Source organism: Marmota monax, unplaced genomic scaffold (assembly GCF_021218885.2).
Source record: "Marmota monax isolate L192 unplaced genomic scaffold, Marmota_monax_Labrador192_F-V1.1 WCK01_AAM20220418_F8-fsc00092, whole genome shotgun sequence".
In the NCBI taxonomy this organism is placed as follows: domain Eukaryota; kingdom Metazoa; phylum Chordata; class Mammalia; order Rodentia; family Sciuridae; genus Marmota; species Marmota monax.
In genome coordinates this window covers 3,189,493-3,298,241 of record NW_026692583.1, presented here as the reverse complement: position 1 = coordinate 3,298,241, position 108,749 = coordinate 3,189,493, and the positions used below count along the sequence as shown (strand labels likewise).

General features: G+C 42.5%; 2 protein-coding genes across 6 annotated transcripts in view; one reads left to right on the top strand and one right to left on the bottom strand.

The window, feature by feature from the left end:
- Positions 1 to 649, top strand: part of Anapc7 (anaphase promoting complex subunit 7) — a 25,136-nt gene extending 24,487 nt beyond the window's left edge. For all 4 annotated transcript variants that reach the window (XM_046446157.1, XM_046446158.2, XM_046446159.2 and 1 more), the window contains one exon: positions 1 to 649. This exon is cut by the window's left edge and continues 134 nt beyond it. In XM_046446157.1, coding sequence (XP_046302113.1) covers positions 1 to 56 — 56 coding nt within the window. In that variant the 3' untranslated portion in view covers positions 57 to 649.
- Positions 650 to 9,268: 8,619 nt separating this feature from the next.
- Atp2a2 (ATPase sarcoplasmic/endoplasmic reticulum Ca2+ transporting 2) lies at positions 9,269 to 65,575 on the bottom strand. Of its 2 annotated transcripts, none has more exons than XR_009226915.1 (21): positions 64,906 to 65,575; positions 64,242 to 64,259; positions 64,067 to 64,149; positions 54,913 to 55,017; positions 51,815 to 51,953; positions 35,716 to 35,796; positions 34,215 to 34,300; positions 32,243 to 32,707; positions 27,894 to 27,982; positions 27,066 to 27,168; positions 26,421 to 26,552; positions 19,965 to 20,087; positions 19,648 to 19,866; positions 18,803 to 19,138; positions 17,342 to 17,562; positions 16,932 to 17,134; positions 15,165 to 15,250; positions 14,673 to 14,806; positions 13,950 to 14,067; positions 12,291 to 13,868; positions 9,269 to 10,064 (listed from the first exon to the last, which is right to left on the bottom strand). XR_009226915.1 is itself a non-coding variant. In XM_046446156.2 (21 exons), exons 1-21 carry the CDS (start codon positions 65,021 to 65,023, stop codon positions 10,051 to 10,053), a joined length of 2,994 nt encoding a protein of 997 aa, XP_046302112.1. In that variant the 5' UTR covers positions 65,024 to 65,574; the 3' UTR covers positions 9,269 to 10,050. The 2 variants fall into 2 exon arrangements, 1 of the variants encoding a protein (XP_046302112.1); XM_046446156.2 differs by having other exon boundaries at positions 13,748 to 13,868; positions 64,906 to 65,574.
- Positions 65,576 to 108,749: the final 43,174 nt, after the last annotated feature.

The window sequence follows — 108,749 nt, the reverse complement described above, 5'->3', positions numbered from 1 at the left end:
GCGACAGTGAGGCGGCCCAGTGGGCCGACCAGGAGCAGTGGTTCGGCATGCAGTGAGGGGCACCGGCTGCCCGCCTGGACCGAAGGAGCTGGAGGAGCTGCTTCCAAGAAAACAGTGACTGTGTGTGCCTGCAGCTGGGCCTCCTGCCCCTCGCTCCCGAGTTCTAGTCGGGACTTTATTTAACAGTGGGGCTGGCCAGTCTTCCATGTGTCTCCATCCTCCCCTGCTCTACCAGGGAGGACGAAGGCGTGCTCATGCTGGGGCTTTGGTCAGAGCACTTTTGATGTTTCATTGCTGAATCCAGAAGCTGGAAGAATGGAGCATTTTGTCTGTGACATGGATGGGTTTAAAGGAGTAACCCACCCTCCGAGAGGAAGAGTGTCATCTCCCAAGGACAGTAGCATGGTCTGGCCCTATCAGAGAGGGTTTCCTGGTCCCAGAAGTCATTGTCCTGTGCTGCCCATGCTCCCCTGGTGACTTGCTTCCTTCTGCAGTGGTGGTGATGCCTTTAGCTGGCAGTTGCTGTTTTGCAGAACAGCTTTCCTATTTGCTGAGCTGGTACCTTGCCTTGGTCTGAAAAGCAGGTGTGACAAGAGCATGACCAGGGTGCACCCGGGCAGTGGAGTAATAAAACTGGTTCATACAGTCATGGTGTGGGGTGGTTGGAATGGAAGCCTTTTACAGACTCTTAACTCTTTTGGCCTCTTGATCAGAATTTACTAATCCGGAATCATTTACCATAAATAGATTCCCTTTCTCCCCTAGTATTGGGAACCAGGAGGGCTGAAACCTCAGTGAGCTCATCTGGTTCATCTGTTTGCATTTTTGGTTACTAAGTTTCCCTGGGCCTGAGAGTCTTCAGCCAAACTTCACATGGTCAGTCTGGCTCCTTCACTTGGGTCCCCGGGAGGTGTCAGACCCCTAGTCCCAAATTCTCGTTAAAACAAAATTAGGCCGGGTGCAGTGGCGCATATCTGTAATCCCAATGGCTCAGGAGACTAAGACAGGAGGATCGCAAGTTCAAATCCAGCCTTAGCAACAGTGAGGCACTGTCTCTAAATAAAATACAAAATAGGACTGGGCATGTGACTCAGTGACTAAGAGCCCCCAAGTTCAATCCCTGGTACCAAAAAAAAAAAAAAGAAAAAAATTAGACTGGGCATGGTGGTACGTGCCTCTAATTCTAGACACTTGGTGAGCTGAGGCAGGAGGATCTCAAGTTCAAGGCAAGCCTGGGCAACTTAGAATTTGTCTCAAAATAAACATTTTTTAAAAAGTACCTCAGTGGCAGAGAGTACCTAGGTTCTGTCTCCAGTACTGAAAGAAAGTAACCTATCTAAAGTGTTTTTAAATGCGAATTTGGATTTTTTTTTTTTTTTAACTGGGGATTAAACCCATGGGTACTCTGCCAAGCTATATCCCCCTTTTTTTGGACTGGGTTTTGCTAAGTTGCTGAATGTTCTAAATTGCTGAGGTTGACCTCAAATTTGCAAATCCTGCCTCAGCCTCTCTAATTGCTGGTATTACAAGCATTTGCCACCACACCTGGCTAAAATGTGAATTTGATGTAAGTGAAAGTTTTAAAATGGGCACAGTAACTGTGAAAGTGGCCTTTGTTGGGAGGCTCAAGGTCTGTGCTGGGCCTCTCGACCTGAGCCATTTCTGATGAGCCCTGTGGGCAGCTGGAGGAAATGCACAGCCAGGAGAAGAGAAGGTGCTGCCCGAAGCCTGGGTGCTCTGTCAGCCCTGTGACCAGTCAGGGCTTTGAGAGAAACGGTGAAACCTCTGCCATTGCAGACGGAGGAAGCCAGGCTCCGCCTGCAGTCCTGTTTCTGCAGGTCAAGCAAGGTTCCTGTGGGCACGGGATGTGCCTTGGGGCCTGGGCCCCTCTCCTCGGCAGGTCCCTCAGCTCTGCCAGGAGCCTCTGGGTCGCTGTGGCCTGATGTCTGCAGGCCTCCATCCTGGCAGCACCACAGCTGGCTTCCTAACGGCTCCGCAGCTCCAGCCCTGACTCTTGACTTGGGGGAGGGGGTGGCAGCTGTGGCCGTGGGGCTAAGAACACACTCCAGGTCCAAATCAAAGATTGGGATGGGGTGGGCACTGCATTGCATGACTGTGATCTTGAGAAACAGGCAGGATAATCCCAAGGTCAAGGTTAGCCTGGGCCACTTAGTAAGACCCTGTCTCAAAAAGATTTAGGGGGTATAGCTCAGTGATAGAGCACCCCTGGATTCACTCCCCAGTACAGAGTGGGGGTATGGGGGTGGGGATTGAGCTTGGCCCTGTCACTTTCCTGGTACTTTCTCACAAAAACTTCAAGGGCTGGAAGCCCAGCCCTGTGGCTGTCACATTGAGCCACTTCCTGGGAGACCAAGCAGCCTAAGGAGGGACTGCCCCAAAATGTCATGGTCACCACGGGAATCTTGAGGTAGTTTCATGCACCAGCATGAGGTGTCTTTGTGTCCCGTCATCTCCCTTCCTTTCAGATTGCTCCAAGGCTGTGCTGGGTTCCAGGAGCTCCGCCCACTGGGCCACCAGGCATTTAGCTGTGCAGCCTGAGCTTCCTTGTTTGCTCCCTGGCTGAGGCTTCAGTGAACTCGGGAGATGTTGAGCATGGCGCCCTCAGCTCCATCAGGTGGGATCCCCTGACCCCAGGTTCCCTGGTAATGGCTTGGTGGTGTCTGAAGCGCACCTGCTCTTACTTCTGAAGGTCTCCACTAAGCACAAAGGCAGGCCAAGAACACTCCCTGCCCTTCACAGTCCTCTCCACTTCTGAGCCCTGCTGGGCGCCAACGACCTGGCAGGCTTGGTCCCTACACAGGGCCGATGGGGAGCCAGCCACATTCCTGCTTCTAAATTCTCAAAGAATGAGGACAGTTTCTGCCCAAACCTATAACCCTCAAAGCGCACGTGTCAGTGATGCAGATTGTCATCCTGGGGTCCCAAGCCTGCATCATCCATTACTTCCCAGCCTGGCCTCCTCTGCAGGGCTTCCCTGGACCAAATACTGAGACACCTGGGGAAGGGGAGCTCCTGGGTCCCAGGAGCCACACCTGGGGCTCTGCCCTGCAGCCTGTGGTGGGAGGAGTTGGCCTCCATGGGCCTCAACTGCCCCAGGCCTGGTGGAGCCACCCCCAGAGCTTGCTGCAAACTGCCGTGGTCAGCTTTCTGGAGCCTCTGCTCAGGCTTGTGCGCAGGAGCTGCGTTGTCCACTGACCACAGGCAGAGGCTGGACTGGACATGCATCTTGCTGCGGCCTCTGTGAAGGTGGTAGCCACAGGTCACCAGGAGCGCCTGGCACTGTGAAGGCTGTTGAGGTAAGTGCCTGACTCAGGTTTTCCACTTCCCAAGGAGCCTCCCTGCCCCAGGGCAGCAGGTGGGGCCTGAACTGCCATCTCCCCTCTTGGGGCACCTAGAGGTCTCCAGGCCTGGGCAAGCTCCATAGACCTGCCCTGGGCTCACCTGGGCTTCACCAGCCAGCATGTGGGGTTTTTCCAGATTGTGAAGGAGGTTGCTAATCTTTGGCAGAGCAGAACATGTCACTCTCACCAACCACACAGCACCAACTAAGCCAGGAATAAGCTGAAGCCTGCAAGTCTGGTCCCCCAGCAGCCATGGAAAGAAAACACAAGGAAAGAAAGTTCAGCGGTTGAGCATGTACTCAGCATTCGTGAGGCCCTCAGCACAGAGAGAGAAAATTTAAAAATAGAATACATTATAACTGAGCATTGCTGGTGGGAACTTGAGATGGTGTGACCCCTGTGGAAATGAGCCTGATGGTTCATAAATATAAACAATATGACCATCTGATCCAACTGTCCCACTTCTGAGTAAACACCCAAAAGAATGGAAGCAAGGACTTGAGCAGATGCTTGTCCAGCTGTGCTCATAGCAGCAGTGTTTACAGTAGCCCAAAGGTACAAGCCACCAAGTATCTACCTATTGAGTGCATATGGGTAAGCAGAGTGTGGCTGGGCCAGACAGTGGAATAGTATTCAGCTTTAAAAGGGAGGAAATTGGCTGGGCGGGGTGGTGCTCACCTGTAATCCCAGTGACTTGTGAGGCTGAAGCAGGAGGATTGCAAGTTTGAGGACAGCCTCAAAATTTAGCAAGACCCTGTCTCAAAATAAATATAAAGTTAAGAGCTGCTGGTCCAATACCCAGTACTGGGGGGAAAAAAAGGGAAATTGGAAATTCTGACACAGCTACAACATAGATGTACTTTGAGGAATTTTTCTTTTTTTAAAAATATTTTATTTGTTATTGATGGATCTTTATTTGTCTATTTTTTTATATGTGGTGCTGAGAATCGAACCCAGTGACTCACACATGCTAGGCAAGTGTTCTGCCACTGAGCCACAACCCCAGCCCTTTTTCTTTTTTCTTTTTTTCTTTTTTTTTTTTTTTTGAGAGAGGAGGGGGAAGAGAGAATTTTTTAATATTTATTTTAGTTTTCGGTGGACACAATATCTTTATTTTATGTGGTTCTGAGGATTGAACCCAGCGCCCCAAACATGCCAGGTGAGTGCGCTACTGCTTGAGCCACATCCCCAGCCCCATTGAGGAATTTTTCTAAATGAAAGAAGCCAGACACAGGATAAGTGACATGATTCCATTTACATGAGTCCAATTCTTAGGATGACCATCTGATCCAACTGTCCCACTTCTGAGGTTACTGGGGCTGGGGGAGGAGGGGAACCTGTGAAGTTCAGCTTGGGTAGTGCCAGGCTGGGGGTGGCTAGTCTTTGACCATGTGAAGGTAATTACTTCTGCGCCCTGAGTAGCTCTCTGAAGAAATGGGAACGATGGTGAATTTTTTGTCACATTTTATCACTAAAAAAAGTGAAGAAATGGCTACAATCTCACCACCCAGATCACCTGCTAACGCATCCTAATTTTTGTGAAATGCAGCATGTCTGTGTCATATGTTCTATAAAAACCCACCTGGTCACAAAGACGCAGAGACTGGTGAGAGTCACAGGAACACGTGCTTCCCATGTCCTCCCTGGAGTGGGCTGGGCTCTGGCTTCTCTGGGAAAACAGCCTGTGCTCTTGCCCCGCTGGTCACATGGCAGCTCTCTGCGTGAGAGATGTTTGTTGTGACCGAGCTTTGGGGTCCCATCTGTGGGTGGGATCATTGCTGTAGCCCCTCTGCTACTGCCAGACACTCGTTTCCAGTCTGGCTTGTGATTGTCACGGGCTGTGCTGTTAGGGACGTTTTGACATGGTTTTCCCAGGCTATGCAGAGGTCACGTTCCTTGCTGGGACATTCCTGTCTTGTGTGTGGGAGGTGCTTGTGGGTGCTGTCGCACCACTCTACAGTGACAGGTGTGAGCGACGCCCCCAGGTGTGCTCCAGCTCTGAGCTGGTCTCCTGAGCTGCACTGGGGCCATGCCCCACCCTTTTGCCTAATTGTCACCCTCTGCCTCAGCTGGAGCGCAGTGGCCCTTCACACCATGAACAAGCTGAGGGACCATGGGCTGTTTTCGTTTGTCCGGGGTCTCTGGCCCTGAGCTGTTAGGGTTTGGATATGAGATGTCCCCCCAGAAACTCACGAATTCACTGGGCTACGCAGCCACGTCCAGAGGGGAGAAGGTTAGATCTGAGAAGGTGGATTAACGTGGGGCTGTGGCTGTGGGCAGTGGGGTGGCCCTGGAGCTCTTGTCCCCGACTGCTCTGCTCTCCCTCCATCTCCCGGCTCCGGCTGCCCCTTTCTGCCACAATGTTCTGCCTCCCTTGGGCCCAAGCCATGGAGGTGGCTGAGGATGAAGGGGACCTCTGCTTTCCAACAGCCACCTCTAAATGGCTCTTCTCAGGATTGTGGTCATGGTGACAGTGTCAGGCTGGCCGTGCTCTCTGTCTCTGCACTGGGCCCTTCCTCGGCTCGCGGGCTCCAGGGCCGCCGGGTGTCTGGCTCCGGTGGTCTGACTCAGGCCTCTGGCCGCCTGGCACTGGGGCCTGTTTAGAGCCGGCCTCCGGCGGCCTCCCTATGCTCCCGCCCTTCTCCTTCTTTGGGCAAATTCCCATCAGGATTCAGCGGGCAGGAGGGCCTTTCCTGGGCCTTCCAGGGGCGGTTGTCCCCGCAAGCCCTGACTCGGCCAGGCCACCCCCCCTTCAGCAGCCTCCCCTCGGCCATCCGACAGGGGACCGACCGGACCTGCCCGTGGGCTTGGGCGAAGCCTTACCCCGGGGAGTGAAGCCCTCCAAGGCCTGGGCGCTTTGGGTTCAGGAGTTATTCTCAGGACAGGGCCAGAGGCTGTGCTGGGGGCCAGAGTGGTCGCCCTGCTGCTGTCTGCCAGGAGGGAGAGACAGCCTCGGGACCTCACTGGACAGCTCCTGGGCCTCCCTGTCCCTTGTCCCACCGGCCATTGCACTTTTGCTTTGCTGGGTGCCTGGGCCACATCAGTGGCTGTCCTCTCCTCGCACCCCTCTGTTTGGCACTGATTGCTCAGGGGGTTCTTGGGGGATTGTCAGCTGTTTTCCTGGTGGCCATGCAGGGTCGTGTTGGGGAGGCGGCCACAGCGGGGCTGTGCTCTTCAGACCCCAGGCGTCTGCTCGGACGACAGCTGGGTGCTGCCCGCCTGTCTCCACTGTGAAGCCGCTTCTCCCCGTCCACACTGCATGTGCTTTTTGGGAGGAAGACACTGCACAGCCATAAGGGCGGGTTAGTGCCTCCTTGAGGGCGGTGGGAGTGACCGACCTCGGTGGCTCCCTCTGTTTCCCCAGGGCGCTTGCAGTCAGGGCTGAGCTCCAAAGGGCTTTCTTTTGCGGCCAGGTGGTTCCACCTTTGGCTCTCAGGAGCTTTCTTGGTTGGCTCCCAGGTCCCTCTGGAGTGGCCCCAGGGCAGCACTACAGTGTTCCCAGGGCACGGTTGTGTTGCTCCTGGAATCCGAGCTTCTCACTGGAGAACGGTGGTGTCCTCGGACTCAGGGGGAACCAGGAGAGCCCGAGGGTCCATCCTGCAGACATGCACCTGGGGACGTTTTTGTGTTCCCCCCTCCCAGTTATGGGGATTGAACTTGGGTGCTTCAGTACTTATCCATTTTATTTTTAGAAAGGATCTAAGTTGCTGAGGCTGGCATCAAACTTGCCATCCTTCTGCCTCAGCCTCCCCAGTAACTGGGATTGCAGGTGTGGCCCCTGCACAGAGAGCTGACCCACTGTCATGGAGAGCTGCTCACTTACCTCTCCTGCTGTTGCTGATCTCCCTCTGCAAATGCTGTGCTGTGTGGCCCAGATGAGTCCGTGCCTAATACCCGGCTATTCTCTACAGTGGCTGTCACTGTTCAGTCCCAGCAGCCACCTCAGGATGCTGTATGCACCATGGCCTTGGTACTAGCAGACCTGAATTTTTCAGTCGATGGGCAACTATCTTGTGACTTTTGACTGTGGAGTAGAACATCATTCCACACCTATAAGCTAGCCAAGTGTTCCCTTAGGCCATCTAACTACTTCTCTTTTGAGGGTTTAGTCTTTTCTTATATGCACCATTACCTTTCCCACTCACACTGAGGCATCAGCTCCTCTGAGTTTCTAGGATATTTCCATTTATCCAACAGAACCCTTGGTTGCTTTTATTCATTTTTGAGACATTTATCTCTAGAATGGTGGTTGGACACTTCCAAATGTTTCAGTGTTTTTCATTTTAAAATGTGGTGCTAGGGATTGAACCCAGTGCCTCATACATGCCAGGCAAGCACTTTACCACTGAGTCACAACCCCAACCCCAGGTTGTTCTAATAAATGATAATTATGAATGTCAAATTTTATCAAATGTTTTCCTTTATCAGTACACCTGCAAGAATTATATGTATATGGGGCTGGGGATGTGGCTCAAGCGGTAGCGCGCTCGCCTGGCATGCGTGCGGCGTGGGTTCAATCCTCAGCACCACATACAAAGATGTTGTGTCCGTTTATAACTAAAAAATAAATATTAAAATTCTCTCTCTCTTATATGTATACATTTTTAATTTATGTCCTTATGTCCTTTTGTGGGGCAGGGGCGGGAGTACTAGGGATTTAACCCAGGGCTTCACATATGCTGGGCAAGTTCTCTACCACTGAGCTATGCCCCCAACCCCTCCTTTTTTTTTTAAAAAAAAATTTTTTAGTTTTCGGCGGACACATCTTTATTTGTATATGGTGCTGAGGATCGAACCCGGGCCGCACGCATGCCAGGCGAGTGCACTACCGCTTGAGCCACATCCCCAGCCCACCCCCAACCCTTTTTGAGACAGGGTTTCCTTATACACAGGCTGGCCTCAAAACTTGAGATTCTTCAGCCTCAGCCTCCTGAATAGCTGGGGTTATAGATGTGCACCACCATGCCTGGTCCTACTATTTTCCAAATGATAAAAGGGAATTAGAAAGAGCCCTACCCCAAACCCCCCTGGCATATAAGCACTAATTATTTTATTTTTTTCTGGTGCTGGAGATTGAACCCAGGGCCTTCTGCATGCAAGGCAAGCACTCTACCAACTGAGCTAATACCCCTGGCTCCAACTAATTATTAAATTGATGAATTCCAATAGCATTTCTGGTCACACTTTGTCTCTAGATTTCTAGTCAGTCAACAGGAGGTAATGTGACATCTCACATTTTGCATTTGGTGGCTCCAGTCTGCAGACTTTTCCAGGTGGCTGAAATGTTGGGTCTTAGCTCTTTCTTCTTGGTACTAGGGATTGAACCCATGGGCACTTTACACTGAGCTACACACTGAGTGAGCCACATCCCCATCCCTTTTTGAGACAGGGTCTAACTAAGTTGTTTAGGTTCTCACTAAATTGCTGAGGCTCACCTTGAACTTGTCTTCCCAGTTGCTGGGATTACAGCTGCACACCATCGTGCCTGGCTCAGCTTTCACACTAGGGATTTAACCCAGGGCTTTAACATGCGTTGGAATAAACTGACGCTGAACATTTTATTAAGATAAATGCATCACAATATTTGTATTGCACCAACATCTGTCTGTCTATTGCTTCTGATTTCATTAAATAAGTTACATTTAATACAGTGTGAAACAGCTTTCTGCACACTCAAAAATAACTGAAGTGAGGCCTGTTTCTGTGAGGCACACTTGGTTTTCAGGCCCTTGTAGAGCAAGAGCCAGAGCCTGCCTCTCTCTTACAGAAATACTTCATACACATGGACCTTCTGCTCTGCTAGCCTGCCTACAAAGCCAAGTCCAAGTAGTTCCGGCCCCTGTGTCCACACAAGGCCTGGATGCCCGTCTCCGCCCTCCTACAGAACACCAATACCACACTGAGAATTTAATGTAGAATAGATTTATTTACCTGAAACCATGTCTGTGCAACGCTTGTTGTTATAGCACAGAGTGAAGCAAACTGATCTCTATTTACAGTCTAGTCAAACATGCGTTGGGATAAACTGACGCTTAGCATTTTATTAAGGTAAATGCATCACAATATTTGTATTGCACCAACATCTGTCTACTGCTTCTGATTTCATTAAATAAGTTACATTTAATACAGTGTGAAACAACTTTCTGCACACTCAAAAATAACTGAAGTTATGAACTGGAGGCCTACATTTTAACCATTCAATACCTGTAGTGTTTTTAATGAATTTATAAATAAGCAAACTGTACAGGGCCAATTAAAAAGTAGCATTTTCAAGGTCACTGTAGAGAAATCTGGCTACTTACAACTGAAGGCATGCATCATAATTTAATATTGTACATTTATATAAGCTATGACATTTTGCACAGAGAAATGTGGAGACTTGGCTGATTGCTTCTAAGTTGTTAGATAAGGTTTTCAGAACCTCACTGTTCTTGCAGCAAAGAAACCAAACTTCTCTGAAGAGGCTTTCTGATTAGGCTAAATTGTACATTTACATTATTTTGATTTAAAAGCTAAAAACCCCACTGGTAATACACATTTCCTCCACATCACACACGAGTTGGGAACTTTTTCTACTTTTCTTTTTCCCCAACATCAATCATGCAGAGGGCTGGTAGATGTGTTGCTAAAGACGCACATGCACGCAACCGAACACCCTTACATTTCTGCAAAATGGTTTAGGAAGCGGTTACTCCAGTATTGCTGAAAAGGAAAGAGAGAGGAAATCAGCTTCATGAAACATGAGGAAATGTTAGAACAACTACCTGAGAGACCTATAGTGACAACCTTATCTCCATTATTTCAAGAACAGCTTTTCTGATAAACTGTCCCCAAGGCACTGCCCACACTGGGTCACATCTAAAAGCACTGGCTCAATGACAGTGCCCTTGTGTCATCTGCCTATACAGCAAAGGACACCTGACTCAGAATGAATCCTATGAGGCAGAAACTTAAACCATGTCAGGTGTGAAAGCAGTGAGACAGGCCAGAGAAAGGTCTTGGTCAGCCATGCAGAGGTGAGGCAGATGGAGGGGGTGAGCCATGCGACAGCAACATGAGGCCTTCCCGCCCGGCCCTGCCCTCCCTCCCTCCCAAGGGTGGCCAGAGCTGGGGCCCAGCTCTGCCAGTGCTGAAATACGCTGTTGTGCCTTGGCTGCTTATCACCAGTCCCTCGGTAAAATCCCCAGACTTCCCTCCTTGTGGGCTTCAGGGTGTTGGTACTGACAAGATCTGGGTGACCATGACTTCTGGACACCATGTGCCTGGGCTATGGGCAGACACTCCTGAGGTCTGGCCACCTCCTTCAGCCACTGAAGAGGCTACTCAGGTTCCCCTGGCTCTCGACAGTTTCCTCTGGAATGGCCTGTCTGCATCTTTGAGAATGAGCAGCTGGACTGGCACCTGTTGAGGGCACCTGTGAGATGCTCATCTTTTGGGAACAGGGCCAGCAACCCACTGGTGCTCCAAAAAGAATGTAGAGTCAGGTTTTGGGCAAGAGCTGACCCCAGGAGCACGGGAGCTTACAAGGACACTGCCGTCCACTTACTACTTTCCCTTGTGAGGGTGCTGGGTGAAGACAGGGCAGGGCACCAGCAGAGACCTGAGGAGGGCATGTGCCCGTGGTCATGGTGATGCCCTGGTCTTTTTAGTTCAGCTGAGAGCCAGGAGGTGCTTGAAGCTGAAACCACAAGGCAATGGCTAGCCCAGCACAGCCTGGGGTATCTGTGGCTCCTATGGTAGCCCACACCACTCAACTTGTTTGGGTCAAGTCTGCTAAATCAAGGAAAAGTTGACTATTTGGTTGTTTGGTTTCCACTGCACAGCGTACCACCCAGCAAACTCTGTGATGTCCTGTTTGGATCTGCAGGTCAGACGCCACCCTTTCACTTGATTTACTTGAATCCTTTGTCATTCATAATGTCCAAAATGGCAAAACTTTTCCCCAACATTCTCTGGTGGGCAAACCTGCCTTGGCTCCTGAGAGTCACAGCTCCCTGTAAGCAGCTCTGAAAGCCTCTGGTGTGCCTGACGGGGACGGTGCTTTTAGAATGTCCACACAGGTGGGCCTCTGAACCCGGCACCTTCTGCTCGACACCTACACATTCTCTCAACTCCATCTGCATCACCTCTGGCCACGTCAGTGACCAGAACCCGAGGACCTTCTTGAGAGGAGTCAGGGTCTCACAGGAAGGGGAAGCTGCCACAGGCCTCCTCACTCTGGCTAATGGTCAGGCCTGCCGGACTGAGCAGAGCCGGGCCTGCAACTGCATGAACACACCCTTGGAGCTAAGACAAGCTTAGCCACAAAGGATGTGACCCAGATAGGCAAGAGAAGGTGGCCTACTTAAGACAGACCTACTGACGCCCTGTTCACTCTGTCAGTCGCCATGCTGCCAGCGTCTGCTTTCAACGAACAAGGAGCACGTTCGGGGGTAACTTCCTGCAGCTGATAAAGACCCAAAGCCCCCTCACATCTTTTTAGTTAAAATTTTAATTTCTAGATATAGGGGATTAGACCCAGTCACTCTACCACTGGGCCACATCCCCCCAGTCCTGTTTTATTTTGAGACAGGTTTTCACCAAGTTGCTGAGGCTGGCCTGGAACTTGTGATCCTCCTGCCTCCACCTCCTGAGCAGCCGGGATTACAAGTGTGTGCCACTGTGCCTGGCTCATCACACCCCATTCTGGCTGGTGCAGGCCCTCCCTGCACCTTATGGGAGCCCTGATCTAAGCAGCATGTGGCATTCATGTCACCTCTATAGTCAGCTGGTACTGCACCTAAGTCTCCTGTGCCCCTGGCAGCTCCTGTACCCGCCAGGTGGGAGCTGCCATGCAGCACACTATCGAGGACTACCTCAATAGTAGTTTGGTGGCAGTCAGTCACCTTTAGGCTAAAGCATCCAAGTTCCAGAGAAGAAAATACTCACGTTAGTTGATGGATGTTGGAAGGCATTGGAGGAAAACATCACAGTTAGGACTGTTAATGACTCATACACTGTTGGTCAGACTGATCTCGAACATGCTCAAACATTGGTCAGAGTAATGGTGGTGATTAGTGCCACATTCAAATAAAAATAGTTCTATACAATATGTTCATTTGGTCATGTGCTATTTACAGATTTTACAAAACACACACACACACACGCGCGCGCACACACACACACGCTTGCCCTATGTTCCTTAAATGAGGCCAGCAGAGACTTGCATAAAATGTATATTAGATGACAACTTGTGCCTATACATCAAAAAATAAATTCCCCAACTACCTATGCAGCAGAACAGGACCCCACTTTCCCTCAAGCATGCCAAACCGAGGTTCTGTGCTAAGAACTTCAGAGGAAGGTAGACTATCAGATAGTTCGAGGGGAACAACTTAAAGAGTTAAGAACAAGACAGTTATTTTCTGTCCATTTAAAATGTTTTATTTTTCTCTTTTGAACTAGATTGTGAAGTGCCATTGAGATCTAGGCAATGTTGGCAAAACAATGTCCGTTACAATAAAATACATTAGACATTTAAATAAATAACTTTAAAAACTATGTGAAGGGACATAAACCCAGTTGATTGAATCTGGAACAATGTTTTCTGCACAAGCGAGACAGGCATACCTCTCATGAAGACTGATGTAAACAGAACCATCAAGACCCTACAGAAGAAGCCGAGCGGGGCGGGGGATGGGGCAGGGTGGGGGTGAATGGAGAAGGTGCGGGAAGTGGCAAACCAAAAAATACTGACTGAGGTAGCAGGACTCTGCTCAGTGCAGAAAAATTGGCTTATGAATAAAAATTAGACTGATATCAAATTAAATCCAGGTAATCATGCAAAAAACACAACACATGCTATTTAGTTGGTTTTTTTTTTTTTTTTTTTAAAAACACACATTCGTTTCCTAAAGTCTGCTGCCAATTAATTTGCTGACAATGTCTGCTGGCTCAACTATTTTTATACAAGGATGAGTATTAAACAGAACACTGTACATGCTTTTTCATCTACAAAAAAATATTTGCATAAAATAGTGTTAGTTCTCTGTACATGTCAATGGACACTTTAATTATGTGTATAAAAAAAGGAAAATCTTGCCCCACTGGAGTCAGAAAAAGCAAAACAAAAATCTAGAGTATGAAACCTCCTTCACCAGCCAATATGTTCATGTGAAAATTCAGCAGAAACAGACAGTTGCTTTAAACAATAAAAAATTGATTAAGTTAAACATCTTCTGTATGTAGAGCTGTCAGTCAAGACCAGAACATATCACTAAAGTTAGTGTCTGTGCTATAGACCCAGACCACCAGGGGCATTATGAGCAGCACGAACGGCCAGGAAATCCCATCGGTGCATGCCGAGAACGAGCAGGATTTGGTGGTAGGTTGCACACACTCTTTACCAGGTTCCAGGTAGTTACGGGCCACAAACTTGAGTGTCTCATCCATGAGAATCACAGGCAAGGAGATTTTCAGCACCATCAGCCACTGGGTGAGATTCAGCGGTGTGATCTGGAAGATAAGCTGAAACGAAGCAGCCTCGTCAAACTTCAAACTTGCCAGACAGGGTGCCAGCCACCAGCCTGGGGTCCCACAATCACTTACTGGCAGGGGTTCCACATAGAGGATCAGGAAGTGGAGTGACATAGACAGGCAGATGGAGCCCACAAGCCAGATGTTCTCCCAAGGGGGCATCCTCAGCAAGGACTGGTTTTCAGACAAACTGAAGAATGAGAACAGGGAGGTGAACTCACCAAAGAGGCAAAGGTGTGTGTCAGTGGCATCCAGACACCACACCCAACTACACTTCAGTAAGGTGGATGCTACCTTGGTGTCAGCCTTTGACCTGATTCTAGGGACAAGTTTCCATTGTGGTAAAGTCAAAGAAGACAACATTCAGATGTAGGACAAACTGCCAATTTTATACCTAGGCTTAGGGACAGCAGATCCTATCTCTGCAGGCTCACAGCCGTCTTCACTGCCCTGGACTCTTGGGCTATTTAGAAATTTCCATTTTTGGCACTGGCTAATTGGATGATTTGCCTTAATGCTGAAGGGCGAGCGCTCCCCCCACCCCATGGGTGCTGGCATTCATGTCCTGATGCTATTTCTGGCCTCCTGTTTCTTTTAAAGAAGAGCTCTGAAACACGTGGCTGAGCACTCCCACTACTTCCTGGAGGTGACAACAGCTTAGGCTTTTAAAACCAGTGCTGCTTGTTCTCTTCTCTGTGGGAGGGGAGAACTTTCCTGTGATCCTCCATCGACCATGACAGAAGCCCTAGTGCCCTAGTGGTCAGAGCTCTCACTTCTGCTACTACAAATACTAACCTGTTGAGAGCATTACACATCTCTATGGTTACTAGAACAGACAGCGCCATTGTCATTGGGTACGGGGACTCAAAGATTGCACAATCCACTCCTTCAAAGTCTGGGTTGTCCTCCTTACACTGGAGGAAATGACTCTGCAAAAGTCCAATTAAATTCCAATCAGCTGGGCAGGGGATGTAGCTCAGTTGGTAGGTGCTTGCCTCGCATGCCAAGGCCCTGGGTTTGATCTCCAGCACACATCACCCACCCCCACCCCCCACAAAATCCAGCAGCCAAATCTCTCTCTAAAGTCCAGGCACCAATCCCACGCCAAGGCCAGAACAGCCAAGGGGTTCACCCTCTCCCAGAGAAGCTCTGGTCCCTCAGAATCATCTCAAATATAAACGTTTGCTTTTGAGCCTTAGGATGATTCAACACACACGCAAATCAGAGAAAGACCAAGGGCCCACACCGCCTCACATGGCAGGTACACAAAGAAAGGGGACCAAATACCAGCTGGTAGAAGGACACTCTTGGACCACCATCAGCAGCGATGAACCACCAGGCAGCAGCACCCACGGTAGCAGCGCCGACGTAACCTGGGAACACACAGGATGCTGGTACCCAGGCCGCAGCCTGCACTACTCGCTGCAGGTGATGCTGCGTGGGCCAATCCCCATGAGAACGGCAGTGAAAGACATGGATACACGTGGATACTGAGCTCTTGCCGCTCCTCTAAACTGCTTGCAGCCAGCAGCCAGAGGAGCTGGACCACAGGGTTCAGGAAGGACATGGTGTTTACTGTACAGAAGAGCTACGCAATGTTCCCTCCAGAATTTGTGGGGAAAGGTCCTCACTGAGCTCTCCAACCTCCACACTCAGTGCACCTTCTCAAGAGTGTGTGCTTTAAGTCTGTAGGCACGTCGTCTACATAAAGCCACAGCTCTGGGGAACCAGGTCAAACTGTAACTTCTGGGCAATCTGATGCTGTCTAGTAGATGACTTATTTGTCCCATTAAGGCCTAGCAGAAGCAGAACCTTTCCACGGGAACTCTCTCAGAAGAGCAGACCCCAGCACACTCTGGGGCATTCTCTTGGTACCTCTGAATTCAGGGAGTTCATTTCAAGGAAGCAACAGAACAGACTTCAGGTGAACCTCATGGTAAGATCCACCAAAAATCACAAGTGCACATATGCATAACCCAAGAATCACATGGAGCACTAAGGCAGCTGGATACAAGAAAGATGCAGCTAGGCACAGTGGTGCACACCTGTAATCCCAGAGGCTCAGGAGGCTGAAGCAGGAGGATCATGAGTTCAAAGCCAGTATCAACAAAAAAGTGAGGCACTAACCATCTCAGTAATACCCTGTCTTTAAATTAAATAAAATAAAACTAGGGTTGAGGATGTGCTCTGTGGTTGGGTGTCCCTGCCCCCGAGTTCAATCCCTGAACCCCCGCCCCCCCCAATAAAAAAAGATGCAGCTGCACGTGTACTCCAGATGGGAAGAGGGCAAAGCAAAGTCCCCCATGCAGGCAAGTACAGCATGCTGTCATTTTTATGAAGCAAAGGGGACTGCTCGTCTGCTGGAGTCTATGGAAAAGAAAACAGTCCGTGACAAACTGTTAAGGCTGGAGAGAACTGAATGGCTGAGAATCCCTCCTCCCTAGGCCCATGTGCGTTTTGAATTTTGAATGTGTCATTAAAACTAAATACCTTGCTGTGAGGTTTTGTTTTTTGCTTTTTGGTACCAGGGATTGAACTCAGGGGCACTCGACCACTGAGCCACATTCCCAGCCCTTATCTTATTTAAAGACAGGGTCTTACTGAGTTGCTTAGCGCCTTACTTTTGCTGAGGCTGGCTTTGAACTCAGGATCCTCCTGCCTCAGGCTCCTGAGTTGTGAGGATTACTGCACCCAGCTCCCATGGGATCTTAAGGAAGTGGCCTCATCTTTCTGGGCCTTACTTCCCTAACCTATGACCTGGGGAAGAGGACCAAGCCCTGGTCAGGAACATGAGTTCTACAGAGAGATGTTATATACAATAGCCTTGCCTGCACCAGGAGTTGGTGATGTGCAGTCATCCCTTTTCTCTTTCTTATGGAAGTGGGGATTCAGTTTCATCCCTTGGTGCTAATTATCTACGAACTGAAAGAGGACACCCTTCATTTTTTGCTACCCTAATATGGAAATAGGAAACAGATTCTCTAAAGGGATAAATTTACAAAACATTGACCCATAAGTATTTTGTTTAAAAATCAATATAAAAACTATACTCACAGCCAATAGCCAGGTAACGGAAAAACAGCCACCCACTGATAAGTGGCTCCTTTGGGTTCCGGGGTGGTTTATTCATGATGTCCAGGTCAGGAGGGTTGAACCCTAGTGCAGTGGCAGGCAAGCCATCGGTCACCAGGTTGACCCAGAGCAGTTGGACAGGAATTAAAGCCTCAGGAAACCCAAGGGCTGCTGTCAGGAAAATACTGTCCCCAAGGAAGAGAAGACAAAGACCTCAGTGACTTTGGGGAACTTTAAATAGCACCATCACCCCTCACCTCCTCCATGCAACCCACAACAGACAGCAGCAAGGATCACCTGCGATAAACTTAGGCAACCACAGAACATCAATGACACCCCAATTTTGTATTAAAGGTAACTTTTAGAGAAAAAAGAACTTTATCTGGACCCACCAGACAACTTCCCCTACATTCGAGGAGATGAGGTAGCGAATGAACTGCTTCATGTTGTTGTAGATGGCCCGTCCCTCTTCCACAGCAGCGACGATGGTAGAGAAGTTGTCATCCGCCAGGACCATTTCAGAGGCAGTTTTAGCCACTGCAGTGCCGGAGCCCATGGCAATGCCAATCTCAGCTTTCTTTAGAGCAGGAGCATCATTCACACCATCACCAGTCTGAAAGGGAAACCCATGGTTGGTTGGGACACCTGCTGTGTGACATTCATACCTCAGGGCAAAGGCTCACTGATCAGGTAAAAGGGACATCAGTAGGTCTCTAGGTGAAAAATTGTAGAATTCCTCTAAGTTGGTGTCGAAAACTTTACCAGAGACCTCAGAGAGAAATGAAACTATGGGAACTTGAAATTTACACCAAAACCAAAAATACAACTTATGTGGTAGTCAAGATGAATCCACATGGGTAAAATTCAAGAAAAAGGCAGATTTCTTATAAAATTCAAAACATGCAAAAACACTGAATACTCTATAGATTAATATATATATATATAGATATAGATGTATACATATATATTTTCTCATTCCCATGTCTGCTTTTCATAGTTTTACTAATCTCCAATTTCAAAATAGTAGTTACCTATTGGGGAGGGAAGAGATAATTTCAAAACCAAAATTACTGTCTTTAGAAAGTGAAGTCATAAGTCTGGCATAGTGGCACAGGCCTATAATCTCAACTACTTGGGAGGCTTAAGGTAGGAGGATGGTAAGTTCCAGGCCAGCAAGGGATGGGGTGGTATGTCAGCGGCAGCACATTTGCCTAGCATGTGTACAACCCTGGGTTCAATCCCCAGCATGTCAAAAACAAAACAAAATGGAAAGCATAGTCATTAGCAAAGCTAATTTACAGTGGGGTTATCCAATACTGGGTGACAGACCACTGGTCCATTATATCCCCCAAAAAACCATGTTTGAGTTGATAAGATGCATCTTTTTTTTTTTTTTTTTTTTGGTACTAGGGATTGAACCCAGAGACACCACTGAGCTATATCCCCAGCCCTTTCTATTTTGAGACAGGGTCTTATTAAGTTGCTTCGGGCCTCATTAAGTTGCTGAGATTGGCCTTGAACTTGGATCCTCCTACTTTAGCCTTCTCAGTCACTGGGATCACATGCACTATGCCATTACACCCATCAAGATGCAAACACTGTGGACCCTTAACTAAGACAAGGATATCACCAAACAGTCCCTCTGGTTTAAAAGGCCTTCCTGGGTTTTAAATACTCTAGGATTTTACAACTTGCCAACTACTGATGAACTGCTAGCATTTCAGAGAAATTGCCTGGAGATCAGAACAAAAGAAATTCCACATTAGGGAGCTGTGACTAAAATTTTAATAATCAAAATCAGGATCTGCAGGACTTGTTCCATGGGAAGCCTTTGTCCGTGCACACTCACTCACCATGGCTGTAATTTCATCGAAGGACTGAAGAAACTCCACAATCTTGGACTTGTGGGAAGGCTCCACTCTAGCAAAGCAGCGGGCGTTCAAGCAGGCGTCTCTTTGGGCTGGGGGGCTGAGTTCATCAAACTCCCGGCCTGTAAAAGCCTTTGCCGTCACATCCTCATCCTGGCCAAAGATGCCGATGCGGCGACAAATGGCCACAGCAGTGCCCTTGTTGTCCCCTGTGATCATGATAACACGGATTCCTGCTTGCCGGCACAGCTTCACAGAGGAGGCCACTTCAATTCTGGGGGGATCTAGCATGCCCACGCAGCCCACGAAGGTCAGATTGGTCTGAAGCAAGAGAGCCACAATGAGTTAAAACAGGAATTGTGTTGTCCACAGGCTGAACTAACTACCACTGAGCTATATCCCTAGCCTGTTATTTTCTTATGAGAGAAACAGGGGGGAAAAAAGTCACTAAACACCCTTGTTACCAAATCATTCTTTAAACTCTTTCTGAGGAGAAAAGTGGAAAAAATTCCCTCAACTTTCAATATGCAATGAATTATTTTAAAACAATCCCATTAATGTTTTTTAAAGTTTATGTGAATTTAAAAAGTAAATTTATAAGCTTATTTAAGCTCATCTTGATTATTCCACCTTGAAAGCAACAGACTTTTATTTAATTGCTAACTACCTATTTTCAGAGCAACAACTTAAATCATTAAGGGGGTGACGTGTGTGGCCTGTGGAAAAACCAACTGCCACACCCTGTCCCTGGTGAGATCACCCAACCTCCTACTGGAAACAGCAGAGTCTGGACACATGCCCTGCAGGTGTGGGAGGAGACCATCAGCTACCTCATACTTAATGAAGTTGGCAGAGTCCTCCAAGTGCATCTCTTCTCTTCGCAGAGGGTTGTCATGAGTGGCCAGGGCCAGGCACCGCAGAGTGTCGCTGCCACTTCCCCACTCCCGAATGACAGACATGATCTTCTGTTTGACTCCAGGGGTCATGGGAACCTTCGTACTCCCAACTCGAATGTGGGTGCACCTGTCAATGACACCTTCAGGAGCACCCTGGAGATGTTAACAGATTTACATCAACAGTTTCACTTGCTGGCTCTCCAGGATCTTTACTCTGAAAAGAATACGTCAACTATAACCTTTATACTTGCCTTCACAAACATCTTGCTCATGGATGTCCGGCTTGGTTTGTTTGGTGTACAATAGACCGACATTGATTTTCTATCGCGTGAAAACTCGAGAGTGAATTCCTTTTTCATCAGCTGTTTAATGACCTATAAGGAGAACAGAGACTGCTGATGATGACCATCTCTGCCCAGCTTCAACCTGCAACAACAAAATGCCAGGGGATGGCACTGAATAGATTTAACCCTGCCCCCTAATCTGGGAGGTAGTAAATTTTAATTTTACATTCTAGTGCTACGCTGGAAAAAAAATTAAGACAAGAGAAGGGGATAGAAAATTGTTTCTAGAAGTTCTAGAAGGTGGCAATGGGAGCAAACCCCAAAAACAGTCCCAGTGTAAGCCAGGTGGTGGCAATGGCGAAGCTCCATTACACAACATGCAGCCTGGTGTGTTCTGAAGGCCAGTGCGGCTGCAACATAAGGAAGGACTGATGGAGACAGCTCAGATCGGAGTCCCTGCAGATCCTTTAGTGCAATGACATGACTAGGCAATGCACTGGAGGCAGAGGCAGGTCTGCCCACCATGCTCTGCAGCGATGGCAATGCTGCGGCACCTCAACAAACTATTATTAGCCTTATGCATTCTAAATAGCGTTAGGCAGCTGACAGCCACAATGAGACTTTAGCACATCGATAGTATTTAAACTTATAAGACCAGAGGTGGGGCCTCCTACTCCTGGTGGGACATGGAAGACAGCCAGAGCCGGTGGGAGGGAGGAGCCTGGAGTCCTGAGGGCCAAGTAGAGTATTGTTTTAAGGAGGGAGGAAGCCACAATGCCAACTGGTCAGCTTTAGACAGGACTGAGGACCTTGAGCTCTACACTCTTAGCTGCAAATACATATTTCTGCTTTTCTGATTTTTTTCTCGTCTGTTGCGTAGTCTACGACAGCCTGAATAGAGATCCTCAGTGGCTCTGTTGCCACTGAGCACACCAGCACAGGCTCTGCCTGAACACCCGACTCCTGAAGACATGCCCAACTGAACTGATGAGAGACGAAATTTTATCAAGTGTTTTTTTTTTTTAAATCAAGTGCTTTTTTTTTTTTTTTTCATCCAAGGAGATTTTGGCCTTCCACCATTTTTTGGTTATATGATGAATTATATGGCCTCCCCGCCTATCAGATACACACTTATTAATTATGGAAATCCCCAAGAACCTCAGCATCTCATCTAGGAAGCTGCCCCACAACCAGAGTGTTGAGCTGGCCTGGGCTAGGAGTGTCAAGATCACCCTACCAGCCATTGAGCTGCCGTAAGTGGCAAAGGGAAAGGTGTAAGCACTGAATCCTACACCTGGATCCTGTGTACGTTGTGTGCTTTAAGCATTTATATCAACAATGGCTCTAGAAACATGCCGTGACTCTGAGCAAGTGGTGGATCCACACACGGAAAAGGTCCTGGTAGAGGAATAAAGACCAAAGTGAATTCTTGCAGTGTGGAGCTGGTCAAGGGTGGTAGCCCTAGCCAAGCGGGCAAACAGCTGGCCTTGGTCTCTTAATTGACAGGCTCTTCTCTGAGTTGGGAAGGGGAACATGAGGACTTTGCAGCAAGTGAGCAGCACCATGATCACTTCTGGTCCCTTTGCCAAGCTGTTCCACCTGGCAGATGATTAAAGGGGCAGTCCTGCTTGTACTTGTGCCGGTCACCCTGGTGGCTAAGGTACCACTTTTCAGTTCCATGGTGCCACTTGCTTCTCCTTACTGAGCAGGTGTAGTGACTAGAGTCAAATAGCTGTAAACCTGCATGTGAAGCCAAGTTTTTGGGTGGCCTCTGATAGTTGTAGCAATACCACTCTCATGTCTGGCTTTGAAAGGACTTGCCTGCTTGCTTACCAGCTGCCAAGCAGTGGTTTTAACTGAGGTCTGAGATTGGACAGTCCCAGTTTCACACCAGCCACACAAGCAGGGAAAGGATGCTGCGGAGCTGCCCCAGGCCTTCACAGCTATGAGGATATTTGTCACTCAAGTACTTGCCAACTGAGACAGACACTACACTTCAGCAGAGACAGCTTAATTCTGGGGAGGCAGCAAAATGATGCAAAGGAAAAACGGGTGCTGGGGTGGGAGGCCACCAGGCAGGCAGGCTGTGTCACCTGCCTGCAGGGGGTCAGACTGTTCTTCAATGCCTCAGACTCTATGTGGTCACTGAAATGCTTTTGTGAAATCCTTGGAGAACAGGTGGATCCCTCAGGGTGCTGTTGCCCTAGTATTCCCTAACACACTGCATTTTGATTGATCTGGTTTGCTAGGAATAAAAGGGTGACTTGCAAAAGCTTAATAAATGTACCCATAACTGACCATTTAGTAGAAGCGAGTCTTTCCTTTATACAGCTTGCTTTCTAAAGAAAGAAAAGAAAAGCAAGCAAGCAAGCAGGCAGGCTTTTTACCTCTCTCTACCAGGGAACCAAATTCTACCAGGGAACCCTACAGACCAAAGTTCTACAAAGGTCTCAAGTACCAATCAGCAGCCAGCCACCTGGTGATGACAAGCCTGACATCTAGGAGAGGTGTACCTGACCAGGCAAGGTGGTATACACCTATAATCCCAACTATTCAAAAGGCCACTTGAGCTCAAGAGTTAAAGATTAGCCTAGGCAACATAGTGAGATCTTGTTTGTCCCCAAAAGAGAAACTTCTAGCAGAGCCCGATTACACAGGAATCCAACTGCAGGCAGAAGACAGCGGTTACACAGGACTAGTTCTTTGCTGGCCATTGGGCTGGAGGACCCAAAGGAGGATCTATCTCATGCCTGTGCAGGGTCTGGAAAGCAGGTAGCTGGTTTCCACACTGGTACAGGGAGCAAGGCGCTGGGGTTAACCACAGCTCTGCTACTTAAGCAACTGGTCTCTCAGAGAAACAGCTGCAGTACAGCCTGGGACTGGGTGTTGGCTTACTGGGATGGGAATCAAATGCAACTGGGCCTGACTTCTATCCTGAAGTTTCTGCTGTTCCTGCTGGAGGCTCTCCCTTCTCCAATACACACCCCCCTGGCTTCTGCCGTTGCCATTCCTCAGTCTCCTCAGCTTGCTCTTGGCCTCATGCTGCTGCTCTACCACCACACAACATGGTGTTCTCAACCCATCAGCACAGCTTCCATTACTACTGCAGCTTGTCTATACGCTGACTCTCATCCAAGCAGTTATCCATCACATCAGTCAGGATGGGACAGAAGGGGATGTCCTTTACATCTAGTCCCTTCTGGATCTTGGTCTGAGCAGTGACATGCAGAATGACCAGTCTGGGGCTGAGGAGATCCTAGTGCTGGTAGCCACTGCAGACTATTTTTACTTAAGTCTAGCCTCACTAAATTTGTGAGACCACAGAAACTTAAGAACAGTACTACAACAGAAGAGATTAGCATGGCACCCTGGGGCAGCAGCTCCTGACTAGGACCCTTATGAGGCTCAGTTCCAGTCACTGTAGGTCTCCATCCTTGCTACTGGCCTTGGCCATGATAATGCTGGCTGAATGAGGCCTGCTTAAAGACAGAAGGACAGGACCTGGGAGGCCACTCCTTTGTTCACCACTCAAGAATGCCCATGTTCTCTACCACTCCAACAGATCTCTAACAGAATTATGCTGACATCATCAAGTGAGTCAATAAATATTTTCTTCCCTTCCCCTTATTGAAGTCTATGTAAAACTTGTATTATTTCTTCCTTAAATGTTTTTTTAAATGTATTTTTATTTTTTAAAAAATATTTATTTAGTTGTAGATAAACACAGTATCTTTATTTATTTTTATGTGGTGCTGAGGATCAAACCTAGTGCCCCACATATGCAAGGCAAGCGCTTTACCACTGAACTACAGCCCCAGCCCCTTAAATGTATTTTTAGTTGTTGATGGACCTTTATATTTTTTAATTTATTTTTATGTGGTGCTGAGAATTGAACCTAGTGCAAGCACTCTACCAATGAGCCATGACCCAGCCCTTCCTTAAATGTTTAACAGAATTGGGCATACTGTGTTTATTGTGGAGGCAGATTTTAAATTACAGCTTCTTTTAAACCATCACTGAAATTTTCTTGTGTCCACTTAAGAAGTTGTGTCCCTGAAGGGCTGGGTGAATTTCTTCTGTTGAATACCCCCCATCAGTGTTGAGGACTGAACCTGGGAGCACCCTTCCACTGAGCCGCATCCCAACCTCTAATAAACTTATTGATGAAGTTAATAATTCACTTTTTTTGGGTGCTGAGGATTGAACCAGGGCCTTGTATAATCTAAAGTACACTGTCTACCAAACTAAGCTATATCCTAGCCCTGTTAACTGGTTGCTTTCTTTTTTGGACTAGAGACTGAGCTCCATCGCCACCCTATTTTTATTTTGAGACAGGGTCTCTCTAAGCTCTGAGGCTAGCCTCAAATTTGGGATCCTCTTGGCTCAACATCCTGAGTTGCTGAGATTACAGGCATGCATCACCATGCTCAGCTCCCACAAATGATTTTTGACTTTATTATTTTACTTTTTTTCCACCCAGTTGCAGATAAATAAAGATATTGAGTCCATCTATTTTTAATATGTATTTTCTAGTTGTTGATGGACCTTTATTTTATTCACTTGTTTATATGTGGTGCTGAGAATAGAACCCAGTGCCTCACACGTGCAAGACAAGTGCTCTACCACTGAGCTGCAGCCCCAGTGGTAGCTCAGTGCTAGATACTTTTACTTTCTTAAGATAGAAGATTTTTAGGGGCTGGGGTTGTAGCTCAGTCATGAATGCTCGCCTGGTATGTGAGAGGCACTGGGTTCGATCCTCAGCACCACATAAAAATAAATAAATAAGGTTGAGGTATTAAAAAATGTTTTAAAAAGTTTTATCACTGATTTTTAACATTTCTTTTCTAAACTAAGGATTTAATAAATTTCCCTTGAACAATGCTTTAGAATCATATGGTGTTATGGATATTTAGTTCAAAACATTCTACCTAGATTTTAGGTAGGTTGGTGGCACACAATTGCAATCCAGCTGCTCAGGAGACTAACAAAAGAGGATTTCAACCTCAAGGCCAGCCAGCGAAACTCAGAGAGAAACTGTCTCAAAATTAAAAACAAAATGGGCCAAGAATGTAGCTCAGTAGTACAATGTCTCTGGGTTCAATCCGCTGTACTGATAACAATAAAATCCCCTCTAATTTCCACTATGGCTTTTCTTTTTTGACCCATTCCTTGGGAATTTGCTGAGTCTTGCTTCATTCTATGGACCAGCAGTACCATCTACTCAGGTGAATGATCCATGTGCATTTGAGAAGCATAAGTAGCAGCATAACAGAAATACAGATTTGGTAGCATCTACTATTGTTCAAATCTCTTGCATTACTACTGTTATTTCCATTTGCTTATTATTAAACTGATCAGTAAGATAATTGCATTAAAACCTCCAATTCTTATTGTAGACTTTTTTTTTTTTGGGGGGGGGGGGGCGGTGGCCAGGCTGCTGTTACTGAGGATTGAACTCAGGGGCAACTCAACCACTGAGCCACACCCCCAGCCCTATTTCATATTTTAGAGACAGGGTCTTGCTGAGTTGCTTAGCGGCTTGCTTTTGTTGAGGCTGGTTTTGAACTCACACTCCAGCTGCCTCAGTCTCCTGAGCCACTGTAGACTTCTGTTTCACTTCACACTTTCACAAATCCTTGCTTCATGTGCTTTACATAAATAATGTAACCACTGGATTTAGCACAATATCATAGGTAACTGACAGTTGTTTTTTTTTTTTACGATACCGATGTGGGGTGTGGGGGGGTGTGGCAGGGAAACAGCGGGGATTGAACCCGGGGCCATTCTACCACTGAGCTACATCCCCAGTCCTTTTTATTTTTTGAGACAGGGTCTCCCTAAATTTGCCTAGGCTGACCTCAAAACCTGTGATCTTCCTGCCTCAGCCTCCCAGGTTACTGGGATTATAGGCTTGCGCCAGTACATCCAGCTAGATGTTTATGTGCTAGTGGAGACAAGAGCTTGTTTAAAGTGGACTCAAGAAAACAGAATGACACAGAATTAGTACATAAAAACAGCTCTTCCTCAAGAAGTTCTACTGTGCAAGAAAAGAAAATGGGATGCTGATGGGAAAATAAGGTTAAAGGAAAGTTCTAAGATAAAAACATTCTATTATTTTCCCCTTGCTAAAGATGATCATCTAAGAGCTGGATACTGAAACAAGAGAGATGGTAGGAGGCTTTTGCTGGAAGCAAAGATAGCCCATTCACAGCACCGTGGGAGAAGGCATCTCATGAACACAGAAGATTGCCCCTGGTTATCTACTGATTGCTTTTATTTTCTTGGTCCAATGGATAACAAAATTGTTTTACCTGATCAAACATAGGGACAGAAAAGTTGCATATTTGAAGAAAGAAGGTATAATGAGTTGTTCAAGAGAGCGAATGAACTAAGTATATACGGTACTGATGGCCAAATACTAACCGAGTTGCAGGCATTTGCACGTTCTATTTTAGAAAGACCCTTCAATTCAGTATCAAATACATTCATCTTCTCTACCAGGCAAGTGAGAGCAGTCTCCGTAGCTTCTCCAACTTTTTCGTACACACCTTTTGCCTGTAATGATTAAGAACACAGAAAGTGAAAAGGGAGAAGCAGCAAACAGGTAAATTTCTCTTTCGTATTCTGAACAGCAAACATTTGTCTCTGATGGAGTGCCCTGCCTTTGAGATAAAAAGCAAAGGATTTACCTTACTATATGATAAAAAAGTTTTTCTGTTGGCTAAATCAAGGACATATGTTTATCTATCTTAAGCAAAATCAATACACCAGGCTCTCAGGAAAAATTCTTTCTAACCTGGGTTTTATTCATTTACAATAACTGGTGTCAACAGCCAAGATCATCACACACACCACAATTCTTAGTCAAGGAACTGCAATACTCAATCATAAGACTCTAGGAAAAGATGCTCAGCTTTTTTTTTTTTTTTTGGCTGGTCATGCCTGACAAACAGGCTCTTGAATGGAAAGGGGAAATAAATAAAGCCTTCAAAAGGGAGGAAGGCTGGATTTTCATTCTACCCACCCACAAGGAAACTCCAGGTTCTAGTTTCTCACTAAGATTCTTACCTCATTATAATCCAAAGCAGAGTCATTACAAAGAGCACAAATTGTTGCTAATTCTACAAGGCCATCATATTGATGACATTTCACTGGTTTATCATCTTTATGCCTAAAAAACAAGAAAATACTCTTGGATCAGTGTCATCTCTGCTGATACCCCTCCCCAAAATTAATAATGAAAAATAGAATTTCTGAGACCACAGACTTGAATGCATTCAAAAGAATGATGGCTCTTTGAAATGTGATGCTGAAGCTGGGCACAGGCCTGCAATCCTAGTAACTCAGGAGGCTGAGGCAGGAAGATAACAAGTTCAAAGCCAGTCACAGCAACTTAGTGAGACTATGTCTCAATATAAAAAGTGAAACTGTGGATGTGGCTCAGTGGCAAAGCATTCCTGGGTTTAATCCCCAATATTACCCTCACCCCAAAAGAATGCATCTCTGTATCTCTGTTAATGGGAAATCAGTAAAAGAAATTCTTTATCAATTAAACTCCACCACTGGTATCAATGAAGAATAAAAACCCCACTTGAAATTTTGAGCTTTTAAAGGGAGCTAAATAAAGATGAAAAAGATGACTGACTTATAACTTTTGTTGTCTTTCACCAAATGTGCTATATTTTGTTTTTTGGAACACTGCCTTACACCACATTCAGAATGCCACCTCAGTTTTTTGTTTATTTTTTGTGGTGCTGGGGATTGAACTCAGCCCTATTACATGCCAGGCAAGTGCTCTACCACTTAGTTATCCCCCCAGCCCTATCTTAGCAAACCAACACAAACACCACAGTGCCAAACAGATCCTGTATGTGAAAAGCAGGATGGGTCACTCACACTTCTCCAATGGGTGCATATGTTGATCCGGTTATGGTAAACTCATTGAGCGAACAACTATCACCTTCAACTCTGTCCAGAATGAACATCTATAAGGGTAAAAAGCATAACATTATTTAACAGATACAAAAAGTCCTGCTTAAAAAATTGATCTTTGGGGGGCTGGGTTGTGGCTCAGCAGTAGAGCGCTCGTCTTGCATGCATGAGACCCTGGGTTCGATGCTCAGCACCACATAAAAAAATGAACGAGTGAAATAAAGGTATTGTGTCCAACTAAAAAAAAAAAAAAAGATCTTTGGGGGCTGGGGTTGTGGCTCAAATGTAGGGTGCTCACCTAGCAAGTGAGAGGCCCTATGTTCAACCCTCAGCACCACATAAAAATAAATAAATAAATAAAGGTATTGTGTCCAACTACAACTAAAAAACAAATTAAAAAATTTTGATCTTTGGCAGTTCAATGCAAAAACAAACAAACCAAAACCTTCTTATTTAATAATTTTAATCTACCTCATTCATCCCATCCCACTCTCACCTACCAGTCTGAGAAACAGCATCAATGAGATGCTAAATCATTAATTTGCAGCAGTGGTAACAGATACAGATGACAGACAAAAACCTAAGATAAAGACTATGGGTCAGCAAAAGGTCAATTCTACCGACTTGGGTTTTTCTTTAGAATGCTCAGAATTCCAAATTTCAACTGGCTGACTGAGAAAGTAATATTAGGTAGTCTGTATTTAGAGCAAAGCATAAAAGCTTGGAAAGAATAAACTCACATTTCAAGAGTTGCATAAACATTCCCTGAGTAAAATAAGACAAAGTGCTTCTCTGTACCTTCCCACTCACTTTATTATGGTAATAGCTCATTTTCTATGAAGGTATATAACTAGATGTATACAGTAAGGAGCCAACAGGGCTGAATGAACTGTGTCCTCTTGACAATACAGATGGAGGCTGGCTCAAGCAAAGCACTGCTCCCCCTCCCCCGTTCCCCCAATGCTCAGCATGCATACTAGGCAAGTGCTGCACAACAGAGCTCCACCCAAGGGCCAGAAAATTCTTAATATTACGGAGGAATCAAGTGACGTGAGCTACTTTCTTACATAAATTTTTTTCTTGGTTTGCTTCCAAAATATAATTCAGAAGCCCAATTTACAAGAATAAGATTTAGACTTGTAGTTTCATTACAAACTGAAACCATAAACCTTTCTAAAAAACAAACTCCCACAAACTCCAAAGAAACAAAAACACATCTCAACTATACAAAAAAGAAAAAAGATTGGTTTTTCTGAGCTGTATTCCTAGTGACACAAGAGGTTGAGGAAGGAGGATTTCAAGTTTAAGGCTTAGTTAATCCCCGTCTTTTTTTTTTTTTAAGTGGTGCTTGGGGATTGAACCTAGGACCTTGTGCATGCAAAGCAAGCACTCTATCAACTGAGCTATATCCCCAGCCCTAAACTCCGTCTAAAAATAAAAAGGGTTGGGGATGTAGCTTTGTGGAAAACACCCGTGGGTTCAATCCCCAGAACTAAAAAAGAAAGAAGATTCACATTTAATGATAAAAAAATCAGCTAATTTTTAAAATAACTTATTTTGTCCCACAAGATTTACTTCTTATACAGCAGATACTTTTAAATTCCAAAGGCAGACTCAGAAATAAAACATCACTGAAACGGAACTAAAAAGCTATGAGTAAGAAAGACATCACAAGGTGATTTAAAAATAAAAAATTTTAAAAATCCACACATAAAATGGAATTCAAAACAGTGATAACTCTAGAGCAAAGATTCTAGTTCAAATAATTTGTCACGAGTTTATAACTACTCTGTCAAAAAGATTTATAACAAGGTCAGGCATAGCATGCTGTCCCAACTCCTGCCATATTTTTTCGAACACACAGACCATCTAATAAACAAAGTTTGTCAAAAATACTTTAACAGCATCAACCCCCAACTCTATTAAAAAAATTGTTTTCCCCAATGATATTTGGCATTTTATATACCCAATTACTAAGTGGGCCAGGTTTAATTAACCCATTTTTCCTACAAGAAAATTCAACTTTGCCTTTTATTATAAAAGTTGGGTCACTCTCAGACCTGTCACTTAACTTCTCAGCCTTAGTTTTCTACTTTCTCGAGCAGGACTGTCAAACATTTAAATAATGTCACATATGAAAACAAATTAACTGCACTAAATAGAAATCAAAACAATGGGGCATCATTACTACATACTATGTTTTTTTTTTGTTGTTGTTGTTGTTGTTTTCCTTTTTATGGTGCTGGGGATGGAACCCAGGGCCTTGCGCATGCAAGGCAAGCACTCTACCAACTGATATATCCCCAGCCCTCATGCTATTTCTTAATGATACTCCATTTGAAATTCCACTTGGCATGCCTGCAATACCAACAACTCAGAAGGCTGAGGAAGGAGGATCCAAGTTCAATGCCTGCCTCAGGTACTTAAAGCAAGTTAGTAAGACCCTGTCTCAAATTTTTTTTGAAAGGGATAAGGCGGGCTCGGTGACGCAAGCCTGTAATTCCAGTAGTTCGGGAGGCTGAGGCACGAGGATCTGAGTTCAAAGCAAGCCTCAGCAAAAGCAAGGCGCTAAGTAAGACCCTGTCTCTAAATAAAATACAAAATGGGCTGGGGATGTGGCTCAGTGGTTGAGTGCCCCTGAGATCAATCCCTGGTACCCCCCCCAATAAATAAATAAGTAAATAAAATTAAAAAAGGGGTTAGGGACGGAGCTGTAGGGTGTATTGGGTGGAGGGAAGTGAAATTCCTTGGATTTATAACAGAGTATAATATATTCTAGAAGACACTCAAAATTCTAATCCACACCACCTAACTTTAGAAATGTGCTTGGGCATTCAGACTGTGACCAAGTAAACCATTTAGGATCTGCAGGGTGGAATTGTCTTAAGTCAAGGGTAGTTACATAACACCTCTGCAAACGTTGTGCAGAATACGAACTCTACATCAGGTTTCTGCTGGGAGGCAGAACACAACTCAGAAAAGACAGCCCTTTCCCTCTACTGTAAATAAAAAACAATCTGAAGAAGAATAAAAGAAGATAAGAGCAACAACAATAATAACAATAAACTAGGAAACTGAGAACAATTTCATTACATTAATTCAAATAAATTCATATACATTAGTTTCTTTCATGGATGTAACAACTATTCTGAGGAATTAAAACTTCAGGGGCTAAATTTATTTGGGGGAAACGAAATTATAAATACAATTTCCATTTCTTTGTTTCAAACAACTAGTATAACAAAACTAGCTTCTGACTAATTCTCCAACCTTTCAGTTCTAAGAAAAATGAACTAACTACACCAATCTACCGCCCCAGAGAGAACCAAGGAAAACTTAGAAGCTCTTTAAGAATCTGACCTCAATTCTAAACCTGGGTTTGGACCTCTCAAGATTGGGGGTTGGGGGTGGGACCATATCTAAAATTCACAAGGAATTCAAAATTGGCAAGATAAACATTCATAGGGCTTGATGTTAAACACACACAAAAGCAAGCCCATGTATATATGTTTCTTTCCCTTAAACTCAGAGATAAGGTCAAGAGGACAACTCTTATCTTTCAATGTCATACAAAGGCATTATGTAACAAGTCCATTCAAGTGCAGATTTGTATCCTATAAACGGTAATGTGATTTTACTTCCCTATAACACTAACCAATTCTGCAATCAAGCCTAGCAATCCATAATATTTTGTTTACTTTCTTAATTTCCTTCTTACAGCCAATTTTACAGATTTCCTGATTATTAATTAGCCCAATAAAAACTTTTAACATGCGTACAGTCTACATTTGTATGGGTCATGTGTACCTTTAGCAAAATACTCATACCAAGTTGTTTTATTTCTTCAATAAGGGCATGTTTAAGTGGTTTCTTATCTTACCCTGAATGATGATCAAACAATATAAGAAAGGAAGGATATGCCTACAAAATGAAGCAAGTCATAAAACAATTATTTACTGCTCAGGAAGAAAGCATGCTTTATTTAATGTTTTACGGAAACAGCCATTAGGACTTCAGGTAGGAGGTTAACTAATAGCTTCCTCTATATATCTGTTAATATTCAGATGCCAAGAGGCAGAGGATGGGAAATCAAAAAGTCTCCATTATCTCCATAAAAGTTAGCAGCTACTTAGACATCCCATATTTCATAAGACAGTTTCATTTCCTCCCAAGTATTTACAGATTGGGCTTAGACCTTCCACACAACCCACAGAATGGTAGAAATCAGAAAGCAAAGGTTCTGATGGCATGAGGTATATTGTCAGGATGAGCACAGAACCACTATAGGAAAGAGTCTTAAAGGACACCCTTACCCTGCAGACTGACATCTGGTTTGTTGTAAGTGTGCCAGTCTTGTCTGAGCAGATAACAGAAGTACAACCAAGAGTTTCCACAGAAGGGAGGCTTCGGACAATGGCATTCTTCTTTGCCATTCTGCGAGTTCCAAGAGCCAGGCAGGTGGTGATGACAGCAGGCAGACCTTCAGGGATGGCTGCAACAGCCAGGGCCACTGCAATCTTAAAGTAGTAGATAGCACCTCTGATCCAGGAGCCACCGTGAACTGGGTCATTAAAGTGCCCAATATTTATGATCCAGACTGCAATGCAAATAAGGGAAATGACTTTGGAAAGCTGTTCCCCAAACTCATCCAGTTTCTGCTGAAGGGGTGTTCTCTCCTGTTCTGTTGCAACCATTTCATCCCGGATTTTGCCGATTTCAGTGTTGACTCCAGTTGCCACCACCACTCCCATGGCTTTCCCAGCAGCAATGTTTGTACCCTAGGGAGAAGTAGAGAACTGGTCACATTCCAAATTAAATACTGATCAGTTAACCTAGACCCTGGATTTTGACCATGACCCCCAGATTCTCTCACCATGTTCTACTAGGCCTTCTCAACTGTGAGTGAGCAATGCCTCTTGAAGGCACCAAGGTACTTGCCCAAACCTGGCCTGGATTCCAGGCAGTGCCTACTTAACCCAGAGCAGCAATGTGCTGACCCACTGGATCTCTGTTCACAAGATGCAGCCTAGTTTGCAGGCCTTGGGCTTGGCAGCACTCCAACCATTCCGTGTTCCCAGGTTCTCAAACTCCACAACTCTTAACTCTATGCTTTCTTCATTTCCAGCTCCAACAGCTCAGACTCTCCTACTTTTGTCAGCTATGATAAGAAGGGCAACCAGCCCCACAGGCTATCTGGAGAAGCTGTACTTAAGCACCAGAATTCAAAAGTCAACAAATTCAAGTGTCAGTGTCCTCTCCCTATTTCACTTTAATTCCTAGCATTGAAATGATATGGCTTACTTTGACTATAATTCATTATTTTTACTTACATTGGCTAAACTCTTATTAACACATAAAATTCCATCATTTGAAATATCACTCTAGATTCCACAACCAAAATTCCCGCATTTCTATGGTATTTAAGAATTAAATAGTACAATTAACATTCACCTACCTGTCACCTAGACTGAAAGGTTTGCCTGTTTGTACTTTCTGCAAACACACACCTTTTCTTTGTGAGCCAGAAAGAACAGCAGCAGCAACAGCACCTACACCATTCTGAAAACACTCTCTGCAGGCTAAGGCTTCTCCAAACAAACCTATTTTTTCAATGATGTTTATAGAATTTCACCATGTTTGACCTAATCTTTTTTTTCTTCCCTCAAAACTTGCCAATCAAAACAAAAGACAGCATTCCACAACTGGGTTATCGTTGGATTTTTTTTTTTCTTTTTTTTGGTGATAGATTGAAGTCAGGGCCTCTCACATGCAAAGCATGTGCTCTACCACTGACTACACCCAGAGCACTATTATTGATGTTTTCTGACAGCTGAGACTAACCATAAGAGTGTAATTATCCTTTGGAATAATACCCAATATTTTCTAAAGCCATTGAAGGCAGCCAGTGAAAAACAACATCCATGGATCTTTAAAAGTCCAGGTATGTCTCCAGGTAAAAATATATTTGAGCCAGATGTTGTGGTGCATACCTATAATCCCAGCAGCTAGGGAAGCTGAGGCAGGAGACTGTAAGTTGGAGGCCAGCCTGGACAGTTTAGTGAGGCCCTAAGCAACTCAATGAGACCCTGTGTCAAAGGAAAAATGGCTAGGGATGTGGCTCAGTGACTCAATCCCCAGTACATAAAATAAAATAAAATAAAAAACAGAGGGAAAAGATGTAGCTCAGTGGCACAGTGGGTGCTCAGCATGTGTGAGGCCATGGTTTCAATCTGCAGCACCACCAACTCTCCCCACCTCCCCGGAGGAATATGATAGGGTACTCACAGAAAACAGCATATTCTTTTTATCTTGGTTGACAGCCCGTGGGTCAGGGACAGGGTCGGTGTGCTTAATAACTGAAACAGACTCACCTAAGCAGGTTGTGAGACAGAAGATACAGTTAGATCTGGCACCCCCAGAACCCGGGAACCCTCATCCATGCCAACCCATTACCATTTTAGGGATATTATCAACTTGGGAAAAAGAACATAAGGTCCAATCCACTAAAAAGGGGAAAACTACGATAATTTAGAAATGGAAATTCCAGAATAAAGAATGTGAAGATAAAGTAATTTTAATTTCAAAATAAATGAGCTAAATTTTGAAATAAAATCCCAATCATTTATTTTCTGGAATAACTAGTGGAATTAATTTACTACCCTATACACTATTATGAATCTGACAAAAGATATGGTTCCTCATTTGGCCTAATCCTATAGTATTACAGATTATTTAACAAGACACTCTGAAGCATTTTAAAACAGCAACTGTTAAGGGAGACCCACCCTGAGAATTTCATGCCTTCAACCCAATCATTTCCTTAACATTTTATGGCTTAAATGGCTTGCAGCTTGTTGCTGCTAATGGGAGTTTAGATAAGCTATTCATGTAACAAAACAATTAAAATTAGGAGCCTAGGTTACTCATTCATGGTATCTATGACATTAGTTACTTTTAAAAACTGATAATCAGATAACTCTTGGTAGCCTTTAGATTTTATATTTACTAGCTATTTAATTCAGGTTAGCATTGTTTTCAGAGTTAATCTTCTGACAACCTTACTTCCAGTTAATTGGAACCCTCCACCCTAAATTGTGCCTTTATCACACAAAGAAAGGAAAATGTTAAAAAAAAAAAAAAAAAAAAAATCACAAACCTAGGAATGCAAACTCCAGGTAGCTAAACAGTTGCCTTTTTTGGCTCACAGTTATTAATTGTACCTTTGCTTATTGCAAAGTATGTAGATGCAAGATTAGTACTCCTCCAACAGGAAAAAACATCTCAGCACTGAATCAGTCACTTTCCACAAAATAGGGAAACTTCAAAATCTCAGATTATTACTCTCAATTAATGAGGAATTTGTAACCTTTTTTTAAAAAGTAAAACTGATTTTATTTTAAAACCAAAACTTTTTTTTTTTAAAATAGCCGGGCACACCTGTAATCCCGAAGCTCAGAAGGCTGAGACAGGAGGATGGAGAGTTCAAAACCAGCCTGAGTAACAGCGAGGTGCTAAGCAACTGTGAAATCCTGTCTCTAAATAAAATACAAAATAGGGCTGGGGATGTGGCTCAGTGGTCAAATGCCCCTGAGTTCAATCCCTGGTCCCGCAGCAACCCCCGCAAAAAAAAAAAAAAAAAAAGTCAAAGCCCTAAGAAAACAAATATCGAAGAAGAGAGAATTAGGGTGAAATATCATAAGGCACAGTGGGCAAGAGCTAACTCTATTAGCATGGGAAATGAGAGGATTGAGCAATGTCAGTGACTTTCCAATATGCTAATACTTACCAGTGAGAATCGACTGGTCAACTCTCAAAGTTGTCGATTTGATGGAAGTCAATCTTATATCAGCAGGAACTTTGTCACCAACTAAGGGAAGGAAGAGATAAAGTGAGCAAGTTTTGCCACAGTTATAATTATAACCATATTATAATTTTACTTCAAATCAAACATAATTCTTAAAGAAAATAGTCTATATACAGTACAAAATACAAAAGTCATTAAAACAATCAAATGATCAACCTATCTCAAGTTCATAAAAACCGTGATAGTAGCACTCTGAGGCTGTGGCAGAGTGCTAAGGCCAGCCTGGGCAACTTAGCAAGACCCTGTCTTAAAATAAATAAGGGCTGGGGATGCAGCTTAGTGGTAGAATATTCCTAGATGAGGATCGCAAGTTCACAGAAACTTGAGAGGAGCTAGGGAACTCAGTAAGACCTAGTTCCCCACCCCACCCCCAATCAATCAATTTATCTCCAGTTAAAAAAAAAAAAAAGTTTGGCTACATACATGCTCATATAGGCTACCAAGCTTTCACTGTGTAATATAAGTAAGGTATTTTCTTAGGCTTCCTATATCTTGTGATTCAGTTCATCAGAACAGTTACATTATTATGAACAGGAAACAGATGGTTTTCCAAAAAGATGCTCAATTAACCTCACATAAGATAATTCAAAAATAAATTTGGAGCCGGGCATGGTGGTGCATGCCTATAATTCTAGCAGCTTGGGAAGCTGAGGCAGGAGGATTGTGAGTTCAAAGCCAGCCTCTGCAAAGGTGAAGCACTAGGCAACTCAGCAAGACCCTGTCTCTAAATAGAACACAAAATAGGGCTGGGGATGTAACTCAGTGGTGGAGTGTCCCTGAGTTCAATCCTCAGTACAAAAAAAAAAAAAGTACAGGGCTGGGGCTGTAGCTCAGCAGTAGAGAGCTTGCCTAACATGTGTGAAGCACTGGGTTCAATCCTTAGCACCACATAAATATAAACAAATAAAATAAAGGCATCCTATCCATCTACAACTACAAAAAAAATTTTTTTAAAAATCTGTAGACACTACTTTTTAACTATGAATCTAATAAACAAAAACTGTTAATGTGGGAAACACTCATGTAATATCAACAGGCACATCTGGTATTTACAACTCCCTTCCAGACTTTGTGATCACCCTGTATGTGTGCTACTGGTCAAAGAGGAAGGCTGCAAAATTTGGCAGGCAAACTGGCAATATATATCCAAACTGCAAAGCACAACATTTTTACCCCATAACTCCATCCCTCTCCCATACCGGGGATTAAACCCAGGTGAAGCCACCAGAGCCATATCCCCAGTCCTTTTTTCTATTTCGAGACAGGGTAGTCCTCCTCTTTAGCTTCCTGAGTGGCTGGGATTATAGGCATGCATTACCATACCCCTTTTACCCCAGTTCTCCTACAGGAATTTACCCTATTGACACTGCTCACAGAGCACGTGTTTAATTCACAGCAGTCTTTTGGTAATAGACTCTGCTAACAATAATGTGAAAACTACCTCTAAGACACACTGCACACTGAGTATATTTTAGATGTGAGTGATGTATATGGGGCTGCCAGTGGCATAAGAAAATACCTCTGGGAAGGTGTTGACAAACTGGAAACACTGGGGCATGGGTGGAAGGAGACTTTCTCACCTTATTTGCTCTGGTACCTTTTGAAAAGTGTATTATCACAAATTAATAAAACTTTTGCATAACTTGAAAAAGATCTTTTAGTCAACTGAACTTTCTTTCCTGGGCTAAAGAATTCCTTTAATAACTCTTTAAAGGGACCATATCTTAATCCCTGGAGGTTGGAGCATCTCAAGTTCCAGGCCAACTTCAGCAACTGGGCAAGATTTTCTCTCAAAATAAAAAATAAGGGCTGGGATGCAGCCTGGGTTCCATCCCTAGCATGTTGGCGGAGGTGGGTAGTGGAATGTAGGGGGCTGGGAGTGCAGCTCAGTGGTAGAGTGGCACAGGCCCTAGGTACTAGGATTCCACCCCTAGTACCATCATCCCAGAAGTGTAAAACAGCTTTCCATGACTTTCTGAAACCGGCATGGTTTTATAAGTATTAATGTAAAAACCAAAAATTAAAATTTCATTTGTAATTCTAGGGAGATTTATTCTAAAGTCAAAACTTCATTTTTCTAGACTTATTCTATATATTGAATTATTATTGTCACTGGTTATATGTAACGTAACAAAATAGTCATCCTGTTTAAGAAATAAATTTTGAAGAGAAAAAAAGGTAAACACTGGACTTGTTAAATCTACAATTTAGTTTCAAATTTACACTTCAGAGTTTTTAAGAATATGATTTGCTTTTTTACCTTTAGTGCATGAAACAACCTTGCAGTAGGCAATGTGATCGCAAAATGGCACAGAAAGAGTAATACATAATCTCAAGAGGCAAAGATCATCCTAGCATTTGACTGCAGGGGACACATACGTTGAGGTGAAATTCCTGCTGGAAATGCTTATGCAATGAAGAGCAATATTCCAAATGAATAAACCAGAACCTTTCATTTTAGAAAATTTAAAATTCTGTGCATGCTATGATGAAGGGTACACATCTAATGGATAAAGAAATAGCTAGCACAGATGAGGTCCTGGGTTCCATGCCCAGCACCAAAACAAAGCAACTGACACAGGAGAAACTGTGCTCTTCTCAAGCCAAAAAAAATTCCACATATAATCCTTAGTTCAGGCTCTCATATACATGACACAATTTTTAATGTACTTTTTTAAAATTATTTTTTGGTGGATACAATATCTTTATTTTATTTTTAGGTGGTGCTGGATTGAACCCAGTGCACCTCATGCATGCTAGGCGAGCACTCTACCACTGAGCCTCAACCCCAGCCCCTGACTCATTTAAGACCAGCAAAGCTAGTATGCAAATTAGGGGCCAACTATAAAAGGATGCAAAAGCAAATGCTGGGCTTGTTCTGCTGAATTTCAGTATAAGAGCAGAGTTGTGTTTTTTTTTTTTTTTTTGGTGTGTGTGTGTGTGTGTGTGTTGCTAAGGATTGAATCCAAGGCCTAGTGCATGCAAGGCAAGCACTCTACCAACTGAGCTGTGTCCCTACCCCTAAGAGCAGAGGTTTAGACAAATAGAAAACATTTTTTTTTTTTTGAGGCAATAAATACCAAAGTTAATTTCCAGGGTAATACATATAGTCATATTATCTATTAGGGTGGGACCAATACCACATTTGCTGCATGAAAAATACTTATATTGATGTTATAAATTAACCATCTAGTCTTCCTCTAAAGGTTGGGTTAAATATATAAACAGTGTCTTTCTTTGCTGTATACAAAGTTATATTGTACACATTTAACTTTGACCCAATATTGAGAAATGAATGCCTCAAATGTTGAAAGAACAGACAATGGGGAAAACCCTTAAAAATTGCCTTCAATTCTTCTCAACCTTTTTTCCATCTCACAACTGCCATTCTAATTAGAATGGCAATTAAGATGGGCATGGCAAGGGCCTGTAATCCCAGCTATTTAGGAGGCTGAAGTAGGGCTAAAGTTCCAGACTAGCCTAAGCAATTTAGGAAAACCCTGACTCCAAAAAAAAAAAAAAAAAAAAAAAGCAGGGGATGTGGTATGGTTCAGTGATAAAGTGCCCCTGGGCTAAATCCCCAGTACCCATGCACAAAAGGCAATTAAAATTTAGTGACTGAAAGTCGATGGGGGACTCAGCAGCACACACCTGAAATCCAGTACTCAGGAACCTAAGGTAGAAGATTTTTTAAGTTGTAGATGAACATAATACCTTTATTTATTAATCATATGTGGTGCTGAGAACTGCCTCACACATGCCAGGCAAGTGCTCTACCACTGAGCCACAACCCCAGCCCTCCCAGGCAGAATGATCTTAAATTGGAGGTCAGCCCTGTCAAATTAACAAAATTCTCTTAAAGGGGGGGAGGACTGGGGTTGTGGTTCTGCAGTATCTCCAGTCCTATGACTCACACACCCCCACCCCCGCAAAAAAATTTTGAGGCAGGGTTTTGCCAAATAGCTAAGTTGCTTAGGGCCTCCCTAAATTGCCGGTGCTGGCTTTGAACTCACAATCCTCATGCCTCAGTCTCTGGACTGCTGGGATTACAGGTGTGCACCACCACACCTGGCTAGGACTCCCTTTTCAATGCATTTGGAGTAGGACCTAGGACTTCACACATTTTAAATTTTTCCAAAAATCACTAAAAAAATTAACACAAGGGAAAAGCGCACAACCATAGGATCAGAGATGTGTGAAGGGCTTGTTTAGAACAGCCTCTACTGTATGCTGCTTCCACTGTACTAGGACATTAGCTCTACTCTTAGAATATCTGACTTCTCAGCATTTGAGAAACTACTACTTAAAAATTATAGATTGCTATTTCCATTAGAAGCTGACCTCTTTGTAGAAAGGTGCCAAAGCAGCATGAACCTAGTTTTTTTAAAATATATTTTTATCTGTAGATGAACACAATATCTTTTTTTTTTTTTTTTAAAGAGAGAGAGAGAGAGAGAGAGAGAGAGAGAGAGAGAGAGAATTTTTTTAATATTTATTTTTTAGTTCTTGGCGGACACAACATCGTTGTATGTGGTGCTAAGGATAGAACCCGGGCCGCACACATGCCAGGCGAGCACGCTACCACTTGAGCCACATCCCCAGCCCCACAATATCTTTATTTTATTTATTTTATGCAGCGCTGAGAATTGAACCCAATGCCTCACACATGCTAGGCAAGCGCTCTGCCACTGAGCCACCCCCTAAACAGGTTTTTCAATCTTCTTGCTCAACTAATCCAACACTTCAGTTAACTGTGCTGTGGGGCTCTGCTTCACTCTTTCTGTTGGTAAGTCTATTTAGAATGGTCTGACCATTAGGAAGCAGGTTTTCTTAAGGAGTTAAAAGATCTAGGAAGGACCCATGAAATTACTTTTCAAAGACAACAATTTCCTTTTGTTCTGTGAATTATAGACAGAGGGTTTGTGCCTGAGGAGCAGGCAGTATTGTTCTGATGATCACATCCAGTAATATTTCCCTGATGGGGCATGTCAATGCCCTCAGGGCAAGCGGTAGTGGAAAATTCTTCCTCTTGCCAAGAGAAAGCTATGCAAGTTTTTCCTCCAAAATTGTTTTTCTGTCTCTTTGGATTAAGGGAGGTATAATAAAAGAATATCTGTTATTAAACTACCTTCCTTTAACACTTTTTAAACTCAGCTATCTTGCTCCCTCAGTTCATACCTCTTTTCTTTGCCAACACAATAAAGGTTTCCACTTTAAACAAAAATCCTCAGAGTATACTCTAGGTTAGGGTTACCAAGAGTATAATTTGCTTAAAGGAAATTATTACTTTGTCACATTTTAGAACTGAACCAAAGGTGTTCATAAGCCATGAGAAACACTATTTGCATCACTTATGTAAAATATAAACACCAATGTTTAAAATAAGCAGCACTCTGGGCTGGGGACGTGGCTCAAGCGGTGGTGCGCTCTGCGTGCGGCCTGGGTTTGATCCTCAGCACCACATACAAACAGGCATGTTGTGTCCACCGAGAACTAAAAATAAATATTAAAAAAGAAAATTCTCTCTCTAAAAAAAATAAGCAGCACTCAAAAATCTTTATTAATCATTTATGTATAATTTCCAGTGGAAAATAGAATTATTCAACTCTTTTATAAGAAAAAAAACTATATAAGATCAGAAATTGTTCCCTAAATGTTTTTTTTTTTTTTTTGGGGGGGGGGGGTTGAGGCTGGGGATTGAACCCAGGGCCTTGCACATCCTAGACAAGCATTCTATACCACTGAGCCCCAATCCTTCCCTCCACTATTATTAAAAAAAAAAAAAAAATTACTTATAGTTGGACACAATATCTTTATTCTATTTATTTTTATGTGGTGCTGAGGATTGAACCCAGCGCCTTGCATGTGATAGGCGAGGGCTCTACCGCTGAGCCACAACCCCAGACCCATTTTTTTCTTTATCTTTCTTTTTTTTTTTTAAATTTCACTATTGTTTTTAAGTTTAAATGGCTCTAGGAAAAGCAAGTCATAACGAAATAAATTATCCTTACACATTTAACTATGACTTGCATTTTCACTACTTGCTTATTACTTCCAGGCCTTGGGTGAGCAGGAATAACATTATAGAGCACCACAGTATAGATTACATTTGCCCCAATCTCATTTGGTGGGTAGCATTCTCTTTTTAAAAGTGCCAATGTGGCCAGGTGTGGTGTCACACTTCTATAATTTCAGCACCTGGGAAGGCTGAGACAGGAGATCACAAGTTTGAGGTCAGCCTCAGCAATTTAGCAAGACCCAAAGCAATTAAAGGAGAACCTGTCTAAAAATAATAATAATAAAAAGGCTGGGCATGTAGCTCGGTGATAGAGTACTCCTGGGGTTCAATACCTAGTACCAAAAGTAAAAAACCAATGTGAAACTATTCTCCTGTGTTTCAAGTGCTTCTCAAGACTTGAGATATAGGTTAGTCTCCCACCACAGATTATAACATGACCAACTGCTGCCTACCCCTCACCACTCTCTCCTCTCTGAACTTCAAACACAATTCAGTTCCTCATGGTGCTTTCTGGGTACTCACACCCCCTCTCTTTTCTCCCCTACAGAGCAAGGATTTCCCTGAACTCTCAAATTAGGCTGGTTATCCCTTAGGATGGGCCACAAAGAGCACCCCTTCCTGATACTCAACACTATGTTCTGGTGTACCTATCTCAAGAGACCAAAAGCTCCATGAAGGCAGAGTCTATGGGCCACCAATGATTCCCTAATTCCTACCACTCACTGTGTGTTGGGTACATTGCTAAGTAAAATACTTGTCAATGAACAAAATGCTTGCGCAAACATTTCCTTTAATATACAAACATCAAGAGACTTCTATCAAGTTGAACTATGTCACAAATCAACAAACAATAAAAAATCAGGGCCCAAAGAGATCTGAGACTTAGTTGGGTTAAATAAGGTTTATAATACTTAACAGTTAAGTTCTACAGTGAGACTAAAAATAATTTTTAAAAAAGGGTACATTTTAAATCAAAAGGAATACTTTAAAATAAAACTGATTTTAAAATTGGCTTGGCTGGTTCTATGCAGGCATGATCCTAAATACTAGAGAAATAAAAAACAGCATGATAACCATGAATATATGTGGTAGAGGCAGCCATGGGCCACCTAAGGTTAGAGTGTACAACATGTGGCATACCTCCCAATATGATTTTTTCTTTTTAAACTACAAAAGTAAAACATGCTTTAAAAAGGTTATTCAACAAATATGCATCACTGTTAACAGTAGTTACCTTCTGGATCATTTTTTTGGTGTTGGGAATTGAACCCAGGGGTACTTACCCACTGAGCCACATATCCCCAGCTTTTTTCTGAGACAGGGTCTTGGCTAAGTTGCTGAGGCTGGCTTTGAATTTGCGACCCTCCTGCCTCAGCCTCCCAAGCTGCTGGGATCACAGGCGTGTACCACGGCACCTGACTAGATCATTCTTTTTGTAGATGGACATAATACCTTTATTTATTTATATGTGGTGCTAAGGATCAAACCCAATGCTTCACATGTGTAAGGCAGGCGCTCTACCACTGAGCCACAACCCCAGCCTGAGAACACTGCTATTATACCAAGCACTTGTTGTAAAGGCTGCATAAGTCACTACTTCAACCTCTCAACTGCTCACAAGAAACATGCCATTATCTCCTTCTCATTTTATTAGTGAGGCACTTTTCAAGGTCCCAGTATTATACAACCACACTACAGGCTCAAATCAGTCTCCATTTTCAAGGCCATCTGGTGTTTCTAACTCTTCTGTTACAGTGCTACAGGACAAATACTTCTGTGAAAAACGCTTTAATTCATAGAAGAATTCCCTATAAATGTCTATGGTTTCCACCAAATTCAGATTCCTGCCATCTCCCTACAACTCTCAACCTTGCAATGGTCCCAGCTCTGGCAATGTTGAGCGCTTTGCTTGGTTTTCGAAAGTGATCGTCTTTAATAAACTTAGGAAAACTGAATCCCAAACCATGTAGTTTTCTTCTACTTTTCTAAAATCCTAATCTCAATGGAAAGAATGGAAAGGTTGACACTTACTGGTACTGTGACTACCACTGAGTCATGGGAAGGGAGAGGAGGTAATTACAGGAAATCAGGAAATGCCAGCCCCATGAAATCAGGTCAGGTTTCAAGATCGACTGGTCCATCACAGTCTGATGGCTAGAGAGACCTCCGAGAGTGCCTCATTTCTGAGTTTTTAATATCCTAACACTGCTGAAGGACCTTAGATCTCAAAACTCTCTACTTCTAAATACCTGCATTGATTTGTTTTCATTTTGCTATTCTGCTTTAAGCAAGTTTTTAAAAAATTTTTTTTTAGGGCTGGGGATGTGGCTCAAGCGGTAGCGCGCTCGCCTGGCATGCGTGCAGCCCAGGTTCGATCCTCAGCACCACATACAAACAAAGATGTTGTGTCCGCCGAGAACTAAAAAATAAATATTAAAATAAAAAAAAAATACTGCTTTAAAAAAACCTGGTTTTTTTTTTTAGTTGTAGATGGACCTTTATTTTATTTATTTATTTTTATATGGTGCTTAGGATAGAACCCAGTGTCTCACACATGCTAGGCAAATGCTCTACTACAGCCCCCACTCCCACGTTCTTTTGTAATTTTTTTTTTAGTTGTTGTTGAACACAATACCTTTATTTTATTTATGTGGTGTTGAGAATCGAACCTAGTGCCTTGCACGTGCTAGGCAAGCGCTCTACCGCTGAGCTACAACTCCATCCCCTATACAAGTTGAGCCCTTGTTCTCTCATCCTTCTCACCACGAAATAATTCTACACAAGGAGGGAAGAAAACGAACCAGAATAAACATGCTCAGAACCTTACTTGGTCATACCTCTTTGCTTCCGATTCTATTTATTATTTAAGAACAAAACTGTTCATTGTGATGATACCTTATCAGGTGATTTCTCTGCATCTGAAGTTAGAAAAGTGTTGCTCTAAACATGCCAAACTGCTGGCTAAATCTTAAGGCACATTTTTCCCCTCTGAAGTATTAGTTATAAACCCAGTGCCTCACACATGCCAGGCAAGTATTCTACACTCTATGCTATGTCGAAAACCACACCACTTTTTGTATGTATTTTTTTGTGGTGCTGGGGATTGAACCTAGGGCTTTGTGCATGCAAGGTAAGCACTCTTCCAACTAAGTTATATCCCCAGCCTCCACATTTTCTATTTCGAAACAGGGTCTCACTAAGTTATTAAGGCTGGCCTTAAACTTATGATCCTCCTGCCTTAAGCTTCCCGTGTTGCTGGGATTACAGGCATGTGCAACTAAACCTGCACCCCCACACCATGTCTTTTAAGTTCTCATTTTTACATTTTTCATTATATTTATTTTATTTATTTTTATGTGGTGCTGAGGATCAAACCTAGTACCTTACACATGCTAGGTAAGTGCTTTTCCACTGACCCACAACCACAGCCCTCATTTTTACATTTTTAAAAGATAGTTTAAATTTAAAAAAAAAAAAAATTTGCCAAACAGACTGGATATGGAACATGTGAGACAAAAAGCCTCAAATATTTACTAGCTGGTCCTTTTCAAAAACAACCTTTTTTTTTTTTAAATATATTTTTTAGTTGTAGATGGCCACAATACTTTTATTTGTTTATTTTTATGTGGTGCCTGGGGATCGAACCCAGTGCCTCATGCATGCTAGGCAAGCACTCTACCACTAAGCCACAATCCCAGCCCCAAAAACAATCTTTGTCAACCTTCTGTTCTATAGCATCCAGGAGCTCAGCAGATGTGGATTAAATATTTGCTGAATGTTCAAAGCCAGACTCTGCTACAATCCCAACAGTGAAATCAGTCCAAGCCTCATGATCAAACTATTAGAATCAGATATATTCTAGAGCCAGAACACTCTCTTGAAGAGTCCACTGTAATTACCTGATTCTGTAAAGAGGTCAATCAGCTGCAGAATTCAGATAATCTAGATTTTCTTACACATATTGAGTCACCTATTTCACAACTTTGCCTTTTACGCAACTGAAAACTGATTGGAAAAGCCACTTCATGTGTGGTTACCAAATTTCAATATTGCAAGTTTACTATTAAAAGTGAAACATACCTTCCTTTAAGTATTAGTGAAGTTTAAGAAGTATTCTAGACTTGAATATATTTTAAAATTGTTGGCACTACAGCCCAACATTTCATCTTCACTTTAGGGAATATAAATTTCTTACAGCTCTAAAGCAAATACAATTTTATTTAAGATTATGTAAGTGATAGAAATGACACAATCAAAAACAGGAGTCAGTCCAAAGTACACTACAGGACCAAAGTCATCTGAGAATATTTATGTTCTTGTGCTGTCAACCTAGGTTACCAAGATACATGAAGTTTTGTTTTAAACAATCCAGAAAACAATGCCCTTGAAAAATCAATAAATAACCCCCAAATGCTAAAATTGGGACATTTTTTGCTCTCACTTGATTCACTTTTATAATATCGGCAAGTAACACAAAGTTTTAGAATACTGACATTCGCTTCTTAAGATCATATGCAATTTTACTATTTTTGGTTTCCATCCATCTAGAGAACTATTTTCTTGGCACTAAGATAATGTAAAACTACTGTGGCTTTAGAAGATGAATACATGAGTCATTATTCCCAAATATTTATTTGCCAAATCAATGTTATTTGGATCCTGTGTTCTAGATACAAATGCTTATGTGAACCCTAGTTGTAATTCATACTTAAGACAACTTCTCCTTGGAAAGGTTATTAACTAGTAATAGCAACATCTAAATTTAATTTCCTTAATGCTTTCCACATCTCCCCCCCAAAACCAATCCAGCCTAACTTTCCAAAAACTCAACTGAATCATCCCATCAGATATCTTCCAACAGATGGCAAAAAGAACTTTATCACTTAGAGACAGGAGATGAACCTTAACATTCTAAATGACCTCAAAAATGTCTGTTCCTGTCTGAAAGCATCAGGAACACAAGTCAGTACATTTTCAACTTCCAAATATTTTACAATATTTTCCATTGTTCCAATATATAATTACCTTTTCATGCCCAATTTATAGTTTAAATAAAAGCATAAAACTATTATATATTTTAAATTATAAAAGCTCAATTTATGCCATTTATTCTTTCAGTTTAGGTAGACAGTAAGACTTTTCCCTCTTTTGGGGGACAGGGTCTTGGTAAGTTGCCCATGCTGGCCTCAAATTTTAAACCATGCCTTAGCCTCCCAAGCAGCTACAATTACAGGTGTGTGCTGTGACAATAAAACTTTAATAATAAGAAAAAAAAAATCCGAATGAAATTCACTTCTACACTTTCCAAGAACTGAATTATTAGGTTAAATACAAAGAAAAATAATACATAATAGCGAGAGGATGAAAATGTTCCACAATTAGACCGTGATGATTACAGACTCTGTGACCACACTTAACTGTATATTTTTTTTTTGACAGGGGGTGGGGTGGGTACCAGGGATGGAACTCAGGGGCACTGAGCCACATCCCCAGCTTTATTTTTTTGTATTTTATTTAGAGACAGAGTCTCACTGAGTCGCTTAGTACCTTGCTGAGGCTGGCTTTGAACTTGAGATCTTCTTGCCTCAACATCCTGAGCTGCTGGGATTATAGGCATGTGCCACAGCACTCGGCATTAACTGTGTACTTTAAGAGTAAACTAATGACATGCTATTGTCTCAGTAAAGCCATTTAAATAAATGGTGACCTGGGTATAACTGAAATGATTGATACCTACGCTATGTATAGATTTACCAAGTACATTATATATCATCTAATAAGTAGTTGAAGGCAGAGGAAATAAGCCACAGACTTATTTTTCAACTACAAAAGGTGAATAGTTATTTATTTGCAGTGGTTGAAGGTTAAAAATCATTTGCAAAGTTATTACAGTATCCATACATTTTAAGTTCAGCTATTACTGACCACATGCACAGATGGCAATGATCTATTCTACACAGTAAGCTGCGAAATAAAATAAGCATGTTCCCATTAACTGAACTTACCCTCTACTTCTGATTTTAGAGAACATACCCAACAAGAAGATGTCAACTGTCAAGGTGACACTTCCCATTAAGGATTCAGAAACTAGTGAAAGGGAAATGAATTTTAATGTATGTATTGCCTGTAGCAGATACTATATTCACCTGAGATGAAGGACAAGGAATTTAAAACTCATCTTTTTTGAATATTCAACTTGGTTTTTTGAGTTTAATTTGTTTTTAGTATTAAAAGACAGGAAATAATTGTCAGGAACCAAGGGAGAAGAAAATGGGAAATGAGTTTTTAATGGATATATGGTTTTTTTAGGTTGAGGGATGATGAAAAAGTAATGGAGATGGATGGTGGTGATAGCGGTATGACAGTATGAACATACTTAATGGCACAGAACTGTACCATTAAAAACAGATAAAATAGGCTGGTGCAGTGGTGCACACCTGTAATCCCAGTGACTCTAGAGGCTAAGACAGGAGGATCACAAGTTCTAGATCAGTTTCAGCAACTTAACAAGACTCTGTCTTAAAAATTAAAGAGGGCTGGAGGTGTAACTCAGCAGTGAGTGGATGTAGGTTCAATTCCCATTACTGGGGGCAGGAGACAGGAGAATTAAATAAATTAAAGAGAGATTCTAGAAGACTAGAAATCTCAGATCACACACTATGAATCAACCATTATCTGTCGTTCCTAAACTGTCAAATGTAATATATATAATACAAAAAAATGGAAATATACAGTGTGCAGAAAGTCAGATCAGGGTTATAACCAAAGCTTCTCCACTATGTGATGAATGCATTGGGCAAGTGAATAAAGTCTGTAGGATTTATCAAACTTTCCAAAAAAGGTAAGGAAAATCTGGTGGTACTGAAAAAGCCTGTATGCCTGGAGCATAAACAAACTGCATAAGATGAATTCACAGAAGCAGGGACATGCAAGTTCTATTAAGTCAAAGAAAGAATTTTATATTTCAAGAGCAACAGGGAAGCCACCTAAGGGTTGATGAACAGATGACATGCCCTTTAAGAAACCACTGACCGTTGGGTGGAAGATGGAATGGAAGAAGTCAACAAGGGAAGCCAGAGCCTCCCTAGGATAGTTACAGTGTGAGACAACAGCCAGACTGGTGTGATAACCAAGGAGACAGAGTTCATGGACTTGGATGTGCTCTGAGGTCAGTAGAGACAATGGTCTCAGTGTCAAATAAGATAAGAGGAGGAAGAATCCAAAAGACTCCAAGATTCTCTCAGTCCACTAGGTGGTTAGAATGCCCTACCAAGAAGGCAAAGCCCAGCAAGAAACAGGATTCAGAGGAAAAAAGAAACCAAAACCATCAAGGCAGAAAAGAAGCTGGTTATAGTCTTAATGGAGACCCAATACACTGAAATAGTAGACCAAATACATTAAAATATTCTCAATTTGATAGGCTGAGAATGTATCCCAGATGAAGCTGGAGAAATGGCAATTGAAGCCAAACAACTGTATATACATATGTAGGCAAGGCCATCTGCAACCCAACCTACCATATGTTTATGGAATGACAATTATTTTCCTGTCTTCCTCTGTTACTCTGATCCAATCATCTAAACTAGAAATCCTACCAACACCTTTGATTCTATATCCACTTAGTGATCCAAACCTGTTCCTTTGCATTTAAATCAGAGGCTCACTTTCAAAATACACGACTACAATTCCACACTAAAGGGACATTTCGTTAATATTTTGGGTTGAGACCTGGTAAAGAGTAGCCCCAAATGATTCCCATGTACATGCCTGTTTAAGAACCACATTCATAAAATCCTAACATCTTACATTATTCTTAAGGCTGCTGCCCTAGTTATGTCTTGCCCTCATTATTTCTTACCTCGATTACTAAAATAGTTTCTCTGTGTCTAACGTTCCTCATTTTGACCTATTTTCTTGCTCCCCACCCCCCCACCTAGTGGTACTGAAGATTGAACCCAAGGCCTCAGGAACATTAGGCAAGCACTTTATCACTGAGCTACATCCCTAGGGCTTTCTATTTTTTGACACAGGGTCTTGTTACCTTGCCTGGGCTGGCCTCAAATTTGCAATCCTCCTGCCTCAGGCTCCTGAGCAGCTGGGATTATACGTGTGTGCTACTGAACCCTGCTACCATTCTGACCAATTAATTCCCCACTTCACATTTTTTTTTTTCTTTTAAAAAAGTAACAACTGGGGCTGGGGTTGTGGGCTCAGTGATAAGAGTGCTCACCTAGCATGTGTGAGGCACTGGGTTCAATCCTCAGCACCACATAAAAATAATTAAAGTCATTGTGTTCATTTACAACTAAAGGAAAAAAAAAATTTTTTAAGAAAGTAACAACTAGTAATTTTCAATAAGGCCTATAGATAATAGTATTGTGTCAATTTCCATAATTGCATTGAGGTTGATAAGGGAACGTACATTTTATAAAATAAACACTAAAGTAGTTAGGAGTAAAGGGGCATCATATCTGTAATACATTCTCAAACAGAAAGCCTATGTACATATACACTGAAAAAGCACCTATAATAGAATATTAAACTTAGGAGAACCTAAGGGAAGGCTATGTGTTAATTCTCCATCTTAAAACTTTTTATTTTGACATAATTGCAAACATAAAATGTTTTTAAGACAAAAGAACCTAAACGAGTTGATTCTGATTCGGAGCTATTTGAATAAATGGTATTGATCTGGAGCATTGAGAGCTAGACCCCTCTGAGGTTGTGGGACATTCAGTACATTGTGGTACACTCTGAAGTGAATCCCTACAATCCAGGCCAAGACCACTGGCTCAGAATGATATAAAAGTGTTTCTGAGCATGGCTTTCACGGTAAAAGACATTGCCCTTAACTCAATTTGATAGTTAAAAAAGTATGACTTAATGTTTGTGCCAAGAATCAAAAACAGAAATAAACCATGAAGTCCTTATATAGTATCCCAATGAACTGCTCACTATAATTGTCAAATCAACATTTAAGTGTTACTTCTTTAGCAACTAGGATGTATCTAAACTAGTAAAACATATTTAAAAACAAAACACTTCTGCTGGGCATGATGGCCATGCCTATAGTCCTAACCACCCAGGAGGCTGAAGAAGAGGATATCACTTGAAACCAGGAATTTGAGACCAGCCATGGCAACATAGCAAGACCCCATCTCAAAAGACAAAAAAAAAAAAAAAAAGCCTTACCAACAGTATGAAAGGAAGTAGTTAAACACTTTGAAATAATCTCATAGAAAACAGAATGTTTCTGGGGTCAGGCCTGTAATCTCAGTGACTTAGGAAGCTGAGGGCAGGAGGATCGTAAGTTCAAGTTCAGCCTCAGCAATTTAACAAGACCCCATTTCAAAATAATAAAAAAGGACTCGAGTAGCCCAGTGGTAGAGTCCCTGGTTTTAATTCCCAGTAAAGAAAAAGGAGGAGGGCTGGTGATGTGGCTCAAGTGGTAGCGCACTCGCCTAGCATGCGTGAGGCACTGGGTTCGATTCTCAGCACCACATAAAAACAAAATAAAGGGGCTGGGATGTGGCTCAAGCTGTAGCGCGCTCGCCTGGCATGTGTGAGGCCCGGGTTCGATTCTCAGCACCACATATAAACAAAGATGTTGTGTCCGCCGATAACTAAAAAATAAATATTAAAAATAAATAAATAAAAATAAAGATATTGTGTCCACCTAAAACTAAAAAAAAAAAAAAAAAAAAATTAAAAGAAAAGAATGTTTTGATGGCACTAAAATGTAATATAACTGATACCTGATACGTGAAACGATTATTTTATTTCTTTGTAGTTGTAGATGGACAGAAGCCATTTATTTTGTTAATTTTTATGTGGTGCTGAAGATCAAACCCAGTGCCTCACGCATGCTAGGCAAGCACTTTGCCAATGAGCTATAGCCCTAGCCCCAAGTATTAATATATATTAATAGCCTTTAGAAAAAGACCACATTCAGATATACAACCTAAAGAAAAAAAAAAAAAAAACATGACAAACTTGACTCACCAGCAATTTCTACGATATCACCAGGAACTATGTCTTTAGCTTTAATCCTCTGCACACTCTTTCTGTCCTGTCGATACACTTTGCCCATTTCAGGCTCATATTCCTTAAGGGCTTCAATTGCGTTCTCAGCATTTCTTTCCTAAATAAAAGAAAACAAAAGATAAGTGTAGTAAACACTTGCCTGCCACTGCAAGTATTATTTCTAGGCCAGGAATTAAAATTTTAATCTAAATCTTAATAATTAAATAATGAACTAATGAAGTTTGTATTAAAAATTTCATTTTATGATGCCAATTGTTTTACAAGGGCACTTATGATTTTGGATTAAAAATGTAAAGATAAACACCCCAAGAAGGGTAAAGGAACAAACTATAATGAGGAAAAGAGGTTACAAAACCTGCTGTTCCTAAGCACACAGCCTTCAACTCCAGCCACATGTACCCATACCATTTATATCAACCCTGTGTCACATGAAAAGCTATATGGCAGAACAGTCTAAAGTCAGGTTGCCTAGGTTTAATCCAGGCTGTTTCACTCAACAGCTATGTGATTGTGAATAAATTTTACAACACACAGGTTTTACTACCTGTAAAACAACTACCTCAAGGAAGTGTTGTGAGAATTAAGTTTTATGTAAAATGCTTAGACAAAAGTTTTGGCACCTTATAAATGCAGTGATGAATTTTTAAAAATCAAGTTATGTCACAAACCCTAAGAAATTAAAGACCAATGAACTGCTAGAATTTCATCATCACACTGCTAAATATTAGAATATTTAACCATAATCAATGTAACTACTATAATTTAAATTCTAATGTTTCTAATATTGGAGGAAGAATAAATTTGGAATATTGTCGCTATTCAGTTAGTCAATTTTGAAACAAAGTCCCCCTACCCCTGTACTAGGGATTAAAACCAGGGGAACTCTACCACCCAGCGTATCCCCAGCCCTTTTTCTTTCTTTCTTTTTTTTTTTTGGGGGGGGGGCAGGGTGGTATCAGGGAATGAATGCAGGGACACTGACTACCGAGCCACATCCTCAGCCCTATTTTGTATTTTATTTAGAGACAGGGTCTCACTGAGTTGCTTAGCACCTTGCTGTTGCTCAGGCTGGCTTTGAACTCACGATCCTCCTGTCTCAGCCTCCCAACACCCCTTTCTATTTGGAGACAAAGTCTTGCTAAACTGCTGAGGCTGGCCTCAAACTTGCAATCTTCCTGCTTCAGCTTCCCAAATAGCTAGTGGTACAGGTGTGTACCACTGTGTCCAACCCCCTAAAGTTATGAATCGTACAGTTTCACCTTCTTAAGATCTTGTTAGGGAGAATTAAACTGGATTAGTCAAGGTTAAGGAAATGTTCCACAAGCACTATATTTTGCTCCAACTACAAAAGTCCATTGAAATTAGATCAACTACATCTCTCAAACCCAGAAGACAAAGATGACAATTAAAATCACCTAAATAACATCTCCTTCCCCCACTCAATTCAAACTAATAAAAGGAATATTTAGAGTGTAGAGAATCTGAAAGGGAAACAATGACAGATTTAAACCAGTTATCCCAGAAAATAGTAGACTTAGAGAAATACAAACACAACTACCAAAAGGATAACTTACAGTACTTCTAAAGTTTCCCCCAGTTCTACAAAGTTTATAATCTCCACCTCGCTCCATTTACATCTCCTACTCAAATCCAAATAGGCCTGTCATTCTTCAAACAAATCTGGTACCATTCTCATTCTCCTCCTTTGCTGAAATCATCTCCCCAGCCTCCACCTGCAAAACTCCGTAACAGTTCCTAACTGCTTGTCATCACCACCTTCTTTGATGACACTGGTCAGAAATGACAGGTTCCTCAATACTACCTAACATAATAATTTATTTCCAGAAGGCAAGAACCTTTTAGTATTGCTCACACCACCTAGGATACTATGGAAACATGAGAAAACTAAAGAATGTCACTCTGTTTTAAAATAAAGACAAACTAAAAGTCTTATGAAACTTTCATAAAAAAATTTCATTTTGGAATTCAGATCACATCCGCCTGGGCTTGGGTTCAAATCCAAGAATTTCTATTAATATGTGTATGGGAACCTCAGTGTCCCTTCTGTCAAATGGGAATATGATCTGCCTAGTAATATAATTTTAAGGAGAATGTGCATGAAGTAACTATCATAATAAATGGTATAAATCACTTAATAATAAAAATGAGAGGATCTGGTATAGCTCACAGCTTAGCATGCATGAGGCCTTGGTTTAAATCCTTAACACCACTGTAAACAAATAAGTAAAATAAAGAAAAAAGAAACATACACAAAATTTTCTTTTAGGTGCTGGAGATGTAGCTCAGTGGTAGAGTGCTTGCTCGAGTGGCCTGCGTAAGGCTCTGAATTCAATGCCCAACACAATTTCTTAAAAAATAAGCTATGCTTCCATGAGCCCATCATATATTTATTAATAAAAATTAAGTTTATAATTCCAACAGGACTACATTTATAAGATGCTTTCACTTTAAAAGTGACAGGCATACTCTTATTTTAATCCTCAAAGAGGTTGACTACATCCATCGAAAGCCCCAAAGCCCAATAGTTAAAACAATTTAGGGTTCAAATAATTTTTATAGCTAAAATCACCTAAAAATCCAAGGAGAACAAAGATGACGTTGAGTTTAAAAGTTTATCATAGGAAACAACTAGGAAAAATAAAGACAGATTTTGGTCCTCATATTTCCTGGTTTCCTTAAGCAGCTCCTCTCATCCATTTTCCTTCTTGAGACATGGTCTTGCTATATTGTTCAGGCTGGTCTCAAGTAATCCTCTGGGCTTAGCCTCCCAAGTGCTGGGGACAACAGGAATGTGTCACCACACCTGGCTTCTCATCCATGTTCTTAATTCCTTGTTACCAAGAAGGTTGAGCAATTTTAATAGCAAAACAGACATCCATGACAGGTCTAAAATCTATCATTAAACAAATGAAAAATCATAAACTTTCTACAGACATTTTTTACTCAATATATTAGGAAAAAGATAAAAGATTTGTGCAGTTTGAAATAACTTACATAAATTGCTAAAATTTAGCACTGCAGTAGTTTTTGCTTACCTGCCATACACCCACAATTGCATTGGCTACTAATATAAGTAGAATCACGAAAGGTTCTACAAAGGCTGTAATTGTTTCTTCTCCTTCTTCAAACCAAGCCAAAACCTAGAAGATAAATGGCATATGTTAATATGCTTTTAGGCTTAGTGCCACTTTTACAACAAAAGCAGCTGGCACTAAAAGAATGATAGACTAACCCTCTTTTCCTACAAAATCGCCACAAGATGTAATGATAAAAACAATCAGCTTAAATTTTGTTAATAGCAATTTTGGGGATCAAAACTTCTTAGGTAGGCGTGGTAGTGCACGCCTGTAATCCCAGTGGCTCAGAAAGCTGAGGCAGAAGGATCATAAGTTCAAAGCCAGCCTCAGCAAAACTTAGCAAGACCCTGTCTCAAAACAAAACATAAAAAGGGCTAAGGATGTGGCTCAGTGGATAAGCACCCCTGGGTTCAATCCCCAGTACCCATCCCTGAAACTACACAACTTCTTAACCATACCTTTAACAGTTAATTGACTATTGCTTATATCAAATAACATCAGACGTAATGTAAATTCATAGTAAAAACAATTTTGCTATTGACTCAAATTTAGAGTATATAAACTGCTATTTCCACTTATTTTCAGTGGTATTCACTTCAGAATTACTACAAAGTTGTTCTGTGGGAATGTATTTCGAAGATTATCCATATGATTTTTAGTATAACAACATAACACTTCAGAGATGACAAAATTCCAGAAAGTTGTAACTGGACACAGAACACTGCCCCAAGAAGGAATAGAAGATTAAACTTTTAGTTCATGCAACCAAACCTTGTTAAGAACTACAAGTTAACAGCCACCTTGTATCATAATCAAGCTACTATGAAAGTGATTAAAAAAAAAAAAATCCAACACAATGAACCTTAGTAATAAAGAACATGGTAAAGAGTGATAAAAATGGGTAAATATTTCACTAGGATCAGGTCCTGAGATGCCAACTGAATTTCTGTGAAAACCTGCTAGTCTTAAATGATCCAATCTGGAAAGCTGGCTTTTAAAAAGTAATAATAATATTGCTTAATAAGCAGGGCATAATAGCACATGCCCATAATCCCAGCTACCGAGGCAGCTGACCAGGAGGATCCCAAGCTCCCAGCCAGTCTGGGAGCTTTAGTGAGATCCTGTCTCAAAATAAAAAATAAAAAGGGCTGGGGATGTAGCTCAGCAGCATATGGTTTTCCTAACAAGCACAAAACCTTTAGCTGGATCCCCGACACGCTTTTTTTTTTTTTTGGGGGGGGGGGGAGGGGTACCAGGGATTGAACTCAGGGGCACACGACCACTGAACCACGTCCCCAGCCCTATTTTGTATCTTATTAGAGACAGAGTCTCACTGAGTTGCTTAGTGCCTCGCTAAATTGCTGAGACTGGCTTTGAACTCTTGGTCCTCCTGCCTCAGCCTCCCAAGCCACGGGGATTACAGGCTTGTGCCACAAAGCCTGGTGACACTTTTAAAAAGGGGAAAAAACCTTAAAATATGCATATTTTTAAAGAAAGTCTTTAAAAGATCTATTTAGGCCAGGTGCAGTGGTGCACACCTGTTATCTCAGCAACTCAGGAGGCTAAAGCAAGAGGATCACAAGTTCCACCAACCTCAGCAACTTAATGAGGCCCTTGGTAACTCAGCAAGACCATGTCTCAAAATAAAATAAAAAAAAGATCTAGTAAATAACGAAAGCCCACTTTTTAACTGGGCATAGTGGTGCGCATCTATAATCCCAGTGGCTCCAGGGGAGGCTGAAGAAGGAGGATAGTGAGCAACAGCGAGGTCCTAAGCAACTCAGGTGAGACCCTGTCTCTAAGGCCAAATATGAATTTTCTAAGAGAGGAATGGTGAATTAACAGATCAATCTGTGCAGGGAAAAATAAGACAAGAAGTACCAGGACCCAGGTTCTGACACATGCCAATCTCTACTGACAGCCAGTGAACTAGAGTAGGCAGAAAACCAGAGTGAGGATGATAAATGCCACAGCACACTTTCAACAGGGCATTACTAGTGTTAAGGTCAGGCCTCATGCCGGAATGAAAACTTCTCTAGGAAGTCAGGAATTTTGATAGTTGTTGGATCACAGCTGCTGATACTAGCCTCTCAAAACATGTGCACAAAAGAGCATGAGAGAAATAATACATTTAATCAGCTCTTAGGGGAGAAAACTTGCTCAACATGAAGAGTGACTAGGGCCTTTCCAAAAGGTCAGTGAGGCATTAGCAACTGTAAGATAAGCTTCACACCTTGTTAAAGTGGGTATGAATTTCCTTCTTGGCAGTCAAGCCTGGGGGACAAACTTTAAGCAACATCCTTTAACAACTGGAGCAAAGGATGAAGGCAAGTAGTGACAGGACAATAAAAACAAACTTCCACTTTTCAAAAAATGTGTATTATTGTGAAATATGGTCCTTGGTGAATATAGGAACCCTAATTAGTGTAATATAATAGTCTCATGGGTTTTTCAACTGATAAGAGAAAAATCTGAAGCACATGTTGGGGGGCTGGGGCTGGGACTCCGCAGTAGCATATTTGCCTGGCATGAGTGAGGCACTGGGTTCAATTCTCAACACTGCATGTAAATAAATAAAGGTCTATCAACAACAACAAAAAAATAATGATAATGATAATAAAGAACAGGTTGGATGAATATAAATTATCTGTATTTCCTTTTTCTTGTGAAGAGCCTCTGGTGCATAGTTGATGTTCGATATATATATTTACTAGTACAAACCTGGCAGTATTATGAACTCAAACACCAAGAGAGCAAAAAAGTAATACTTCATAAACAACTGCAAAAGAAAGTAGAAGAAAAGGCTACTGTAGTGTAATTTTAGGCATAAACCATTTCTTCTTTCTTCTGAACTCTGCACTTAGTACCTATCTTCTAACATTTTCAAGAGAGTTTAGGTTTCAAATATGCCAACTATATTTGAAATAACCACTTGCTAATGAACACTCAACTACACTTCTTTTTTTGATACTAGGGATCAAATCCAGGGGCATTCAACAACTGAGCTACATCCCCAACCCTTATTTTTTGAGACAGGGTCTCAATGGCTGGCCTCCAACTTGCAAACCTGCTTCAGACCCTCCAAGTCATGACTGGGATTACAGTCATGCCCCACCACACCCATCCCCAATTACCCATAACAAGTTAGAATAGGGTATCTTAATAGTTATCCACAAGACTAATCTGTGAGACAAGGTTTATTTCTCAGTGTTAGAACACTTGCCTAGCCTGCTCAAGGCCTTGGACTGATGACCATCACTGAAAAATGGAACTAAAAGGATGTATAATGAACAAAGCAAATTTTAATCCAAGTTAAGGTGTGTTCAACTGTGAACTGGGAGATAAGTCATGATGTTGTGATTCAGTTATCTTAAAGTTGGGATAATAGGCCAAGCTCTAAACAAGACCATAAAAAAGTAAGAGGCGGGGACTGGGGATGTGCCTCAAGCGGTAGCGCGCTGCGCTCGCCTGGCATGTGTGCGGCCCAGGTTCGATGCTCAGCACCACATACAAACAAAGATATTGTGTCCGCCGAGAACTAAAAAAAAATATTTTAAAAAAATTCTCTCAAAAAAAAAAAAAAAAAGAGGTGGGGCTAGCAGTACAGCTCAGTGGTAGAGCTAAGAGTCCCTGAGTTCGATGTCTAGCATCACATCCCCTCAAAAAAGAAAGAATGAGGGGCTGGGGATATAGCCCAGTTGGTAGAGTACTTGCCTCGCATGCACAAGGCCCTGGGTTCAATCCCCAGCACCACACAAACAAAAAAAGGTATATTTGGGCTGGGGTTGTGGCTCAGAGGTAGAACGCTCGCCTAGCATGCGTGGGGCATTGGGTTCAATCCTCAGCACATTAAAAAAATAATAATAAAGATTGTTGTCTATCATTTTAACAATACATATTTTAGCATGCTAGGTCAATTCAAACAATTGAGTTGTCACCACTTTTGCCCAGAAGCTGAAAGCATGCAAGCAGTTGCTTAACATAGAGTTGTGCTTGTGCTTAATACTTGTGTCTATGAATCTTTTTGTAAAATCAAACTCTTGAATTGAAATGAACCAAAATGCTGCTTCTTTTTCATTTTAAAAAGTAGGCATGACTACTTTTTAAGAAAGAATAAAAATAGAATTGTCAGAAGCAAGGTTTGCCTTCATGATGTTTGCTAGATTGTTCCTTCCAAAGAGCTTTCATTTGCTTTGCCTGATGAGAGATAAAACAGAACAAACAAAACAGTAACAGAAATCAGGCAAAATATAGAAAAGAGGGAGCATGTAAATTGTGTTGTTTCATTTAAACACCTTAATATCTTTTATACTTTAGATAGATTATCATTATGGTTGAGGGAACAGACACCCTAGAGACAGACTGCTTGGATTTGAACCCCACCCAGGAAAAAAGAAAAAAAAGATTGTGTCCACCGACAAAAAAAAAAAAAAATTTTTTTTTTTTAAAAGAACGATCATTTTGATCGTTGTATCCTCAAATTTACACTGTGCTTCTGGACATTTAAATGCTTTTTCAATAAATGTAGAATTCACAACAACTTTTTAAAATATTTTATTTTTTTTTAGTTGTACTTGGACACAACACTTTTATTTATTTTTATGTGGTGCTGAGGATCGAACCCAGGGCCTCGCATGTGCTAGGCGAGCGCTCTACCGCTGAGCCACAACCTCAGCCCAGCACATCAACAACTTTTATGAAGAGGAAATGGATGGTGTGGTAGCACAAACATGTAATCCTAGCTACTCAGGAGGCTGAGGAGGAAAATCACAAGTTCAAGACCAGCCTGGGCAACTCAGCAAGTGCATGTCTCAAGATAAAAAAACAAAAAGAGGGTTGGGCATATAGCTTAGTAGTATAGCATACCTGCCCAGCATACTCAAGGTCCTAGGTTCAACACCCAATAACAGTAACACACACACACTAAGAGAATCAAACACTTTTTAAAATGATTTTTATAAAAACGATACAAAGGGTTACCAGTACATGGCGTGCTAATTTTCTGGGGTGGGAAACAAAAATTCTTTCAGACTTAAAACAACAAAAAACAGTAGGGGCTGGGGCTGTAGCTCAATGGCAGAACACTTGCCTAGGCACTGGGTTCAATCCTCAGCACCACATAAAAATAAATAAAATAGGGCATGCTGTCCATCTATAACTACCAAAACAAACAAACAAACAAACAAAAAACCCAAACCAAAAAAACCTATGAAGTAAAACTCATTCTCTTCCAATCTAGATACAAATCTATGTAAAAACCATTCTTCAATGTTCTCAGACTTAGGAATAAATTCTTTTTCCCTAGAATACTTGGCCAGCACGGTGATGCAGCCTATAACCTTAGCAACCAGAGAGGCTGAGTTAGGAAGATTGCAAATTTTGATCCAGCCTTAGAAACTTAGCAAGACCCTGTCATAAAATAACACAAAACAACAATAAAAAATAAAATAACAGAACACAAAATAGTGGTAAAAGCCCCTGGGTTCAATCTCTAGTAGCGCGCATGCGCGCACACACACAAAGTACACCATAAATATAAGCCCCAATTTTTTTAAAAAAAAAATCATCTTCCAAACTGTATTTTAAGAAAAGCTCCAGGGCTGGGGAATATGGCTCAGAGGCAGACCACTTGCACGCATGTATGAGGCTTGGGCTTGGGCCCCAAGCAGGGGTGAGGGGGTGGGGAAGATAGCGGTTAAATAAAATAAAATCAGCAAATTGCCTATGTCATACCATTTTTAAAGAAACAGAACAGGGAAAAAAATAAATTATATAATATAAATACTTCCTGAATATATCATTGAGAAAAACCAAAGCAAACAGATCCCATACATTTTGAAAATGCCAGAGGAACAAAGTCATCTGAGCAATTGTGACCGGGAAAACACACACATCATTAAGGTTAATCTACATAGCTGGGATAGGAATGGGGGCTAAAGGTAGAGAAACCTATGCAAACTGTCACCAAAGAAAGGTGACTTTATATGATTTGGACAGATGTGAGTGAGACCAATATGGCCCAAATATGCAATTTCTCAGGTTTTTTATCGAAGTCACCTTCTTAGAGAATTAGCTGACCACCCTATTTAAAAACTGGTTCTCCCTTATCCAGAGCCCCCATATTTTCCTTTCTCAGCAGTACTACTCTCCAGGTAAGAAACTTTGTCCATTTTGTTCACTGCTGTATCTTCAATGTCTACAGCAGGTACTCAACAGTGAAAAGAGAGGAAGAGGTGGGCAGGCACTCCAGTTCAACAGCCATGTGATGTGTTGTATTTAGGGCAAAGTCGGTAATGCAAGAGGACGGAAACACAAAATGAAATGACAGTTTTGAATGCCAAATTGAGAAATTTCTAATGTTCATATGCAAAGGGGGAAGTAGAGTTAACTTCTTCCAATCAAAAGTGACCTTATTTAAAGAAAAGTAGTTTGGTGAATATTAAAAATTGTTTCAACTGCCGAGCATAATGGCCCATACCCGTAATCCCAGCAGCTCGGGAAGCTGAGGCAGGAATATCGAGAGTTCAAAGCCAGCCTCAGCAACTGCAAGGCACTAAGCAACTCAGTGAGACCCTGTCTCTAAGTAAAATACAAAATAGGGCTGGGGATGTAACTCAGTAGTCGAATGCCCCTGAGTTCAATCTCTGGTACAAAAAAAAAAAAAAAAAGGTTCAACTATCCCTATGGGCCACTTTAATGCAGTTTCCTACTTTCTGCTGCAGCAAAATATTAACTATGGTTAACGGTTTACTACTTAGTTTGATATTTGAAATAAATTACAAATATGCCTTTTAACCTAGCAGGACCTAATGATTTATTATGTATGCTAAACTGAGAAATTTCTACTGAGAACTGACTACTCATTTTCATAAAAGAACTTGAAATATTCTACCATGTTTTTCCTGGTGAGCCAACAAGAAATCAATGACTACAAGATTTTTGTGCTTTTTTTTTTTTTGCAAGATGTAGCTCAGTGGTAGAGCAAGTGGTTTCATACTCAGCACCCACATAAAAATAAATATATAAGGATATTTAAAACAAAAAGAGCTATGACACAGTGCTACCTAAATGCTATTAAAAAAAAAAAAAACCAAGGAACAAAAGGTCAAGTACAATATAGCAGTAGTCCCAACCCCCCATCTCTCTCTCTCTCTCTCACACACACACACACACACACTCAATCAACAAAACCCAGCTTTCTACAGTAATTTCTTGATCAAATAAACTAAAGCAAATTAGGTGAATTCTATAGTAAAACTAATTCCTAAGCACTTTTGCTACTTAGCAATCCATAATATAAAACAAAATAATTCCAAGTAGTTATACCAAAAAGGAACTCAAATTTCAACTCCAAAGCGTAGCTCTACAAGACAATGTCCTATCTTAAAACAAAATTTTAGTATTTTAAAATCCATTTGAAAATGCTCAAACTAAAAAGTCTTAATTACTTCAAACAACAATTAAAAAAACACATCAATTCTACATGCTAACATAAAGTCACTCAAACTGGCCACTGAAGAGACCCTACAAGAAAAACAATGTTTATTGTCACAACAGCGTCATTATTTCCAACACTGCTTCAAGTTAAAATACATACAACAGTTCAGTAAGAGTGTGTTTTATCTTTGGCTTATGCACGCCAGCTATTAACTTGATCACAATGATCTTACTGGACACCAGATTTAACAGCCAAAGCTGAGGTTCTTTAAAAATTATGTGACCAGCACAAATCTACTACCCTCAAATATTTCACTTATTTTGCCCCACGGTAATAAAAATTCAGTACTGAATGGTTTGCTAGGACTCTCAATTTTATTCAATGAAAACCACAGGAAAGATTCTTTGGGACTGAATTATTAATGCCTACACACCACTTGGCTAACATATTAAAGTCTCATGGCAGAATTTATGTACACAATTACTCCAAAGATCACTTCTCACTGCCACTATCTACCTTAAAAAAAAAAAGGGGGGGGGGGTTAAAAAATTAATCCTTTCCTCATTTGAACTAAATAAATGAACAAAAAAAACGCCCACTGCTTTATTCAGTTCTCAAGTCAGTACTTCATGGTATGGTTGTCATAAATGCTGAGGAAGATCCCTAGGACTTGTGCACGTATAAATACACAAAAATGAAACCTTGAAGCAGTGTCAGTTTTGCAAAGCCTGAAAGTATTGCACTGGGTAATTTTCACTTCCCAGCACTTTTTTTTTTTTAAAGAATAAAGTATTTTTAAGAACAAAAGTCATCTCATGCCATCAGGATTAGGAACATGTGTCTTCTCGTGACCATTTTTAGGAAAACTACCAAGTCTACGGTCCCCCCCCCAAAAAAATGCAATATAAAATACTGAACAGAAAAAAATTTAATAACCTAGATAAATCCTTGCCACTTCCATCACCTTTTTTCTGCTGTAGTTCTTTGCATTTCACCAGTTTCTTAGCAACTATACAGAACTCAGGCAAGCCACACAGAAGAGAAAAAACACACTATACTGAGTTTTTTCCTTTTAAGATTTAGAACTGTACTGAACCTTGTTATCTCAACCTAGGAATCACTCAAGACGGGGGTCCAATTTAGATAAATACAGCACCCTGAAGGTCAGTGACCAAATTTGGTCAACAGTGGTGCCATCATTGCCGTCATCATTCTTGTCACTGTCAAGAACAACTGTCACCTTGCCACTACCAGGAAGGGAAAGCAACTGGAATATTCCTTTTGTTAAGTTCTATTTACAGCCTACAAAGAGTCCAACATCATCTTAGTATGATCTTACAACATGATAAACAAATTGAACAAAAAAAAAGGCCTGACAATGAAAAACTTTTTGTTACTTAAAGCTGATAAGCCCTAAGACTTTGTAAAGACCCTATGGGTTTGGCAATAATTTCTCCCCACACTGTAAATGTCAGGCATCAATTTTCCAAATATGATTAGCTTCAAGTGTTTTGTTTAGAAGTAAGAATATCTAGGTTATTTTGTTTTTAAATATGGAAACACAGCTTAATTCTACAAATGATTTTACCTAATAGACATAATTTGTTTTCTAGTTTACCTAATGGAATATTTTCAGTTTTCAGGGAGCAGAGAAAATAATTTTTTCATACTCACAAAAGATATACATGCTGCCAGTAACAATATTCTAACTAGTAAGTCTTCAAACTGCTCAATCACAAGTTCCAGCAAGGTTTTTCCTGTTAGAAACAAACATATTTGTCATAACTGTCATTTTAAAAATCAGTGCGCGCGCGAGCACACACACAAATAACACATTAAGATTACTCACCTTCTTCGGCCGGCAACTCTGTAGAATGTAGAAATTCACCAAGCAACGTGTCGAGAGAAAAAACAAATTAGCGCTCTTTCTAAAAAGAATTGCTAAAATTTTAAGCATCAACGTCTCTGGAAAACGGACCTAGCAATCACCCTCCCCAATAAAGCACTCCAAAATGATACCCCAGGAAAATATGCAGAACTTGTCATCAATGGCCTTAGGTCTGGCTCGTAAAATCATTCAGAGCTCCTGAGATAAGGAGCCATTTCAGCTAGGTCATCACTTCTGCCAGATGTGTAACTTTGGGTAGCATAAGAACCATCAGAGAGCTTCTCAACTACACCGACGCCTCAAAAATTGGCAGGGGACAAGAAAATGCCTCGCAGGGCTCAACCCGACTGCAAGAGGCGCGTCCTTCCCTCCCTCCACCAGAGCCAGCTGCTGGCGACCAGAGGCTGCCGAGCAGTCTGCGCGCGGGGAAGGTCAAGGGCTAGAGACCCTGGAGGTCGACGCGAGGCCCGGCCCCTGCCCACAGCTGCTCTCCCGCGGGGCCAGCGCGGGCAGCCCGCAGTCGTCCGCGGGCGCGGAGCCGAGACCCACGAGGTGGAGCCGGGTCAGCCATCTTCCCGGCTCTCGGGCCCGCGCCGTTCCGGCAGCCGAGGTGCCGGGTACCTACCGTTGGAGCCCCATCTCTCCTTGAGCTTCTTGACCTGCTCCAGACTCAGCCCCGTGCTCTCGTTGACGCCGAAATGACCCAGCACCTCCTCCACCGTCTTTGTGTGCGCGTTCTCCATGGCTGCGGGGGCCCGGCCGGCCTTGCCTCCTGTCCCCGCGGCCTCCTCGCCTCCGCCTCGCACTCGGGCCGCGGGCTCGTGCCACCCAGAGCGCCCAGGAGCGGACTGCCTCTCCCCTCCTCCTCCTCCTCGGGCCGCTTCCGCCTCGCCGGGCGCTGAATCACCCCGAGCCCCCTCCCCCAGACAACCGCCCCTCTCGCGGGGGGCCCTCTCCGGCACCCGCCCCGGACCTCGCCGGGCGAGTGGGGGGCTCCCGACGCTCCCTCTCCTAGTCAGAAGGAAGGGCCTCCTTGGCCCTCAGCCGCACGCAGGGGGTGCAGGCCGCGGCCCCGAGCCCCCTCCCCGCTTTGCCGAGTGTCTCGCGGCACCGCCCGGGCCGGAGGAGGGGGCGCCCGGCCGACCCTTCGGGGCGGAATGGAGCGCGGGAGGCGAGCCTGTGGAGAGATGCGCGGCGCGCTCGCGCGGGCCCCTCAACTCCGCACCCCGACAGCAGCGGAGGAAACTGCGGCGGAGGAGAAGGAGGTGGCGTCGGGGACGGCTCCGCGGCGGCTGCTCTAATAGCATTTATCGGCCGCTGCCTCCCCTCTCGCCGCCGCCGCGGCATGTGGACGCCGCTCATTGGCCAAGAGCGCCCAGCGCGGCGCGGGCGGCGCAGCTCCGCCCCCTTCCCGTGGCTTCCCCCCCCTCCTGCGCGCCCACGCCGCCGCGCAGGCCCCGCCCCCTACCGCTCGCCGCCCCCAGGAACCCGGATCGAGGCCGCGCGCCGCGGCCGCGGCCGCCTATTGCCCACTGTGGCCAGGGGCTTGCGAAGGGGAAGAGTGGTCTTCCTCTGCTAGGGTGGTCCCCGGGTTCCGTCAATCTGCAGACGGGGTGTAAGGGTACGGGGTGGGTTCACTGGACCCACCGCCCCGAGAGAACTGGCTGGCCCGAGGGTGGCTGGGAAGGCGAGGGAACGCAGTCCACGCCGGGCGTCCCCGAAGCGCGCCCGGGCCGGTGTCCTTGGCTCGTCTTCTCGCCCTCGGCAGCCTGGGCCGCGCTCTCCGCATCCTAATCTGCCTCTTTCAGAACCCCCCTCACAATCCAAGGGGAGGAATTCCGCAGTTCCCTTCCCACACAGCCAACATCCCTCATCCGTCGCCTCGGGAACACCTCATCCCACACCCCAGCCGAGAGCTCCATCGCACGCCAACACCAGCCCTTCCTTCCCCTGCGGATTCTGTGCCCTGACTGAGGGAACCCCACTCTGGGGGAGGAGGTTTTATTTCATTTTTCATAGCCAACACTGCCTTTGATACTTGTCTGCATCAAACTCACAGGTTATGCTATTGTAGCAGCTAGACTGGTGCTAGAAGGTGCTTGGCTCTGGCGTTAAGATGAAGGCTCTTTTCAGTAAAAGAGGTTTCCCCCTTCCTCCATTGGGAGAAAAAGACCCTTTAATCCAAAACCTATTCATGAGCCACCAATAATTTGCTCCATTGGGAAAGTCTGTACAAAGCCTAAGTCACAGCAAGATAAAAGGAATTTTGCCAATGTAAGGAAACCATACTTAACAAGAAATCATGGTTAACCGAGGAAAGGAACTTTGCATTGAACTCGTGAACATTTTTCTTTCTCAGAGAGGAGCAGCTTTGTGAAGAGAATAGGTTGCAGAATAAAGCATTTAGTGCACTTGTGTGTTTAGCAATAGGGCACCATCTACATGAACAAAAACCCACCTTAGTTGTCCCACATGGCTCAGCCTCAGGGCCTCAGATAGATTCCTTCAGCAGATGCAAATCACAGTGCATTACCCAGCTGAAAAAAGCAGGCACGTCATTTCATTTAATTATTTCCGAGGAGTGGAGGCTGGCATGCAGTTTTGATTGATACTTGGAAAAGGACCAACAAAACCCTACACGAAACAAACAAAATTCTAGTGTATAGCAATGCGCTCCCTAGGACAAGTAAGGTAGAAACTGGTTAGGTCACAGCCTCTTCAGGAAGGGCAAGTGACTGCGTGGTGGGGGTGTGGTAATGGAGGGCTGCTGGTTCCTCTGAGACTAGCTCTGCACCATTACTTACCAGTTCTTCTAGACCTCATTTCTTTCAACACCGACAGAAATATTTGCAGGCAGAAGGACTGTTACCTCTCTCAGCCTAGAGAATATTTTAAGCCTTGGATCTCTATTCTGTGACCCCCATCTCTGCTTGGGATTGTAAATGCTTCTGGCACCATTCTGGAGGGGTTCCTGACTTCCACCTTTGTGTAGAATGCTCTTCCCTCAGTCTTCCATACCGCCTTCCAGTTTATCATTCCAATCTCAGTTTACAAGTCCACTCCTCAGAGATGCCTTTGACAGCTATCTAAAATGTCTACCCTCCCCATATCACATTATTCAGGTTTTTTTTTCTTCCACAGCTTTTATCTCTGATACTGTACTTTCTGTTTACTGTTTGCCTCCTAGCATCTCGTGGAACATCAGGATACAAGCTCTGTGAGAACAGAATTTGTCTACCTTGTCCATCCTCGGTACACAGCAGTCCCTAGTATATGCTCATCATTTATTGAATGCCTGCTGTTGGAATGAATGAGACTCCTGCCACCTCCAATCCATAGCAACTTGCAAAGGAGGGTTTGTTGAACTCAAATTCATTGATTTCCATTTGTGGAAGGGGCGGGGGACTGGAGGGCCTCTGAACTACTTACCCCATGAGAATGGCTGTGAAGGTTAGTCAGGTTTAAAGAGATGAAACAAGATTAGATTGCATTATAGGTTTCTCAGGGATGGAAAAGGTATTCATCCACATTGATACTATTAGCATATTCCGTCACTCTCCTAGACTATTCTTTGCAAGCTTTTTGTTTACTGGAATCTGGGATACTCCCTTAAACTGAAACAGTGTAATTTTAGCCCATGATTGGTCCCATGTACATTATCATACCAATTATGACTTTAGTTCCTCAACCTGTTGGCATCTCTGAAACGTGTTATATATAGGTTATTTACCAAAATTGATCATAAACCCAGCCCCCCAAAGGCAGAAATATCTAGTTTCTCTTATGTAGAAATAAGCTTGTTTCCAGTTTATTTAATGCATGGTGTTATACTTGCTTCTTGTCAACAAGCTGGGGCTAGAGCTTAGCAGTTGAGCGCTTGCCTTGCATGCATGAGGCACTGGGTTCGATCCTCAGCACCACATAAAACTACTAAGAAAAAAAAAGACTATTTTTCAGCAAAGATTGCATCCATATTCAATCAATTTAGGACAGGGAAAGAAAAAGAAGAAAACTGTGATTCAGAAAGATGAATGGTCTTGATCAAAGAACTTCAAAGGTATTAATAAAAGAGAACATTAGCTGGTAAAAGGCAGGTTGGTTTTAAAAGCTAGTCAGAAAAAAAAAAAAAGCTAGTCAGACAGAAAAGGCCAGTAGAAAGAGTGACTTACAAGAGGCCCCAGACAACGTCCCAACCCTCTACAGCCCTCCTGTAAAGAGATGGAGATTGCAAAAGGTAGTCTGTTCCATATTTGGACAGCTCTAATCATTAAAGCAGTCTAATTTGCGGCTGACTCCATCTCCCTCTAGCTAACTTCTTTACAGTGGTTCTTGTTTAGCCCTCTGAAACTACTCTGAACAAGTTTAATCCCTCTTCTGTGTGAGATTCCTTTGAGTAATTCAAGATATCTATTTCACTTAAAAGCCTCTTTTCCTAACTAAAAAGAGCAACTCGGCCCTGGGCTGTCTTCCTAAACTGCAAGTGTGCATCCCCTGGTCTTTGTCTCCAGTTCAGGAGATCATGTCCAAGACTGAACACAAAAGTCCAGGCATGGTCTTGCAGTGAAGTTTCCACTGCCCACCTTTGTTCTGGGTCCTTTCCCTTACACAATGTTGATTTGTGTAACAACCAACTTAAATAGAGTCCTTTACATACAAACTGTAATCATGTCAAATCTGCTTATCTTGTACAGGCACTGTTGGTTGCTTTAACCCAGATATTGAACTCAGACTATAATAGAATGTTCTCATGCTCATTTTGGCCTGTTCTGGCCTTTTGGAGTCTTCAACTTCAAGCAGTGTTTTAGTTTACACATCCAAGATTTGCATTACACACAAATTTGATAAACACGATTCCTATGTCTCTATCTAGACATTCATTCCAGATTGAAAATAACCAATCAGGGGCTGGGTTGTGGCTCAGCAGTAGAGCACTTACCTAGCACGAGCGAGGCCCTGGGTTCAATCCTCAGCACCATGTAAATAAAATAAAGATATTGTGTCCAACTACAACTAAAAAATAAATATTAAAAAAAGAAAATAATCAATCAACTGGACTTAAGTGTTCAATTGTTATAAAATCATCTTGACCACAGATCCCAAAGTCAGAAGAGCAAAAATCTTAAAAGGCTCTCTGCTTCCTTATCCCCACAATGTTTTGTTACCCAGTGCAGGAACGCTTCCTTTGGTTGACCATCTAAGGTAGTTGGCTTGATTCAAGGTCATGTTATATAAGCATGGAGTCCATGGAGTCGATGGTTCTCTACTTTATCCATTAGAACTTAATAAAAGGACAAACCTCTGGATACCTTATCTACCATAGTCTCCAGACCCCCATTCTGGGGATTTTCCTCGTGGAAATGTGTTCTCTTTGGCGCAGTTTGTGTTACTGAACACATACTAGCACCTTGTGATCACCACTGTTTCTATGTACCCACAAACTTAACATCTAAGAATCTGCCAAACTCAACAGGAAGTTTTTTTCCAGAATTTCCCTCCTTTCTTTCACCCGCCCCCCCCCCAATTTGGGTCCCTACATTAATAGGCATCCTTTCTATGAATGTTCAAAATTCTCTTAGCTGATGCTTATATGAAAAAGGACTTACTGGGAGTAGTAGACTGCAACCTCACAGCAGCTTGATCATGTGCTCAGAGTCACTGAGAATCTACAACTTTTGACTCTGCCCCTCCAGGTGGAGGCAATATAAGGCTCCAGGCTTCTCCAGTTTACAATTTACTGGTTTAGCAATTCTAATGTAGAGAAAGACCTCAGATTTCCTCTGGGTCCTTTGGCCACCCCTGGAAGCTCCATCTGATTTGTATGACCCAGAAAAGGGAAAGTGATTCCCTAAAACAGTGGTGGAGGCCTCAGCATCACCAGGAGGGCATGAGGAACAGATTGGTGGGATCTGCCTCTGAATTCTCATTTGGTAGGTCAAGGGTGGGCATGAGATTTTGCATCTGTAACAAGTTGCCAGGTGATATGGATGCTGCTGGTTCAGGCCCCACCCACACCCTGGCAAACAAGGCCTCACAGGAAAATCCTGTTGCTGAAAATGTTGGGCCTGCAAATGTTAGGGCTATAAAAGTAAGTAAATAAATAAATAAATAAACGCTTCACTGAGAAAATGTAAAGATCTAACTGCTTTGGAGGAAGCCAACATAACCAGCACAGCACTGTGGACACCTGTTTAGAGATGCCCTGGATTCTTCCATTGCAATTGGCCTTTGTATCCGCCATACATTCACCATAATCACCCCCCCCCATTCCTAAGCTCCTGGCACAGTGAACCATTATCTGTTCCTCTGCTCAGGCTGTTTCTTCAGCTTGTATCTGTTTGGTGAACCCCCATCATCCTTCAAGATGAAGCCTTCCCTGATTGTGGCCTTTCCAGCACTTCCATCCTCATCACCCCAGAAACTAGGGGCTTCTGGGTCTCGCATGGCACTTTACATAGTACTCACTTCCAGGATGAGAACTCAGGTCTTTCTTCTACTTCTCTGGCTGCTCCCTTCCAACCTTCTTCTCTTAGGCCTCCCCTTTACATGTGGGGTGTCCCAGGGTGTAGGACTTGGCAGTCTTCCCTGTCTACACTCTTTTCTTACAACCATTGCTTTAAACCCTGCATAAATACTGTTGGCATACACATTTCCACATCCAGACTCATACCCAATGGCCAACCTGATGTCTCCACTTGACTAGACCATGGACTACCCTGTGTGAGTGACAAGGAAGAGACAGTGGATGGTACCTTCCCTCTAAGAAGTGATGCATGAGTAATATAGAGCCACTTGAATATCTAGGGTCAAGAGCAGCAGCATTTGGGGCAAAAGGAATAGCAAATGGGTAAACACACATGTAATAAATACGATTTCCTTTTTTCATAGCATTTTTTTCTTCCACAAGATTATAAACCCCAGGAGAACAGGAATCGTGTGTACTTAGGAGACAATAAAACATGACTGATGAGTGCATGATAATTATTTGCACTGAGGGCCACTAGTCCTTCCCTCATTTGTGTTCCCAGCACCTAGCACAGTGCCAGGCATGTAGCAGGCAGGCAATGAATATCTACCAAAGTAACTAAGGAAGCACTTTACTTTCTTTGCAATCACTAAAAAAAAAAAAAAAATTACCATCTTAAAAAGAAAAACATAAAAAATAAAAGAAGAAAGAAACCTATATAGCAGTGCCAAAGTACTGTGAAATGGTTTTCAAGACCGTAGCTCCCCGATGGGATAATGTAGTTTAAATATAGCAGCTATTTTCCCCTCCAGTCGGTTTGTTCTTTGATTTTTTTGTGGAAACATTTAAAAAGTTTTTCTTCACTGCTCGGCTTCCTCACCCACCTCCCCAAGGTGCTTAGACCTTAAACAGTGAAATGCTTAAAATGCAGAGATGACATGGCCTCCTGAGCTTGGTAGGAAAATGAGTGATTAAATGCCATCTCCATTTGAAATGAGCCTTTCTGATCTCTCTCCCTGCCCAGCCCGGTGCCAGGCGCTGCTCCCCCTGGAAGCAGCAGTGAGCAGGTAGAGTTTCAGTCTGGCAGGAACCCAAGGATGGAGCAGGCAGCGGATAGGGTTGCGGTGGACAAATTCCTAGAACGGGACCTTTGTTCCCAAGGCTGACCAGCTCGATCCCTTGATGTACCATAATAGAAAAGGTGGGGGGCAGTGGTGGAGGCATGTTTACATCGCCTATTGTGATCCGGCTGCAGCTACCTGATAGTTCCCAAAAGGTCCCAGGAGACTGGCTGCCCTCCTAAGTCACCTTGTGATTCTCTCCCCATTTCGGTGAGGGGGAAGGAGGGGAACACTGTGTATCCTGAGAAGTGTGTCTGACATGCTTGATCCGTTCCATCTGGGCGGATGCATCATGAGCCCCATCTGGCTCCGGCAGTTTGCCTTGGCTGAGGGGCGGTGGCTCCCAGCACACTCTCCCTGCCTGCTTCAGCCCTCTCCAGCTCGATGGTCCTTCACCATTCCCTGAAGGCAGTAGACCCCAGGTTTCCTCAGCTGCAAGATTTACCCTTACCCCCAGCCCTTGCCTTCTTTTCTGTAACCCCCTTGGCTCCTTCTCCCAGCGTGCTCCTCTTGATCCACAGCCCTCTGCAGACGTGGGTTGACTGGAAATCCTCTGCAGGCACAGGCCCTTGGGATAGTCCTGTTCTTTCACCTGATCTTCTTACACCACCCAGAGCAGGTCCTGATTGGGAGACAGATCCACCTATTCTAAGGTCCTGTCCGACATCTCACAAGCTGGAGTCCAGAGACACAAGACACCTGTTCCCCTTCTCTTAGTTATTTCCTGTCTCAAATGGTGACCCATGGCCTCTTGTTTGGCCTTCCAGTTTAAACATATAAATCTTCTCAGGTGGGTCCAATCTGCATTGATGGGGGATGGGTGGAGCACCAGAAAGCAGAGGCTTGGCTGGAGCTGTTTGCAAACATTAGACGTTTCTCTTCCATGACTCATCAGAGGAGAGCAGAGTCCTCCCTCTTCCTGGAATGCAGCAAATTCACGGTCAACTCCTACCCCCACCCTCACCCCCAAAATTAAACAACCCACACATACAGTTTTGGCCTCCAAAGTCAGATTCCCCCCAAAAGTCTGACATGGCAGTGGCGGGGGAGCAGTGCAATATGAGGCCATATGAGCCAGTGACAGGATTGATTCTCTGACCTGGGGGTCGGGGGGTTGCAATCACAGCACAGTATTCACAAACATGTATTGGTATGAGGGGTCCTCTCCAGAAAACTGCCTTGTCTCCCCTTACTTGTCCCCAAACCTTTTTACTTAACAGCTTCCCAATATAAAACCTGAGATAGACAATCTTTGGAACATTCCAACAAAGCTTGATTTTAATGATATGTAAAAGTTCCATGGGAAAAAAATAAGGCTAATTCAGATAAAAAGGAAGAGACAAAAAGGAAGACATAAGATAACAGACCTGTATTTACCATGCATGCAGCGTGCTCAGGGCTCGGATGCTGTCTCATTCCATCCTTGGGACAAGCCTGTCTGGTAGGTATCATTATCATTCTTATTTTTTTCCAGATACTAAAAACTGATTCTCAGGTTGTCATTTGCTGTAGTTATACAATTAGAAATTACTATTCGATACACGTTCTTGGGAATAGAAGTTTATTTGTCTGAAGAAGAATTAGTTTGGATCCCTTCCTCATATCGTGAAATGCAATAAATTTCATATGGGAATAAGCCCTAAGCATGAGGGGAAAAATATGTAAAACAATTAAAAGAAGCAACAAAAGCATATTGGGCCCTGGTGTGGTGGTGCTCACCTGTTAACCCAGGCAGAGGCAACGGATTTCAAGTTTAAGGCCAGCCTGGGTAACTGAGCAAAACCCTGCCTCAAGATGAAAAATAAAAAGGTCTGGGGCTGCAGCCCAGTGATAAAGCACCGGGGTTAATCCCCAGGACCTCAAGAAAACAAAGAAACACAAAAGCATATAGGTGTGGAGGGAGATGAAGTTCAAAGCACTTCAGATATGGAAACACTTTAAATTTGCCTAATAAAATATCACAAAACAAAGGGAAGGATTATATGGGGAAGACATTAGATGACTTCTGAAAAGCCTTTCCAACCTAGGAGTCTGGCTCTGGGACTGTGCAAAAGCCTTCAGACAGATACACATATAGCTTTTAATCGTAGCAGATAACAGTTTAATTTCCTGATCCCAGATCTCTGCCTTCTCCCAGAGATGGCCAGGGGAGAGAGCCTTCTGAGTCCTGCTTAAATGCAGCCCCTTGTCCAGGGTGGGGCAGGACCAGCTGTTCCCTGACAGCACATGGAGCTGGGAAAGAAGCAAGGCAGAGTCACATCCCCAGCAAACCGCACAAGGCAGCTTCTGCCAGCAGAATGCAGGGACCTGATCTGGAATTCTGCCAGGCCAATGGGATTAACTTCCCAAGTGCTGGCCAAAAAGGGCCCCAGGATTTTTATTTTTATTCGTTTTCCATTACAACTGCACAGCAACGCAAACAAGGCCCAAAACAAGGTGAGCCGCAGCCAAGAATCATTTTCCTTCGTGGGGTGCCGTCTCAATGCCCCACATCTTGCTGACCTCATCTCACACAAGTTAAAGTGGAGAGTTTGATTACCTATTCCCCAAGCTACGACAACGGGAGTAAGGCATTGCAACTGTCCAGTTAAAGCAGTATACACGCAGAAAGGGAAATAAAGCAAGGCAGACACGGAGCCCATTGTGCCAAGGAATAATGACTTGATGAGAGGTTGGTAGCAATACAAGAGAAGATATGCTTAGTTCCTTGATCCCTCAAGATCAGGGGCCCAGAGCACAGGGATTGGAAGAAATCTGACTTCAGGCAACTAAATGTCAATTAAAAAGAAAGTGGGATGGGAAGGGAAGGAAAGGGCTTAGTGCATTAGCTAATGAGACTCAGGCTTTAGGCTTGATGAGTCTCCTCAGCAAGGACTCCCCTACACGGACAGAGATTTTTATTTTGTGATTTTCCTTGTTCTTCCAGCTGCCAGATTCAGTATTATCAGAGGTTTTCAAAACATCACCTTTTGGAGATTATGGGGAAGCAGATTCAGAGACTGGCATCAGTAGGTAGTGACTACGATTTTTGGCAAGCCCTTGTCCCCACTTCCTCACTCATTGGAAGCGGATAGTAGACTCTGTCTCATGTCTTCGTGAGGTTAGATGAGAACCTGCATGTGAGGGGCTCAGCATGTGCCTGGAGTAGAGAGGTCTTTGTGCCATGCTGACTTTCAGGCTAGTTAACCAGCATATCCATTAACATTATAGAGACTCCTTAGACTCCCTATTCTTTGCTCTCTCTTTTTTTTTTTCTTTTGTGGTGCTGGGGATTGAACCCAGGGCCTTGTGCATGTAAGGCAAGCACTATACCAACTGAGCCGTATCCCCAGCCCCCCCCCCTTTTTTTAGAGACATTTCAGTCATAGAAAGAAGTACAAGAAAAATATAATATCCATATACACACCAATTAAGAAATAAAACATTGTTGGTTCAACTGGAGTTCCCTGCATGCCTCAGCTCTGGGGATGGGCCCAGGGTCTCACCTCTGTGTGCCACCCAGTGCTTTCCACTGAGCCAGGCCCCAGCCCCTCTCTCCATTCTCAATGGGGGTTTATCATTCAGACATAGTTTTACTACAAATATCCACAGATGATTTTGGAAACAGTATTATTTTGCAGTTTTCAAGTTTTATGTAGGCCTCACCAATTCTGTGAGTATTTTTCACGCCTCTTGCTTTCTTTACTTACCATTAGGAGTTTTTTTTTTTTTTTTTAAGGTTTATTCAAATAGAAACATGTAGCTCTAGTGACTTCTAATGCTTTAGGTTACATGTATATTTCAAATAAACAAGTAAAACACTGAAAAGGCTGAAGTTCTCACTGCTTATTGCTTTTCCCTCTACTGTCTGTATTTGCTTGGTTTCCCACATAAAATCAAAATCAAAACAAAGATTTCACTTTAACTTTCTTCCCCAAAAGACATTTAGTTCTGTTTATCATTTCCTCTGCTTCCAAAATTGCTAAGCCTTCTGCTAAAAGAAGAAGACGCCGTGGTACCTGCAAATGGCCCTCCTGATTTGCAGTGTGGAGAATTGTTCTTCATGGGATTGTCAGTGTCCTTCAGACTGTGAAGGCCAGTGCTGAGGGGATATAAGCTGATGACAATCTCTCAGTTATCAGGCTTTTGATGGAGGCTTAATATTAGAAAGAATCAAGGAAAATCTGAAGATCAGTGGGAATGTCTTGTGCCCCTACATCTCCCCCATTCTCCATTAGGAATAGTTCATAGTTATCTTAAAGATAGACTGGTGTGGGGGCTGGGGTTGTGGCTCAGGAGTAGAGCACTTGCCTAGCATGTGAGAGGCACTGGGTTCGCTTCTCAGCACCACATATAATCAATAAATAAACTAAAGGTCCATCAGCAACTTAAAAAAAAAAAAAGGAGTGGTGTGAATTCCCAGAAATCTGTATATAAACCCTTCCTCTGGTCCACTTCAATCATTTTAAAACTTTAATTTGCCCAAGAATTACTGTAAGGGACAGTTGTACACTAGATCATGTATGTTGTACTTTGTTGGCAATTTAATGGATTCTAAAGGGTTGTATTTTTGTTTTGGTTTGGTTTTGGTGTTTTGCTTTGCAGTACTGAGGATTGCAACCCGAGAGTGCCCTACCACTGAGCTATACCCCCATCCGCCCGTTTTTAATATTTTGAGACAAGGTCTCCCTAAATTGTCCAGGCTGGCCTTAAACTTGTGATTCTCCTGCCTCGGCCTCCCAAGAAGCCCATGCCCTGCTCCAGGGTTGTTTTGACTGTGGTAAATTTTACCTTATTATCATATCTGATGTAATTCCCTTGGAGTAGATTTTCAATAAATGCTAGTGCTGATATTGAAGAGGTGAGGTGTAGAGCTGATTTGCAAAAATAATAGAATAAAATAAGTTTGGGGTATTGTGGAAAATGGGTAATGGGTATGAAGGTGATATTTTAGGTCTTCCAGATTATGTGTTCAGGGAAGACCAGGTGGTCTGGTAAGGTTTGGAGGGGGAGCCTGCCAAGCCACAAATGTCAGGTACACTTACACAGGAGACAGACTTACACAGGAGACGGGCTTCCACCCCACAATTCGTTATTGAGCCAGCCTCTGGCACATGCATAATTGGGTTCATTTCCTTTTTCAAAAATTGTTGTCAGCCAGCATGGTGGCACATGCCTGTAATCCCAGCTCTGGAGGCTGAGGTAGGAAGATCTCAGGTTCAAAGTCAGCCTCAACAACTTAGAAAAGCCCTAAGCAACTTAGTGAGTCCCTGTCTCTAAATAAAAAGTAAAAAAAGTTGGGGATGTGGCTCAGTGGCTGAGTAGTTGAGGGACCTTGGGCTCAATTTCCAGTACTACAAAAAAAAAAAATTTTAACCATTTTTATATGTTCAGTCTAGTAGCATTAACTGTATGCACATTGTTATACAACTGATCTCTAGAACTTGTTCATCTTATGAAAATGAAACTCTACACCCATTGAACAACTTCCCTCCTCTACCCCTCTCCAGGATGGTAGACCCTGGCAACCACCATTCTGCTTTGTTTCTAAGAGTTTAGTGACTTTAGATACCTCCTGTGTGGAATCATGCAATATTTATCTTTTTGTGATTGGCTCTCACTTAGAAAAATGTCCTCAGGTTTCATCCATGTTGTAGCCTATGATAGACTGTCCTTCTTTAAGGCCAAATATTATTCCATCATGTATGTAGAACCCATTTTCTTTATCCCTGCATCTGTCAATGGGCACTCAGGCTGCTTCTACCTCACAACTATTATGAATAACGCTGTGATGAACACGGAGTGCAGATATCTCTGAGATCTTGTTTTCAATTCTTTTGGGTATATGCCCAGAAGTGGGATTGCTGGATCATATGGTAATTCTATTTTAACTTTTTGAGGCACCTCCAAACTATTTTCCATAGCGCACGCCACTTTACATTTCCACCAACAGGAAAGCCCCGCCTTGCTCTCCACACTGTCCTCCCTTGCCCTGAAGCCTCACCTCCCCTTTTGGTGCACTTAAACTCCAGCTGCTCTAGGCACTCCAGGCCCTGGCACAGTTAGGCCTCTAAGGGTGAGTCCAGATAAAGCAGGGTTCTGGGCAAGGCCTGACTTCCCACTACCTGAACCACCTTAGGTCCTGCATTTTTTTTTTTTCCTTTTCTGGTACTCGGGATTGAACCCAGTAGTGCTCTCCCACTGAGCTACATCCTAAACCTTTTTTATTTTGAGACAAGACCTCGCTAATTTGCCTAGGTTGAGCCTCAGACTTGTAATCCTCCTGCCTCAGCCTCCCAGTAGCTGGGATTCCAGGTGTGCTCCACTGTGCCAGGCTGGGCTGGTTAGTTTTACCTTCTAAAACTGGGAAGAATTGTGGCTTGTGTCTTATATTCTTCCTCTTTCTTCTAGGGAGTGATATTTAACTGTCAGAAGGAGTCTGTCGACCTCTTTCTGTCAATCTGCTCTTGGGGCCACAGAATGTGATGAAACTGGCTCTCCTAGGCCCATGTGCATAGAATCAAAATCTTCTGTGGAAACTTCCTCTGGTTCTCTTGATCCTCAGTGTTCCTTGTGGCACCAAGGATTGGTTAGCACTGAGCTCTTAATGGGAGAGGCCCAGCTGCATGAGCAAATCATTTATGGCATCATGGAGGATGGAGCGCTTGCGCAAACCTTCCTTCTACTCTCCATACCAGATCAGACAGGTGAAGTCTCTTTTCCTTACAGTCTCTTAGGACCAACTGGCTTAGTGCGAACCCTGAGCTGGTGACTCCTGCCTCATCTTTTACCTGGGGTGGCTGGACCTGTGGCCTCCCACCTGCATCTCATTCATTCCCCTTCAGACCAAGGTTTGACCTGTTGGTGTGCGGAGGCTCACCTTAGGCTGTGGGGAAGTGGGGCAGGTATGGGAGGAGATACAGAGACTTGTAAACATTCTTGCCCTCTTATCCTTACCTGCTAATTTCAATGATGGACAGAGTTGAAGAGAGAGGACAGAAAAAAAGGTTCCAAAACCCCCCAGTCTTCTCTCAGGCCAAGTTCTCAGGCCAAATGCACAGCCATGCTGTGTCAGCTGGAAGCAGGGCAGGCTGGGACCCGAGTCCATGTGCTGACCTATCCTGAACTGCCTCAGGTTCTCCCAGAGAGACCCCAGCTGGAAAATTTGGGAACAGGCAAAGATAACGGGCTCTGCCTCCATAGAACTGTCACAAGACACTGACGGGACCTCCTTGCCCATTATCTTTCCCCACCTTGGCTTATCTCATTTACATCTACTGGCTTAGGACCTTAGGCTTTTCCTAAAAAAATAACAAAAGTAAAGAAAAACAGTAAAATAGACCCCTATTTACCATACCTGGATTTGAAAGTCAAAGACATTTCTTCAGTCCTCTCAGGTCCTTGCCTGGCTGTGACCGAGCTTCCTCAGCTTCTCTCCCTCTTGTACTTGTTGCCTGGTGACTTTTGCATACCCAAGTACCTCCTTTATGTTATTTATGCATGATTTTTATTTCCATCAGTACATATTTTAAAGCTTAAATATATTTTAAAAGGAAACATTTGAATATGATAAAAAAAGAGCTGGGCATGGTGGCCCACACCTTTCATCCCAGCAGCTCAGGAGGCTGAGGCAGGATGATCGCAAATTCAAAGCCAGCCTCAGCAATTTAGCAAGACCTTAAGAAACTTATCAAGTCCCTGTCTCAAAATAAAAAAATAAAAAGGGCTGGAGATATGGCTCAGTGGTTAAGTACCCCTGGTACCAAATGCCTGGTACCAAAAATAAATAAATAAATAGAAAACCAAGATCACTTATCTTATACAGAAAATGATTATAAAAACCAAAACAATAGGGCTGGGACTGTAGCTCAATGGCAGAGTACTTGCCTAGCATGTGTAGGCACTGTGTTTGATTCTCAGCACAACATAAAAAAATAAATCAAATAAAGGCCTGTTGTACATCTACAACTATTAAAAAAAAAATCAAAACAATAGTCGGGCATGGTGGCACATGCCTGCAGCTCAGGAAGCTGAGGCAGGAGGATAAAAGCCAGCCTCAGCAAAATTGAGGCGCTAAGCAACTCAGTGAGACCCTGTCTCTAAATAAAATACAAAATAGGGCTGGGGATGTGGTCAGTGGTTGAGTGTTCCTGAGTTCAATCCCTGGTGTACACACACACACACACACACACATACACAATCAAAACAATAAAAATACAACAAATGCATAAATACATGAAGATGTACTAGTGTTACCAGTCTCTGCTCATTCTGTTAAAGTGTGCCGTCATTTCACACACCTCAAGTGGCATGAGTCTTGTGTTCTAGAAAACCCTGTTGACCTCCTTATCTCTTTCCACTGCCATTTTGACCAGCACCTCTGATGGTCCACTTGGCTTGGCTACAGTCTCCAACCTTGGAGACTAATCTAGTTGTTTCTGTGTAGGTTACAGATGATTAATATTCATAATCAGTTGACTTTATGGAGTTTATTCCAGAATCAGCTGAAAGACATCAAGGGCAGAATGGAGTCTTCCCTGGAGAAGGAATTCTACCTGCAGACACACCTCACTTCCTGCCTGAGAGGCTCCAGCCTGACCCTCCTCATGGTCTGCCTGAGGGAATTCAGATTTTCCTGGCCAGTCCCCAGGACCACAGAGGCCAATCTTTGCAATAAATCTCTTTCTCTGTCTCCACACCGGTCCTGTTTCTCTGGCAGAAGCCTGCCTGATTCTATACCCTGTAAGTATGTTCTGCAGCAGCTAGAAGGATCCCTAGATTTCCAAACAGCCAGCTGCATCTCTGCCTCTGTGGTCCTGCTTATTCCTTCCCTGCTGTGTGGGGACAGTCTCTTATATGAGGCCACTTTCCCAGTCTTACATTTTGCCTTCAAGGACCCGCTGCAGTGACTGCCTAGGCAAAGGCTTCCCCCTAGCTTTGGGTCTGTCAGAGTTTTCTCCTCTGAATTCACACTGTGCTGAGGCCGCCACTTTTTGGCCCTTCAGCTGTCTTTATCCTGTGTGGCCCCTGTAGGGGTCAGAACTGCTGCATCGATATCTTTGTTCCCCTAATCATTACCCTTCCTCTGTCAGAGAATGGGCCCAGATGTTCGTCACTACGGCAGCTCTACTGTCCTGAGTAGTCTTTCTGACCCATGTTACAATAGTCACAAGTGCCAACATTGTCATTTCTGGAGCCAGGACATGCTAGAATAATAGAGTGAGGGTTTTAGAAATAGGACTGAAAATCAGGAATCCCATTGAAGCTGCTATCTTGATATAAAGACACACAGGTTTCATGTTAAAGGCCGAGGAGAGGACTCAGTGTCCAGGTGTCCAGTCCTGAGGCCAGACTTCCACCTTTCACTTGCCCAGCCTGCCAGGATCTCAGGTCCACTCTGCTTCTACCAGGGGAAAAATCTGATGATACTGAGTGTCCAGCACCTGGGCCAAAGGCCCAGGAGGAAGATGCTAAGTGGAAGAGAAGGAAAGGAAGGTGGGGGTCCAATTTTTAACTGGAACTTAGCTGAAGAGAGGCCACAGAAGGGGGGAGTCTCAAGTTCTCCAAAGACAGTGGGAGGTGCACCCTGATGTGAAGGAGGCCTTAGGTGGCCCAGGAGCAGCAGCAGGTAGGACAGGATAAGTCTAGTGCAGAGCCCCACCCAAAGGGACACACTTTAGCTGGGTATGCAGCTGGAGCCTGAAGGGGGGAAATCGAGTGTGCCCAGGACTACCCAGTTAGCACCTGCTCAGCTCTGGGTGGCACCGCCTGCCCTTCTGATGCTCCAGGTAGAAGGGAATCATGCAACCCATGGGATATGAGCGCATATTCCTCTCTAGCAAGGATCACAGGACTCCTCAAAGATGGGGACCTGTTAGAACCTCATTAAGGAAAGCCAGGCAGCCTCTGCCATGAAAAAGCAATTTTCATGAGAAATTTTCATGAGAAAGCAAGGCCCTTCTTCAGGTCCCATCATTCTCTCGCCTCCCTAGAGAACCACAGGAAGTAAAGTTTCCTGGGAAGAGAAAGTGGAGGGCATGGGCCTGCTGGCTGCACCTGGTTACTTCCTGAGCAAAACTATCCTCTCTCCAGAATGGCCTGAGGTGGCAGATTTGAGCCTCAGTTTGGCGGATGGCAAACTTGAGCTCTGACCTTTCCTCTGAGGTGGGGCAATGCTGCAGGAGCCACATGGCATGGCTGGGGGTGACTGGGATAGGTGACCAAAAGAGGGATACACCTTCTCATTAAGACTGAAGTTCTGGGCTGGGATATGGCTCAAGCGGTAACGCGCTCGCCTGGCATGCGAGGGGCGCTGGGTTCGATCCTCAGCACCACATAAAATAAAATAAAGATGGTGTGCCTGCCAAAAACTGAAAAATAAAATAAAATAAAAAGACTGAAGTTCTGCCTCTGTTGGGTATGTGGTATCAGAAGACATTCCTCCCCCAAATAATGCACTCCTAAAGTATCTGGAAGAGATTGAAGGGAGAGAGGAAGGGAAGAGGAAGGGGAGGGAAGGGAAAGAGAGAAAGGGAGAGAGATGGGGGGATGGGAGAGGCAGAGTCAGTAGGAATGACAAAATTGCTGAGATAATTACTCATGGATTACAACTGACTAATAACTAGCAAGGCTGAACTTTTCTTTCTTGTGTTTATCAAGAAAATGTAAATTGAGTCAAAGGCAGAACATCCACCTACCCAATGGAATTGTTTTAAAGAGGGCCCTCTCTTCACCTGCTGGTGGGAGTGCATGTTGGCTTTCTGGAAGTCACTTGGTAACATGTAACAAGACTTTTAAAAGGATGACTCAGTAATTTCACTTCCAGGAAATGATGCTAAAGAAATAATGAGAAGACACGTAATGGTGTGAATTTATACTTTGAATACAACCAGAGATACGAAAAATTGTGCTCTATATGTGTAATATGAATTATAATGCATTCTGCTGTCATAGATAACAAATTAGAATAAATTTATAAAAAAAAGAAAGAATGAGAGATCACCAAGGTGATTTTAAGCAACAATGATCATTATAATAGTTCTAAAAATAACATCAACATCAACAAAAACAGCTTAATATCCAATTTAAATGTCTAACAAAAAGAGCCTGGTTCATCATGATAAAGCCATACTAGAAAATATTATGTAGTCATTAAAAATGACCATTGGTGTAGACATTATGCCAATGACGTTATGTGTCCATGTTGTGAAATCCTGGAGGCATTTTCAGTTCTGAGGGACTGAGGACAACTTCTTTCACCTCTCTGAGCCTCATTATCCTTATCTATAAAGTGAGTTTATCAGTATCTGCCTTGGAGAGTTGCTCTGAAAATTAAAAGGGACAGTGTGTATGAAGTATTTAGCAGAGTTCCTGGCTTAGAAGGCCAGAAAACATGAGCAATGATCATCTCATAACAGTCGTGTTTAATTTTTAAATATGGGACAAATCCCAATTTATGCTATTTTAAAATATTTCAGAAGAACTTCTGATGAATTGGAACCAAAAATAATAAACTAAATATAAAACAAGCTACAAACAATGCATATACATATAATCAACTTTCCAACTGTACACACTTTTGCAAGAATACATATGAGTGTATTTCAAAACGTTTAAAGGACTAAAGGACAAACCTCAAAATACTACCAGTGGTTAGGTTGTGAATTACAGGTTCTTTTTGTTTTCTCTTTTATACTTCAGTATCTTTTCAAAGATTTCTGCAGTAAGCACTTTAAAGTTTTTAAACAGTAAATATTTCCAAAAGTTCTAGAATCTGGTGGTGTGGGGAGGACACAGCAGGGTAAACTATGACCCCCAGCTGTGAAGAGCCCCCCCTCCTTGGTGTCCTGCTCCATAGAGGGCCGAGTCACCCCCTTGGAGCCAGGATGTCCTGTGAAATATATAGACCAGGGTCAGCCCAGATCACGAGGCCCAGTGCCCTCGGCAGACCTCTCTGGGAAGCAGGCTCTCTGCCACCAGCTGTATCTCTCCCCAGGAGAGAATGTATGTGCGACTCTGACACAGGGCAAACTCTGCCCCCTTGGTGTTTCTCGCTTATTCTAGGGAGAGGAGGCTCTAGGGGCACATTCCATTAAGGAATTTCACACCCTACCTCCTCCTCCAAACTCTTCTCTTTTTCTCTGTCCCCTGAACAGAAATATATTTAGTAACCCTATCTAAACCCTCTTCTTTCCCTTAATTTGATTAAGGAGCTGGGGGAATAAGGTGGGGGCAGTGAGGAGCAGGCAGTTGAGCTGTGGTGAGTGATTAGGGGAGCCGAATGCCCATCCCAGGCGGGCGATGACTGAGTGTGGACAGCACCAGGGCCTCCTGGCACTTAGTACAGAGGCACAGAGGACAGAGGAGGGAACAGTTTATCAGGGAATGTGCTTCTCTGGGAGAATGAGAACCAAATCAGGGAGAGTCAGGCTTCGAGGAGTAACCAAGAGAATAGGGGACATTTGCTAAGGGAGGCACTGGCTTCTTTCTGTCTCTTCAGCCCCTCTGAAGCTTTAGGGTCTTCAGAGCCTTTGGGAATTCTTGGAGGCTGCATGTGTGGAACTCTTGCTGTGTGTTAGGTACTTTCACATATATTAACTAATTTCTTTTCAGTGCTGGAGTTGGAATCTAGTACCTCACACCTGCTAGGCAAGTATTCTTTTACTAAGCTATATACCCCCAGGGCTTTTTATTTTTATTTTGAGACAGGGTCTCAAAAAGTTGCTGAGGCTGGCCTCCAACTTTATGATCCTCCTGTCTAAGCCTCTTGAGTTGCTTACATGTGTGTGCCACTGAGCTCAGCTAAACTAATTTATTGTTGGGAACTAAATCATCATTACTCATAGAATTGATATTTGGAGAGATTATTTTGGCCAAAAACATACAGTTAGTTGTTAGTACATGGGAGAACCGGGGTCCCAGTCTGGTCCTGCCTGATTCTACCACTCTTCCTGGCAAATGTTATACTCAGGAGAAAATAGTAACGGCCAACACTGATTCAGTCCTATGTGCCAGGCTCTGCTACATGCCTGTTCCTGCTGTGTTCCTTACAAATACATTTCATTGAATTTTCACATTGCCCCTAGGAATGAAGTAGACTAATAACCCCACTTGGCAGACGAGGAACTTGAGGTTCAGAGTGAGCAAATAATCTGAAGTTGCAGAGCTGGTAAAAGGCGAGAAAGGAGGGATGTGGAGAGGCTAGGTGAGTCAAGTATTGGGTCTGAGGCATCTAGAATGAGGGGGACCCTCTGTTTTCTGTGTGTCTCTTCCAACAGTTTGGTTGCTTCTCAAGGACAGTGACTTTACCTTGTTTGCCCTGTATGCTCAGGCCCAAACACAATGCCTGGAACAAAGGGAATGTTTGCTACAGGAACCAGTGGTATCTGATAAATTTGGCTAAGCCAGTACCTCCACTGGGGGCCAACTTGGGGAGGATTAAGTGAGACATATTTGTCTAGGGATTTCCAAGTCCAAATGTCACGCTGCTGAGCTTTAGAAAAGGCTCCGCTGGCAAAGGGGATCCCTGCAGGAGGCTTCAAAGGTGACCAGGACCTTGACAATGGGCAGGCCCAGGGAGAGGGCTCCAGCTCCCCTTGTGGGGTTGGATTCAAACCAAAGCAACAAGGACGGGACTGTCTGGCACACACTCCTGTTTCCTTCTTCAAGGACATCTCCAAACCCAGGAGATAAAATGGTACAGGAGATTGGGGGGACGTGGGTAGGAAGATTGCCACCTGGGCAGCTCATAGAGACCAGCGAGTGGGAAGATAGGAGATTGAGGTTTGAATTAGCAGGAACCTAAGGCTCTTGCAGAAACAGATTTGAAGAAATGAAGGGCAGAACTTTGGCCTCCTTTAGCAAAGAGGACTGATACTCTGCCAGGAAGGTCTGCAGCAATCTCCCACTGATTAATAAATACCTCACAGACTTGCCATCTACTATGGCTTTGGGTGGGGACCCAAGCTTCCCCCTGCTCCATAACCCTGAGGAAGGCTACCAAAGGGCAGAGAACAGAAACAGCCACTGAGTTCCTGGGCCAAGTCCAGGGCTTCCTGGCTCACGTTCAGGGAGCCGCAGTCTTTCTCTGCCTCTTGCTACACTGCGTGGTGTCTTTATGTGAGCTGCTTATTAACCAGGGGATATCAGGTCATGGGGAATGAGAGCTGGTGCCTGCTGCCAGTGGACGTAACTCAGAAACAGTGTGGGCAAGGCTGAGGTATGCAGCCTAGGTGGCCGGCAGGATGGAATCAAACTCCGGCACTATTTGGGGGCACTGGATTGTGGGTCCTGGGGCCTGTGGGACAGCCAGGAAAGCCAGGGGTCCCTCACCAGCACTGCACATCCATAGAAGAGTTCCCCAAGATGAGGATAGCATAGCTGCTCTGAAGGCAGCCGGTAGCTGGTTGGGCTGGGATAGCACATTGAATTGACGCTCCGCTGTCACAGTTGCAAATAGAGGGGGCTCTTTTCATTCCCTAGAAACTCCTCTACTATCCTCCTTTTCCAAAGAGGCTTTCCCAGAAAAGACTCTGAATAACACACTAAAATCCCATGAATCCTTTTTCCTCTCTTCCAGTAAGCTGCTGACTACAGTCTCAGTCTGTGAGAGCAAGTGCTGAGATGCTTCACCAGCCAGGTGGCTCCTCGGGGCAAACCAGGGACACAGAGCACCCCTGGGCCCTGAGGGGGTTTCTTGACACCAGGCTACGGAATAGCTTCCTGCCGTGTCTACAAAAGCATGGTTTGACCAGATTTCAGCTGGGCTGTAGTGTTGCTTGTCTTAGGTTTCAAGTTGGTACCAGCTGCCCTGAGGGGAAATGGTTGGGGAAATGCTCCCATTTGGCTTCTTTCCACATGGAGGGTGGCTAGAGGAAGAGAGGGCTTAGAGCTGCAGCCCTGGTACCAGTGCCTTAAAAATAATGATATAAACACAGCCACAGCACTCAGCCTGCGGAGTCCCTGATGGGGACCAGAGGAGAGATGCTGTCCTGACTTACCCTTCAACGCACGCTCTGCAAACATAAGGGACCCAGCCCTCATCTATCACCTGAGAAGCTAAACAAACTTCCTCCGACGGCCTGTGGAGTATAAATCAAGAGGGCCCTAGCTGCTGCTGCTACTGCTGCCTCTTTTTTTTTTCCAAATGAAAGTAATAAACTTTATTTTTTAAAACTCTAAACTACCTTCATTTTATCCATATTTTTATTGATGCACTATAATTGTCCATAATGGTGAGATTCATTGTTACATCTTATGCACAAGATATAACAGTATAACTTAGCCAGTATCATTCCCCAGTATTTCCTCTTTCCCAGACTCTAAGAAGACTGTGCATAACTGCAGCCACAGAGACATTGTCCTCATATTCTTTCCTTTTGTCCTTTTAGAACAGGGTGCTAGCAAGTCGCAACTGCAGATACACAAAGCAGATCAACTCAGACGTTGTTACCCAACTTCTCTGAGCCTTGGTCCTCACCTATAAGTGGGTCAGTGCTGATTCTACCTCATGGGTTTCAGGCAGAAATTAAACAAGATCATCACATCATCTGTATGGAAGTCAGTAAAGTCAGCAGCGACAGCCCCGTCAGTTGGGGCTGAAGGCCATTCTTAGGTACAAAGAAGGAAAAACAAAGACGACTCTCCTGATACTAATCCCAGGAGGAAGGCTGTGGGCCAGAGCCTCAATGATTCATTACGTCCAAGCCTTCTTTCTCCTGCCCTCTATCCTGTCAAGTTGGTGCCGGGCCCGGCGACACTTGGCAAACTCCATGGCCTCCGCTTGTTTGAATTCTCACACAGAAACCCAATGGGTTTCCAGACCTGCTGGAGCAGAGACAAATTCAAACACACTGGGTGACAATAAAATGTAGCATAAGAAATAATCACAAAGGGAGTTTGCTCAAATTCTGAGAATGCCTGACGAGCTGGGGTTTACACACGGAGCCCCGCTTTTTTCAGACAGGTAGGGGAGCCAGCTTTTATTCAAATTCTTTCCTCTCGTGCATTCTTTGATGATAGCTCATGACATCTGGCTCCCAACTGAACAGGTGAAGACACAGCAGCTTCTGTTTCAAAGCTACTGGATGCCAAAGCCTTCGCTGCTGCTCAGGTATCCCACCTGGGAACAGACCTGGGATAGTGGGTATCCCTGCAGGCACAGAGATGGCAGGTTTCTGCCTAATGCAGCAACACCAGAACAAACTGGGGCATGTGACACAGCAGGCAGGATGGGAGAAGCAGCTGTAAGTACAAGGACCTTTGTCCCTGTTTGCTCTTAGAGAGGGCCGGACTTGCCAACGCTGCTCTCTTCTCCCAGTGCTTGAGCTGGGGCTTCTGGTTGGTCACACAGTCTCAGGGACCTGAGGCGGCCTGACCCTGGTGGGTGACAGACCTCTTTCGGCAGTCAAAGTGTGCTGTGGAACCTCTGTCGTGACATGGCAGGCTTAAGAGGCATGGGCATGCTCCCCACCCCAGACAAAATCTCCCCCTTCTGGCTCTTCCCAGCTGAAGGCTTATCATTAACTAACCATCTAGAAAACTACTGCCACCAGGCACTCCTTCACTCAGACTACGAAGGGGCTGAGGTAGGACCCCGGATCGGAGCTGCGCAGGGTTGCTTTCCTCTGGCCCCCTGTCCTCTGGGGCTGGGAAGCATTCCATTTTTAGCCTTGCTCACTGCCAAATAAGTGGTTGTCTTGAGGAACCTGTGTGTTCTCTTTTCTGGCGAGGTTGCCCAGTTCTCTGGTTTCCTGGGTTTCACACAAAGAACGTGGTGGAGACACCTGTGTGGTGGGAGTGGGGCCGGGCCACTCTTTCATGGTAAATCCTCTTAGTTCCGTGCTTGCTTTCTTTGGTAATTCCCTGAATGGGGTGGCTGGGGCTTGAGGCGGATTGAGCCAGAAAAGCCACTTTTATTGACACAAGTCTGAAGAGTTCTCTTTTCCATGGGACCCTCGGCTCCGGTTCTGTTCCCTTCACCTTATGGACGGTATCACCTCTACCATTTCCCGCCCAGCTGGCGGCAGAGCTCCAAGAGGTCAGGGAGAAGCACCCTTGCCTTTCACAAATAAACAGATCCAGTCCATGCTGGAGGACTAGAGTATATTAATAGCTAGATATTTTGTTTTCCTATTCTGGTGCTTATCCCCTTCCACTAGCGTGGAAGATAAGAGAACACAACATGTTCCCCATCAGCCACCCTCTCCCCTCCCCCAGGGACAGGCAAGCTGGGGGCGTGAGCTACTCTGTTTAAAGCCATTGCTGATGTACAAACTCTGAGAAAATAGACTTAAAAGTTTATATTCAGTCTCTCTTGGCTACTGTTGCTGCTCAGCGAAGAAACTATATTGTTTAAAGCCTCAAGGCAAACGGGTTGCAAGGCAACCTTCAAACAATAGAAAATACCCCAAACTAAAAATAAAGGCATGAAGGGATGGAAAGCATAACGGACTTTGGTGAGATGAGGCTGAAGTTAAGGCAGAGGGGAGTACTGTCAACCAGACTGCTGTTACATCCCCTCAGCCTGATGCTGCTCTTACCCTTATCAGGAGTTTCTTATAATCCAGGCATATCAGGGCCCTCTTCTTTTTATTTCTGGACTTGATCCTTTCTGGGCTTGTCAACCCTTTCGTGGGGAGGGGTGTCAAAAGGCCTGTAATGTTCTGTTGCCTCCTGTTCTAAGGAAAGTTCCACAGACCAGCCTATGTATTTGCCCCAGTGGCTGTCAGCTCCAGTGATGACTATACCTCCCGTTCATGAGAAGTCCTCAGAAACCCAACAAAGGCAGGGCTGGATCCTAGTTTAACCAAGAGTCCTCACACAGGGCAGCAGGAGGTCAGATAAGAGAGGAAGTGTGACAGAGACAGGCTGGAGCAACAATGCTTTGAAGATGGAGGGAGGGGCCACAAGCCAAGGAGTGGGGGTGGCCTCCCCTAGAACCTCTGGAAGGAACATAGCCAGGTCAACAACACCTTGTCTTTCATCTGGTAAGACCCAATTTGGGTTTCTGATCTGTAGAAATGTACGCTAATACATTTATGCTGTTTTTGTTTGTGGGTTTTTTTTTTTTTTTGTACCAGGGATTGAACCCAAAGGTACTTAACCACTGAGCCATATCCTTGGCCCTTTTTATTTATTTATTTTTTATTTTCAGACAGGGCCTTGCTAAGTTACATAGGCTGGCTTTGAACTTGTGATCCTCGTGCCTCGGCCTCCCCAGCTGCTGGGATTACATAGTTTATGGCTTCCTTCAAATGGTCAAACAAATAATAAAATAGGCTGCTCTTTTCTGCCCTGATCCACATACTGCCAACAGGCAGAATAGAGCAACTCTGATGGTTTTTGTTTCATCCTGTGGCCCACCCAACCAGTGTCTCAGAAAGAGATCAGACTGGAAAGAGGAATTAGAAGACAGAAAAATGTCATCTGCACCCTCTGATCCAGGTTGCTGGCCAAAATTACCATAGGCTCTCCCTCTTTTGTGGGTCCCTTTGCTTTCTATGCTTTCTTTCTGGTGAAGTGTCTACTAATGACTAGCATAGGCTTTTAGTATCTGAAATCCTATCTCAATGAGAAAAAAGATAAAAACACTGGATTTCTTGAGTTTCTTACTTCATAGAAGCATAAGCACTTGACAACCATAATTTACTCTGTTCTAGGGAGGTTTCTAAGAGATGAGAACCATCAGTTCTATTTTATAATTTGCAATTCAGAATTATAGAGAGGGCAAGCAACATGAATGAAGTCACACAGCAAGTCAGTATAAATCAGCCAGAGCAGAAGGCAACTCTCCCAACTCCTGGCTCTGCCCTTGGTGTTCCAGCTTAGTCTCAGGCCTTGGCTAGGCAGGTCAGTGGGCTGTGGCCTCTTGGTAGGTGGTCTCAGTGGAATGCAGAGATATAAAACCATTAAACCTGTCATCACAAGGCATGCTGCTGATGCTCCAGTGGAAAGATTTTCCAGACCAGGGTTTTGCATTGCTGTGTCTGGTGTGTGTGTGTGTGATTTTGGAAGGTAGTCAGAGAAGGATGCTAAACAGCACCAGGTCAAGGTATTTGTATTCTACCACGCAAACATAAACTTGCGGACAGCTTTCATTTTTTTCTAGTATCAACACAACCCTTTTTCTAGGTTTTCTCTCATTCATCTCCTCTGTTCTCCCTCCCCTTACCATTCTTTTGAGAGCCTGGAATTGGAGCAAAGCCCATAGAGACCCCAAAGTCTCTGCCAAGATATTGAGCTGGCTTATCCTGAACAGCTGCTGAGCCCTCAGGACCAGCACCATCAGCACCCACAGCTCTGCACGGATGCCCAGAAGCTCCACACTGCCTACAGCTCTGCTGCCCCTGCACATGAGGGGGCCTCTGTACGGCCACTCTCATTTCTTGCCACCCCAATTTTGTGACTCTCAGACCACGAGAGGGTGTCTCTCTGTTTTCTTTAAAGTATAAAAAGAGAGGAATGGAGTGATTTGGCTTCAAATGATACTGTGGGGTCTTAAATATTTTAAGTGTGTAATAGACTCCCAGTGGGATTGTGTGTTAAGTGGGTGTAGACATTAGGTTGATGTTGTTAGGTGCCTCCCTGAAGGGTCCAGAGTGGTAAGAGCTGCACTGTGGATCCTGCATCATCTCAGGCAGGGGGCAGGAAACAGCAGCTGACAAAGTCAATGGCCTCACAATGTGAATGGGGGAAGGTGATATGACATCATCACGAGGGTCTGAAGATGACAAAATAGGATGAAAGGGAGGACTGATGGCACTTGGGAGGACTAGTTAGTGCTCTTTAAAATCTGAGCTACCAGCTGGGCACAGTGGTGCACACCTGGAACCCTAGTAACTCAAGAGGCTGAGGCAGGAGGATCACAAGTTCCAGGCCAGCCTCAGCAACTTAGTGAGGCCCTAACCAGTGTAGCAAAACCTGGACTCAAAATGAAAAAGGGTTGGGGATGTGGCTCAGTGGTTAATCACCCCTGGGTTCAATCCCTAGTACCAAAGATAAAAAAATTAAAAAATAAAATCTGGACTACAAGTTGGCTCAGGGTTGGGTTTAGTTGACTAACCCCCAAATTTATACTAGATCTAAAGTAAAATTAATCTATGCCCCTGATTGTCCTTCCCTGGTGCTATATACACATACACACACACATATACATACATATACCATACCAACATGGTAAATAAATTAGAGAAAATTCAGTTAAAATCTGTAAGACTCCTACTAAGAATCTGAGAACAATAAGCTCTACCACCTAAAGGCAGGTACAACATGAAAGACATGTAGCTGAGGCACTAGGAGCCCCCCACCACTGGCCTGCCTTCCACCCATCCTTGAGTCTTTTTATACATGGTACCTGGTGCTCTTGCATCCCACCCCCACCATGGCCGACCCAAGAACACTGTATATAACTCAATTAGCTTCTAATCAGACTACAGAGTGTGTATCAACAAATGGAGTGTTAGTTTGCAAGGTCCTGACAGAAGACCTTCTACCCTCCACCCAAGAACTTGGTGATATGTGCATAGCATCATGCAAACCAGAACGGAGACACAATTTTCTAGCCGTGACAGATCATACTTACATTCTAAGAAGTAAAAATATCTTCAGGTCTGCAGCTACTTTCCAGGATCACTGTAACGACATCTGACTACCAACTGAGTATCTGAGATCCCTTGATAACAGGAAATCAGGTAGCTTGGGGACTAGATAAAATATTCCAGGTCCTATGATCTAGCTTTTGGATCTATAAAATTTTAAATAAACTGGGGCAAAACTGCATAATATATTTATCCTGTCCTGCAACCTGTACTACAATCCTACATCTGCACAATGTTATTTTTGTTTTATTTTGTTTAGTACTGGGGATTGACCCAGGACCTTGTGCATTTGAAGCAAGTGCTCTACCAAATGAGCTATATCCCCAGCCTCCCCTACACAATTTTTAATCAGATGATCACAATGGTGACTTCCATGTGAAGGCCGTCCCTAGACTTAATTCATGACTTCTCTCTTAAACTATAGCGTCCCTGCAAAAGATACCAAAAAATCCTTTGGGTCTTAAAGAGAGTAGTAACGAGCCCTTTTCTGTACCATTTTCCTTTTCCACTTTCTTTTCAGGCTGCATTGACCTCACCACTTAGCAATCCAAATCCAAAGCAGTTTCATAAGGTCCTTGACGTCTACAAAGTCCAATTTCCCCAAACCTATTCATCCTCTGGGTAACTGCACATTTTAATATGTGAATGAAAAAGAACAAATGAAAGGTTTTTAGTCTTGGTGTGGGCAAGTTCCATATTGGAAAGGTTCCCAGAGAATGACACCATGGAAAAAAACTGCCTGCTCTGAGGAAATATGAAGCTGTGACGAAATAAATAAAGGAAAGTCTGGTGAGGGGAAACTGCAAGAATCCAGGTATGAAGGGCTGTGGGTGGGAAGGGGTGGAGAGACCCACATGCTATTGATTCCTGAATCTTTATCTTTATCTTTATCTCCAGTCCTGACTTCTCCTTGGAATGCCAGATTCCTAGATGTAGTTCCTATCTGACAATTCCTCTGGATATCCAAAAGGTACTTCAAACTAAACATGGACAAGCAGAACACATGGTCTGAGCCATCCTACCTAAGTCTGCTTTTGCCTCCAGTTTTTTAAAAAATATTTATTTTTTAGTTGTAGTTGGACACAATATCTTTATTTAATTAATTTATTTATTTTTATGTGGTGCTGAGGATCAAATCCAGAGCCTCACACATGCTAGGCAAGTGCTCTACCGCTGAACTACAGCTCTAGCCCACCTTCAATTTTTTTTTTTAACTCAATATATAACAAGATCTGAAATCCATTTTTTGGGGGGTACTGGGGATGAACCCAGGAGCACTTAACCACAGAGCCATATCCTCAGCCCTTTATATATATATTTAGAGACAGGGTCTTGCTGAGTTGCTTAAGAGCCTCTCTAAGTTGCTGAGGCTGTCTCAGTCTCTGAAAGTCATCCTTTTTTTTAATATTTATTTTTAGTTGTAGTTGAACACAATACCTTTATTTTATTTATTTGTTTATTTTTATGTGGTGCTGAAGATGGAACCCAGGGCCTTGCATGTGCTAGATGAGTGCTCTACTGCTGAGCCAAAACCCCAGCCCTCTGAGAGTCATTCTTGATGTCCCTTTCCCTGACACCCCCACCCCCACCATCTGCAGAACATCTTACAGATTCTATTTCCAAACCACATACTGTCCACTGTTTTCCATTCTTACTGGCACTGTCTTCATCTAAGCCATCGTCATATCTCATCTTTCAACAATGGCCTTCTCATTTCCATTCTGCAACCCCTATACAATTCTACAATTTGTTTGTGACTCAATAATTAATGCTCTCTTTTCTTTTTCTTTTTTTGTAACAGGGATTAAACCCAGGGGCTCTTAAACACTGAGCCACATCACCAGCCCTGTTTTATTTTTTATTTTGAGACCAAGGTCTCACTAAGTTGCTTAGGGCCTTGCCAAATTGCTGGAGGCTGGGTATGAACTTGCAATTCTCCTGCCTCAGCCTACTTAGTCACTGGGATTACCGGCATGTGCCACTGTCCCAGGCTAATTAATGCTCTTTTAAAATTCAAATTCAAATTAGATCATGTTATATTCCTTGCTTAATAGCTTTCAAGGTCTTCTCAGTACTTTAAGAATAAAATACAATTTCCTTACCCTAACTTCAAAATCTTTCATATTTTGTACCCTGCATATTTCTCCCATCTGATCTTAGATCATTCTTCTGACAACTGTGTCCTTGGACATATTGGGCATCTTGCTGGTCTTCAGACACAAAGAGCTTCTTCTGACCTGGTAGACTCTGTACTAGTAGTGTGCTCAGTCTGGTAGGCTCATCATGTCTGTCCATGACTGGCTCCTCCTCATCTCTTATATCTTGGTTTAAATGACATATTTTCAGAAAAACTTTCCCTGTATATCTCATCTAAAGTGAGCAAGAGACTAATTTAGTACTGTGACATTTTTCTTCCTTATTTAATTTTTTTTTTAGTGTCTTACTTCACTAGAGTACAAGCTCCATAAGAGCAGAGGACTTTGTTTTTCCTATAGGGGATCTTAAGTGCCTGAAATAGTATCTGGAATAGAATAAGAGTGCAATTAAAAAAAAGATGTATAAAAGAGTGAGAAATATAATCATTCTATGTAAGCCAATGTTTAAAAGGAACAGGATAGAATAAAAAATAAGGTAGGAAACCAAAAACATAAGAAGAAAACTACAAACCAATGTCTCTTAGGAAGACTGAAGCAAAAAATTCTCAATACAATACTAGCAAACTTAATCCAGCAACATATAAAAATAATTATTCACCATAACCAATTGTTATTTAATCTCATGACTAACAGGGTAGTTTAACATCTGAAAACCAATGCGCGCGCACGCGCGCACACACACACACACACACACACACACACCATAATAATGGAATATAGTACAAGCCCCACATGATCTTCTCAATAGATACAGAAAAAAACTCTGAACAAAATGCAACACTGTTTTATGAGAAAGACACTCAACAGACAAAGAATAGAAGGGAGTGTTCCCAATCTGACAAAGGGCATCCACTAGAAACCTAATTTCATACTTAATAGTGAAAGATTTAATACTTTCTCCTGAAGATCAGGATCACTTGTTTTCAACATTGTACTGCAAGGGCAATTAGCCAGGGCAATTAGGCAAGAAAAAAGAAACAAAAGGCCTCCATATTGGAAAGAAAGAAGTAAATCTATTTCTATTTGTAGTTGACATGAGTTTTCAAAAAGAAAGTCCTAAGGAATTCATTAAAAACTGTTGAAACTAATAAATGGATTAAGTAAGGTTCCAAGGTAAAAGATCAATACACGCCCCCCCCCCCACCTTTTGGTATATTAGCAATGGACAGACAGAGAGAGAGAGAGAGAATTTTTTAATATTTATTTTTTAGTTTTCAGCGGACACAGCATCTTTGTTTGTATGTGGTGCTAAGGATCGAACCCGGGCCGCACGCATGCCAGGCGAGCGCGCTACCGCTTGAGCCACATCCCCAGCCCCGTGGAAAAGAAATTAAGAGAACAATTCTATCTATAGTAGCTTCAAAGGAAATAAAATAGTTTTTAAAAAATTAACAAAAGAAGCAAAAACCAGGCGCAGAGTCACATGCCTTAATTCCAGCGATTTGGGAGGCTGAGGCAGGAGGATTGCCAAGTTCAAAGTTAGCTTTGGCAGCTGAGTGAGAACCTGATTCAGACTAAAAAGCACTGCAGTTGTAGCTCAGTAGTAAGGTGACTCTGGGTTCAATTCCTTGTACCTTTCCCCCCCATAAAAAAGAAGTCTTGAATTCTGAAAACTACAAAATTGTTGGAAGAAATAAAAGACAAATACAAAGACATTCCCCGGATTGGAATGCTTAAATTGTTAAGATGGCAATATTCCCCAAGATGATCTACGTAGTCAAAGCAATCTCTATCATTCTGTAGAAGTTGATATTAAAACTCACATAGAAATGCATAGGACCCGAAATAGCCAAAAAAATCTTGAAAAGGAGGAACAAAGTCAAAAATTGAACAAAGTCAATCTTCCTGATATCAAAACTTTTTCCAAAATTAAGAAGTATGTGATGCTGGCATAGAGATAGATATAGACAACAACAGGACAGAACTGGAAATCCAGAAATAAATTCTCACAATTATGGTGAATTGATTTGGACAAGTGAGTCAAGATAATTCAATAGGGTGAAGAATAGTCTTTCTACAAACAGTGCTGTGACAAATGGGTCTCCACAAACGAAAGAATGAAGCTGGATCTCTGTCTTACATCATACACAAAAAATGAACTCAAATGGATCACAGGCCCAAATAGAACAGCTAAAACTACTAAAAGCTCTTAGAAGTAAACCATTGTACCCTTGGGTTATAACACCAAAAGCAAAAAAAAAAAAAGAAAGAAAAAAGAAAAAGAAAAAATAGATCATTTGTACCTCAATAAAATTAAAAATCTTTTTGCTTCAAAGGAAACCATGGAGAAACAGGAGACCCAAGAATAGGAGAAATAAAGAATGACAGTCAGCACAGGGCTGGGGATATAGCTCAGTTAGTAGAGCGCTTGCCTTGCATGCACAAGGCCCTGGGTTCAATCCCCAGCACCACACACACACACACACACACACACACACACACACACACACAAAAGAACCAGCCTAGCTGTTTTGAAATGTGGTATATATACACAATGGAGTTTTATTCAACCGTAAAAAGAATGAAATTATGTCATTTGCAGGAAAATGGATGGAAGTTGAGGACATCATGTTAAGTGAAATAAGCCAAACTCAGAAACTCGAGAGTCACATGTTTTCTCTCAGATGTGGAAGCCAGAGAGGAAAAAGAAAAGGGTGGATATGGGATCCCATGAAAATCAAAGGGAAAACAGTAGAGGAAAGGACAAGGGGGGAGGGAAGAGGTGAGGGAAGGGGAAATACTGGGGAAACATACGCCCAAATTATATTGTTATATTTGTGAGCACGTACAAAATACGTAGCAACAAATCCCACTATTATGTACAACTATGGTGTACCAAGTGAAAATATGAAAAAAATCCCTGAGTGGGGACAGGAGCAAAAAGAAAAAGAAAAAGATAAATATTTATTAATTGTGTTTGATAAGGAGCTCGTATACAGAATATATTTTAAGAACTCTTAATGACTCAATAATAAAAGACAAAGAATTCAATTAAAATAATGGGCAAAGGATCTGAATAGACATTTCTCCAAAGAAGGTATGTAAGTGACCAAAAAGCACAGAAAAGTTAGCAATTTTCAGGGAAATGTAAGTCGAAACCATAATGAGATACTATTTCACCTACTAGGTTAGCTATAACAAAGCAATGGAGAATAACAAGTGGTGGCAAAGATGTGAAGAAATTGGAACCTTCATATTTTGCTTGTGAGAATATAAGAGCTTTGAAAGTTTCCCAGTTCTTTAAAAAGTTAAACGTGGAGTTACCATATGACTCAGTAATTCCACTCCTAGGTGTATAACTGAGAGAACTGAAAACATGTCCACACAAAAACTTGTACATGAATGTTCACAGCAGCATTATTCATAGTAGTCAAAAAGTGGAAACAACCCAAATGCCTGTCAACTGTTGAAAAGATAAACAAAATTTAGTATGGCAGCTATACAATGGTATATTCAGACATAAAAAGGAATGAAGTAGGAAGGAAATTCTGACATGTCTTACAGCATGGATGGCAAGGGTTCTTGAGGTCATTATGCTAAGTGAAATAAGCTAGTTACAAAAGAAAAAGTACTGCACATTTCTACTTATATGAGGTACTTGAGTAATAAAATTCATACACACAAAAAAGTGAACGATGGTTAAGAGGCAGACAGGAGGAGGAAATGGGGAATTGTTATTTTATGGCTACAGAGTTTCAGTTTTGCAAGATGAAAAATTATGGAGCTTTGGTGTACAACGATATTTACACTATTTCACACTACTGAAATATAACATTTAAAAGTAGTTAAGATGGGCACTTTTATGTTATGTGCATTATATTATATGCACAGCTAACTTTACCACTCCCTATACCTTGGTATGGGATTAAACCTGGGGGTGGGGGGTTCTAAAACTGAGCTATGTCCCCAGCTCCCTTTCTTTTTTTCTTTTTCTTTTTTTTAAAATTTATTTTAAGACAGAGTCTTTGTTAAGTTGCCCAGGAGATCCTCATGCTTCAGCCTCCCTTCTTGCTTCAGCCTTTCAAGTAGCTGGGGTTACAGATATATGTCAACATGACCAGCTTATTTAGCCACATTTTTTAAAAAAGAAATGAACATGATCTTGAAAAAGGTGTAAGTGAAAGAAGCTAGACACAAAAGGTTACGTATTACACAATTCCATTTAGATGAATAGGCAGATCTCTAGAGAATGAAAGTACGTTAGTGGTTACCTAAGGCTAGGGGACATGGGAGAAGTGGGGAGTGACTGTGGGCTTTCTTTTTGGTGGCGGAAAAACGTTCTAAAAGTGAAAGTAGTGATGGTTGCATAACACTGGGGATATATTAAAAACCACTGAAGTTTAAAGTTTAAATGGTTGAATTGCACGGTATGTGAATTGTCATATAAAGCTGTTTAAAAAATTAAGGTAGGAGGCCAAGCGTGGTGATGCATGCCTGTAATCCCAGCGGCTCAGGAGGCTGAGGCAGGAGGATTGAGAGTTCAAAGCCAGCCTCAGCAACATTGAGCTCTCAGCAACTCAGTGAGACCCTATCTATTCTAAATGAAATACAAAAAAACAGGGCTGGAGATGTGATCAAGTGCTTCTGAGTTCAATTCTCAGTACCCACCCCCCAAAAAAAATTAAGGTAGGAGGACTGAAAATGAATTCTATGCTTTTTAAAAATTAGTTGACATTTGCAGTCTCTTAATGAACTGTGGAACATGAAGCTGTTGCGATGACAGAATAGGGGAAGAATGTTATTCACAAATAGGGAAGGCATACAGCTAACTCAACCTGAAGAGGTTAGAAAGAAAGAGAAATATTACAAGGTACTTCAAAAAAAGTTATACATCTCTAGAAAAACAACTGAAAATCTTTAATAAAAAGGGTTTACAAAAAAGGCCCTTAAGAACCCAGGGGAGGGGAAAGAAGTAGAAAAGGAAATACAGGAGAATGATATTGGCCAAATTATATTGGTATATTCTATGCATGCAGGAACAAATCCGACAAAAAAGGCCTTTAAGACCTGATAACTGATGTAGCATCACATAGTTGTTCTTCCCCCTACTGAGGAAGTCCTAGATTGTTCGATCATTTTATAAACCTCTATTTCTTGCTAAGAGTTTGGAAAGCCAAATGTGCATTTTAACTTGCTTTTCTATCATTCTATATGTAATCATGATCTGGGACATTAAAATAGACAATATCTGTAAACAATTCTTTTTGGTGCTGGGGACTGAATGTAAAATGTTTAAGAGTGGAATAAATAGATTATACCATAAAAATGAAATTAAAAAGGATAGAGTTCAGCCTAAAAAAGGAAAGAAATCCTATCACAGGCTACCATGTGGATAAATTTTGATTTATGCTAAGTGAAATAAGTCAATCACAAAAAAGAAAAAAACTGAATGATTCCACTTACATGAGGTGCCTCAAGTAGACAAAATCATAGAGGCAGAAGATGGAAAGGTGGAAGACTTGCACTGGGGAGAGGAAAATGAGGAGTTGTTTAATGGATATAAAATTTCACTTTGCAAGATGAGAAAGTTCTGAAGATCTGTACAATGTATATATGGCTAAAAATGGTTAAGATGACAAATTTTGTATTTGCTATAATTTAAACTTAAAATTTAAAAGGACAACATTGAATTAAAACCTTAATTTAAATGAAATTTTTATTAATATATAATTTACATGGAAAGAATTCTCAAATTTGATAATCTTGCTATGTTTATCTTTATTCTTTTATTCCTGGTGGAGCAGTGAAAATAGACCACTTACTTTAATTTTGTAATAATTTTTACTTCCTGATTTCTGCCTGATTATGTAATTCTTTTTGTTACAAATGGAAAAAAGACAAGCTTATGTGCCAGTCTATCATTTTTATGATATTATATTAAGGAAGAAAGAAAAATGTTTCTACTTAGTTCAAGGTTTTTTTTTAAAGTTGTAGATGGACATAATACCTTTATTTTATTTATTTTTATGTGGTACTGAGGATTGAATCCAGTGCCTCATATGTGCTGCAAGCATTCTACCACTGAGCTTCAGCCCCAGCCCTATTTCACGTTTTTTTTTTTTTTTTTTAAGTTGTAGGTGGACAGAATGCCTTTATTTTATTTTTTATGTGGTACTAAGGATTGAACTCAGTGCCTCACACATGCTAGGCAAGCACTCTACTTCTGAGCCACAACCCCAGCCCCCAATTTCAAGTTTTTATAAAACTAATTTTAAAGTAAATTTGAATTTTTGGACCTGGGCAACTAGATAAGGTATCCTAAGATCTATAAGATGATGCTACTTTATATTTCAAATGTATCCTCTTTTTTTTTTTTTTTAATTCATATGTGGTGCTGAGGATCAAACCTAGTACCTCACACATGCTAGGTAAGTGCTCTACCACTGAGCTGCAGCCCAGCCTCAAATGTAACCTTATTTTAACTGGTTTTATATTACATTAGCTTCCTCTTTTGACAAACTTAAAATGTGATAAATTTAAAGAAATTAAAACATTAACTTCAAAGTGTAACCATTTCTTCCAACTGACAATTTAAGATATACTAAAAAGGACAAATGTTCATTACAATTATTTATAAAATGTCCACTCTAGGAATAGCTACTGACTATTCCATACATGTGCCATCTGATTTTCTTTGTTATTTCTACTTTAAACAATAATTATACAGATGTGTTTCTAAGTGTCTTAAAGACATGGTAACATCCATTTTCTATAACTTTGTCCTGGAGGGTACTCTACTATTAGACTGCTGGACACTGAGAAAAAGGCAGTGACTAAGATGTCAAAGTCCATAGATACACTACCAATATCAAATTTTACCACTACAATCAGGATCCCTTAAATTGTTCTCTAGTAAATTGTGTGACAAGATCATGGGCTGCCTCTGTGTAAGAGGACAAAAATGTGTTTCCATCTAGGATACACTATAAAGACTGGGGATGATTATTTGCAGTGATGAAACTGCCTTTTATTTGCTTCATTCTCTATCTAGGTAAGCAAGAAAATGATAGTCAATTGGCATATGGTAAGATCTTCTTGACAGGCACCTGAATGAGAATGGTGTTTAGCTGTATAAAAATACTGAGGAGGGCTGGGGCTGTAGCTCAGTGGTAGAGCTTGCCTAGCATGTGTGAGGCCCTGGGTTCAATTCTCAGCACCACATATAAATAAACAAATAAATAAAAATAAAGCTCCATCAACAACTAAAAAAAGAAGACTGAGAAGACAATCTGCTTGGAAAGGTCTCCCCATCTTCATATATTGCCCAACTTTATGCAATAATTCTTTGAAGTGCTCACTGAAAGACAGTGAAGTCAGGAGTAATCAAGTGATTTACTCAAGGCCATATCCTTTTACCTTCGTTCTTTCATTCTTCATTTAACTAGTTTTTATTGACCAAAGTAGCCTAACTGTCTAAGTAGGCATCGGGAATACACCAACAAATAGAAACCAATCCTGATTCTATGCTCTTACAGTCCAAAAGGAGAACCAGATAAGGAAACATGATCACCACACAGGAAGGGCTGATCCCATGTCCAGTCATTTTATGGTTCCGTAGGTGTTTACCACATTTTGTGTGTGTTTTGTTTTCGCTCACTAATCTCACCTCCTGTTTTGACTATGTATGTGTATATAATTTTATATATGTATATTATGTAATATCTATGTAAATACATCCGTATTTAATAGGAAATGTTTGTGTGTGTTGTGTTTTAAGGTACAAGCTTCCTCTCTCTTCCATGCCACTAGGGATTACAGACCTTCATCTTTACCACTAAGAGACCTATTAGTTCCTAGGAAATCTCATCCAGCTTGAGATCTAGTAGTGACAGGACAGTGTCAAGGAAAGAATGTTAATGTTTTTTCCACTAGCTGATCTCAAAGGCTTGGCAGAGGGGAACTCAGTTCACTGAATATTTATATAGCACCTTGAGTAAAGAGGTCAAAGTAGTACTCCAAGTAGCTGAATTATAATCTCTCTCTTTTATTTTTTGGTGCTGGAGATCAAACCCAGGGCTTCATGCACGCTAGGCACATGCTCCACTACTGAGCTGCCTAGGAGCCTCTTAATATAATTTTTAAAAAATGCATATTAAGAAATAAACTCGTTTTCATTATTTGTTAAAAATAACAAGACATATATCATAAAAAGAAGACCAGAAAGAAGCAAATATGTAATCAATGACAATGTCTGGGTGAGACTATAGATGATTTTATCATCTTCATCATTCAAACTTTCTACAATGATTGTTAAGGACTTCCTTTTCAGTTAGAGAAAAATCTAGTATAAATTAAAAATGGGCAATGAAAAACTCAACTTCACTCAAAACTTTAAAAAAATTAGTTACAACAATTCTTTTTTTTTTAAGAGAGAGGGAGAGAGAGAGAATTTTTTTAATATTTATTTTTTAGTTTTTGGTGGACACAACATCTTTATTTTATTTTTATTTGGTGCTGAGGATAGAACCCAGCGCCCCGCGCATGCCAGGAGACCGCGCCACTGCTTGAGCCACATCTCCAGCCCTAAAACAATTCTTTAAATCCATTACACTGGCAAGGATGTTGTAAAGCTAATATATGGAGTCCACGCAAGGGGACAGAAAATGAAGTGCTGTCATAATTAATGGGAGCTGGGCTGGGGATGTGGCTCAAGCGGTAGCGCAGTCGTCTGGCATGCGTGGGGCGCTGGGTTCGACCCTCAGCACCACATACAAATAAAGATGTTATGTCTGCTGAAAACTAAAAAAAAAAATATTAAAATTCTCTCTCTCTCAAAAAAACTAATTAATGGGAGCTAAATACTAGAATTTGGAGGGCAATTTGGTAATATTAAATTTTAAATAAACACACTTTTTTGGGGGGTGGGATGTACCAGGGATTGAACTCAGGAGCACTTGGCCACTGATCCACATCCCCAGCCCTACTTTGTATTTCATTTAGAGATAGGGTCTCACTGAGTTACTTAGTGCCTCAATGTTGCTAAGGCTGGCTTTGAATTTATGATCTTCCTGCCTCAGCATCCCGACAGCTGGGATTACAGGCGTGCACTACCATGCTTGGCTTTCTCTTCCATATCTTTAAAATCACAGTTCAACAGTTATGCAGTTGGAGGAATCTCTTGCACCAGGAAAAGCAAACTTTACTGCTTACCCTGTAAAATAAATCAGCTTGGGTACTATGAGCTCTTATTTACTTAATTAGGGCAGTGTGGTAACTTTAGCAATTGCTATAGTTCAACATCAATAAAATAATAGAAATGTACACAGAACAGCCACACCCACACAAAACCTGTTTTTATATAGGAGTAAATGTCAGATTAAAAATGAAAGTCACCAGTTTTTGAGGTAGAGAACTACAAAGTAATGCTTATTAAATAACTTACAATAATTAAAAATTTAAGAACAATCTGTCATCTGATGGGACAGGTCATCTTTTTTTTTTTTTTGGTACTCAGGGGCGCTTAACCACTGAGCCACATCCCCAGCCCCTTTTTATATTTTATCAGAGACAGTCTTGCTGAGTTGCTTAGGGCCTAAGTTGCTGAAGCTGGCTTTGAACTCACGATCCTCCTGCCTCAGCCTCCTGATCCCCTGGGATTACAGGCGTGTACCATCATGCCCAGGGGGGCAGGTTATCTTTAAAATTATCTTAGGTGGTACTAATTTTAAAAACTCTTTTGACTATTTGCTCAAGATCATTCACACTGTGGCTACCAAATGACATAATACTTGATTCCAAATAAAGCAACAAGGAATTCTTAAAAACAATCTCTCCTTTAAAGTGTTATAATTTGGTATATTTATTTATTCACATGTGGTATGTGTGTGCACATGTATAACAGCACTTTATTAGGAATTAATATATTGTACATGCTGAAGGTGATGTTGCTAACAACATAATCATCTCTATAAATGCTGATTGCTTGTAACATCAAAGGAAACCACATACAATGGGAAATGTTACTATTCCTGGAAATATATACATATAGGACAATAATCAAACTATCATTCTTATTTACTTGATTAAAATCAAAGCTGCCTTATTGAAAAGTTACCTAAGTCTTGTCCTGGGATGGTGTCAACAAATTAAAAATGGAACTGCTTAAACCTCCATAATATGCAAAACGATAACTGAAAGGATGTCACTTAAATGAGAGTTAAAGTCATCCATGGGCTAAATGTAGATACAACTGGAAGCTAATTCTGGCATTCAAGCTTGAGGTTGGACTCACAGGACTTCTATTGTCATCTGGACAGGTGGCAAAAACCTTAGAAGGGGATATCAGTGCCTCCAAAGTCCTCTTTTAGATCTTACATCAAGCTACAATGAACTCTGGCTTCAAACCAAATTTTGAATGTCAGAAGGCAAAGGAAAAGGGTTAACTGTTGGTTTTTTATTTTTTAGAGGCTAAAATATTTTAAAAAGCAAGGACAGCTCAATTTAGATTACAAAAAGACACTCTGATGAAAGGCAAATGTGTTCCTAAATGTATTCTGAAGTAGATGGTTAGAAAACTAATATAGAACTAGTTTGTGGGCTAAATATATCATTTCTTTTAGAGGCAGAACATATTGCTGGGAGGAAAAAGTCCTCTAACACAGAACTTATGGCATAGGGTAACTGAAATGTTTTTCCATTTGTTGAATTTTCAATGTTGGGGAATATTATTCAGTAGACCCAGAGAGAAGTCCTAAATTGGAAAAGCAGCTGAGTCCAAGGTCATCTCTCTTGTTTCCAAATATATCTTGAAACAAATGCAAGAAGGGCACTTTGCTGAGTGTTATCTGGACATATATAGTTTCAATCAAATTCTTTAAGAAGTGTCAGAATAAAAGCTGAACATTTGTTTGACATGGCCAAGTCAACGGCAAGTGGGTTTCTGAGGACTGAGGCTCTCCTTGACAACCTGGCAATTATCACAGTAAAAGCTCTTTTCCCACTATGAAGAAAAAGAAACCAAGTGAAACACCAGCTTTGAATTTTTTCCTCACATTTTTTATAATATAGGAAATCATATAAATTTATAAATGTCTCTCAACAGAAATATCACTTTTAAATATTCTGTTCCTCAGCTAAATTCCTTGGAATTATCAAATCTTTTCCACAAATATAAAAATATAACATGTAACAAAAAAGCGATGATATAGATGATGGTATCAAGTTAAAAACTAAGTCAGAGGTCTGGGGTTGGGGTTCAGTGATAGAGCCCTTCCCTAGCATGTGTGAGGCACTGGGTTCAATTCTAAGCACCACATAAAAAATAAACAAATAAAATAAAGTTATTTTTAAAAAAAGAAACTAAGTCAGAGATTAAAATGCTGAGTTTTTGAATTAGTGTAAAAAAAATCCCATGAAATACAATAAAACACCTAACTGGCTTACAGCTTATACTGTACTTCTGTCACAAAAAATAACCCAAATTAAGTTCATGACAGTAGTCTTCCATGGGGATGATCATTTGTCATTTTCTAAATGTAGTGTGGCTCCCATTTCATCAATGGTCTGCATGGGAACAAGAGCAGTGAGGAAGACTGATCATTATATACCAACACACAAATACACGATTCACAATTGCAATCCACTAGAAACCTTCGGCACTTTGATTTCCAACTCCCTTTTAAGCAACTTGTCCTTATTCCTCTAGTCTGGTCTGTTTCATACTTCAGGGCTTTTTTTTTTTTTTAAGGTTTTACATGTTCCCAATGAGTCCTTGTTCCCTCTCTGCCCAATTCTGTACATACCTATAGAAGCATTTTATTTTTTCTTTTTAAAGAGAGAGTGTGAGAGAGAGAGGAGAGAGAGAGAGGATTTTTCAATATTTATTTTCTAGTTTTCGGCAGACACAACATCTTCGTTTGTATGTGGTGCTGAGGATCGAACCCGGGCCGCACGCATGCCAGGCGAGTGCGCTACTGCCTAAGCCACATCCCCAGCCCAGTATAGAAGCATTTTAACTTGTACACTTCTTCCTCCAGCTGTTGAACTGCTCCAGCCTAAAGCGCTTTCTTCCTTTTTGAATTCTGAATTGAGACTTCAAAAATAATAAACTCTGAAAATATTACAATGCCCCTCTATATTATTATCATGAAACAAAAACTAGGCCATAAATTGAGTATAAGACAGTCTAATAGAGTTCTACTTTTTTCTAATAAAAATGTCTTTGATTTCTGAAATAGCAAATACTTCCAGAAATCTGGGGTGAACCTTTTGCTCGCAGGATAATCCAGCATTGCTAACTGCTTTAAAGTTGGTTATATTCCTCATCTTGATAACTAGATTTTCTGCTCCTTCAAAGTAGCAGCCATTCCTTTCCTGTTCAGCAGGTTTCAAATACAGCTGGAGACGGGAGAGGTAGGCAGTAAATACTTGCTTTTACTCCTGTGCTCCCTCCCATTCACTACATCCTTCCAGGACCAGATTAATTCCTCTTTGATGAAGTCTCCTTCACTTTTCCTTGATTTTCTGGTCTTCCCTAGATCCCTGTAATTTTTTTTTTTTTTGGTACTGGCGATTGAACTCAGGGGCACTCAACCACTGAGCCACATCCCCAGCCCAATTTTTGTATTTTTTTTTTTAGAGACAGGGTCTCACTGAGTTGCTTAGTGCCTTGCTAAATTGCTGAGGCTAGTTTTGAACTCATGATCCTCCGCCTCCCAAGCCGCTGGGATTACAGGCATGTGCCACTGCACCCAGCTGATCCCTGTATTTTGATGAAAGGGTTCCACAGTGTTGCCCAGGCTGGTCTTAATCCTAGGCTCAAGTGATCCTCCCCTTTCACCCTTCCAAATGCTGGGACTACAGGCACACACCATTGGGCCAGCCTAGATCCAAGTTTTGATTGTCCTACAGCACCTGGGTTATTATTTTGATTGACCTATTCAGCACTTGGATTATTACATTTGATATGTTTACTGTTATTTAATGTATTTTAAGTCCAGTTAATGATAGGGGCCGTATCTTATACTTCCACTGTGCCTTTTTGGAAAGTCTAGCTTTTCAGAAAGTCTAGCACATTAAATCAGAATAGCAATCCCTACTGGGGTCCTGAAATCAAGGATAGTACTAAACCCTATATTCAGTATACTATATTTTTTCCTATACATTCATACTCATGATGAAGTTTAACAAGAGATTAACAACAGTAACTAAAAATAGAACAATTCTAGAAATAAGACTATATTAAAAGTTATTTGAAACTTATGAATTCTCTCTGGAATTTCCCATTTATTATTTTCAGACTGCAGCTGGCTGAAGGTAACTAAAGCCTCAAAAAGAGAAACTGTGGATAAGGGGGAACAACTATATAGATCAAGAGGTTAGCACATAGCTCCTCCCCTCTTATTGTATTCCCATCTTCAAGTTTCACTGTAGCATTGTTCATAAAGTGAAAAACTGGATTCATACAGAGAAGGCATAATTTTAACACTTTCACAGAGATTTTTAATTATTTTTGTTTGTTCTTATTATACATGACAGTAGAATGTATTTTGACATATTATACATATATGGAGTACAACTTCTCATTCTTCTGGTTTTATGTGATGCAGAGTTACATTGGTCATGTAATCATATATGCACATAGGATAGTAATGTCTGATTCATTCTATTATTCTATTCCCATTTCTCTCCTTTTCCTTCATTCTTCTTTGTCTAATCCAAAGTACTTCTATTCTTTCCTACCTACCCCCTTATTGTGAATTAGCATCTGCATATCAGAGAAAACATTCAGCCTTTGGTTTGGGGGGATTGGCTTATTTCACTTAGCATGATATTCTCCAGATCTCTCCATTTACCAGCAAATGCCATAATGTCATTCTTCTTTAAGGTCAAGTATATACATACCACATTTTCTTTATCCATTCATCTGTTGAAGGGCACCTAGGTTGATTTCATAGTTTAGCTATTGTGAATTGAGCTGCTGTAAACATTGATATGGCTTAATTACTGTAATATGCTGATTTTAAGTCCTTTGGGAATAAACTGAGGAGTGGGATAGCTGGGTCAAATGGTTCCATTCCAAGTTTTCTGAAGAATCTCCATACTAAAATTCTGAAGAATTTACATAATGGTTGCACCAATTTGCAGTCCCACCAGCATTGTATGAGTATACCTTTTCCCCCACATCCTCATCAACATTTATTGTTGCTTGTATT

Excerpts from the sequence above, each read along its gene's own strand:
- Atp2a2 (XM_046446156.2), bottom strand. The coding sequence starts at position 65,023 with ATGGAGAACGCGCACACAAAGACGGTGGAGGAGGTGCTGGGTCATTTC. Across the intron at positions 19,867-19,964 it reads TGAGCAAGATGTTTGTGAAG|GGTGCTCCTGAAGGTGTCAT; the intron begins GCAAGTATAAAG and ends TAACATCTCCAG. Across the intron at positions 15,251-16,931 it reads CCGTTACCTGGCTATTGGCT|GTTACGTCGGCGCTGCTACC; the intron begins GTGAGTATAGTT and ends GTGTGTTCCCAG.